Source organism: Moschus berezovskii, chromosome 19 (genome assembly GCF_049115385.1).
Source record: "Moschus berezovskii isolate FMDL1 chromosome 19, NW_MosBer_1.0, whole genome shotgun sequence".
Classification (NCBI taxonomy): domain Eukaryota; kingdom Metazoa; phylum Chordata; class Mammalia; order Artiodactyla; family Moschidae; genus Moschus; species Moschus berezovskii.
The window spans coordinates 8,353,360-8,497,538 of record NC_142478.1 but is presented as its reverse complement, the minus strand read 5'-3'; the positions used below and the strand labels follow the sequence as shown (position 1 = coordinate 8,497,538).

Genomic DNA, 144,179 nt, shown 5'->3' with positions numbered 1-144,179 from the left:
CATGGGGTCGCGGAGATCGGACACGACTGAGCGACTGAACTGAACTGAACTGAGTGTGAGAAACTCAGTTCAAAGACATATAACGGAATTGCATTTTAAAAATTTATACTCTCTTTTCCCAAAGAAGGCACAGTAATTCCAACAAAAATAAATGCACAGAGCCATAAGGACAAATAGGAAATAGAAAATCAGGACCAAACCAAGGGAACGGTAATTATAAGCATAAGGACCAACATAATTGCCACAGTTGAATCTTAACCATGATCTGAGCTTCCTGGTAGTCATGGTGAAAGGGGGAACTTAGTAAGTTCTGTAGTTTTTTTTTCAATATGGAACACTTCATTAATTTTTGTGTCAGCCTTGTGCAGGGGCCATGCTAATCTTCGCTGTATCATTCCAGTGTAGTTTTTCTTATTGGAAAGGAAACAAAGCTTTTCCTAGAATCAAAATTTAAAACAAAGTTCTCATGTGGACCTAAATATGAATGCTTAACTAGGTAGAGGAGAAGACTCTCAGTCCTTCAGAGACATTGTGTTAGCTAAATTCATTTAGCTGTTACTTGTGTTCTTTAGTAAAAGAGGGAGGAAAGAGTCAGAGCTCAGAGCAATGGTGAATTATAGAAAATAAAAGGAACTTCTTTGACCTCATGCTGCTGGGCCTTTTGAAACTGGCATGTAAATGTCTGTGGAAATATTTTTGATCTGAGTTGAAGCCCTTGCTTTTCTTTCTCTTTTTCTGTTGGTATATATATATATATATAGCATGAAAGCACTTCTTGGGCAGCAATTTAAAATAGCCCAGTTTATCTCTCTGCGTATATTCCTGGTCTTGGTTTCGGTCTATAAATTCTTTCTGCTATCTTGGACTTTGCCTGAGAATGTGAATCCTGCAGCACATCCCATTACATTCCTCCGGTTTCCTGATCCCCTGTTATTTTCACCAGTCCTCCTAGACTTTGTTCCAGTCCTGCAGGGAGGCTGCACAGGCGATGGAATGTGGTAGCTGGGCTGCAGGGACGGTCCAGGGACCTAATTGGTTGTGTGCGGCAAGCTCTCCAAGAGCACTGCTGGGCTGGTGCCCTGCTTTTGAGCGTGAGCTGCAGGGGTCTTGCCAAGGTGTGCCAGGCCACAGTGGTCTGGGAAACCCCCAGCGTCCATGGAGCTGCAGAGCCGGAGTCAGCATCAGGCATGGAGTGGAAGGGGATTGCTCTCCCAAGGGTCAGACAGGGCACCTCTCCTGCCTCCTCCTTGTCCCACGGAGCTGTATCTGGGACAGTTGAACTGTATACAGGCTGCACTGTATGAGGACGCCAAGCATACTGCCTGGCTTGTAGATTTCAGTTTCTGTTAGTTTTCTCCTTCCCTTCTCCACTGTCTCCTCTCCTCCCCTTCCCGTTTTCCTCCTTTGCCATCTCTCCTTCCTCCATTCTGCAAGCATCTGAGGAGCAGAGCTGCTGCGTGAGTCCATTTTATTAAAACATTGCCCTGGCTGTTTCCTCTGCCTGGAATCCTAGGTCTTCTCCTCTTATCAGCTTAAGCCTTTTCCGCTCCCTCTTCCTAAGTCAGCTGTCCCTGTCAGCTCTTCTCATGGCACTGTGCTGGGTGCTCAGTCGCTAGAATCGTGTCCCACTCTTTGGGACCCCATGGGCTGTAGCCCACCAGGCTCCTCCACCCGTGGGATTTCCCGGGCAAGAATACTGGAGGGTGTAGCCACTTTGCTCTCCAGAGCATCTTCTCAACTCAGGGATCAAACCCACATCTTCCACCTCGCCTGCCTTCGCAAGAAGATTCTTTACCACTGAGCCATCTGGGAAGCCCATTTCATCCTTTTGATTCTTATCATATAGATTATTTTCATTTCATTAGCATGATGACCTGATTAAATAAATTTTACATTTTTTATATGCTACTTCCCTGAAACTATCTGGTCACCTTTATGTTCCCAGAACAGTGCCTGAGCCGTAATAGGCATCAATATCATTAGCTGAGTGGTCAATGAATCAGCAGATGAAAAAGTCTAGCTCCATGAATTGTGCCTGGTGTCTGCCAGTGCATCACAGTTTTTGTGTGATAAAGATGAATATTTCTGTCTACTAGGATGTGTTCAGAACTGCGGACACCAGGTGTTCAGAGGACCAGAACTGTCCCCCAGTGATGGCAAGGCCAGATTGGCAGGCTCATAAGTGAAACAGCGTCTTCAGATCTTTCAATACTCATTCCGTTCGTTCCGTTCCATTCTGTCGCTCAGTCGTGTCCAACTCTTTGCGACCCCGTGGACTGTAGCCTACCAGGCTTCTCTGTCCATGGGATTCTCCAGGCAAGAATACTGGAGTGGGTTACCGTTTCCTTCTCCAGGGGATCTTCCCGACCCAGGGATCGAACCCGGGTCTCCCACATTGGAGGCAGACGCTTTAACCTCTGAGCCACCAGGGAAGCCCCAGTGCCTGTATTCGCATGCCAGGGCTGCCATAATGAAGTGTCACAGCTGGATGGCTAAACAGCCACACACTCCCCATGTCTTCACAGGGTCTTCCCTCTGTAACCTTCTGTGTCCAAACGTCCCTTCTTGGGAGGACACCAGTCATAGTAGATTAGGCCTTGTCCTAACGACCTCAGCTAACTTAGTTGCATATTTAAAGACCCTTTCTGCAAGTACAGTCACATTCTAGGGCCCCAGGGTTAGGACTTCATTGTTTAAAAACATAGATTTTGAGAGAACCCAGTCCAGGGGCATGACAGCATTTCTAAAGCTAAACTGCCACTTACCACCCCACGTGATATAGCTAATGTCTCTGTGCCTTTATTACCTCCTCTGGAGATAATAAAAGCACCACCTCGTGGCGTGGTATGTAGTTTGTGAGGTGACGCCCATGAGGACTTGGGACAACGGCCTGTGATGAGCTCCCAGTACACGTCAGCTGCTATTGTGAGGCCTCATTTGTCAGAAAATGGTTGTGGGCAATCAGAACCTAAGAATTAGTCTCCAGCACCATTGACAATAGCCAAAATACAGAAGCCACTTAAATATCTATCAACAGAGGAATGGATAAAGAAGATGTGGTACGTATACACAATGGAATATTGCTCAGCCATTAAAAAGAATGTAATAAGTCCATTTGGAGCAACATGGATGAACCTAGAGATTATCACACTAAGTGAAGTCAGAAAGAGAAAGACAAATACCATATGATATCATTTATATGTGGAATCTGAAAAAATATATATCAATGAACTTATTTACAAAACAGAAACAGACTCACAGACATAGAAAACAAATGTATGATTACTAAAGGGGAAAGGGGGAAGAGATAAATTATGAATTTGAAATTAACAGATGCACACTACTAAATATAAAATAGATAAATGAGCATCTATGGTATAGCACAGAGAACTATATTCAATTTCTTGTAATAGCCTATAACAGAAAAGAATCTGAAAAAGCATATATATGTATACCATAACATAATATCATCTAACATAACATGTAAAATTAATCACTTTTCTGTACACCTAAAACTAACACAACATTGTGAGGCAACTGTGTGTGTGTGCTCAGTCACTCAGCCGTGTCCGACCCTGCAACCCCATGGACTGTAGCCAGCCAGGTTACTCTGTTCATGAGATTCTCCAGGCAAGAATACTGGGGTGGGTAGCCATTCCCCTCTCCAGGGTGTCTTCCAACCCAGGGATGGAACCTGCATCTCCTCCATTGCAGGTGGATTCTTTACCCTCTGAGCCACCAGGGAAGCCCGTAAATCAACTGTACTTCAATTAAAAATTTTTTTAAAAAGAACTGTTCTCTGCCCTCAAGATGCTTACAGGCCCCTTTGAGTGATGATAAAACTAATCAGTAAAAACAACCAGGTATTGTCCTTAACCCATTTTCTCTATTAGAACATAAGCTCCACGAGGGTAGTTTTGTTCATGGCTCTGTATTTCCCTCCTTACTAGGCACTCACTGGGCACTGACTAAATACCTATTCTGTGAGCTAATGAATGAATGAACTACAGCACTGTGAGCTCCTGACCCCAAAGAGCAGACACAGCGTCAGGGACATGAGCCTTCCGGCCCCTTTACAGGCTTTTGCTGATTTCAGCAGCCAGACATAAATGGATCTCCCCTCCCAGAGCATTTTTAATATGGCTCCATTACTCAGGAAGTTAGTGGACCTCTCCCCCAGGATGATCCAGCCCAGCTGCAAGGGTAGTAGCTGTCATAATTAACATTTATCTTGCTTAGACAGTTTATAATTATAATCAGCTCATTCAAAAACGTTTTTAGGTTCCTTCCTTTGCTCTGTCAGTCATGTCCAACTCTTTGCGACCGCATGGACTGCAACCCATCAGGCTCCTCTGTCCATGGGAGGAGAATACTGGAATGTGTTGCCATTCCCTTCTCCAGGGGGATCTTCCCCACCCAGAGATCAAGAGACAGAGATGTCTCTTGCATCTCCTGCATTGGCAGGCAGATTCTTTACCACCAGGGACACTTGGGAAGTCCCTTCTATAAGGCAGATATTACTATTATTTCCACAATGAAAGCATGAAGAGGTTAAATAACCACTCCCCAACTACACAACTAGGAAGCAGCAGATAGAGAAATTGAATTCGGATCTGTCTGACTCCCAAGTCCTTGCTCTCACTGTGAGCTGGCTTCTCTTTTTGTTTTTGTGGATATTTTAAGCTGTGTCAGGGACTGCTCACCAGATGGCTTTTTAATCTCTCTCCTGTTGCTTCATTATTAATCTCTAAATTGTTTAGCGGAGAGAGAACTGGTACAGAAAGCAGGCATCTGCATGGGAGAGGTTTCTGGAAGAGCTGCTGACATTTCACGTGGAGGGTGGGCTAGGTCTGGGTAGAGGAGGGACACAGAAACACACTACAACTGGGGGGACAACCATGGGATCCATCTGTCTGGCTGAGGCCGTGAGGAGGCTCAAAATGACTGTGTTACCAGCAACACAAAGCTATGAACCAGGGTCAGTCGAATATTTAGCTGGTGGTTGCTTCCTGCTTTGGTCTACTTGGAAAGGGATAAAGAACTCCTTGCATTCTTTGCATCTACTGAAAATCCACACTGCACTGGAGTTAGGGGCTCTTTCTGGAAGATGGCTGATGCTTCAGGTAGAGTTCTGAGTGTTGCAAAGTCCCACATCCTGAAGTTTTCCCCAGGCAGGCTTGCTGCTTAGAACACATCATGCTCAGCTGGGCCAGGCAGTGCCCAGCCCTTTGTCTAGGCTGTGTGGAGGAGGTCTGGTGTGCCTCCAGTGGTAGCTAACTCCCAGGAACCTCTCTGGTTCTTGCATCTCCACAGGATGGAGGGGAAAGTGCTCTCAGATGAGAAAAGTAGGTGGAGGCTGGAAATCAGCAAAGCACATTTATTCCGCCAAGTATACAGCATTCTGAACTTGCTCCACCCTTCTCATTTTCCATCTGTCTCATTATTCATCCCAGTAATATCTGGGCACTTTGAATACAGTGATATTTTAACGTGAAGCTATTCCAAAGAGAACGGAAAATATCCTCATTTGGCATAAACCCGCCATGCAAATTAGCCTAAATAAAAATGAGACTAAAGGCAACTTGGAATATTATTGTACTTTCTCAGGCTCCTGCCAGTCAGTGCTGTCAGCTGTAGCATTGCTCCATCCTGGTGACAGTGTTGAGAAGCAGGGGCTTGTGTTCTGGAAAGGTTGGACAGCAAAGATCCTGCCCTTGGGCTGTGCTGGCCTCCCTTGAAGGCCGCACCAGGGGCCACAACAGGACTTTCTCAGAGGGTATTCCCACATTTGGCTCATCAGAGATCAGCCTCTCATCAAAAGACTCTGGCATCCACTCTGTTGGTTTTGTTTCTGGGTGACTATTTAAGTTGTGTGTGCTTGTGTATGTGTGTGTTAAGGGCCAATGCTATGCAAGTTGACATTAAAAAAAAAAAAGGCACAAAAAGTCTTCAGAACAGGGTTAACAAATCATTATGCTCCTGCCACTGACGGCAATGAAGCAATTTCTTTCCTTTCTCTCCATCTGCATCATGTTTTCCTTGCCTTCTCTTCTCCCACTCTGTCTCCTTCTGGACTTCTTCCTTCTCTTCTGGGTGTGCCTTATGTTTGCTCTGGGTTGGGGGTCATCCTAGCTTGAAGTAATATACAAGTCCAGAATGGAGGGCAGTTGCTGTGGCCAACCAAAGCAATGGGTGATCATCATCATTAATTTCCTCAAGTCATGGTTGAAATGGCCTCCTTGGAAACATTCTCAGAATCCTTCCCTAAGCCTATCATGTTTGTGAACCGTTCTGAAAGGAGAATGTCAGCTGGCTATATTTATTCCGAGGTTCTATTTCAATCAGACATTAAGACAACTGGGACAACACCCTTATCAGACTTGTCACAAAGGAGTCAGACATGTCACTACATTCATTTCACGTCTCTAATTTCAAAGGTCGTAAGGCTGGAGGTGGTTAGATACCTTCTGCAGCTTTGCTTTGTTGGGGGGAATTTGAAATGATACATGAAATCAACAAGGCTGACTTTTGAACTTTTTTTTTTAACTGTCGAGCCCATGATCCTGCAATCTGTTTTGTTCTAAGAAATAATTCACTGAACAAGCATGCTAATGCGGATAAGTGCTGAAATGTCTAATCTGGAATGTTAGTTTTCCACTTAAGTTGGGGAGGAAATGAATAAGATTTCTGAAGTGTCCTATCAACCTCCTTCCTCTCGATATTTTTATTTACAAGCTTAACTTCAAATCTCTTATTTCTTTATCTGAATGTTTTAAAGTCTTCCTCACCACAGATACTCGTCATATTCTTCTCAAACAGCTTCATTTTCTCCTTATCTTTCCACGTATCTCAAATTCTCAATCTTCCCAACAGATAAGATTCCAAAGCTCAGCCATGTGTCTGAGCTGTATCCAAAACCTCCATATTTTGCATGCTCTTTGATCTTGAAGTTCAACTCAGTTATTTCTCCATAGTGGCATGTACAAATATTTAGGCATAAAGATGGTCATGAGAACATAAGTAATGAGAAGACAATTGGAAATAAGGTATTCGTGGAATAAATCATGAACACTGATGGAATGGAATATTATGCAGTCATTTCAAATGATGTAAAAGAATAGCAACATGAAAAAAATATCCCTCATGCATTATTTAGAAGAGATAAAAGGAGAGTTCTAAATAGTATTGTCCCAGCTTATTAGATATTAAATGTAAACAATGGTTTTCTCTGAATGATAGAGATTATTTTTATCTTTAAAAAATTTTTTTGTTTATCTATTTCATGTTTAAATTTTTCTGGCTTTTATCTATCTCCATGTACATTTTTCCTGTCTGGACCACAGGAAATTACCAGAGACCACTGCCAGGAAATCACTCTGGGAATAAACAGAATTATCCAAAGAAAATCCACATAAGCAAGTTACAATCCTCTTTCTAGGTTGCAGATATCAGTGTTTTCTGACCTATGTATCCCTGTGATCTACCCTGAACCAGAGCTTCAAGGGGGTGCAGATCAATGGTTTTCAAGACTAGAAGAGATTCAGAGGAGTCTGTTGAAGAGCCCTCAGACTGAAAACCTCACCAAGGAACTTGAATTATACACAGTTTAAGAGACAGTTGCAAGTATCCCATTTAAAGAAATATTTGAGCAAAGAAAATAACACTACCTAACCCTTAAAGACGCTTGCTCCTTGGAAGGAAAGTTATGATCAACCTAGATAGTATATTAAAGAGCAGAGACATTACTTTGCCAACAAAGGTCCGTCTAGTCAAGCCTATGGTTTTTCCAGTGGTCATGTATGGATATAAAAGTTGGACTGTGAAGAAAGCTGAGTGCCGAAGAATTGATGCTTTTGAACTGTGGTGCTGGAGAAGACTCTTGAGAGTCCCTTGGACTGCAAGGAGACCAGTCCATTCTGAAGGAGATCGATCCTGGGTGTTCATTGGAAGGACTGATGCTAAAGCTGAAACTCCAATACTTTGGCCACCTCATGCGATGAGTTGACTCACTGGAAAAGACTCTGATGCTGGGAAGGATTGGGGGCAGGAGGAGAAGGGGACGACAGAGAATGAGATGGCTGGATGGCTCACCGACTCGATGGACATGAGTTTAAGTGAACTCTGGGAGTTGGTGATGGACAGGGAGGCCTGGCGTGCTGTGATTCACGGGGTTGCAAAGAGTCGGTCACGACTGAGCGACTGAACTGAACTGAACCCTTAACCAGTTGATGTAAAAGAGGAAAAAAATCTATTGAAGTGCAATAGAAAAAGGAAATTTTGGAGACTTAATGTAATAAAGAGAGTTAAGTCATTTTGGGAAACTGGGAAAGTACCAGAAGAGAATTTAAAATATGAGAATGGCAAAAAAAAAATTTTTTTAACGAAGATGTAAAATCTCTACTCTCTGGAACCTAACAAGCCCATCCCTAGATCAATCAGAGAGTTCATGCTTAAGGAAAAGGGTAGGACACTCAGCCCTACTAGAGAATTCTCGGTAGGATAAACCACTAGTCTGACATGGTGTGGCAATTCCCATGTGCTTATTTATTTGTGTTTAAAAACTTTGAGTGTCATGAAAGTCAGCCCCGCTGCCCACGCCTACAGTTTAGAATGACATCCTGAATGCTGCTACATTCTCAGTCATCAAAGACATATTCCTTCATCCTTAGTATAATCCTCTTAGAATGGTGGGGACAGCCAATGTTATACTTTAGGAAGAATTTTCAATCATGTGAGCAGAAGATCAAAGAGGTTTCCTGGGACTACATTTTTTTTTTTTTTTTTGGATCGTGCTTCCTTTGACAAGAGAAGAACATAAAATAGAACATACATCTTTAATTTATTCAAATTAATGAATAATAACGCCATCATTCAATGAATATTAATAGTTGTTGGACATGTATGATGTGCCAGGAACAGTGACAGTTGTTAAGGATAAAGAACAGAGCATAAAGCCCTCAGGAAGCCCACAGTGTAACTAAAGATTCTTGCTGAGAGAGTGTTTTTATGATATGAAATGTACCAGGTGGCTCAGACAGTAAAAAATCTTCCTGTAATGCAGGAGACCAGGGTTCGATCCCCAGGTTAGGAGGATCTCCTGAAGAAGGGAAGGACTACTCACTCTAGTATTCTTGCCTGGAGAATTCCATGGACAGAGAAGCCTGGAAGGCTACAGTCCATGGGACTGCAAGGAGTTGGACACAACCGAGCAACTAACAATACAACACCAATCAATATTAACCATGGTAAAGAGTCAAATGGGGCTGATTTCATCAATTTCTCATGAATATTTGCATTCGTTTTGCGATTTCTTTGAGGTGACTTTCTCAATAAGAATTAATTTTCCAATGAAGATGTGCTTCTATTTGCATCCTCCAGGTCTACTGTCTACCCTTCTCCATCCTACGATGCCCTGGAGGCTGGCCTGTGTGTTCTTTGACTTTTGGTTGGGTTCAGCCAGTGAGACATTTCGCAGGAGTTGAGTGGGTGGGGACAGTTCAACTGGAGTGTTTATTTTCTCAGCTCCCCACCTGCTACAATTCTCTACACAGACCAGTGGATAGGTTTCTCTGTTCACTGTCCTTCATGCCTGAGGATGGACTGGCTCCCTACTATTGACAGTCTGCAGCACTGCACTATTCTTGTTGGTCTCCTAAATCTAGCCCACGTTTCTGTAAACAGTTCCTGTAATAAAACTCTTTGAATTACCTAGCTTCAGGGTGCTGTTTCATGCCTTCCTGACACAGAGGGAGAAGGACCTCATTAAAGGATAACATGAGATATATATTCTAGATTATTTCTGGGGCCAGTATTAATGGGATGTTTTGAGGAAACCTTAAATCAACCCTATTCATAATTGTTCCTTTGCTGATATGTCAATCAGTAGCACTTCATGAGAGGCTAGCAATGGCAAGCCACTCCAGTACTCTTGCCTAGAAAATCCCATGGATGGAGGAGCCTGGTGGGCTGTGGTCTGTGGGGTCGCTGGGGGTCAGACGCGACTGACTGACCTCACTTTCACTTTTCACTTTCACACATTGGAGAATGAAATGGCAACCCACTCCAGTGTTCTTGCCTGGAGAATCCCAGAGACGGGGGAGCCTGGTGGGCTTCCGTCTATGGGGTCACACAGAGTCGGACACGACTGAAGTGACTTAGCAGCAGCAGCAGCAGCAGCAGCAGTAGATCATAGATTTGAAAGTCTTTCTTGTTTCTTTCACCATCTAGGAAACTATAAACACATTAAATCCGTGGCATAGGCTATTGTCGGCCTTAGTGTATTTGTAACCTCTTTCCCCACAGCTAGGGACAGTGGTCTCCCACCTACAGGTTCAGTCTGATGTGAGTTCCCACAGCAGACTCTGACCTCAAATATCAAGAGTTGGCAGCAGGCTTGCCACCTTCCAGACTGGCTGTGACCATTTGCTCCTCTCCTTATTCCTGTACCTCTCCATCTGTTCTCTCTGGGACTTGAAATCCTACAATGACCAGTACCCTTCCAAGGAAACCTGTAGCCCATAGGTGGCTGTTCCCAGCTGGGATACAATGAATGGGTTGTGGTTCTGTTTCCCACCAGTGCTAACCCAACATGCGACTGTGTCTCTGAAAAGGGCCTGGTCTCTACTACCAGATCCTGCCTTATGATGGACCACACCCATCCCATGCCTGAAGAGATAGCACACTTCTGTAAATGCCAGCTAGCTTATTTATTAAGTGGCTGTTCTGTCCTAGGCACCATTCCAGGTCCTGGGGAGACTGGTTTCCTATTGCATTTGGAAAGTGGGAATAAATGATTGAATTCTACTTTTGGTAACAAAAGGAAGAGCGATAACTTATGTATTTAAGCCTCAGCTGTAATTCATCATGCTGGTTTCCTCTCTGTTCCTTTGATACACATCTACCACGTTCCTTCTTGCCTTTTCTTTTAAAGATAATTTGCAAGGAAGAAATGAAGAACCCCAGGGTCAGTAGAAGGAAAGAAATCGTAAAAATTAGGGCAGAGATAAATGCAAAAGAAACAAAAGAGACCATAGCAAAAATCAACAAAGCCAAAAGCTGGTTCTTTGAGAAGGTAAATAAAATTGACAAACCACTAGCCAGACTTATCAAGAAACAAAGGGAGAAGAACCAAATCAATAAAATTAGAAATGAAAATGGACAGATCACAACTGACAACACAGAAATACAAAGGATTATTAGAGAATACTATCAGCAATTATATGGCAATAAAATGAATAACTTGGAAGAAATGGACAAATTCCTAGAAAAGTACACCTTTCCAAAACTGAACCAGGAAGAAATAGAAAATCTGAACAGACCCATCACAAGCACGGAACTAGAGGCTATAATCAGGAATCTTCCAGCAAACAAAAGCCCAGGTCCAGACGGCTTCACAGCTGAATTCTACCAAAAATTTAGAGAAGAGCTAACACCTGTTCTACTCAAACTCTTCCAGAAAATTGCTGAGGAAGGGAAACTTCCAAACTCATTCTGTGAGGCCACCATCACCCTAATCCCAAAACCTGGTAAAGACCCCACAAAAAAAGAAAACTACAGGCCAATATCACTGATGAACATAGATGCAAAAATCCTTAACAAAATTCTAGCAATCAGAATCCAACAACATATTAAGAAGATCATACATCATGACCAAGTGGGCTTTATCCCAGGAATGCAAGGATTCTTCAATATCCGCAAATCAATCAACGTAATACACCACATTAACAAACTGAAAAATAAAAATCATATGATTATCTCAATAGATGCAGAGAAAGCCTTCGACAAAATTCAACATCCATTTATGATAAAAACCCTCCAGAAACTGGGAATAGAAGGGACATACCTCAACATAATAAAAGCTATATATGACAAACCCACAGCAAACATTATCCTCAATGGTGAAAAACTGAAAGCATTTCCCCTAAAGTCAGGAACAAGACAAGGGTGCCCACTCTCACCACTACTATTCAACATAGTTCTGGAAGTTTTGGCCACAGCAATCAGAGCAGAAAAAGACATAAAAGGAATCCAAATTGGAAAAGAAGAAGTAAAACTTTCACTATTTGCTGATGACATGATCCTCTACACAGAAAACCCTAGAGACTCTACCAGAAAACTGCTAGAGCTAATCAATGATTACAGTAACGTTGCAGGATATAAAATCAACACACAGAAATCCCTTGCATTCCTATACACTAATAATGAGAAAATAGAAAGAGAAATTAAGGAAACTATTCCATTCACTGTTGCAACGAAAAGAATTAAATACTTAGGAATATATCTACCTAAGGAAACAAAAGACTTGTACATAGAAAACTATAAAACACTACTGAAAGCAATCAAAGAGGACACTAATAGATGGAGAAATATACCATGTTCATGGATTGGAAGAATAAATATTGTAAAAATGAGTATACTACCCAAAGTAATTTATACATTCAATGCAATCCCTATCAAGCTACCAACGATATTTTTCACAGAACTAGAACAAATAATCTCACAATTTGTATGGAAATACAAAAAACCTCGAATAGCCAAAGCAATCTTGAGGAAGAAAAATGGAACTGGGGGAATTAACCTGCCGGACTTCAGGCTCTACTACAAAGCCACAGTCATCAAGACAGTATGGTACTGGCATAAAGACAGAAATATAGATCAATGGAACAAAATAGAAAGCCCAGAGATAAATCCACGCACCTATGGACACCTCATCTTTGACAAAGGAGGCAAGAATATAAAATGGAGAAAAGACAGTCTCTTTAACAAGTGGTGCTGGGAAAACTGGTCAGCCACTTGTAAAAGAATGAAACTAGAACACTTCCTAACACCATACACCAAAATAAACTCAAAATGGATCAGAGAGCTAAATGTAAGACCAGAAACTATAAAACTCCTAGAGGAGAACGTAGGCAAAACACTCTCCGACATAAATCACAGCAGGATCCTCCATGACCCACCTCCCAGAATATTGGAAACAAAAGCAAAAATAAACAAATGGGACCTAATTAAAATCAAAAGCTTCTGCACAGCAAAGGAAACTATAAGTAAGGTGAAAAGACAGCCTTCAGAATGGGAGAAAATAATAGCAAATGAAGCAACTGATAAAGGATTAATCTCCAAATTATACAAGCAGCTCCTGCAGCTCAATTCCAGAAAAATAAATGACCCAATCGAAAAATGGGCCAAAGAACTAAACAGACATTTCTCCAAAGAAGACAAAAAGATGGCTAACAAACACATGAAAAAATGAACATCCCTCATAATCAGAGAAATGCAAATCAAAACCACAATGAGATACCATTTCACACCAGTCAGAATGGCTGCTATCCAAAAGTCTACATGCAATAAATGCTGGAGAGGATGTGGAGAGAAAGGAACCCTCTTACACTGTTGGTGGGAATGCAAACTAGTACAGCCACTATGGAGAACAGTGTGGAGATTCCTCAAAAAACTGGAAATAGAACTGCCATATGATCCAGCAATCGCACTCCTGGGCATACACACCGAGGAAACCAGAATTGAAAGAGACACGTGTACTCCAATGTTCATTGCAGCACTGTTTATAATAGCCAGGACATGGAAGCAACCTAGATGTCCATCTGCAGACGAATGGATAAGAAAGCTTTGGTACATATACACAATGGAGTATTATTCAGCCATTAAAAAGAATACATTTGAATCAGTTTTAATGAGGTGGATGAAACTGGAGCCTATTATACAGAGTGAAGTAAGCCAGAAAGAAAAACACCAATACAGTATACTAACACATATATGTGGAATTTAGAAAGATGCAAATGATAACCCTGTATACGAGACAGCAAAAGAGACACAGATGTATAGAACAGTCTTTGGGACTCTATGGGAGAGGGTGAGGGTGGGATGATTTGGGAGAATGGCATTGAAACACGTATGTTGTCATATGTGAAACGAATCACTAGTTCAGGGTCAATGCATGTTATAGGATGCTCGGGGCTGACATGCGGGGATGACCCAGAGGGAGGATAAAGGGAGGAGGGAGGTCGGAGGGGGGTTCAGGAGGGGGAACTTATGTAAACCCAGGGCGAATTCATATCAATGTATGGCAAAACCAACCAATATAATATTGTAAAATAATTTGCCTCCAATAAAAAATAAATTAATTACCAAAAAAAAAAAAAAAGAACATTTCCTAACACCAAACCCAAAGATAAACTCAAAATGGATTAAAGACCTAAATGTAAGACCAGAAACAATAAAACTCTTAGAGGAAAACAGGCAGAACACTCAATGACATAAATCAAAGCAAGATCCTCTATGACCCACCTCCTAGAGTAATGGAAATAAAGACAAATATACACAAATGGGACCTGATTAAACTTAAAAGCTTTTGCATAGCAAAGGAAACTATAAGCAAGGTGAAAAGACAACCCTCAGAATGGGAAAAAATAATAGCAAATGAAACAACTGACAAAGGATTAATTTCCAAAATATACAAGCAGCTCATACAACTCAATACCAGAAAAACAAATGACCCAATCAAAAAATGGGAAAAAGACCTAAACAGATATTTCTCCAAAGAAGACATACAAATAGCTAACAAACACATGAGAAGATGCTCAACATCACTCATTATTAGAGAAATGCAAATCAAAACCACAATGACATATCACCTCACACCAATCAGAATGGCTATCATCAAAAATTCTACAAACAATAAGTGCTGGAGAGGGTGTGGAGAATAGGGAATGCTCTTGCACTATTGGTGGGAATGTAAATTGATACAGCCACCAAGGAAGATGGTATGGAGATTCCTTAAAAACTAGGAGTAAAACCACTATATGACCCAGCAATCCCACTCCTAGGCATATACCCCAAGGAAACCAAAATTGAAAGAGACACATGTATCCCATTGTTCATTGCAGCACTATTTACAATAGCTAGAGCATGGAAGTAACCGAGATGTCCATTGATAGATGAATGGATAAAGAAGTTGTTGGACATACACACAATGGAATATTACTCAGCCATAAACAGGGACACATTTGAGTAAGTTCTAATGAGGTGAATCAACCGAGAACCTATTATACAGAGCAAAGTGAGTCAGAAAGAGAAAGATAAATATCATATTCTAATGCATATATACAGAAACTAGAAAAATGGTACTTAAGAATTTATTTACAGGGCAACAATGGAGAACAGACATAGAGAATAGACTTATGGACATGGGGAGAGGGGAGGAGAGGGTGAGATGTATGGAAAGAGTAACATGGAAACTTATGTTACCATAGGTAAAATAGATAGCCAATGGGAATTTGCTACATGGCTCAGGAAACTCAAACAGGGGCTCTGTATCAACCTAGAGGGGTGGGATGGGGAGGCAGATGGGAGGGAGGTTCAAAAGGGAGGGGATATATGTATACCTATGGCTGATTCATGTTGAGGTTTGACAGAAAACAGCAAAATTCTGTACAGCAATTATCTTTCAATAAAAAATTAATTAAAAAAAAAATAAAGATAATTTGCTTCCCCTTAATAGAGAAATCAAGCAATTATATTTTTTGATTGTATCCAAGGATCTTATTCTACTGTAATCCTACAACGAGGGTTTCCTCTCAAAGACGGTCTAAAATATCAAAAAGTGACTTTTCAAACTCTCATAGTGTAGATTGTGAGATAAACTCAGTGTTTTGCTCACTTCCATAAAATAAGGCTATTCCTGTCTTGCAACCAACTACACAAACTGGCCTTGATTTGCTGAGATGGTTTTAACCAATTCTTTTGAACAAAAAAACTTCATTTAATAGTTTTATTAACAAGTTGTATCCATTTTAACAGATTTTCAATTTTATTTTATTAAATGGTTCAAGAAAGTTTTTAAGTATGGTTTGGGTGACATGCTTTTGTTTCTTAATGGCACAACCGATGATTTGGCTTTTATAACCACTTATTTCATTGTGGGAGGTCAAGACAAGTGGTGAGGAAAGAGGGTCTTCAGCAAATGGTTCTCAAGTTGGGGGGTGGGGAGGGCAACAAGGCCAGAGTTTCAGTCTGAAGAGTCCACAGGCTATTAAAACTGTTAACAAGGCTTTACTGCATCCTCTAGGATGGAAAGAATGGCTTTGTAAAGGAGAACTGGGCTGAGCATGAACACATCAAGGGTATCCACTCTGAAACTAGAGGAGAGAGAAAATACAACTCCCAGTTCCTTTTCCATGGCTTTAACGGCTAAACACCATTTAGTTTAAGCTAACGGGATATAATGGTGCCTTTGACAGATGCCTTCACATCAAGATCTGATAGGAGCCCTGAAAGTCTGACGTTGAATCCTCTTCCCTTCTGCCAAGGATGTCATTCCACATCTCAGTTCCTCTTCTCTGACTAATTACAAAATTTTGAGCCATTCCTACTGCAGCCCACCACTCTCCCTGGGTGAAACTTGCTTTACACCTAACACCTGTGTGTAAATAACATGGTGATAATTCACATTGCTTTCTCAGTGTACCACAGGGATCTCACTCTTGAAAGGAGCTCTGAAACATATGCTTTGTAAGGCAGAATACCTCTTTTGTAATGTAAACAATATAAACCGTAGACAAAGCTTCCAATTTACCTAAGTTTAGGTTTTTACATATGGGGTTTCATTAAAGCAGAGCATATCTGTAAATGAAAATATTTTAAGCCTCAGCCCTTTGCCCATCATAATGGTTTTTAAAAACCTCATTACAATAAAACCCATTAGCTTGAATAATTAAATTAAAAAGTACTTCCTGCATGCATTGAAATTTCTGATTTTAATAGGAAAAAAGCACAACTGAATGCCTTGTTTTTAAACCTGTTTCAGTCTTGTTTGAAAATGGCAAGCAGTATAATGATTTGCACGATGCAGAAAGTACACTGCAGAGTGTGTGTGTTGGGGGTGGGGGATGCGGAAAGGCAGACTGCGCTGAGGACAGGAGAGGCAGACAGAACCCTGGAGAACGTGACCAACACATACAGCCTTATTTCAGTCTTTACAGCTACACAGGTTTGGTCATTCCCAATTTGACAGAGAAACTGAAGCCTGGAAGTGTTACATAACTTGTCTCATATCACACAGGTTTCTAAGCAGAGGTCAGAATTCAAACTCCCACCTCTGCCTCTCAAATAAATACCCTTAACCCCTCAGCCTACTATTCAGTTGAAACTTCAATTGTCAGGAATTTTTGACCCACAAAGATGAAATTTCATATGGTTCAACTAAGACCTCTCTACCACACAGAAATCCAAGTAGGAAAAGATAGAGATGATCCAAGGTGACTTTAGTCCATTTTGTAGGATGGGAAGAGCCCAGATTGCTGCTGTTGCCCACTCACAGTCCTGTTAGCTTCATGTCCCTCGAACCCACTTTGGGATGCATCGGTACCCCCCCTTTTTACAAGGTCACAGGCAAAGTGCTGGAGGTACCAACCTGAGTGTGACGTTGTCCTTGACCTTGAGAAGTCTGTATGCATGCTAAGTTGCTTCAGTCATGTCTGACTCTTTGCAACCCTATGGACTGTAGCCCACCAGGCTCCTCTGTCCATGGGATTCTCCAGTTAAGAATACTAGAGTGGGTAGCCATTCCCTTCTTCAGGGAATCTTCCTGACCCTGGGATCGAACTTGCATCTCCTGCATTGCAAAAGGATTCTTTACTGCTGAGCCACCAGGGAAGCCCTAAATCTGCAGCCTTACAATAGAAGGAACAAATCAAGAGTCTATAAATTGCCTGAGCAGAAATCATTTTAGAGGGTGGGTCCAGCTGCCTTTGTCCATGTGGGAATGGCCATGCTGACCAGCACACCCCCTACAGATGGGCGTGAGGAGGGCCACCCAGTCCTCTAGAGGGGGTCTTTAAGATCTGCATCTTTTTATCCAGGAGAAAAACAGTAGCAAATGACACATGGAAAAAAGAAATCAAGAGTTTAGAATTCAGGATGGGATGTTGCTCCTTTCTCCTCTCATTCATCACTCTCAAAGCCCTGTAAAGTTCATGGCTCAAGTGAAGTCACATCTGACTGCATTTGTTTCCTTGAAAGCTGTAGCCCCATGATCTGGCTTCTATTTCATACATTGTATTTAACTTTACCAAAATGCCAGCAAAAAAAAAAAAATTGGAAAAATCTGGAAGTTAATGAGATTTAGCTTATGCATATCCACATACTCATGTATTCACTGTGCAGAGTATACTAAAGTATACTACATGAGCTGAAAGTTCATGTGGCCTTTAAACAATCAAGCAAATTAGTTAACTAGCTAACTAAACAACTAACTCAGTTATTTCTTCTGGAACATTGCCTCAAAAAACAGCGGATGCAAGATGGCAGAGTAGAAGGATGTGTGCTCATCTCCTCCAGTGAGCACCAAAATTGCAACTAGCTGTTGAACAACCATTGACAGGAGGATGCTGGAACCAAAAAAATATCCTCCACGTCCGTCCAGAGACAAAGGAGGAGCCACAGCGAGGTGGGTGACGGGGGCGCAGTCATGATCAAACCAAGTCCCAAACCCGCTGGTGGGTGACCCACAGACTGGAGAACAAGAATACCAAAGAGGTTCTCGCACGACTGTGAAGGTTCTGAACCCATGTCAGGCTTCCCAGAGGACTGAGGACAACAGGAACTCCAGTTCCAGAGGGCACAAACAACATTTTGTGCTCACCAAGACCTGGAGGGTCAAAGCAGTGACCCTAAAAGGAGACTGAACCAAAACCACCTGCTAGTGTCGGAGGGCCTCCTGTGGAGGCGTGGGTCAGCAGGGGCTCACCACAGGGACAGGGGCACTGGGAGATCCCCTTTGGCATAAACCCTCTTGGAGTTCACCATTAACCTACCATAGAACCCAGGGCTAGGTTGCCTCAGGCCAAACACCTACCAGGGAAGGAGTACAAACAACCCCACCCATCAGCAGATAATTGGATTAAAGCTTTACTGAGTAAGGCCCTGACCACCAGAGCAAGACCTAGTTTTTCCCACCACCAGCCCTCGCATCAAGAAGCCTACACAATTCTCTCAGCCTCATCCATCAGAGGGCAGACAGAAAGAGCAAGAAGCACAGTCTCACAGCAGCTGAAAAAAAAACCATATTACAGAAAGTTAATCACGATGAAAAAACAGAAAGTTATGTCCCAGATGAAAGGACAAGAAAAACCCCCAGAAAGACAACTAAATGAATTGGAGTTAGGCAACCTTCTGGAAAAAGAATTCAGAACAATTATAGTGAAGAGGATCCAGGATCTTGGGAAAAGAATGGAGGCAAAGATTGAGTAGATCTCAGCAAGAAATGTTTACCAAAGACCTAGAAGAACTAAAGAACAAACAAACAGAGATGAATAATGCACTAGAAGGAAACAACGGCAGAATAACTGAGGCAGAAAAACAGATAAATAACCTGGAGGACAGAATGTAGAAAGAACAAAAAGAAATGAAGACCGCCTAAGAGACCTCTGGGACAACATTAAACACACCAACAATCGCATTATAGAGGTCCCAGAAGGAGAAGAGAGAGAAAGGACCTGAGAAAATATTTGAAGAGATAATAGCTGAAAACTTACTGCACGTGGGAAAGGAAATAGTCATCCAAGTCTAGGAAGTGCATAGAGACCCAGGAAGGATAAACCCAAGGAGAAACACACTGAGACACATGGTAAACAAACTGACAAAAATTAAAGACAGAGATAAAGTATTAAAAGCAACAAGGGAAAATGACAACATATAAGGGAATTCCCATCAGGCTATCAACTGATTTCTCAATAGAAACTCTACAAGCCGGAAGGGAACGGCTGAATATGTTTAAAGTGATGAAAGGGAAGGACCTAAAATCAAGAATTCTCTTCCCAGCAAGACTCTCCTTCAGATTTGATGGAGAAATCAAAAGGTTTCCAGACAAGCAAAAGTTAAGAGAATTCAGCACCACCAAATCAGCTTCACAACAAATGCTAAAGGAACTTCTCTAGGCGGGAAACATAAGAGAAGGAAAATATCTGCAGAAAACAAACCCAAAACAATTAAGAAATCTGTACTATGACCATCCATATTGATAACGTATGTGTGTATGTATTAACATAAAGTTACATTTACCTTAAATGTAAATGGATTAAATTTACCAACCAAAAGGCATAGAAGGCCTGGGTGGATTATGAACTTCCACTTGCCACATCACTTTGCTTGACCGCCCCCCAAAACTGCATATAATTATTTTATATTGTTAAGTTAATCATGTTCCCATTGTGACTTGCAAATTTAATTATCTTTTATTTTTTGTCTGGCTATTGATTGTAGAAACTGATAAACATCTTTTACTACTGTGATTATGTGACTATTACTCACTTAACTGGAGAAGGACATGGCAACCCTCTCCAGTATTCTTGCCTGGAGAATCCCATGGACAGAGGAGCCTGGTGGGCTACAGTCCATGGGGTCACAAAGAGTCAGACACGACTGAAGAGATTTAGCACTCACTTAATACCACTGTATCATGACTGGTCAACAGAAAAATAATAGAACTCTATATATCACTCAAACTAGGTTCTAATAGAAAAACCTGTAATCACTTTTCAAAATCCAAAAGGATATCAGAATTATCTTGAAATTTTTTTAAAAATATGAATGCTCAGGTATTGGTTTTGTTCTCCAGAGCTCCAGATATGTTTCTAATCAGCAATCGTGTTTAAAAACAACTGGACTATATGATGGTCTTTTACTTTTATCTAGTTTGTTTCACTTTTCTATTTCATATTCAGTGCTCCCATTTCATTTAGTAATTTCCAACTTCTCCATCTCTACCTTTTTTTTTAATGTTCTTTCTCATGCCTTTATCAAGTGTAGTAGAAAAGCTTTTGTATACATATACATATAAATATGTACAAATATATATTTTAGAAAACTTATGAATTTTTCCCTAACTAAAAAAATCATGACATTTTGATTCCACTTGTTTGACTTAGTATGAATAGAATGCTAGATTTCTAATTAAAAAATAGATACGCAATAAGCATCAAAGGTTTACTATATAGCATAGGGAACTATAGTCGATATCTTGTAATAACCTATGATGGAAAATAATTTCAAAAATAATATATGTGTATTTGTATAACTGAATCACCTTGCTGTGCACCTGAAAAATTGTAAGTCCACTATACTTCAATAAAATATGTATGTATATATTAAAAAAAAACAGTGGATGGTGTATTCCTGGAGCGCACAAGTGTCTTCCTTCAGAACATGGTCTTTTCAGATGTTTTAGGTCAGACAACAAATTTAGTCAGTTATTGTGCTTAGTTCAGAGCAGAAGGGCTTCCCTTGTGGCTCAGCTGGTAAAGAAACTGCCTGCAATGTGGGAGACCTGGGTTCGATCCCTGGGTTGGGAAGATCCCCTGGAGAACAGAAAGGCTACCCACTCCAGTATTCTGGCCTGGAGAATTCCATGGACTATACAGTCCATGGGGTCACAGAGAATTGGTCACGACTGAGTGACTTTCACTTGCAGCTTCACTCAGAGCAGAAAACGAACTCACTTTAAACATTCTGAGGGATTTTTGCTTGTTTGTTTGATGGAGACAAACCCCTCACTTGTGGCTGGCCCTTAGGACTCATAAAACAAACCCTCATTTATCCTGAACACTCGAGTGAGATGTCATGGTGTTGGTAATTATTAATGACAACTAATGGCTGGTGGTTATTGATGACATTTGTGAGAGCAGGATAAAAATAATAATTATAATAATGTGAGATGTCATGAAGAAGCAGTAATTGTGATAATGATTGCTATTATAATAATGAGTGAGAAAAGGATTTTAGGTTATTCAATCAATAAGGATAACAGAAGCCTGGATGTGTACATGTACACAACTGCGGAGGGTTGCAGATAAAAAGAATAGTCACTGTTTCTTTAAAATTTAAGTATAATTAGTTTACAATCTTGTGTTTCAAGTGTATAGCAAAGTGCTTCATTTATATGTGTGTGTATTAAATTGCTTCAGTTGTGTCCGACTCTTTCTGACCCTATGGACTGTGACCCACCAGGCTTCTGTGTCCATGGGATTCTCCAGGCAAGAACATTGGCGTGGATTGCCATGCTCTCCTTCCAAGTAGGTTGCTTCCATGTCTTGGCTGTTGTACATTGGGGTACACATATATTTATGAATTAGAGTTTTCTCCATATATAAGTCCAGAAGTGGGATGGCAGGATCAAATGGTAATTCTAAATTTAATTTTATAAGGAAAACTAAAGCTTTGTTCTCTATAATAGCTGCAAATTACATTCCCACCAACAGTATAAGAGAGTTCCTTTTTCTCTATACCCTCTCCAACATTTACTATTTGTACACTTTTTAATGATGGCCATTCTGACTCATGTGAAGTGATACCTCATTGTAGTTTTGATTTGCATTTCTATAATCATTAGCATCAGAGTCTTTTCCAGTGAGTCAACTCGTCGCATGTGGTGGCCAAAGTATTGGCGTTTCAGCTTTAGCATCAGTCCTTCCAATGAACACCCAGGATTGATCTCCCTTAGAATGGACTGGTTGGATCTCCTTGCAGTACAAGGGACTCTCAAGAGTCTTCTAGGATTGGGGGCAGGAGGAGAAGGGGACGACAGAGAATGAGATGGCTGGATGGCATCACCAACTCGATGGACATGAGTTTGAGTGAACTCTGGGAGTTGGTGATGGACAGGGAGGCCTGGTGTGCTGTGATTCATGGGGTTGCAAAGAGTCGGACACAACTGAGCGACTGAACTGAACTGAACTGAATCATTAGCAATATTGAGCATCTTTTTGTGTGCCTGTTTGCCATCTGTATGTCAAGAATAGTCATTATTGATTGAAGACACTATGTGCCCATGTGCCAGACACTGTGCCCACAGCATAACATACATGATCTCCTTTAATTCACAGCATCTCTGCAAGTAGATATTCTTGGTAGCATGATTATCCTTGTTATGTTAAAGAGAAAAATGGAGGTTTAAAGCAGTTATGCAATTTGACTATGGTAACTTGAACAAGTGATAAGTGGAAAGTGTCAGTCACTCAGTTGTGTCCAATTCTTTGTGACCCCATGAACTGTGCCAGGCTTCTCTGTCCATGGAATTCTCCAGGCAAGAATACTGGAGTGGGGGTAAATGGCAAAAAGAGAATTTAAATCTGGTCTAGCTATGCCAAAGTATTACACTTAATACACTTAAGTACTAAATTGTACACTTAAAAAGTATCCTGTGGTTACTGAAAATCAACCCAAAAAACAACAAGTATACTGTGTTATCCAGGACAACCCTGACACGAGTCAAATTTCAAGGGACCCCAAATACTGACAAGTCGTCTTAGACCCAGTGGTCCCAGCTGGCATTAGGAGCATTGTGGTGATGGCCCCATACAGGCTGTCCTGTAAAGAAGAGTGTTTCTAAAGAGGAGGGACTTGGATTACTGGGTTGAGGACATAGCCTCATAAAATAGCAAGTTCACTGCCCTCCAGTGACCACAACTCAAGTGCTCAGAAAAGCCCTTGTGTTTGTTCAAGTCTGTGTTGTTGCCTTAAGAGCATGGGTGGGGCCGTGACTTCATGGTGACTACAATAAAAAGCAAACTTCACAGTCCTTTGGTGATTTGTTTGAATAGTGGTTCTCCTAGCTTCTAACTTTGAAAGAGGTAAGTTTTTTTTCTTATTTGACAAAAGGGATAATAGGATTGTTGGTAAATATTTTATCTAACCTGGAGTGACCTATTTATCAACAAAAGCTATCTATTTTGCAGCGAATTATAACAAAATCATAACCTGACCCTCAGTCTATGGCGAGTACGATTTAGTCTTTGATGGTTCCAAAGGCATGCGAGCCCCTGGTACTTGGAACCATCACTAATAGCATCACTTGTCACTGCACAGGGGAAGTATGGCCATTTGAGCACTGTACCTGGGCATACGGATAAATGGGCCCTCAATACTGACTTTGAAAAACGATACATAGAAGCTAAGAAGAGCTCAAAAAAATGCTTGAGAATTCACCATAATGCAGATGAAATGTAAACCTTTTTACTAAGAACTCAATACTGTACCTGTTCCCCTCATGAAAGCATGGTTACATTCCACTGCTAACAGGCCCAAATAGGAGTGACATTCATTTCAGGGCTTCAGGGTCTGGTCCATTATTAGTTGTGCAGACTATTCTGATCTGCCAGAGTCACTCGGTTGCAGAGTAGAGAATTCTTTTTCTTAGAGTTGATTTCCAAGCCAAAGCCAAGGGGATAATCACAATGGTTTTTGGCCAGAGCCATGGTGAGTCACAAGGAAAGGGGATCCTGGAACTCTCATTCACTCCTTTGCAGAGAGAATTAACTCCGAGAGCCAAATGGGAGAAGGCAGCTCCTTCCACTGAGTAAAGACGAGCACAGTTTTCAAGCACAGTTCCCAGAAGGCACAGTGCAGGTTCTGAACAGTTATGAACAGCTAAAGCTAACTTCCCAAATTGTAGGTCAATGTGCTCTGGCTGCAAATCTACAGCTTGCACAAAAAATTAAATTGAAAGACACTGGATGATCAACATTGTGAAACTTGCAATTTTCCCACCTCTTGGCATCCTGGGTTAAATTCTGTAGGTAAATTTCATGAGTGTTAGTTCAGTCGGGTTGGGTACATGCTTAAGTAAAACGGTGCTTGAGTAGAACCATGTGCATTAGCAACACTCTGTAATGTAGAAATGACTCATGCTGTGGACTTCCTCTTTTGTGGGGTGACTTTCTTGCAGATGTGTAGTGCTTTCCGGCAAAACTCCTTTTGTCATTTGTTCTTCACCGCAACTTCTGAGGTAGGCTGGGCAGGGGTTGGGCTTTTGATAAGTATGATATCATAAAAATAATGGGGACAGAGAGTTTCATAAAATCAGCACAGCTCAGTGATAACCAGGATGCCCCAGAACACAGGGCAGAAATCCACTGCAATGCGCAATCGATAAAATAACAGGCCCCATTTGGAGTAAAGTTCTCATTTACAATTCTCCCACTCAAAACAGCTTCACAGGTTTTACTGTTCCTTCTCTCATTCATGGCCAGTAGGAACATTTTCATCAAAACTGGGTATTTGGTGCTTAAGAGTTCTCCTGACACTGCTTCTTACCCACCAAATAGAGTCATAATCCTTAGTGTGTAACTTCAAAATCCTTTACACAATAACCAATCGCTTCCCCAAAGAGGATTGTGACTTCAGATGGTGAATGAGCTGCTGGAGGAAATTAACTCTCGAGAAATGAAAGTCCTGTTTCTGCGCACTTAGAGGCACAGAGGAGAAAAAATTTAGAGGCTGTCACACAAATGTCAAAGCATCCTTTATCCTGCCCACAGAATGTCAGGACCAGACAGGTCGCTCACAAGGTTACTCTGCCCTCTTATTCAAAGCTGAGAGCTGGGAGAGAATGGGGGGCACTTGTTTGCTGGAATCTCCTGCCCTTTTCAGCAAACTTGCCAGAGAGGCCAAGACTTCCTTAATTTCTATGATATCCAAACCATTCCATTTACTCTCTCCTTCTAGATTTTTACGCACTAGCTGAATCCTAAAAGATTTTCTGCCTTCTGCACTTGAAAAAGAAGGGAAATCTCATAGCTGAAAGGAAACCGGCACATATCGTTTAGTTTGAAAAAAAGAAAACACAGACCCATGCTCTCAAGAGCGTGCACATGATATACTTGCTTGCTCTCAAGGTCAAATTAGCAAAGATTATGAAAGCAGACCCACAAAAGCGTAAACATGCCGCATCAAGTCAGGCAAACCCTCCCTCTTGTGCTGCTCTCAGTCTTCCTGGGGGCACCAGTCAACGGGGGGCTGCGTGGCAGTGAAGGATCTTGGTGACCAGAGTCGCAGCTCTGAGTCCTGGCAACACTAAGGAAGGAAGTTGAGCTGGTCACTTCACCTCCCCAAGTCCTGCTTTCCTCATCTGGATGAATCTCTTTTACTTAATGGGTAGTTTTGAGAACCAAATTCGACAATGGATGTGAATGTACTTTGTAAAGACTGTGGTTAACGTCTTTGCACGAAATGAGGGGCCCAAGGGTCTGGGGGAGAGCAGATGCGAGGGGTGATCCCAGCATGCCCCACACCAGCGTGTGGATGCCCTGCCCACTGCCCGCCTCTGCACAGCGACCCAGAGATGGCCCCCACCGGGACCGTTCCAGTGCCTCCAGATCCTTTCACAGTGCCTCCTGCCTGTTCTTGGAGGCACTTATCAAAATTGTAGTTTAGATAGCTATTTCTGCAATCCTTGATTTGTTATATGCCTTCTCCGCTAGACTGTAAACTCTTTTAGGGCAGGGACCACTAATGTCTGTTACTGTTACTGTTAGAAACTGTGTAGCTCGGAGCTGGCACATAGTAAGTATTTGGTAAAGATTTCTCCAATGAACAGTGGAACACAGCTAGTAGGAGGTTTACAACCAGGTCTCTAGTGTCTCAAAACCACATTCTTTCTCTGCTCTGCCTTTGAGCATACAGAAGTCTTGTTTATTTATATTTAATGTTCAGACAGTTCTGGAATTTGTGTCTAGAAGTCAGTTTTCTGCTCTCTTTGTATTTACATTTATGCCATACCTGGTGCCCATAAGGAACCTGCTATAGGAAGTAGCACTTCAGCTCTTTATCTACAAACCACCTCTTTCAGGTTTCAGGATGTGCCCTCTCTGCACAGTTTTGCAAGTTTCCATGAGCTGGACTCAATAAAGCACTGGGAAGCATAGCATGCTGCAGTTCATGGGGTCGCAAAGAGTCGGATGCGACTTAGCAACTGAACAACAACATCAGCTGGACTGTCTCCTTCTTTCCTTCCGTCCCCTTTGTGACATAAACCCTTTGATCATATCCTTAGCCATTGCTTCCAGCTGAGGAATTCCAATTATTTTACCTTATTTTCCTTCACGAACTACATTTTCTTGATTATTTCAGATCTTTTCTTCTGGACTTTTCCCAGCTCTGTCTAGCTTTCCCAAGGGAAAATCCAACTTTAGCTGGACTCTAGGTAAGCAGTCCCTTTGCTGATCCCCCATTGATCCTCTAGTTAAGGCAGGAGGGTGGCAGTTTCCCCTCCAGCCCCAAACTCCCCCCACCCAGCAAACCTGACGGTTGACAACCTTTCACCCTTTGCTTGACAAGAAGATCGGATCTTCCTAAGGAGGCCCTCAGTCCTGGCCCCATCCTCGTCCTTTCTTGTGCTTCCAAGAGAAGAATTGTTCTCTCAGAACTTTCCTAAATCCTGCGAATGCTGTTCCCAGACTCATCATTTCCCTGTCTTATCTCACACTTTCCTTAGTGAGAATAATCAACATTAGCTGTTGTACCAGAAAACAACCTAAATTTCAGCGGCTCAACACAGCACGAACAGACGTCTCACTTCCTCAAAGTCCAATGACAGTTGATCAATAATCTCAAGGTCCATCCGTGTTTCTGCAAATGTCATTATTTTGTTCTTTTTAATGGTTGAGTAGCATTCCACTGTATATATAAATATATCTTCTTCTCAGCTCTTCTGAAGCAATGCTATCTGAAACATGTGGCCCCCAGGGATGCCAAGTGGGGGAAAGCGTGGTGGAGAAGGTTCATCAGCTATTGTTACTTTGTAGGCTATTAGCTTTAGCTAATCAAATGAATCATCATGTTAGTGAAATATTTTAAAATACTGTCTTTTTCATCTTTATCCTCTATTTAGTTATTGAAGGATAGTTGCTTTACAATGTTGTGTCAATTTCTGCTGTACAACTAAGTGATTCAGTTACACACACATAGGGGTGTGTGTGTGTGTGTGTGTATATATATATATATATATCCTTTTTAATATTCTTTTCCATTCAGTCTATCACAGGATATTAAATATAGCTCCCTGTGCTATAGAGTGGAGAAGGAAATGGCAATCCACTCCAGTGTTCTTGCCTGGAGAATCCCAGGGACGGAGGAGCCTGGTGGGCTTCCGTCTATGGGGCCGCACAGAGTCGGACACGAGTGAAGTGACTTAGCAGCAGCAGCAGTGCTATAGAGTAGGACCTTGTTGTTCTGTATGTAGTAGTCTGACTTGCTAATCCCAAATGCCTAATCTATCCGTCCTCCATCTGCCTTCTCCTCGGCAACCACAAGACTGTTCTTTGTGTCTGTGAGTCTGTTTCTGTTTTGTGCATAAGTTCATTTGTGTCATATTTTAGAATTCCATATATAAACGGTATTATATGGTATTTGTATTTCTCTTTCTGATGTATTTCACTTAGTATGATAATCTTTTAAGTCCATTCACGTTGCTGTAAATGGCATTATTCCATTCTTTTTTATGTCTGAGTGGTATTCATTTTTAATTTCAGTTTTTAATCTATGGTTTGTAAAGTAGCTATTATGTGTAGTAGTTCAGTTCAGTTCAGTCGCTCAGTTGTGTCCGACTCTCCACGACCCCATGAATCACAGCACACCAGGCCTCCCTGTCCATCACCAACTCCCGGAGTTCACTGTGTAGTGTGTAGTAGTATGTGCTGCATAATTCAAAAATAAATAATAATGATAAATAATGGAACACTGAGGCTGACAAGGTTGTATGGTGCGAATATTTGAAGACCATGGGTCTAAAGGGCGCCTCTAGGCCCAACCTAGTCGCAGCCCAATGGCCCAGCATTTTGGTATCAATGTCCTAAAGCCACTCTGAAGCCAATAAGTTCAAGATGGAAGACATATTTTCCCAGCAAGAGAACATACTTTTGACAGCCCATTTTCCCTCACTGATACTCCGATTTCCAAGTTTTGGGCTTTTAAGAGAATCCTGACTTTGCTTTTTTTAAGACTGTTCCCCCCAGTACCCATTTATTCTGCAGGCTTCTTCCACCTTCATTTCCCTCCATCCTTTCCATTTCCCGGGCACTATCTTCCTCCCGCCTCTCATCACAGCCCTGCACACTTGTTACAATAACTCCCAACAGCGCTCCCTCCCTCCAACACCCCTCTCCTCCACACACTCACCCTCATTTACCTTTCCAGACTGCCAGTGTCCTTCCGGCCCTTTCCCAGCCTTAAGTCAACAAGCACAGTAGTCAGTCTCTCGTATCTTTGAATCTGGAGATTCTTGCAAGTCTGGAAGAAGAATTGCAAGAACTTCTACAATCTGAGCCTTCCCTTTCATTGATTTATTTGGTCAAAACAGTATTGATCAAGTATCTCCCTTATTCCAAGCACCGTATGGATCACTAGGTATATGTTAGTGAATAATAGAACATTGATGATTTATTGTCTACCGTGTGACACATAGTACTGAACTGAACACACGAACTGAACCAAATGTGACACACGCTGTGCTGTGAACAAGGTAACAAAGTCACTTTTCACAAGGATTCATGCTTTCTATTAGATCTTATATTTGACTTTCCCCCCATTTAAATCCTTCATCTAAAACTTGTTATTCTCTACAAAGATGCTAGATTGATTTCCTAGTTCTGAGCTAGCTCCACCACTCCCCTGCTATCCCCCACCACTGATCTATGTTTGACCACTCTTTAAAATACTACCCATTCCCCTTGACCATTGTGGGGTTCTCCTGACTGCTAACCTTATTCATTTCTTCCCTCTAAAGATCTATGCCAAATACAAACCACACCATGCACTGTCCCATTCTACCCATTCCATTTCTTGAATTATATACACATGTAGGGTCTTCCTACCTAGTGTGTGAGGCTTCGACTTCATGCTTTCTTTGCTGTAGTTGTTTGTGTCACCACGCTGCATCTGCTACTGTAGCTGCTCCTTAAATATTGTTCAGTTACACCAAGATTGATACAGTGGTCTTGTGAGGGCAGGGGATTATGGGAGTTTTTCCAATATATTTTTCATATTCTCTATAATGTGGCTATATTATTTTCATAATGAAAAAATTGCAGATAAAAACAAATAAAATACTTCTTTAATTCAATTTAATTGAAATCCAGAAATAATTGTTCTCATTAGGTAGCTAGACCTTGGCAAGTACTAAAGCTAATTTAGACCAGATTGGAAAAATTCAAAAGTGGTTATTAGCATTCACCAGTTCCTCCTTGTGTAAATTTCTTTTCCGATGACAGACCAGCTTTTCTGGGTCACAGCTAATTTTCCCCTAGTTCTGGATTTCCTAGAACACCCTCCAGGGTCAGGCAGGAGTGTCTGTCAAAAATGCCTAATATCAGGACTTGCTTATAGCCTGTTAAGCCTATAAAAACATATTCATATAGGTTTCTAGAGGTTGTCAGATGAATCTTGAAGGATTCTCACTTTCAGTATCTCCTAAAATGGTAGCTGGGAAAATGAAAGAAACTCAAATTATCAGCAATAGTTGGGTTGGATGCAATGCTGGTTTCTCCCACTGCCATCAAAACAGCGAGGCATGATTTGCATAGGGTGATGGATGTCCTTGGTTTAACTGGCTAATATCTTAAAGTAACAGAAGTGGGGATTGAGACAGGTAGACCTCCTATAAAATTCACCACCAGCCCGAATTTTGCAGCTGAGCCAAGCAGGTTGGGATAGCAATGTGAAATGAATAGGATCCCTGCAGAGCAGATACACACTCTTCCTCAACCACCAGTCCCCTCTACCTCCTCTCTCCCAGTGACTAATTGAGCAGTGAGTTTTATTGCTTGGATCATTTATGTCATATCTTTTTATCTCTCTCCCACTTAACTCTCCCTGGTCTGTGAAGGGCAGTTTTGATACCTAGTCCTGTTGAAATTTGCCAGACTGATTTCATGCATCATATATGTGGAGCATGAAATTAGTGGCACCTCTGCCCATCTTGGTTTGCTGAAAAGCAAAACACATTCTCACCCCACTTTTCCAATAAAGAAAGTCCACAATATGCAGCTGCTTGGGGATGTAGATAATAAATAGGGGAGACAGAGAAATCAAGAGGATGTAAAGACAGGCTGTATCTCTGCTTAGATGTTCTTTGCTTTAAGTTCACATCATTACAGGGCAGATGAAGGGTTAGGAATTGAAAACTTCTGGATAGTGCAACATAATTGCTCTAAATGCTCTGTTTCTCTGAAGAGGTATAATGATCACATTTGGCAGGGAAGCTGTCCCATATGATAAATGTTCATTCTGTTCCAGCTTCTAGCTCTTCTTACTCCCACGGAAGAGGAAATGTTAGCCATACTATGCTGTACAGCCCTATAAATACCCCTCTGCAGTTAGTTCCAATTGCGGAGTAAACAATGGTGAGAACAAGATAATACAGGGAAATCGGATGTCCAAGGACTGATGACTTCAGCATCTTCCCAGTGCCATCTGAGCAAAAGGGCTTCCAGGGAGCAGAGAGGACTCCAAGTGTGAATCTGATTCAGGATAAACAAGGCAAGCTGCCAATGGCCTCTCCTCTCCCAACAGGGTTACATAAGCACCTTCCCACTTTTTCAAATATTAGAAACTCTATTGATTTAGTGCTCACCAAACCTCTATGTGATTTATGACCCAGAAGATGTCTGACGGGATTCAGGCAGATTTGTGAGGTTCCAGGCCAAAAACAAAAGGAAGAAATGTAGAAGGTACTTGGCTCACTTACAGATAAGCCTCTGAAAATCATCCCTGTCTCTGAAAACCCCTCTTTTGCTTAAGGCCCCCTTTTGATAAATCGTGGGAGAAATTAAACTTCAAATTTGACCACTTTCTCTGCAAATGTTTATCTCTTTGGAACTGAAATACCATGACAGCTGCCTTATTCTGCTTTCTGATGGTCTCTTCAACTCTTTCCAGCCTTCTGGTTGAGATATTTAAGTTTTGATATACTATTGCTTATTTCAACCAACATTTATTAAACATCTGTTTCATGTCAGCATCGTGATGTATTTATGAAGCTAACAAAAATGATTGCATTACAACATATAGTCCTTCCTTCAAAGAGGTATCAATACAGTGGGTGTATAACAGAAATGGATAGCATAGCTATTCAACAGATTTCATGCAACCCTTGAATATTGTAGAATGTCACTGGGGGGTCCAAGGAGCTATGTGACAGTTTCTAGTTCTAAGTGTGAGCAGAAGTATTGGTTGTCTTCCAGCCCTGGCCCATAACCTGCACACCCAACCCCACCCGAACACATACGTGTGTGTATACACGCATATATGTTTCTCCATGTTCTCTTCCTTGGCCATCTGAGAAGAATGGAGATGAGTCCAAGGGAAGCCTGAAAGCTAAAGTCCTTACTGTGGTTTACAAACCCTTACATGAACCACCTCTGCCTTTTCTCCTACGTTACCTCATGTTTGGACACTGGATGACTTGTTAATCACTGTCTCCCAGCACTTCAGAAATAAATTTTGAAAGCATTCCCCAAACTTACTTGATTTAGGAATTCTAATCTGAAGAGGATCTTGGAAACCAGTAGCCTGTAGAACACATTTTAGAAAATGCTGGTTTAGAGAAAGCCCTACACCTTTCCCTGTAACTTCCTATGAAGTCAGATATACACACAAACAGAGGGAAGAACTGTACTTCTTCTTATCAGGCACTGGGGATAAAGAAGTATCCTTTGCTGCCATGTGGAAGACTTTGGAAGCAACTTGACAAACATTTTTGTCAAGTGAAGGGGAGGTGGAGAGCTGGATGTTCCATGCCTTCGTTGCTTCTCTCCTCAACTGCCAAGATACAGATGAGGGGAGTTTTTGCCAAGTCAAGGAATTCCCACTGCGTTCAGTGGCCAAATGTCAACAGCACTTAGCTGATTTAATCTCCAGTAATTCATCAAAGATCAGACCTACTGGTTAATTTGGAACTAATTTAGTTCTTATCAGTGGCTTTGCTATGGTGAAGTCGGGTAGGTTCAACTTTGGCGAAGTCCCACTTTCCTTTTCCACTTTTACAGCTTTCTCCCACACGCCACAGTAGACAGGGCTCACCTTCCCCGTGTATTCTCCTGCAGGGAGTTTGGCATTTGCTCAGAAGTCAAATGAGTTTCATCAGCAGCACTGTCATCCATTGAGTGTTTGCCGCTCACTTCTTCTGAGGCTCTGCAGGCTATACGTCTCTGCAAAGCAACCCTCATGAAGCTGGCATCTTAAGGTCAAAGGAATGAGGGAACAGAGCAGTTAATCATGTGCAACTCCCATCTGTTAATAAACATTGTAAATGGGACAGAATTCATCATTTGTTCTTGGAGACACAAAGGTTAAGTTGTTTGTCCCACACTACAAATCAAGACACTGTCAGAGCCCAGAGTGGTCTCGGGAGAATTGACAGGGCTCTTTTCAACCCACCAACACTTCCTCCCTCCACAAGAGTGTTACTTGGTTAAAACATCTCCATGGTGGAAATCAGAAAACAGCAGCTACAGGAAGGCCTAAAGCACCCAGAGCAATTGACGAGTGTTTGTGGCAAAACTGTGAGAGAGAGTCCGAGCAGAAATGTTCAGTCAACAGACTCCAATGGAAAGGCAAGTTTGATTTGCTAAATTTCATCCCATCCAGCCTATAAAACAAATGAGTGCCATTTAAAGAAAGGGTTTCAAAATTCTCCAATAGTATAGACTCATTTACTTCTCATTTCCAGGCTTGTTAAATAAGGCAGAATGCCATCTCATCACATCTGAAAGTAGTTTGGGCAAGAGCTAGAGGAAAATATTTCCTGGACATTATTCTTTATATTACTTTTTTCTTAAAGTGCCAAGGAACAGAGGGAAATATAAAAAAACAGAGTATATTAGTTGGCCATCAGCCCACTCCTTTACCCCCCGTTTCTGTATTACGTGTCTCTTACTGTGTGGTTTAGGGACTCTACTAAGAGAGAGAGATAGTCTAGGTTCATGGGTTTCTGATGTGGGAACCTCACGTCCCTGAGGTTAGAAAGGTACTGACCTACTCTCCCCACCAGACTTTGCATTTAAAGCTTCTAACTTGGAATCAATGTCTCATCTGATTCCTTTTACCTGGTAAGGGCCCTTCTTTCCCTGGCAGCTTAGATGGTAAAGAATCTGCCTGCAATGCAGGAGACCCAGGTTCAACCCCTGGGTCAGGAAGATCCCCTGGAGAAGGAAATGGCAACCCACTCCAGTATTTTTGCCTGGAAAACCCCACGGACAGAGGAGCCTGGTGGGCTACAGTCCATGGGGTCACAAAGAGTCAGACACAACTGAGCAACTAACACTTTCACCTTTACTTTCCTAGACCACTACATTATTTTCTAAGTCAAAGATACTGCTACAGGCATGGATACATAGGCCAACGTCAAGGGCAAGGCTTCATCCTCAGACAGATACCTTAGCTTCCACCTTGTCTGGGAACAGCGTGTGCCATCTTGGAGTTCCATTAATGGAGTAAGCAAGAGTGAGTGAATGGGAAAAAAGGGAAATTCGCCCAAAGCCTGCTTGTTATCTTTCAGAGTAAACCCAAATCCCCCAGGGTAGCTGACAAGATACACCATGACCTGACCTTAGTCAGTATTTCCAGCCTCATCTTTGTCAGTCTCTCATAAAACCCGCATAGCTCCAGCCTTGTTAACAGGCTTACAGTTGCCAGACTGTTCCATGCTGTGTCTTCCCCCTCTGACTTTTACATATGCTGTTTGCAGTTTCTGGGAGTTCCTCAAGGAATGTACAAACGTCCTTTCCTCTGGGAAGCAGGTGCCAGGCAGGGTTCCAACTTTGTGCACTCATGGTGTCTTGAGATATACTTCTTTGCAGCTTAGCCTATTTTATGGGATTCTGTGTCTGCATGTTTCTTTTCCAGGAAATTGGGAATTCCTGGAGGGGACTGGGTTTAGTACAATACAGGTGTTCAACAAATGTTTGCTAAATAAGGGATTTGATTGTTAGAAATGCACGTAAGTGCACTTCTAAGGATAGAAGGCTGAAAACTTTATCTTTCTTGCATAATTTTAACCGTGGGTCTTAGATGTTGATGTTGTCCATCCTTCAGTCATGAGTCTGAGAGTATGCTAATGACTCTTTGGAATGATATGACACAGTCTTATAAATTTAATAGAGAAAAAAACTGTTAAAAATTCCTATGCAACAGAGCTTCAAATTACTGTATATTTGCACTCAGTATATCTTATTAGCAAAATTGCACCAAATTATCACAATCCCAGTTTGTTTCTGTCCATCAACCAGAGGTCGTAGGCGAGGAATTCACCAAGAAGAATGGTAAGGTAAGCTGATGCTACTGCATACTTTTCTTAAGCTGCAAATATGGAAGAAAGAATGTTCCTCGCTGTGTTATTGCATGATTTATAATCCTCTCCGTCCTTAAAGAGCAAATTAAAGTCTAGCAGATGGTTCTCTGAAGCCCTGTAATGCAGTTTGTCTGTAGCCATAGTTACATGTTTCAAGAGTCAGAAACATCTTAGCGAATTGTTACTGAATTGTAGAGCTTCTCCAAGATGTGGAAAGGCTTCTCCACCCAGAAGTGTTGAGCAGAAAGTGTGACTCTGAGGCAGCCATCCCCACCAGTTCATTTCCTGACAAATATTTTCCCAGCCCTTCGCAGGCAACTCTAGTCTCAAGGAACAAACCACATAACTAGCCTTGGTCTCCTCTGATGCATGAGGCTCCATGTGGAGTGAGGGATCCTCCCAGAATGTACTGACATGTTCCATGAGGAGATAGGTTTTGTTGGTTTTATTCAGTGAAGTGCCACAGGCCCTGGAACAGTGCTGGCACACAACAGGCATATAATAAGTGTTTGCTGAGTGAGTGGGGGAATAAACGATTCTGAGAGTCTGACCTCTGCGGATGCCTCTGTGTGACATTGTGCTTCCCTGAGTTCCCCAAGCACTGAGGAGCCTGTGTCAGACGCTAAGTTTCCTTGATCCTGGGGGCTGCTCCTTCCTCCCCACCCGGTACTCAGCCTGGCTCTTGCCTGGGTTCCCAGTCGAGTTTCATCCACCTGGTGGGCATCTCTGTGCTTAGTCACTCAGCTGTGTCTGACTCTTTGCGGCCCTGGACTGCAGCCCACCAGACTCCTCTGTCCATGGGGATTCTCCAGGCAAGAACACTGGAGTGGGCTGCCATGCCCTCCTCCAGGGGGCCGTCTGTGCGCTGTCTGTAACTCCCTGAGAGGGTCATTTGCTTCTCAGTGGCTGGGCGTGGTGCCGGCTGCTTTGCCTGCTCACTTGACTCCCCTGTCTGCCGTCCACGCCTCTGCTCTGCGGGGCAATGGCAAGTCCTGGCCCTTCCTCGAAGTTCTGCCTCCCTAAGAGTAAACAGCCTACCTCTCCTGTAGGTCCTGAGCTCCAAAAAGTTCTGAGAGAAAATAAGAGCCCACTGATGCCCAGAACTGAAGCAAATGAGGTCATCTCAAAGAATTACGGATGCATCTATAAGTGGACACTTGAGCTATATCTTTACATTGGTTGGTATATTTTTTCTGATTCAAGCCTCCTTGCTTGAAGCATAAAATCTCAAGCTTCAGAAGATTCAACTTCTTCTCAGTGGTGCTTTTCAGACAAGAACCTTTGGAGATTACCAAGGGTCGTTTTCATCAAAATGAAAGACATGTCTGATTATGATGGCTTTGCTGACAAATAATTAAGATGAATCACCAGCATATACTTGTCCCAGCTGCCTCGTTGGTGTCCATTTGGAGTTCGCATGGGAAGCTCATAGTCCATGTCTCAGCTCTTTAAAAGCAATTTATAACCTAACTCACCATCCTAACTACCTGAGAAGATTTTAATCCTAAACCTGTCACCACCCATTATTTTCACTGGGTCCTGACGGTTCTACATTAAAACACTTTATAAGTAGAAGTTAACAAGGCCTAGAGAGAGTGATTTATGTTCCAGTGTGTGAAACAGTCAACATTCTTTCCCTGGTCAAAGATAGCCCAGAGCTCTCTGTGGACTGAGAGAAGAAAATTACCTCACCAAGATGAACGGCTCCTGCCTTTGGGCAGGCGGCTGACGTGTGTCGCTGGGCCTGAGGCCCAGACATCAAGCAAAGCTCGTGAATATAAGCAACAGAGTGCAGCCCTGTTTTCCCCAGCGCTCATCCTTGCCGGCATCACCACCCTCCTGGGCCCACGTCACTTCTCAGGGATTGGGCAGTTTGAAGGAAGCATGAGTTTTTGTCTTTACAAAATGTTGATGACTCAGAAAGTATCCTTGATTCATTGAAGCCAATGGCTAGGTGTCACAAAGCTGTCCTGCTTGCCATGGGCAAGTGTGGATGTCTGAATCAGAGGAGACAGAAGAGGTATTTGTGAAGGAAATGCCTTTCCCTCCCACTGACACCCTCCACCTCAGGGAAAGTAAAACAAGTGCTTCTTCTTCAAGCCTGACCTCCTTCCCCCATGAGCTGCATTTTCTGAGAAGTTGTCCTAAAATGTAAGCTGATGGCCACTTCCACCCCAGTTGCATGGGTTTTCCAGGGCTGCCATAATATTCTACCACAGCCTGGGTGGCCTACACAGCAGAAATGAATTTTCTCGCAGTTCTAGAGGCTGGAAGTCTGAGGGCAAGGTGTCTGCAGTTTTGGTTTCCCCCGGGGCCTCTCCCCTTGGCTGGCACATGGCCGGCTTCTCGCTGTGTGCTCACACTGTCTTCCCTCTGCGTAGGCACACCCGGGTGTCTCTGTGAGTCCACGTTTCCTCTTCGTATAAGGACACCAATCAGACTGGATGATGGCCCTGTCTAGCAGCCTCATTTTAACTTAATCACTTCCTTAAAGGCCCTATTCCCAAAGAAAGTCACATTCTGACGTGTGGAGGTTAGGCCTTCAACATGTGAATTATTTTTGTGGGAGGATGGTGGGGACACAGCTCAGACCATAACACAAATCAATTCCAAAAGCCCTCCAGCTGCAAATACCTTCAGCGGAAGTACAGTGAGGTTTCTCTGACTCAGCAGGGCTGAAATAATCCCATCCTGGGCAAGAAAGGACAACCCATCTCACCAACGGAAATGGAAATGCCATCTTAAGGAAGCTATCGAAGGAAGTTTAGCAAAATGAACTCCTCCCCAGGACATTAACTGTTTGCTTCCTTTGCTGCATCATTGGTCAAATCTCCCTTGTTCTCTTTTTAAAGAAGGGGACTTGCCCTTTCTGATTTTCTTCAAGTATATCGTTAGAGCAACATCTTCTCCTTGCCACAGCTGCATTCCATCTTCAGTACCCAAGTTCTAAATGTGACCAGACACTGACTTACAGTGTTCCATCTGAGGGTGGTGTGGTAGGTATTTCTCCATCCCTTATGTCAAGTTATAAGAAGCTGGCGTGATTGGAGCTGCTCCCCAGATAAGCAGGCCAGAACATTTTCACAGTCACCATGATTGCAGGCTGGGATGAGAGGCACGTGTGCTATATTTACTCCCTATTTTTCACTCCTGGTGTTAAATACAAGGAGAACCAGCGAAAACCAAACCTCCTCAGCCCCTGCAGCAGAATACAACACATTCAATCCTCCTCTCTGTTTTTCAAGTAAGCTGGGATGTTTCTCCAGGATGGCAGAGATCCTACTGAGGTGATTTGGTGCTGAGGAGATGCTCCTTAATTGTGTTTGCAGCCCAGAGCAGAAAGCATGCCCATTCGAGGTACTTGTATCATTTTTAAATCAAGGCCATCTTTTTCTCAGTGGTAAACGTGAAATGTTTTTAAAGGCCAGACTTAGCATAAAAATCTATTGGTTGCCATGGATACCACTTACCACACAGGACTGCGCTCTGTGTTCAACTGTGTGATTTTCTCTATTCAAAGGTTCAGCATTGTCAAAAAACAAATTACTTTTTCTGTTGTTTATCTCTAAGTTCATTATGGGGAAGGCAATAAATAAGAAGATATTCAGGTATGTAGGGAAGTGATGTGGGGAGTCACTTGGGCTCTATGCTTTCAAATTCAGTATTTTACAATAATTATAGCCAAATTGGCTATTGTTAGGAAATAAAATGCATTTTGATCTTTTTGTGTGTGTGAATATAAAGTAAAGCAGGTACTTGGAAGTCGGCTCCCAACAAAATTACATGGTAATAAGGCTTTTCACACCTACACAGCACTTAGTAACAAAGCTCTGAAAGAGGGAGATTGAGCTCTGATAGGCTTCAAACTTGGTACCTCAGGCTCCTGGCTTTCCTCTTTATGAGAGAAAACGTGGGTTCAGGACCTCGTGCTCACTGAATTATTCATGCCGTCTTTCCACCGTGTATCTCCAGGGTTGAGACCTGTTAGGCTGCTATTATGCAGCGCACTGGTCCACCCCGCCCAGCCATCCCCACCGCCAGCAGCCCGGTGCCCTGCTAATTAGCTTGAATGTTTGCAGCTGGCAACTCCTCCAAGCCCCGCCTCTTCTTTCATGTCCCAACCCCTCTCCTCAAGGAAAAGTGGGGAAAAGACTTGACAGAAGCAGCAAGCGGGAGTTTCTCATATTACTAGAGGGTATTCAAAGATGATTTGGTGTCAGCAAGTTCCCATTGGCTGAAGCCTGTGGTATTTTGCTCTGACCCCCAATTAATCAAGGAATGCCCTGAACATTGACTTGTTACTTACTTAAGATGCTCTCCGGTCACCTCACCAGCACTTTTTAGACTCCTTGATTCGAGCTATTTGCATGACAATGAGGTAAAGGGGAGACCTAATGAAGGCATCCTTTTTCAGATGTGCTCCTTGGTGCTGGATGCCTGTAATAATAGCCTGAGGGGAGGTGGAATTCTCCTTTGGGTTCACGGGAAAGCAGCACGTTGATGCCTGCTAATATGCAAATTCTAACTTGTCACCAACCTTCTGCCTATAGCTGGTGGAGATGTCGAGGCTGCAACCTAATTGTCAAATTGCTGCCCAGAGAAAACTCACTTGTAAGATGCACTGCAATTCATTTACATACTGCAAACATAGCCACAAGGCAAAATAAAAGTGAGGCCACCCGAGGAAAGCACCCGTGGTATTGAAACAGAAAGTCCCCGACATACGATACGAACCTTCACGCTGCAGACTTTCAACGATGTGACTGTGCATTCACATAAGTTAGTGCACGGGTCTGGCATACACTGTCACGTGCGTGCATCCTCTACAAGCAGCTGTGATTTTGTGTACTTTACTGTATGGTACTGTATAGGGTACAGGAGTACAGTATCTTTACTTCAAGCCCAGGATGTCTGGAAGCAAGTGTAAAAGCAGCGGTTTGACATATCTGGCACTGCTAAGAAGTGCCAAGTGCCAAAAAAGGATGAAGAGAGACAGGGGAAGAAACAGTACCCGAGGAGTCAGAGACCCGTGACACACGGAATGGCAGGGGGATGTTCTGTACCTGAAGAAGCACTGGTTAGCTTTCGTGGCTCAGGACCAGACATAGGCTGGTACATGGAGGCAGATGGGATTGAATCCAGCCAGGAACCAGAACCTGTGCCATCACCCGTCAGGCATGAGGGACCTTGCAGTTTGCTTATCTCCTATTGCTGACTATCCTTTAGCTCCACCATCTCCCACCTCCTCCCCCTCCTCCAATCAGTAACTCTTTCTGCCTGTTCTCTTGATGCTAGCCCCTGTATGTCAGCTGTTGTACTGTACTACTATACTTTCAAGGATTTTTAAAAATGTGTTTTTTTGTGTTCATTTGTTTTTATGTATTATTTGTGTGAAAAGTACTGTCACCTATTATAGTACAGTACTTTATAGCCAATTGTGTTAATTGGGTACCTAGGATAACTTTGTTGGACTTGTGAATAAATTGGACTTATGAATGCACTCTCAAAACAGACCTCATTCATGTGTAGGGTTCTTACTGTAATCTTATTGTGCATCTGTCTTTGTGGGAAACTTGCTGAGTCACAACTGGAGTTTCAGGCTGCCACCCAAGAAATAGAGAAGACAGCTCCCAAACCCAAGAGCTTTGCTTTCAGGAAATCAGAAGAGGTGGCTCAGGGAGGGCAGGGTCCTGATCTGTTTTGCTCATCGACGTACCCTAGTGCCTGGAACATCGTCGAGCACACAGTAGATGCACAAGAACTCTTTCCTATTTAGTTAAGCTGTAGGTGGTTCCAAGAGGTAGTTGTATCAGTGGCATCTTTCTTGCAAATAAGGAACACTATCTCTGGTTAGCCATAAGCAGAGACAATACTTACAGCGATGCCAGAGGGAGATGTGAAAAACAGGTCAGGAGTTAGGGCCGTTCCAGGAGTCTTAGCTGGTAGAAAATGTTACCAAACCAAACTTGGATCTGCTCACATGCATGCAGAAAAGCCAGTCTGCTGACACTGGGTTGTGCTGGAGGAAAGTGCAGCATTTATTGTAAAGCTGACAATACAAGGAGAATGGGTGGCTCATGCTCTAAAACCCCAAGCTCTCCAAAGGGTTTCGTCGAGGCAGTTTTCAAGGACAGGTGAGGAAGCAGGGGTGGTCACAGGGTATGTAATCAGCTTGTTCACAGTTCTCTGATTGGTTGATGGTGAGGTAACAGGGTTATTAACATTATCAATCTTTAGGTGCCAGTGGGTCTGGAATGATCATCAAGTAGTTAATTCCTTCCATTTGGTGATGGTTTTAGCATCTGTAAAACAACTCAGAGGGAGTGCATCAGATTCTGTTATCTGGGTACTTCAGAAAGGAGCTATAACAGAGGATATGGGGAAGGGGGTCTGTCCTGGGAAGGGGGTCTGTCCTGGGAAGGCCCCACAGTGTCCTGCTCAGTTACAAAGCCAATGCAAGTTCTCTGCCACTGAGATGGATTGGCTTCAACCATTTGCATTCTTCTTGCTATTCTGCTCAATATTAAAATTTCTATGCTTGGGAGAGTGTCCTTTACCAAGGTTGGATTATGTACTCACCTTTTGGCTGATAGTTCAATTGGTAAAGAATCCACCTGCAATGCAGGAGACCCTGGTTTGATTCCTGGGTCGGGAAGATCCCCTGGAGAAGGGATAGGTTACCCACTCCAGTATTCTTGGGCTTCCCTGTGGCTCAGTTGGTAAAGAATCTGCCTGCAATGTGGGAGACCTGGGTTTGATCCCTGGGTTGGGAAGATTCCCTAAAGAAGGGAAAGGCTACCTACTCCAGTATTCTGGCCTGGAGAATTCCATGGACTGTATAGTCCGTGGGGTCGCAAAGAGCTGGACACGACTGAGCGACTTTCACTTTTGGCTAGAGTAACGGTTAGAACACATGGAGCCTGGCTAGAAACTTACACTAGTCCCAGCCTCCCTTGCAGCCAAGTGTCATCAAGTTTGCTCATGGAGTATGACTCCATATGACACACAGCCACTCACAGGGCCACACTTCTCCAGGCCTCCTTCCCTTTCTGCTGGGTAGACACGGGAAAGACGGGGCAGCCGTGGAAACCACGCACTGAGAGTGGCAGATCTACCCCGCTGGCCTAGGTCCCTGTATGACGGAGGAGCAGATCCTGACTACTGGCTCTGGATTGTTCTGTGAGAGAGAACTTCACCTTCCATCTTGTTTGAGGTTTGAGACATGACATCTGGAGTCTCTTTGTTACGACTTATAAAGCTTGCACTTTATTATCAGAGATGGGAAGGGAAGCATCATCCTCTCCAAAGCAATCTGTAGGGTCAGTTTCATCAGAAGCAGGAGAAATGATCACATGCTCATTGCAATTGTTGCTATTATTGGCATATGATCATCGTGCAGAAGCCATGTTCAGGACAAGTATTCACAACTCTTGTGTAGACTAGACTGTCTGGTTTGAAATTCCTAACCAGTAAGTACCTCTTTTTTTGCCCCTCAAACCCATGATTTGCCCCAAGGAAGCAATGCTCCTCCAATCATAGAATTGAAATGTCAATCATAGAATTCCTAGTTGAAGGAACTGGTGAATTCAATCACAACCCACTGTAAAAAGAAAAGGATTGAAGTTTTGTGCCTGCCATCTTATCTCTGTGTCTGTACCACTCAAGATAGGGACTGATCTCTAACACAGATTAGTATAGGCCCAGCCTCAACAAGCACTGTTTTGTACTAACAATTCCTAATGAGAAGCCATCACTAGAGAAGTAAACAACTCGTTAGTCTGGGGAGAGAATGGTCAGCAGAGGCTGGGCTCCTAATTTGTATTTTTATTTTGTGATTTACTTTCAATCAGTCAGCAAGTACATATTGATTGCTGACTATGTGTCCATCACTGCTTTCATTTTGAGTAGAAAAATGTATTGTTTTCAACATGAGTATTGACATTAGTGTTTAATAAAGAAAAGTTATTGGATTTTTTTCCTAGTTAAAATACACACACATACACACTTTAACTCTTCCTGCATTGTTAAGGGTAACTTTCCAATTCCATGTTGAACATCAAATGGAAAATGGGATTTATTTAAAATAATTCCATTCCAGAATAAACTGTTTTCTGAAATGTATATATTTCATTTGTAAAGCCTTAGCTGTTTTCTCATGTTTCCATTTGCTTGTAGCCCATTCCTGGGTCGATCTCTCTGCCCACACTCAGGCATCACACAGATTTCAGGCCTTTCCTCACTAACTGGGCTGGTTGTTTCACCAGCTCAGAGTTTTCCTCAAAATAGGGAGTTGGACGCAGTGACTACACTGTTTACTAACGTAAGTAAGTGCCCAAGTACTCAGTTCTGATTGGCCCAGGTCAGATCATCAGTGTCTGACATCTTGTCCAACACTTAGATTCTATGTAGATGTAGATGGCTCCATTCAGTGTAGATGGCTTACACTGTCTTGCTGGCCCCCATGGGAGCTAGCTTGCACTTCTTCCCCCAAAGAAAAGGAGAAATTACTCCAGTGCTCCAGCATCCCCATGGAGAGGGGCAATTCTGATCAGAGGGGGAGAGCCAGTCTTTCGGTATAGGGAAAACCTTTGAAGGAGCTTTCCTTATGTAGAGACGTGTGGAGCCCCATCTAGGAAGAGGTCTAAACAAAAATAAATTGTGGATTTTTGTGTACTATAAAGGAATGGTACTAGGGAGGGAGGACAGTTTGGAGCTTTCAGAGTCAGGATAGAAAGTCTAGACCAGAAATGTCTGCGGTGATGGAACTCTTTCATCTCCCTGCTCTCCAGCAAGGTGGTCACAAGCCATAAGTAGCTATTGAACACTTCCTGTTTTATCTAATTTTAATTTGCTTACATTTAAATAGTCACATATGTGGCTGGTGATCACCCTGTTGGACAGCATCCGTCTGGATGGAGAAGTCTTAGCAAATTCAAGTTAAAGTCTTAGCAACAGCCAATGAGCAATGACCTGTGGTGAAGATGGCTGAAGATCTTTGGATTTCTGTCCTGCGTTGTGATAGTCTCCTGCGCAGGGTTGCCCAGCGGGGGCGGGGGTGGGGGATGCGGGGTGGATTATGAGACAACGGAAGAGGAAGACAGAAGGTTGGTGCAGCACATGGGAGGGTGAACAAGGAGACGCAGGCTGACAGCTCCCCACCGTCTGGCACCTGGTTCTACCTCATTTCTCCGGGCCCTGTAAGCCATCACTGCCCTCGGCTCGTCTGTGACCAGGTGGGGCTGGGAAGGGAGCCAGCGCTCTCGGCAGCCCACGGGCAACAGGGACTGCATGAGGAGGTCAGAGGCAGAGTTTGATGTGCTTTTTCCCCTCAGCCCTAGGACTGTGCTTCCAGCTGGCCTGGTGCTATCTGAGCATGAAAGAGAGCAGAAGAACGCGAGAAGGTACAGGAACGCTAGCTTCACCCTGCTGTTCAGTCCTCTCTTAGCACAGATCTTGAGTGGACACCAGAGGTGAGACGCCGTGGGGTCCCCTTCCACCCTTGCCAGTGTTGGAGAACAAAATCTGACAGCCAAGTCACTCTCTTTGGCATGCAGATTATTTTGAGTTGAAAACAACCAAGGCCCCAAAGATTGCTGCCTGAAGAATGTAGATAGAGCATCTGTCCTAGGAAAGGAGCTAGCCTCATAGGTCACTATAGTATGAACTACAGCAAAGTCTGTTTGTTTAATCTCCTCTCTGAGTCCTGGTGGGCTGCCATCTATGGGGTCGCACAGAGCAAGACATGACTGAAGCGACTTAGCGGCAGCGGCTGAGTCCCATTTTCTCTGCAGGGCCCAGCAAACACTTATGTGCCAAACATTTGCTGTTCCATCTCGCTGTCAATTGCCTTCCCTCCCTTGAAAGCCCACAACCACTACCCTAACGTCTTTTGTCTTAAGTTGAAGATGGTATTTAAGGTGAGGGTTTTGGCTATTTGGCAAGTCACTCAATTTCCCCATGTATCCATGCTATTAATTTTTGGTGTGATTTTCCCCTGTTAATCTGCCTCATGTCAATTTAATTCTTAATCCACCCAGAAGAACCTAGAAGCAGGGAGGAAATTTTATTCCTCCCCAATACCAGTCATCATCAAAGCTCATCCTAGGGATTTCCCTTGTGGTCTAGTGATTCCCTTGTGGTCTGTGATCTGCCTTCCAGTGCAGGGACATGGGTTCAGTCCCTAGTCAGGGAACTAAGATCCCACATGCAGTGCAGCAACTAAGCCTTCACATCAAAACCACAGAGCCCAGATGCTCTGCAGCCCACCCACTACAGCTAAAGAGAAGCCAGCCTACTGCAACAAAAGATCCTACGTGCTTAAAGGGGAATCCTAAGTACTGCAGCTAAAACCCAACATAGCCAATACTAATAAATAAGTAAATAAGAAGGGCTGATGCTGGAGCTGAAGCACCAGTACTTTGGCCACCTGATGTGAAGAGCCAACTCATTGGAAAAGACCCTGATGCTGGGAAAGATTGAGGGCAAAAGGAGAAGGGGGCAGCAGAGGATGAGGCGGTTTGATAGCATCACGGACTCAGTGGACCGAATCTGAGCAAACTCAGGAGGCAGTGGAGGACAGAGGAGACTGGCGTGCTGCAGTCCAGGGGGTTCAAAGAGCCAGACACGGTTAGTGACGGAACAACAACAGCAAATATTTTTAAAAAATAGCTCATCCTAATGTGAACCCTCACATTCATAAATGCCATCTGGTTCCAGAGACGCAGGGCCTCAAAGAGGGGCACTTGGAGGTGGGAGGGGCTGTAGAAAAAAGATTTATCTGCAAGTATAGATGAAGCAAAATCTAACTTTTCACCACTTTTGGGGGCAGAAGCGTTACCCTGAGCTGGGAGTAACAGTGAAAGCAGCTCTTTTGCCCCTTTCCTGTTTGCCTATTTCTGTTCTCCTCTAACCTTAAAAGAATCTAATTATAGGCATGAGATCATTAGGTAATTTAACCAAACTCCTGAATTATGCTCTCTCCTGAGTGCACACTATGTCTTGCCTAAGCTGCTAATTCTTTTCCTAGATTACTATAAGAATGAAAAATTAAGTAGTAGAGGAATGACCAGCTCTCCACTCCCAATAGCCTCCTTAGCAATCCTGCAGGCAGACCACAAAGGGATGAGATGCCATCTGAAGAAAGATCACAGGGAGTCAGCCAGCCTGCACACGATGGAAATTGATGTAGAGCTTGACCTCCTGCCTTGATGATTCATTAAGATCCTTCCCCCCTTTTCCCTTTAAACACTGTCATGGCTGACGTTAAAAAGAATGAAGTAATGCCATTTGCAGCAACAGAGATGGACCTAGAGATTGTCATACTAAGTAAGTCAGACAGAGAAGGAGATTGTCGTACTAAGTCAGTCAGACAGAGAAGGAGAAACATCCTTTGACATTCTGTGTATGAGGAATCTAAAAAGAATTGATACAAATGTACTTAAAAAACAGAAACAGACTCACAGACTTAGGAACAAACTTATGGTTGCTGATGGGGGAAGAGATAATTAGGAAGTTTGGGATGGACATGTACACACTGATATGTTTAAAACAGATAACCAGCAAGGACCTACTGTACAGCACAGGGAGCTCTGCTCAATGTCATGTGGCAGCTTGGACGGGAGGGGAGTTTGGCGGACTATGGAAACAGGTATATGTGTGGCTCAGTCCCTCCCCTGTTCACCAGAAACTATCACAATATTGTTAATTGACTATACCCCAATACAAAATAAAAAGTTAAAAAAAAAAACACAAAAAACTCATGGCTGAGCAGAATCTTAGGCCTTGATCTCAGGACATGAGTCTGCCCTTTCCTCAGATTGCCGACTTTTCTGTTTGAAGCAGCTTTCCTTTCTACCAACACTTGCCTCTCGAGTATTGGCTTTTGAGTGGCGAGTAGCCAAACCTGAGTCTGGTAACAGCAGATGCAGCTGGAAGTTGTTGAATCCAGATAAAGAAATACGCATGTCATTTAGAGTTATGATGGTGACTACAATAATACTGAGAATCTTTGCTGTGAGGAAGGGATGGAAAATGGAGAGAAAAATGTTCCTTTTCATTTTATACCTTCCGTTCCGTTCCGTCGCTCAGACGTGTCCGACTCTTTGCGACCCCGTGGACTGTAGCCTACCAGGCTTCTCCGTCCATGGGATTCTCCAGGCAAGAATACTGGAGTGGGTTACCGTTTCCTTCTCCAGGGGATCTTCCCGACCCAGGGATCGAACCCGGGTCTCCCGCATTGGAGGCAGACGCTTTAACCTCTGAGCCACCAGGGAATTGGAACCTGAATAATTTTTTCAAGAATAGTCTGGCCATGTTTGTAATCATGGTGATAATGAGGAGGGGCAACAGTTCAGAAAACAGATCATTTGTGAAGCCTCTTTGGGTTAGAATGGATAGTTGGAAGTCTCAGATGGTTTTTCTTGTCTAAAAATGAAGGTCATGTGCCAGTGTTTCAATGAAACTGTGGATTCCGGTGTGAGGAGGAATTCAGTTAGGGGCAGCCTAGGAACAAGATTCCTCAGAGCCGCCAAGAGGGTTTTAGAAGAGATACCTTCAGATGCATTCTCTGAACCTTAGTATTCAACGGGGTATGACTCACACGTAGCCAATTCAAAAAGAGAGTGGGGAAAGTTAGTAGTGGACCTGGTCAGGACTCTGAACATTTGATCTGAAGGTTAATGTGGTGAAGATAGGCAGGCTCAAGTAATGAGACTGAATTTATATCCTATTAATAAAGTTTACAGGACAGAACAGCACACGGCAGACCATGGCTGAGCTTTGGAGGGTGTGATGGGGAGAGGAGGACCTTCTTGACACCCACAGGGCAGAAGCACCCACCCACACACAGTAATGGAGCTGGAGTTACCCCAGCAGAAGTTGAGGAGTCTTCCCTTCAGACGTTGCCAAGCTTTGCTGTCATCCCAAAGGTCCTCTCCTCATTTGTGTTCCATTTCTCCGTCTCCTCCTCCCCTTCCTCCTCCTTCCTTCTCACATCCCAAGTGCTTACAGAGAGGAAATGAGCAGCCTTATTCACCTACAGGTTGAACTTGCAGCTACAGTGGTTGCCTGATAAATCTGGAGGCAAATCAACGTGAACATCCAGCGATAAGGGACTGAAGGCCTGAAAGTAGCTCAGAGCAATGTGAGCCACCCAGATGCTCCCTGAACGGCTGGACAGTCCAGACACAACAGTCTTTCACAGGAGGCCAAGGTCAACCTCCAAGACAAGGGCCTCAGCTCATCCTCCTCTCCTTGGGAAAATACATGTTCTCACTCCCAGTCTACAAGATGCTCATGCTTGATTCAAAATGCTTACACAGCTTACTTCTTCCTGGGCCCCGATGCCAATGAACAGAGGGCTCTGCTCTCCCAGGCTTCGTTCTACAAAACACTCCATTGGCTTGATTATTTTAATTAAAAAAAAAAATAGGCAACTAATAATGGTGTCTCTCTTGCTACTGCTACTGCTAAGTCGCATCAGTCATGTCCGACTCTGTGTGACCCCATAGACGGCAGCCCACCAGGCTCCTCTGTCCCTGGGGTCCTCCAGGCAAGAATACTGAAGTGGGTTGCCATTTCCTTCTCCAGCGTCTCTCTTAGCCGATACATAATGAAACAACAAAGTTAAAGGACCTGAAGTCCACTCTGAGTTTTTCAAGGATTGCGGCTTCAGAACGGCTTTCATACTTGACTTGGAGAAGGGAATTCCTAGTCCTTGGGGGAGGACTCCTTAACATAGTCAGTGTCAATTCATTCCTTCTTCTTTTTGTGGGAAACCCACCCCACCGCTCTGCCTGAGTCAACGGGGCTCTGGAGTGCCTATGATTTCTTGCTCAAGGAAAAGAATAGCTTTCTGCATAATTCTGAGAGCAAACCACACGACTCTCTACCACATCCTGGAAAATTCCGCGATACACGATGCATAAAATGAACAGAGGTCCCAGCACGCAAGCAGTGATAAGGAGGTGGGTGGCATTCCACAGCCAGTCTCCTGCCTGTGAAGCCACATAAAAGCCCGGTTAGTGCTGTGTAACAGCTGCATTTTTCTTGTCTACAAATTTCAGTTGTAGGAGAGTAGCATGCAATGAGGAAACACCGTGTCTGCCAATAATGGAAATTGTTTGAGCTTTGTGAGGAACGGGTGGCGGGCAGAGGTGGCTTTGGGAGTTCATATCTTGGCTTGAGATTTTGGGTACAGGCATGTTCCTCTTAATTTGGCAGCCCCAAAGAGCGGTGAGAGGAAGGTCAGTATGAACGTGGAGTAGGAGGGTGTTTGGGCGAGGAAAGTGGCCTGTGAGGGTCCATAGAGGCCAGAACTGCAACTTGAGGAACCAGGCCCAGCCAAGGATCAGGACACCCCGCAGCACAGTCTGCCTGCCGCTGACCAACGGCCGCCACAGCCTGAGAACGTCTGCTCAGAGGGCCGCAGAAGGGCCAGAGCAGGGCCACGTAAGGAAGACGCCTCTGGATCAAGCTGTCCCCCAGTTAATTGTTCTGTCACCTGCAGCTCCAGGACCTTCCCGATCTCAGGTTTGTGGTGACGAGAGACACACGGCACGGTGTCTCACAGCCATCTGTGAGATGGCATGGGGGGGCGGGTATCACTCTGCTCAGCTCTTCAGATGAAGAAGTAGGGACTTCAGACCTTTAGGTGCCACATCCGTGCACCTAGCCTAACATCAGGGCAACCAGAATCAAATCCAAGCTCTTTGAGGTCAAGCTTGTGTCTCTTTATTATCTGTACTGCCTCTTCTGTGAATATGCTAATTTCTGACCACCAAGCCACTTTTTTGGCCCCTACCTTACCCTGCCATTCAATGTGTCCATCTGGCTCCTTCCAGCCTGCTCACCTCAGCATCCATATCCACCCATGCTCCTGTTTCTGCTCACACGACTGTCTTCAGAGAGTTTGTTGGTTCCCCCTGCTGCCAAACTCCAGAGAATCTATCTGCCTATTTTCTGACCCCCCATTTCAGCCTGCTCCATGTTTAACAGTCTCAGAGCTTTGCCCTGTGTATGCTTCATTGGTCAGGTTTTCTAGAGGATGGCCCATGAAGCTGGGCTGTATCTGATGGGAGCTGGGCCAGACAAGCAGGTCATTAGCCAATGACTGCTCCATCGATATGCTGGACCAGATGAGAGAGGCCAAGTCACCTTTGCCATGAAGTGGAGGTGAAGTGCATCAGGTGCAAGCCCTGTGGGGAGAGGCAGCAGACCACATTCACCCTGTGACCACTGGGCATCTATCCATGGAGTGTTTCTTCAAAACGTGGACAAACAAGTTTTACTAGTATTTAAACCATATTAACCTGGGTAAGAGTACGACATGGTGGGGCCAGATGCACATCAAGAGAGTAAAGCTGGGAAAGAGTTTTACAGTAGGTTATACTCAGAGCAGAGTTCCCTGGGAAGAACACAGTGCCCCATGCAGGACCACTCAGGAAAGCACCAGGGTCAGTCACAGAAGAGAAAGAAAGTGGAACTATGGGCCAGAGCCATTATTGTTGTTTCCTTGGGAAGGAACAGGAGTCATGAAAAGCAGACCTAGCGTTGGCTTGTTTGAGTAATTTCACCAGGAGCCTAGAGGCTGTCCCTAGTTGTCTGGTACCCAACCCTGGGGTGACTAGGGGAGGTGAATAGTGGCCTAGAGTTGTGAGAACCCCATAAAGAGGTGGCTGTGGGTGTGAAATTAATTGGCTGTTCAAGAAGGGAAACTAATCAGCCTTTAGCTGGGACCTCAAAACTAGGTGAAGACAGGATTTGTACAAACCACATTACAACCAGGTTGGGAAGCATTCTTAAGGAGACTTTTGTTTGTTTATAATTATAGAAGTACTATACAGAGATTGAAAATTTCAACAATACACTGAAAACTGACTTTAAAAGTGACTCTCCGACATCACAAGGAGAGAAATTTAATAGATAAATATGCATTTTTCCAGAATGTTGGCTATTCCCATATAAAATGTTTCTCCATGAATATATGCACATCAACTAAACTGATATATATATACAGATGTTTTGTAATTTATAATAAAGAAAAAATAGAATTACACTGTGGCATAAATTTCTTTTTTTAAGTGCAGTATTATAACATGGACCTTCTTCTATGTCAATATATGCAAAGTCTTTTTAATGACTACATAGTATTCCACAGCACAAGTCAATCATAATGTATTTTGAATCATTCTACAATTAATTAATATTTGTATTATCAGATTTCTTTCCTACTATATTGACTCAGTAAACACTGTACACACTTGCAAGACTTTTCTGTGGAATAAATTTCTATAAGTGAATTTTCTGGGTCAAAAATTATATGGAGTTGAATTTAATTAGGTGCTAGAGAATTTCTCTCTGAAAATATTACATCAGTTTATGTTCCCACAACAGTTTATGACTAGACATTAGACATTATTGATCTTCCTTACTCTAATCTATTTGTTGAGAAATGTATTTCTGTTTTAGTTTTTATGTATCTGATCACTAGGGAGGTTTGTGGGTTTTCTTAAATATTTATTGCTGTTTGAATCCTCCTCTATAAGTAAACTCTTCAGGTCTTTTCCCAATGTTTAAACTTTATTTTTGTATTTTAAGAATATTAACTTTTACTATGTAGATTAACAATATTTTTATGAGTTTATCATTTGCTTTTAATTTTGTTTATAATGTTTTTTCTGCATAAAAACTTTTCTGTTTTACATCATAGAATGTGTCTATATTTTCTTTTATGAACTCTGGGTTTCCTGTTTTGCTTAGGAAGTCTTTCCCACTGTGGGTAGACGTTCAAGAAGACTGGGCTGCACTGGGCAATATTCCTACCACTGCTATTACCCTGATGTGGAGTTGGTTCAGCTTTCCGAGAAGTTTCCTGGTTGCTGGGGTCTGGGGAGGGTGCCACACACACAAGTCACTGATTAAGTGGTTCTTAACTTTCCATCGATAGCTCTTTATTGCTGTTGTTTAGCTGCTAAGTTCTGTTGACCCTTGCAGCCGCACGGACTGTAGCCTGCCAGGCGCCTGTGTCCCTGGGGCGTCCCTAAACAAGAATACCGGAGTGAATTGCCATTTCCTTCTCCAGGAGATCTTCCTGACCCAGGGATCGAACCTGCATCTCTTGCATTGGCAGGCAGGTTCTTTACCACTCAGCCACCTGGGAAACCCAGTATCTCTTTGAGATTCTGATAAAAGCTATGGACCACATCTATGATTTTGACAATGATTTCAGAGGTTTTATAGACTATCTAAAGTCTATCATGAAGCCCTGTTTATTCCTGCTCATTTTAAGAGCCCATGCCTACTGCATTTGTTAATATCTGATGTAGGGAATTCCCTGGTGGTCTGGAGGTTAGGACTTGGCACTGTCACTGCCTAGGTTCAATCCCTGGTCAAGGAACAAAGATCCCACAAGTCATTGGAATGGCCAATAAATGAATAAATCATACAATGTTAAAAATAAATAAATATCTGATCTAGGAAAACATTTCAAATTATTTCTGCCATCTAACATATGGTCCTGATTGTCTCCTCCTCTGAAATTTTATCTAGGAAACTCTTAATGCAACCCCCTCTTGTCCACTCTGGATATCATGACATCCTCATGACCCCAAAAGGGCAAGTGTCACCCCAGCTCAGGACTAGTGTCCCAGTCCTTCCCTGAAGAGCATCCTCCTCACTCTTCCCTTGGATCACTCTGTTTTCACACCTGAGTTTAGACCCACGCAGATGACACTGGGGGCTTCTACACAGGACGCACTATTTGATGGCTGTGGGCAGGGGTTGGGGTGGGGGGTGAAGTTTGCAGGGAAGAATGCCAAGGACTCCAAGAGAGTCCTCGAGACGATTAGACTCTCCCTATCCTCAGAAAGCCCATGATGAAGAATGAGCACGTTAGCAGCAGGATCTTACAAGGACTCTGCAGAGGAGAAGAAAGGAACTTGGAGGTTCAAGGCCTCTTCTGGGAAAACCAATAAATTGTCATTGAGGAAAAAGTTTTCAAGGACCTCTCCAGAGAGTTGGGCCTCCCCAAGTGCCAGGGAGGAGAGGAGATCCATTACGGAGACCTCAAGTCCTTGCAAGTCTAGGAACTTATAAATAAATGCAAACATCCTCTGCAGTTGCCTCTCCCTCTGATAGAAAACTTCCCTGGGCAAATCTAATCAATACTTCAATAGGAGCACAAAGGAGCTGCTCTCAGCTTGAGAAATGTCAGTTTTAAGTGGTTCTGATTGCTTTCCATGGGGCTTTGGTGGCAGGAGTGTCAGTTCGGAGCATAAAGATCAACTCTTGAATTTAAGATCATCTGGATGCCTGCAACGGAAATTCAAATCCCATTAGATGCTGGCCCCAGCTTTCTACTGATTTGTTTCTCCTGGACTCCCCTTCTCTGGGATTCCCGGTAGCTCAGTGGTAAAGAATCTGCCTGCCAATGCAGGAGATATGAGTTTGATACCTGGGTTGGGAAGATTCCCCTGGAAGAGGAAATGGCAGCCTACTCCATTCTTGCTGGGAAATCCCATGGACAGAGGAGCCTGGTGGGCTACAGTCCAAGAGGCCACAAAGAGTCAGACCCGACTGAGCGTGCACACACTCCCCTTCTCTACCTTGCCTTTCCTCTCAGTATCTATATGCAAAGAATAAAATGTTTGTTTGGCTGTTTGTGCCTCCAAATGTAATTCCTCTTGATCATAATCCTCCCAGAGAAATAATTAGCCAAGATTCAACTCTTAGACAAACATGGAGAATAAATCACCCAACTCAAAGGAATGCAGGTCAATCCAGTTTCAGCCATAGGCTTTATTTCTCTCAATGGGCTGTATGTGTTTAAACTTCCATCTCTCATAAAGCATTTCAAGTGAAGAGGAGGAAGATTACTCCCCAAAAAGGAGATCCGGTTGAAGTGGAGAAGAGCTGCTTGGCTTCCAGGCATCAAGAGGTGGTTGCTGGAGAGAGTGTGGTGTGCTAGTCGCTTCAGGGTGTCTGACTCTTCGCAAAGAAAAGCCTGAGCTGAGCCTAATTCCTGCCCTCCAGGAACTTTCAGTTTAAGAAGTCTCTATTGACAGAAACACATGGGTAAAATACTGGCTAAGTGCTATCCAGTGCACTTTGAGATGAAGTTTGCTCTTGCCCCCATCTACCACAAAGCAAAGCTGAAACTGCAATACTTTGGCCACCTGATGCGAAGAGTTGACTCACTGGAAAAGACGCTGATGCTGGGAGGGATTGGGGATGGGAGGAGACGGGGACGACAGAGAATGAGATGGCTGGATGGCATCACCCACTCGATGGACATGAGTTTGAGTGAACTCCGGGAGTTGGTGATGGACAGGGAGGCCTGGTGTGCTGTGATTCATGGGGTCGCAAAGAGTCGGACACGACTGAGCAACTGAACTGACTGACTGACTGACCACAAAGCAGCTGGTACACACGTTAGCCCTGTTGGGGACGTGGTCTGGAAGGACTTCTGCTTTCCTATTTCTCTGGGCGCTGAATCTTGACCATAATGGTCTGAATGTAATCAGTAATTTGAGTCTACATATTCATAATCAGTAGCACAGTTGCAGGTTTTTTTAGAGAATTTTTTAAAAATGTGGACCATTTTTAAAGTTTTTATTGAATATGTTACAACATTCTTTCTGTTTTCTGTTTTGGTTTTTCTTGGCTATAAGGCATGTGGGATCTTGCCTCCCTGACCAGGTATCAAACCCACACCCCTGCACTGGAAGGTAAAGTCTTAACCCCTGGACCAGGGTAGTCCCCTGAGGTGTTTTTTTTTAATCTTGAGATTTTATCCAAAGACAAGAAGACAATCACTGGACCTACATTCTAGAATGAGAATATTCTAGAAATACAAGTTTTACTCAAGTGTTTATTAATAGGCAGCTCTGTATATCATATCTTGGAGATCTGATAGCAATTTCCAGCTTCACCTTCTCAGCGAATTCAGGTTCTGAATACACATGCAGACGTGTAGTCCAAAGGTCAAAGAGAATCCTCTGTTCCGGTCTGAACTTGGTTTCCCTTTGAGGAGATGTTGCCTGTTCCCCTTTCCTAAGTCCTATGATACTATCATTTTGTAGGGACTGAAGACAGTCTTTCCTGTTCATTTGCAGGAAATTTTCTTTTCAGTTTACCTTCTTTATCAACTATTATAATTCCTTCAAAGGTAGTCTTTCTAAAATCCCTTCAAAAGGCTGTTTGCCTGCAGCTCGTCTCTCTTTCTCTCTCTCCAGCTCTGTCTCCCTCTGCCCCTTGCTGTCTGCCTATATTCTCTTTTCATTCTCTTCTGTGAACAGTGTTCTCTACACTGTGATGATGGAACGGGAATTTTACATTTCTTTCGGTGGAGAGTCACTTTCTACCTGAGATACAAAATAACAATTAATTTTCAGCTTCCTTTCCTCTTGGGGCAGAAATAAGAACACTTGGTGAGTCAGTGTAACACAATTCAACACACCCCCTCCAAACATACACGATTACATAAAACTACTGTTGTCTAAGAAGAGTTCCTCCTTAACATTTTACACCTTGTTGTATAAGCCAAGGGGCAAACCTGGTGGGCAGTGATTTTAGCAGCACAGACTCCTGAGCCCACCCTGGACCTTTAGAGTTAGAATCTTTGGGGTAAAAGCCCTAAGAGTCCTTGTGTCTAGCTAGCCCCTTCGGTGAGTCGCTTGGCACAGATGTAAAAACTGGAGTTTTACAACAGCGAAGAGTAAGTATATAAAGGATGTTGCATAACTGTGCAAAGTGAGGAAAGCAGAGAAAACCCACCTTTCTTGAAATTGGGGAAAAATTCATGGAAGAGTGGGCATCTCAGACCAGCCCGAATGAAGACAGCTCCTAGAGGCATCGGGCCTTCTAGGCAGAAACTCGGGGAGGAAGAGATTCAGAAGTGGGCTGGGAACAAAGGGGAATTTAGTCTTCCCCTAGGAGGAATAACGAGGCCAGACTGAATGACTCCAGGATTTGGGATGCTTCCCTCTTTGGAGCCCTCAGTCTTTGAGGAGGAAGAATTTTCATCCCCAAAGCCATCAATCTAGGAAGAAGGCTATGTTGACGGTGATGAAATTCCCAAGCCCACATATCCCCCACCACAGAAGTCTGCACCTCCTGCCTGAGCAGCCCACCACCCGGGTCTCCAAGCCTCCCTAACCATCATTGCAATCACACGGGAGCTTTTGCAAATACCAATGCCTGCTCTCTTCCCCAGTAATCTGACACGATGGGTCTGGAGTGGGGTCCCAGCACAGGTATTTGTCAGAGTCCCCAGGGGACTCCAACGTGCAGCCAGAGATGAGAACCATTGAGTTGGCTGGTAATAAGCCACCCATTGGGAGGTTCTTGTTTGATCTGGTGCCTCAGTTTCCTCATCTGTCCTGAGGGAGGTGCCAAGGGGCCACTCGTCTTCAGAGCTGCTCCGCCTCTAGAGGTCCTGCTCTCATCACGGGCATCAGGTTCTCTCCGCTACTCTGTTGCTTCCAGAGGCGTCTGCCTCCCATCTTTCCCTCTTCCTGTCTTCTCTGTTCTGCTTAGTTTCCTCTGGACTCCTGCTCTCTGCTAAGTGACAAAGAGTGCTGATTGCTTAATCGGAGAATTAATTGCCGTTAACACTACCTGGCTAAAGCGTTCTCCAAGCCAGTTAGAATTCATTCCCCTAGGGAGCTGTCCCTACAGAAAGAATTTCAGGCAAGGCCAGCAGTAAAGGACACAGCTTCTTGGTGCCTCCATTCCTACCCCAGTGGGGCCATATCTGTGCAAAGAGGAAAGAACAAGCTGTGTGAAACTGGGCCATGATTGAGGCTCTTCTCTCTCTCTCTTCTTTTAAAGTTAATTTTTACTGGAGTATAGTTGCTTTAGAATGTTGTGTTTGTTTCTCCTGTACAGCAAATTGAACCAGCTGTACACGTACATGTGTGTGCATGTATGTATGTGTGTGCATGTGTGTGCATGTGTGTGCATGTGTGCTCAGTTGCTCAGTTGTGTCCGACTCTTTGCAACCTTATGTACTATAGCCCACCAGGCTCCTCAGTTCATGGGATTCTCCACGCAAGAATACTGGGGTAGGTTGCTGTTTCCTTCTCCAGAGGATCTTCCCCACCCAGGGATCAAACCCAAGCCTCCTGTGTCTCCTGCATTGCAGGCAGATTCTTTACCAGGCACCACCAGGGGAAGCCCACATTTACATATATCCGCTCTGTTGTAGGCCACTGCAGAGCACTGAGTAGAGTCTTCTGCGCTATAGAGTAGGTTCTCATTAGTTATTTGCAATAGTGTATGTGTCGGTCCCCGTCTCCGATTCTTCCCACCCCGCTTTCTTCCCTGGCGTCTGTGCGTTTGCTCTCTCTGCCTTTGTCTCAATTTCTGTTGTGATTCAAGGAACACTAACACTTATCTTCTAGAATCACCGTAAGGGCCCATCAAAGAGTATGGCATATTGCAGGTGTTCTATAAATATTAGCTTCCTTTTCCTTCCTGTCAAAGGCCCGATCCTATTACATCTTCTCTGAGTCACTTCTTACTTTTAACATGTGGAGATTAAATCTGCAGCTAAGCCATGGCTCTTTCATCCTGTACTTGAGCAGTTTGCTTTTTAGATCTAAGCATTGAATTTTAAAGTTTTTCCTGTTAAATTTTCTCTTGTTATTTCTGCCCACTATCTTTGCCTTTCCAGAGCTTCTGGTTCCTGATTCATGGCAGCTAAACTTCCTGGTCTGTGCCATCAGTAGAGATGGGCAGAGGGTTCTCAAAGTCTTCATCTGAATTATGGATAACATTACTGAACAGAATGAAACAAAAGATAAAGCCCTTTTACACCCCCAAGTTCCTAGCTTGGTGCTGGCAGATTAACCCTACCTTTAGCTTTAATGTTGGTTTCAAATGAACCAAACTGTATCTTCATTCAGTTTACATGTCCACATTGCTCCACTATTGCTTTTATGGCAGAAACTAGTTTCTTGTGCCGATATCCACGCTTTCCTTCCTCCTTAGCAATAGAATCCTATATATGTTATAGTTGCACTGAGCCCAGCCTCCCTTGTAGCTAGGTATGGCCATGGGCCTCCATTCTAATCAATGAGTTTAAGTAGAATTGCTCTGTGGAACTTCAGGCAAATCTCTTTAAAAGTGATTCAGCAGGGAGAAGCTAGTCCTTCTTCCTGGAGCTTGAATGTAATGGCTCTTGAATGTAATGAATCTCCAGCAGCCATTTTGGGATGTGAGATTAAGGATGACAGATAGACAGAATTTGGTCTTTGCTGAACAGGGAACCATGACAGCAACCCACGACTGCCTAAAGGTTTTCTAATAGGAGAGAGAAATAAGCTAGTATTTTGTTTTTAAACTGTTGGATCTATTCCTAAGGAATATGCCTAGTTAAAATCCAAATACTCTGTGTCAAGCAAGCAAGAAAGAAATTCTAAGTGTTCTGATGAGAATCTGGGGTATCTTCCATATCTGGAAGAGTTCTACACATCCACAGCCTTTCCAATCTTTGGAAAATTGCTTGAGAGGTCATTATAAAAGGGAGAAAAAACAAAAAGGGAAATTTGTCAGCATGCGTTTGAGTAGATTCTCCTAATGTTAAGAGCTCGAAAAGGCTTTCTTTAGAGACCTGGGCCATTTCTAACAGCTTCCTTTGAAATTACTAATTATGCTCTAAAAGAGAAGGCATCACTGGAGCCAGAACCAGCAGCCAATTACCCACAAGAAATCACTCACTGTGTGGGCTGCTTTCTCTCTCTGTTCGCATAATTTCAAAATGTAATTTCTAGAATCATGCTAAATACTTGTAAACAGAGATTGGTTTAATTGCAAAGAGGAACAATTTCAGGGGATAAAAATGAGATTTGTTTCTCATTTGGCAGATAACAGAGCAGTCCTCTTTGGGTCCGATGTGTGGTTCCCATCTGTCTTCCCACCCAAGTCAGGTCCCTCAGTAACTCCTATGAGAGGTGCTGACTCCAACAGAAGGTAGAGGTTGCAGTGGAAAGGGTGTAACACGTGGACTCAGAAGACACGAGTTCCGACCCCAGCTGCAGCACCTACTAGGCTGCTATCATCAGGAAGCAAATTGACTTTCCTGAGTCTCCATTTCCTCATTCCCAAAATGGGATGCCCCCTGGGCTTAGGAGCACAAAGCAGGTGACACACACGTGTCAAGTGCTCTATCAGAACGAGGGTTCCATGAGAGTTTTGGCTCAGTTTCCTTTCCTTTTACTTTCTCCAGGGTTTGAACAGTTCTTGGAAGATAGTGGGGGTGTGTATCATCTTGCACTGCCACAAAATTGTGGCATAACAAACCTTGCGTGTGTGCTCAATGGTATCTGACTCTCTGCAATCCCATGGACTGTAGACCATCAGGCTCCTCTGTCCAGGAAATTTTGCAAGCAAGAGTACTGGAGTGGGTTGCCATTTCCTACTCCAGGGGATCTTCCAGGGATTGAACCCACTCCTCTTGTATATCCTGCATTGGCAGGCAGATCCTTTACCACTCATGCCACCTGGGAAGCCCATAACAAAACTTAAACAGTGGTAATGGCTATCACCATCAACACTGGCTCTGCACAGGTGTGCAGGGTCTAGTTGATTTGGGCTGGGGCGGGTTTGTCTTCACTGGACAGGCTGATGCTTCTGCCTCGGCTGGGGCAAGCCTGATTCATGGTTTCTCATTCACCTCTGGGGCCTAAGGGCTGGTTCGTCTCATGGTGATGGCAGAAGCACAAGATGAAGCAAGATGGCGTGCCTATGCCTTGTCTGCTGTTCTCCCATTGGTCAAGGACAAAAGGCTACACCCAAGGGTGGGAATTTCACTCTGCCCACAGAACAGGAAGACACATGCCAAAGGGCATGGATGAATGGAGGGCCAAGAATTGGACCATTAATGCAATCTGCCACAAGATACGATCAACTATTGGGTTAGCAAAAAAGTTCATTTGGATTTTTCCATAAGACGTTGCTTACAAATGAACATTTTGGCCAACCCAGTATCTACCACTGACATGAATATATAGGTTTTTTGAATGTACGAAGACAAAGGTGAGATAGCTGAGGTTCTTAAAGCAGACCCTCTCCTTGCCCATCAAGGGTCTCCTTCTCCCATGCTCATAATCCTTTAATTAATGGTAGGAAAACCAGCTACATGAGCTGACAAAGCCATGCAGAAAAAGAAATTCACTGCAACCCTTCTCTCTTGGAGTTCCCTCCTTTCTCTCTAGCCTTTCCTGTTTGCTCCTCCAAGCACCCAATCTAAGTGTTTTCAGCTCAGTCTTGACTAATTGTTGCTAAGATTGAAATTCACTCCATTGTGCAACCTAGAGACCTTGTACCAATTTAAAGAGCAGAGGGACAACCAAAGTGAAAAAAACTTTTCTGTCTTTCCATCACAGGCAGTCCTTAGATAGCTTCTTGAGTTGAAACAAAGAATCATTTAAAATCATAGTAATTATTTTTAAAAAACCAAAACTGAAGCTTTTCATGGTGGCTTCCTCGAAGAGTTAGAAAAGAGGTAGCCAAGGAGTAAGAAACCGACTTTGGGCTTCCCAGGTGGCTCAGTGGTAAAGAATCTACCTGCCAATGAAGGAGACACAGGTGACACAGGTTTGATTCCTGGGTTGGAAAGATCCCCTGGAGAAGGAAATGGCTCAGTTCAGTTCAATTCAGTTCAGTCACTCAGTCATGTCCAACTCTTCGCAACCCCATGGACTGTAGCATGCCAGGCCTCCCTGTCCATCACCAACTCCCGGAGTTTACTCAAACTCATCTCCATTGAGTCGGTGATGCCATCCAACCATCTCATCCTCTGTCATCCCCTTCTCTTCCTTCCTTCAATCATTCCTAGCATCAGGGTCTTTTCCAATGAGTCAGCTCTTCGCATCAGGTGGCCAAAGTATTGGAGTTTCAGCTTCAGCATCAGTCCTTCCAATGAACACTCAGGACTGATCTCCTTAAGGATGGAATGGTTGGATCTCCTTGCAGTCCAAGGGACTTTCAAGAATCTTCTCCAGCACCACAGTTCAAAAGCATCAATTCTTCTGTGCTCAACTTTCTTTATAGTCCAACTCTCACATCCATACATGACCACTGGAAAAACCATAGCCTTGACTAGACAGACCTTTGTTGGCAAAGTAATGTCTCTGCTTTTTAATATGCTGTCTAGGTTGGTCATAACTTTCCTTATAGGAGTAAGTGTCTTTTAATTTCATGGCTGCAGTCGGAGAAGGCAATGGCAAGCCACTCCAGTACTCTTGCCTAGAAAATCCCATGGATGGAGCAGCATGGTAGGCTGCAGTCCGTGGGGTCGCTAAGGGTCAGACACGACTGAGCGACTTCGCTTTCACTTTTCACTTTCACACATTGGAGAAGGAAATGGCAACCTACTCCAGTGTTCTTGCCTGGAGAATCCCAGGGACGGGGGACCCTGGTGGGCTTCCGTCTATGGGGTCACACAGAGTCGGACACGACTGAAGTGACTTAGCAGCAGCAGCAGCAGCAGTCACCATCTTTAGTGATTTTGGAGCCCCCCAAAATAAAGTCTGCCACTGTTTCCACTGTTTCCCCATCTATTTTCCATGAAGTGATGAGACTGGATGCCATGATCTTAGTTTTCTGAATGTTGAGCTTTAAGCCAAATTTTTCACTCTCCTCTTTCACTTTCATGAAGAGGCTCTTTAGTTCTTCTTCACTTTCTGCCATAAGGGTTCTACCTACTTCAATACTCTTGCCCGGAGAATCCCATGGACAGTCTGGTGGGTTACAATCCATGGGATCCCAAAGAGTCAGAAAAGACTTAGCAACTGAGTTGGTGAAGGACAGGGGAAGCCTGGTGTGCTTCAGTCCATGGGGTCACAAAGAGTTGGACATGACTGAGCAAGTGAATTGATATATATATATATATATGATAATGGGTTTCCCTGTAGCTCAGCAGGTAAAGAATCCACCTAGCAATGCAGGAGGCCCCAGCTTGATTCCTGGGTCAGGAAGATCCCCTAGAGAAGGGATAGGCTACCCACTCCAGTATTCTTGGACTTCCATGGTGGCTCAGACAGTAAAGAATCTGCCTGCAATGCAGGAGACCTGGATTCGATCCCTGGGTTGGGAAGAGCCCCTGGAGAAGGAAATGGCTACCCACTCCAGTATCCCTGCCTGGAGAATCCCCACAGACAGGGAAGCCTGGCGGGCTACAGTCTACGGGATTGCAAAGAGTCAGACATGACTGAGTGACTAAGCACATATAGGATGATGGAGGAGATATTCCCTTTGTATTTTATGCCTTCCTGTGCTGTTGGAGGTGGGGAGCAAGTCTAACATGTTATTTTTATAATACATTTTTTAAAAGAGGCTTGAAGAAGCAGTTTGTGAAACGCCCTTCTTGGATGTGTGCTTTCAAGCCCCAGAGAGATGAAGCAAGTGCTGCAGGAAGCAAATCCTGTGTTGAATGGCGGCTTGCCTCCCCTCCTCACAGGCCCTCTATTTTGAACAGGAAAAAGAGCCATTCACCCTATTCCATAATAATACGGGAGAGAGCATGAACGGAATTAACACTCTCATCTGCTCACCTAGAATGAGATGTCACTGAGTAAGTAACACAGCAGTGGCTCCAACGCTGAATGAGCAGGCTAGTTAGGCAGATGGGGAGTCTTGTCGTGCTACTGATCTGGGGGCTCTTCTGCTTGTCTTTTCCATTTCTTCCTGCCTCCTTCAGGCTTCCTGTGGGCCTGGGTTTGTATAAAGAGTGTGTTTGGAGGAACATATTCTGGGAAGGCACAGGCCTCTTTTTAGAATTTGCAATTTGGTTTTTAAATGTTGCCATCCAGCAGGAAGGCACAGTAGGAAAAGGCATAGGAGGTAAGAGAGATTTTTTTGGAAAATGCTGTTCATGGCTCTCATTTGAGTAAGGCTTGGATGGCTCTGCTCTCAGGTTTATTTCTGCTGCCGAGTTTAAGACTGCAGACAACAACCTGCTCAGAGTTTTACTTTGCATAATGGCTGGATAGGGTCCTTCGGCTACTGAGTCCAGCTCTGACATCACAGCTGATCCGAAAGCTGCTTTCTCCTGGGGGGAGACCAGGCCCAGCCTCCTCTGAAATGATGAGAGGAGTACAGACCCCAGGAGTCTGAGTTCCTCACCAAAACCTGGTGAGTGTGTGCACGTAGTTGTGTGTGCTGGAGTGGAGGCACTTGGGAAGAGAAAATTCTGGAGCAAAATGACTTTTCTGAAGAATCTGCCTTGTGTTCTCGTCGCTCAGGCCAGAGTGAACGAGCAAACCATAAAAAGGAAAGCTCCAGCCCCCAATAAACTAAAACAAACAGACAGGCTGGGACCTGGGACCGTTCGCTGCAGTGCTGCAACCCTCACCCCTGCACACACCTTTCCTCCAGCAACAGAATACAAAGAAACCATATGGGACTAAAAATAACTGCATGCCTGGTAGCTGGGGCAAAAGTATGGACAAAAGATACAAAGAGACCAAAACACCCAACTGCTACTTTTGAAGAGTCAGGAAGAAAAGCAGGGTACTGTGCATCCCCCTTGTACACAACACCACCAGAGGGATGGGCAAAGCATCTAAGCTACCTCTCCTGCCAGACCCATGGACACACACCTACCTTTACCCCACATAAGGAACAAGCTCCCTGCCCGCTACTTCCTCAGAGATTTTGCTCCTTGCTGCTGCACTGGAGGGGAGGTGGGCCTAGGGAGTGGGGAGGGGTTGCTGCTGCTGCTGCTGTCACTTCAGTTGTGTCCGACTCTGTGCGACCCCATAGATGGCAGCTGACCAGGCTCCGCCATCCTTGGGTTTGGGAGGTGGTAAAAGCCTTGCCTGAATTTCTTGTCTGGACTCTGGTCAATTTCTATGGATTGCAGAAGGCCAAGAACCCTGGTTAGTATCAAGATGACCACATGCCTCAAAGTCACTCTGACCTTGCAGCCACTCATAATGGGCCTGGAGTGCCAGGTGACCTTGAAACTTACAACTTGGCCAAAATCTTTTGTTAACTGGGAGCCACAGGTGTTGGGTTGGTTGTCAGTTGGTCAGGACTTGCTGTCCCAGGCTCAGGGCCTAGGAAGGAGAAAAGGGTTTGCTTGAGCCCAGGTCACAGTCCCGGGTCCTCCCCACCAGCCTTGCTTGCTTTTCCTTTGCGGAGATTTTCAATCTATTGCAGCATCTCCCCATTAAAGTAAATAGTGCTTTCCCAAGAGCACATCTTTGATATTTCTGCAATTGTGCCATAGCCAGCTAATGTGTAATGCTGTAGTTTAATAGTCTATTAGAACTCAGCACTGCACATTAAAATCTCTACTGTATCACTGCGGATCTACTTAACAAAGGCGAGGTCCCCAGAAAGCACTATACACTTGCTGAGATTTGCTGCAACAGAACAGAGGAAGTCTCTTAGGGCAGAAAAATTTAAAGGGGAAATGGGGTGGAGAAAGACCAATAAACACCTCCCCTCTGTTCCCTCCCCCTGCAGAGCAACCACTTTGCCTGCCTGGAAGGAACACAGTCTGCTGGTACGCTAGATGGAAGCTGGAAATTCTTAAGAGTTTACCACCAAATCCCTTCAGATCAAATCTCATCACTCAGATCTTTATTTGGAAGCACTTCAGTTTCCCTTCTCTCCTTCTCAGAAAGAAACAGGGTTCAGGAAATCTGCCCCCGGCTGGGAAACTGCACCAGCCGTTCCTCCCTCCAGAACAATTGCTGGGGCGGAGGAATTCTTCAAACAGCTGTAAATCCTCCCACCAACAACTCCCTCCTTCAGAAACTACAACAGAGCCCTACATCAAAGCCTCCCTTCAGCTGCCAAGAGGAAGAATCAATAGTTTAACAGAAAGGAAGCAACGTGGTTGCTGGGTGTGTGGTGTAAACACCTGTATTGCAAATAACCCAAATGTCACCTAAGAGACAGGAGAAACAAATTCCTGGTGCTTCGGATTCTGAGGAGCCCCAGGGAGGAATTCCCACACGTGAGCAGTCAGAAGACCGGCAGCGGCTTTGCTGCAGAGGTGGGAAATCTAGGGAAGATGGAGAGAAGAGGATGAGTGTTGAGCGTGGGATGTCCAGAGCCGAAGGCCTGGGAAGAGAAAAAAGTGGAGATGTGGTGAAACCACACGACTCAGATGGGACTTAAACCCACAGTCTTTTAATTGAGATCACATGCCCCGTCTCAGGACTTAATGAAGCCTTCGTTTTTCATGTCTCATCACAGAAAAAATTCAGTGAGAGACAAAGTGATAGGTAAGAAGTGCTTTCATTTAGAGGGATACACATTCCACAGACAGAATGCAGCCTGTCTCAAAGAGGCAAGAATGGCCCTAAGAGAAACACACTTCACAGACAGGGTGTGGGCCATCTCAGGAGGCAAGAGGCCCTGAAACACGAGGTGGTTAGTTTTTATGGGCTGGGCAATTTCATCAAACCAGTCAATCCTAAAGGAAATCATCCCTTAATATTCATTGGAAGGACTGAGGCTGAACCTGGAGCTCCAATACTCTGGCCATCTGATGCGAAGAGCAGACTCATTGGAAAACACCCTGATGCTGGGAAAGATTGAGGGTGGGAGGAGCAGGGGGTGACAGAGGATGAGATGGCTGGGTGGCATCATTGACTCAAAGGACCTTGAGTCTGATCAAACCCCAGGAGATAGTGAAGGACAGGGAAGCCTCGTGTGCTGCAGTCTTTGGGGTCGCAAAGAGTCAGACACGACTGAGCGACTGAATGACAATGAGTGGGAGGATTACTCCAACAATGTTGGAGAGGGGCCGCTATTTCCAGGAACTGGGCCACTGCCCACTTTTTGGCTTTTTGTGGTCAGCCATGGAACTGTCATAGCCCTCGTGGGTGTGTCATTTAGCAGCTAATGTATTGCATGAGCTTATAATGAGTCTCAAGATCTACTGGAAGTTGAATCTTCTGTCATCTCGGATCTAGTTGATTCTAACGAGTTTATGTTTTATCCTCAAGGGCTATGCCATTCTTTCAGAGGTTATGCCCTGCCCACTTCCCTCCTGTTTCAGTGAGAGAGACATACATATTGGAGTGGGCATCAGGAGCTCTGCCAAGCTCCATGCCACCACCAGGCACTGATGGCTTAATCTGATAACCTTGGGATCTTCATCCACCTGAGAAAACCAGAATATGTCAACCCAAAGTATGTCTCTTTGACATAAAAATTATTTTGAGCTGAAAGGAACTCAAAAAAGCAGTAAATGCAGATAAAGCTTCCCCTTTTCTGCTTAAAGGCAGGAAATAAATTCTCTTGGAGACTGACTCTTATCATTCCAGGGAAGTCACCAGAGGAATCTGCAGACAGACCTTGATAAACTAACCCTTATCTTTCTAAGAAGAAAGATAAGGGTTCCTTAGCCTTAACTGGACCACCCCCAACTGAAACTCCTTTGTCTTGTCAATTCTTTACAAATGTATCATTTCTTGGTCTAAAAGGCATCAGTTCAGTTCAGTTCAGTTCAGTCACTCATAAAGCTTCCTACTCTGGTCACTTCTGGTCTTCATTTTTTCATGAAGGCTCCCATGTACATGAACAAATTCAATAAAATGTATATGCTTTTCTCCTGTTAATCTGATTTGTCAGTTGCATTTTCAGACCACCAGAGTGTGAGAGTTGAGAGACATTTCCCTCCCTATGTGACTTCCCTGGTGGCTCAGACGGTAAAGTGTCTGCCTACAACGCAGGAGACCCGGGTTTGATCCCTGGGTCGGGAAGATCCCCTGGAGAAGGAAATGGCAACCCACTCCAGTTGTCTTGCCTGGAAAATCCCACGGACAGAGGAGCCTAGTAGGCTACAGTCCATGGGGTCGCAAAGAGTCGGACACGACTGAGTGACTTCACTTCATTTCATGATGTCTATAGTGGTTCTATGTCAAAAAGTCACAGCTAGCTTCAACTTGTGATAAAACTGTGTTTCTGGAGCAAAGCACCAAGTTATCTAGATTTGGTAATGCTGGAGGAGTGTGTAATTTCCTCGGTTCTGTCTCATCACAACAAAAATTTGAAGCGACGCACCAGTGTTACAGCTCTGTGTCACAGTTCAGTTTTATTTAGAAAATAAAGGAAAATACACCCTTGAGGTGTGAGGGCATGCCGACACAAAAGACACCAAGAGAAGAAAGACACCCAGCCCTTTGGCTCTTCTTTCTATATGTTTTTTCCTCCCCCTGGACCTGCTCTATGTAAATTGGGCTAGCCAGGAGTGCTGTTTGTTCTACCTGAGCTCCTCAACTCTGGTCCTTGGACCTTTCTTTGTTCTATTTGAGGGCTTTTCCCTTCCTTGTCTTTTAGCCACCGCCATTCTGAACTCCTGTTTCCTAGTCTAACTACCTAACAGTAATCTAAACCAAGCGTGTTTACTCCCTGAATGCAAACACTTGACCCACCTTCGATAAGTGACGATCCAGAAAGCAACCATGGCTCCACCTGCTCCTGACTTCAGTGGCCCCAGAGCTTGCCAAGATTGTCATTTTCTGTGGCTTTCTCTTGAGATATTTTCCCCAAGATGCCAGCTGGGGCAGGGAGAGCAAGTTGCTGGAGGTTTACCAACCATCCAATTCTTCTCAGATCTCACATAACTGACATGGTTTTGTGTGCTGACTCCACTCCTGGCTTCTTCTTACCTCTCGAACAGCTGGTCTCCAAGGCCCTCACCTGCTTACCTTTAATTTCATATAAGTTTGTATCTTATTGTAGTGTACAGTTGGAATTACTTGAAATTCTATTGAGGATAAGGTGGATACAAACACATGAACAACCCCGTGAACTCTTTCTCCCCCAGTTGTATGTGCAGGTGTATGAAACAGGGGCACTGGGATGATAAGAAAAGATGGCTAACGTAGAATCGCCTTGAGGGACTTTGCTGGCGATCCAGTGGTTAAGATTTTGCCTTCCAAGGGAGAAGTACAGGTTTGAACCCTGCTCAGGAAGCTAAGATCTCACATGCCTCACAACCAAAAAACCAAAACATAAAATAGAAGCAATATTGTAACAAATTCAATAAAGACTTTAAAAATGGTTCACATTAAAATAAATTATTTTTTAAAAATTGCCTTGATGAATTGGAATAGAAAGGAGGTAAACTTTAAACTTAGAGTTGAAGTGAAATGAGGTGGGCAACAGTGATTAAGTGTGACATCTTTGTATGCATGACAATGTGTTCATAGGAGGAGAAATAAGGACAAAGTAATTTCCAAAGGGAAGGGTGATATATTCTTTTGGTTCTCAATTCAGTGCAAAGGCACTGAGGCTCTGCTCATGAAGACCCTGTGTCAGGGAGGGGCCCTCAGCTTCACTGAGCCCTTAAGTGGGGGCAACAGCTTCCCATGTGTTATCTCACTGAGTCCTTACAAAGACCCTCTCAGACAGGACCTGTTTCTATGTTATAGACGGAGAACTGAGGCAGAAATGGGTTAAGTAACAGGCTGGAAGAAGCACATGCTGGAATCAAGGTTGCCGGGAGAAATATTAATAACCTCAGATACGCAGATGACACCACTCTTATGGCAGAAAGTGAAGAGGAACTAAAAAGCCTCTTGATGAAAGTGAAAGAGGAGAGTTAAAAAGTTGGCTTGAAGCTCAACATTCAGAAAACAAAGATCATGGCATCTGGTCCCATCACTTCATGGGAAATAGATGGGGAAACAGTGGAAACAGTGTCAGACTTTATTTTGGGGGGCTCCAAAATCACTGCGGATGCTGATTGCAGCCATGAAATTAAAAGACGCTTACTCCTTGGAAGGAAAGTTATGACCAACCTAGATAGCATATTCAAAAGCAGAGACATTACTTTGCCAACCAAGGTCCATCTAGTCAAGGCTATGGTTTTTCCCATGGTCATGTATGAATATGAGAGTTGGACTGTGAAGAGGGCTGATCGCTCAAGAATTGATGCTTTTGAACTGTGGTGTTGGCGAAGACTCTTGAGAGTCCCTTGGATTGCAAGGAGATCCAACCAGTCCATTCTAAAGGAGATCAGTCCTGGGTGTTCACTGGAAGGACTGATGCTGAAGCTGAAACTCGAATACTTTGGCCACCTTATGCGAAGAGTTGACTCATTGTAAAAGACTCTGATGCTGGGAGGGATTGGGGGCAGGAGGAGAAGGGGATGACAGAGAATGAGATGGCTGGATGGCATCACCGACTCTATGGGTGTGAGTTTGAGTGAAGTCCGGGAGTTGGTGATGGACAGGGAGGCCTGGTGTGCTGTGATTCATGGGGTCGCAAAGAGTTGGACACGACTGAGCGACTGAACTGAATTGAACTGAACTGAACAGGCTGTAGGATGCAGAGTTGATGCTTTTGAACTGTGGTGTTGGAGAAGACTCTTGAGAGTCCCTTGGATTGCAAGGAGATCAAACCAGTCAATCCTAAAGGACATCAACCCTAAATATTCATTGGAAGGACTGATGCTGAAGCTTAGGCTCCAATACTTTGGCCACCTGATGCAAAGAGCTGACTCATTGGAAAAGACCCTGATGCTGGGAAAGATTGAAGGCAGGAGAAGAGGACGACAGATGGTTGGGTGTCATCACCAGCTCGATGGACATGAGTTTGAGCAAGCTCTGGGAGATGGTGAAGGACAGGGAAGCCTGGCATGCTACAGTCTACGGGGTCACAAAGAGTCAGACATGACTGAGCCCCAACTGAACAACAACAAAATGGGCTGCAGGATGCACACCAGCAAAGGACAAAAATTAATATTTCAATTTCTGATCATTTTCTTATATTACATTATGGGGCCACTTAGTCCATTAAAAACTATAAAATCATGAATAAGCCAGTGTCTTCTCCCTCAAGTCATGTAAAATTTGGAAGGCAGAGGAAGAAAGTCCAGGAATGTCTACTGCATAAATAAGGGACAAGGAAGGAAAAAACAAGTTATCTTCAGGAAAATGTTTTCTTTGAAGTTTCTGAGGTTGGAGGGAGGTAGGGAAGCAGGCCTTGCTCCCTGCTCTGGGACCCACCGCAGTCTTATGTCTAGAAATGTCCCAGATAGTCAAACAGAGCTACCCTGTGTCCTCAAGAAGGCCTCAGATAATTCTAATAGTATCTGTTTGTCTTTAGGTGAACTGCTGACAAATGGAAGAAGTGAGAGCTCCACCCACAAACCCAGGGAAAGGGCATTCAAAGAGGAATGCCCCCAGCTGTGAGGCTGATCATGCTGTTAAAATTCCCAGGAGTCTCTGCTATCAGCATTTCTGGTGGTATTGGAGTTGGGGATGTGGAGGGAGGAAGGGAGGGATGGGGGAGTGGAGAGTGAGAGAAACTGCCTGGGAAATGCTTGGAGATTCCCTTCTTGTAATAATCCAGGTGGGAGAGGTGATAACCCAGGAATGAAAATGCATGATACAAAATATTACAGCTGGTGCCCACGATAGCGTGGGGTAGGTGAGGTCCAAAGACTAACGTCTGAAAAATACTTCGCTTGCTAACTTAGATGCAAGAACTATGCACCAGGTCTCTAAATTAGAATAATCAAATTAAATGCAAAAGTCTCATTCCTCTTTAGGTTGCCAACCCAGAATTGGAGGAGAATTGAGGAATAAAAGACCTGTGCTCAAGCTACCAGCTGTGCGACCTGGGGAAATCTTCTTAATAACCTCTTTCATCTAGATTGCTCATCATCAACTTTAGTCTTATTATTAAAACAGGAGATAGTGAGGTGAAGGCACTGTGCATGCTGTGGAGTGCTTGGTGAAAAATGCCTATTTATCATAACCCAGGTTTAGCTGTGAGAGGTCCACACTTTGGGCCATTTTCAATAGATACCCTGTGACTTGCCCAGCTGCTGTGGCTCTCTTGGAACTCACTTCATGGGGGTCCATATAGCATGTGGTCCAGGAGTTTGCAGATGCCCTCGGCAACTTTCACAGGGCTCTGGCAGGGAAAAGCCAATGAACTTACTCCCAAGAGACCATCAACATGCCATCAACAGAGGGAACCCCCCAAAACTCTGCTCTCTGAATGAATTCTTTGTCAGCAGGTTCATACAGGGATGAGGCCTGGAAGAGAAACTGCAGTGAGGTATAGCTTGTCCTTTGTCCAGGCAAATGGAATGGATCAGGGAACATTTTTAAAGCGGACCCTGGTTTCCCCTCTGCCAAGTCAGTTCAGTTCAGTTTAGTCACTCAGTCTTGTCTGACTCTTTGCAACCCCATGGACTGCAGCACGCCAGGCTTCCCTGTCCATCACCAACTCCCAGAGCTTGCTCAAATTCGTATCCATCGAGTCGGAGATGCCATCCAACCATCTCATCCTCTGTCATCCCCTTTTCCTCCTGCTTTCAATCTTTCCCAGCATCACGGTCTATTCCAATGAGTCAGTTCTTTGCAATAAGTGGCGAAAGTATTGGAGTTTTAGCTTCAGCATCAGTCCTTCCAATGAATATTCAGGACTGATTTCCTTTAGGATTGACTGAGTTGATCTCCTTGCAGTCCAAGGGACTCTCAAGGGTGTTCTCCAACAACATAGTTAAAAAGCATCAGTTTTTCAGTGCTCAGCTTTCTTTATGATCCAACTCTCTCATCCATATATGACTACTGAGAAAACCATAGCTTTGACTAGACAAACTTTTGTCAGTAATGTCTCTGGTGTCTGGGTTAGTCATAGCTTTTCTTCCAAGGAGCAAGTGTATTTTAATTTCATGGCTGTGATTTTGGAGCCCCCCAAAATAAAGTCTGTCATTGTTTCCACTGTTTCCCCATCTATTTGCCATGAAGTGATGAGACCAGATGCCCTGATCTTCGTTTTCTGAATGTTGAGTTTTAAGCCAACTATTTCTCTCTCCTCTTTTACTTTCATCAAGAGGCTCTTTAGTTCCTCTTTGCTTTCTACATAAGGGTGCTGTCATCTGCGTATCTGAGGTTATTGATATTTCTCCTGGCAATCTTGATTCCAGCTTGTGCTTCATCCAGCCTGGCATTTTGCATGATGCACTCTGCATGTAAGTTAAATAAACAGGTTGACAATATACAGCCTTGATGTACTCCTTTCCCAATTTGAAACCAGTCTGTTGATTCATGTCCAGTTCTAATTGTTGCTTCTTGACCTGCATACAGATTTCTCAGGAGGCAGGTAAGGTGGTCTGGTATTCCCATCTCTTGAAGAATTTTCGAGTTTGTTGTGATCCACTCAAAGACTTTAGCATAGTCAATAAAGCAGAAGTAGATGTTTTTCTGGAACTCTCTTGCTTTCTAGATGATCCAACAGATGTTGGCAATTTCATCTCTGGTTCCTCTACCTTTTTTAAATACAACTTGAACATCCCTGTTCACGTACTGTTGAAGCCTGGTTTGGAGAATTTTGAGCATTACTTTGCTAGTGTGTGAAATGAATGCAATTGTATGGTAGTTTGAACATTCTTTGGCATTGCCTTTCTTTGGGATTGGAATGAAAACTGGATTCTTCCAGTCCTGTGGCCACTGCTGATCTCTCTAAATTTGATGACATATTGAGTGCAGCACTTTCACAGCATCATCTTTTAGGATTTGAAATAGCTCAGCTTGAATTCCATCACGTCCACTAGCTTTGTTCATAGTGATGCTTCCTAAGGCCCACTTGACTTTGCAGTCCAGGAGTCTGACTCTAGGTGAGTGATCACACCATCGCGGTTATCTGGGTTATTAAGATCTTTTTTGCATAGTTCTTCTGTGTATTCTTGCCACCTCTTCTTAATAAGTTCTGCTTCTGTTAGGTCCATAGGAGCTCAATTTGACATCATCGATTCTCACCAGGGATGCAAAATAGTCTATCCTTTGGACTAGCTGGATAGACAGTGCAGCATCAGATGCCATCTCTAGATCTCCTTGAGCCTTTTTGGGCAGGTAATTCAGGGTATAGACCAGCATTTCTCATCACCAGTCACTGTGATTGGTCTTACGAGCTCTTCTCTGTGAGCAAGCGCCTAGGTGCCTCTTTGAGTACTTTATTCCAAAGTGAAGATCCTGGCCCCTTGTTCCCTAGTCAGTTTCACTGCTGTCTGCCCCAGGTTTCTGAGCCACGGAATACACAGGTGTAACCAGCCCAACCCCTTCAGTCCTTTTGGTACTGAACTAAACTTGGGTCTGCTTGCCCACACATTGTAAAGCCAACCTACCAACACCAGGTTGTGGTGGAGGAAAGTGTGGCGTTTATTGCAGGAACCCAGCAGGAGTCCAGGGCTGCTGCTGCTACTGCTAAGTCACTTCAGTCGTGTCCGACTCTGTGTGACCCCATAGACGGCCGCCCATCAGGCGCCCCCGTCCCTGGGATTCTCCAGGCAAGAACACTGGAGTGGGTTGCCATTTCCTTCTCCAATGTGTGAAAGTGAAAAGGGAAAGTGAAGTCGCTCAGTCATGTCTGACTCATAGCGACCCCAGGGACTGCAGCCTACCAGGCTCCTCCGTCCATGGGATTTTCTAGGCAAGAGTACTGGAGTGGCTTGCCAAACACCAGAACTCCCTGATGGGTGTCAGCGAGGCATTTGTAATGGCCAGGTGAGGGGGGCGGGTCCCAGGATCTGAGATCAGCTTGTGTGCAGTTCTCTGATTGGTTGATGGTGAGGACATGGCAGAACCATGTCACAGGGGTTAACATTTGATGTTTAGGCTCCAGGGAGCCTGGGGGCTTTGTGTGTGTTGGGGTGGGGGTGGTTTGCACAGTTCCTTACTCAGTTTCCTGAGTAAGAAAACTCAGGAAGAGCTTCGGATTCTGTTATCTGGGTACTTCGGAGAGGAGCTACAGCGGAGGGTGAGGGGCGGGGCTGTCCTGGGGAGGCCCCATAGGGTTCTGCTGGGTTACTGTCCTTCTGGGAACCTACACCTTGATCATCCCCCTTCCTATCCCCCTTTGCGGTTTCCATTTCTTTTCTACTGAAACCTGTCTCCGGGAGAGAAAAGGTGGTGTGTCTGTTGAACCCCTTGCACTGGCAGGCGCACTGCGTTTCCTTTCTGACGTCCTTAGCGGACGGGGCTCCCTCCCCACCTGTCCTCCCCCGCCTTCGCTTCCTTTCCTTCCCCCTCAGTTCCCCTCTGCCCCTCTTTCTCTCTCAGTGCCCCACCTATTCTACTTTGGCCTTGAAAGAAACGCCGCATACCAGATGTGCACTTTGGTTTCTGAGAGGAAGAAGTGAGTGATAGAACCTGGGTGTCTCGGGGGAGGGGGCGGGGGGTGCTCCCTCTGGGATGAATCTTGACAGATGGGAGGGAGCCCTGTGGTCAGGAGGAACCCAGCTTGCCTGGCCGAGTGGAGGCACATCGCGTGTGTGTGTGTGTGTGTGTGTGTGTGTGTGTAAGCACATCGTGTGTGTAAGCACATCTTGTGTGTGTGTGTGTGCGCGCGCGCGCGCGCGAGTGGAAGCACATCGTGTGTGTGTGGTGTGTGTGTGTGTGTGTGTGTGTGGTGTGTTCGCGCATGCTCACTCACTACTATTTGTGTGTGTGTGTAAGTACATCGTGTGTGTGTGTGCGCGCGCGCGAGTGGAAGCACATCGTGTGTGTGTGGGGTGTGTGTGTGTGTGTGTGTGTGCTGTGTTCGCGCATGCTCACTCACTACTATTTGTGTGTGTGTGTGTGTGTGTGTGTGTGTGTGTGGTGCGTTCGCGCATGCTCACTCACTACTCTTTGAGACCCCATGCACATCGTGTGTGTGTGTGTGTGTGTGTGTGTGGTGCATTCGCGCATGCTCACTCACTACTCTTTGAGACCCCATGCACATCGTGTGTGCGTGTGTGTGTGTGTGTGGTGTGTTCACGCATGCTCACTCACTACTGTGTGTGTGTGTGTGTGTGTGTGGTGCGTTCGCGCATGCTCACTCACTACTCTTTGAGACCCCCATGCACATCGTGTGTGTGTGTGTGTGTGTGTGTGTGTGTGTGTGTGGTGTGTTCGCGCATGCTCACTCACTACTGTGTGTGTGTGTGTGTGTGTGTGTGTGTGTCGTGCGTTCGCGCATGCTCACTCACTACTGTGTGTGTGTGTGTGTGTGTGTCGTGCGTTCGCGCATGCTCACTCACTACTCTGTGTATTTGTGTGTGTGTGTGTGTGTGTGTGTGTGTCGTGCGTTCGCGCATGCTCATTCACTACTCTTTGAGACCCCCCATGGGCTGTAGTGTAGCCTTTGTCCGTGGGATTCTCCAGGCAAGAATCCTGGAGTGGGTTGCCATTTTCTCCTCCAGGGGATTTTCCTGACCCAGGGATCCAACCACCGTCTCTGGAGTCTCCTGCATTGGAGGAGGTTATTTACTGCTGAGCCACCTTGGGGAAGCCCAAAAGCACATCCTGGGGACTGTCTTCTCAACTGACCTACCCACCTGCCTTTGACCTTCACCCACTCCCCACCTGCACCTCTCACTGTTTTGCCCCCATCTCTGCTTTTCTAGAGAAGAGGACCAAGATACAACTCTTGTTTTACTGTGAGTGAAGTTGCTCAAATCTCCTCAGAGGGATTTGCAATATTGCGAGAATTGCGGCCTCTATATTTGTTCAGTAAGTAGGTTTGTGAGGAAGTGGACCACTCTGTGGCGAGGTCACTTCCCTGCTCCTAAAAGCCCACTGTAGACCCTCTTCTATCCTGAGCTGGTATTGGCTGCTCTGTATTTACAGTTTCAATCATTTTAGAAACCTTGGTGGGGTGGGAGTCGGGGAGAACGGTTTGGCTTGTCCAGACCGGAAGAGGCTCTTGTCTGTTGATTGACTAAAAACTTGCTCAGAAAGAAGAAATCCGAACAGGCGCAGTTCGGCCTCTGTGAGCACTCCCGTTCTCTTTCTCTCTTCCCTTTTTCACTCTCGAGACAATATCATCAATAACAGGACTTAGACAAAAATGAACTGCAGAGAGCGTGCAAAGTCTGGAGATGGGCTTTCTGTCTGCTTTGCCCCTCTTGTGGAGGCTTATTTTTATATCCGTTTGGAAGATGGGCTGTGTTGATGGCAGCCGTCACCCCGTTATGTGCTGGCTGAGTGGCAGAGTTCATAGAGGCAGACAGGTACCGGCCTTCCCTCCTGCTCCTGACTCTCTGGAGTTCCCCAGGACGCTGCTGGGAGTCAGGGCTCAGCTCTGCAGCCGGTATCTGGTAAACAAGAACATCCCAAAACATCAAGTGCAGACATTGACTTCTCCCTCTGCCCTTCTGCCAGTAGGTACAGACTCTGCAGAGGAAGAGCACTGCGTGTCCTTGAGTGCTCACTGAGAAGCGCTCTTTCTGTCCTACTGTCTCTAGGGGCTGTGCTTCAGGGATACAAGGAGGACAGCAGGAGGGACCCGACTGAGTGCTGAGTGTTGAGTGGTCCAGCCACATGGCCCAGGGAAGGCAACCTCAGCCACTAAATAGGAAAAATGTCACATGGCGGTTCTGCACCTGCTTGCTCTTGCAGACTTAAACCCCAGCATCCCCCAAACTGAACCAACCATTTTCCGTTCCATGGTGTTCTTTCTCTCCACCCTTGGCACTGTCACCCACCCTGTCTCAGTGGAGTGCTAGGAGGTTGGGTCCTCCCCAGCTCCCCTCTGCTCCATCCCCATGTTTCATCATCAAACCACATGGACTTTGTTTTATGAGATTATAGAGTCTCTGGAATCCTCTATGCTCGCATCTCTACTTTTCCATCCTAGTCCAACCCCCAGCGCCCTTCACCTGGAGGATCACAATGGCACCCTTCTCGCCATCTTCATGCCCATTCCTGACCCTGCAGCAAAATACACTTGTTCACTAATACAAATATTATTATCCCGCATGCTGTAAAGCCCTCAAATGTCTCCCCATTCCGTTTAAACTCCCCTTCAGTTCAGTTCAGTCGCTCAGTCGTGTCCGACTCTCCGCGACCCCATGAACCACAGCACGCCAGGCCTCCCTGTCCATCACCAACTCCCGGAGTTCACTCAGACTCATGTCCATCGAGTGGGTGATGCCATCCAGCCACCTCACTCTCTGCCGTCCCCGTCTCCTCCCGCCCCCATCCCTCCCAGCATCAGACCCTTAAGCACCTGTAAATCTGAGTTCAAGTCCCCAGGGTCCTTAACCAGGGCTTCCTGGCCTTCGTTTCTCAGCCCATTCCTGCCCCTGCTAACCTGCCCATCCCCGCTTCTTTCCACTCCTGGGTCTTTTCACACGCCACACTTACCCTAGAGCCTTTGAATGTGTTTTTCTCTTACCCCAGAAGCCTTTCCCCACCCTATTCCTCCTCATAGCGCTCCTCAAGCTTGGTGGGATTTATTTTTCTAATTTTGTACTCTCAGTTCCATGGAAGAAGACACTATATCTGCTTTACTTACCACTGTCCTTGGCACACAACACAGTGCTTGCCACCTAATAGATGCTCAAAAACATATAGACTTGTTATATTATCTATATGTATAAAAATGAGATTTTAGTAAAACTGCCCTAAAACTATAGAGTCTGTATAAGACTGGTGATTTTTATTTCTTCTCTCTAGCTCAGAACAAACAGGATAGAATAGTCTATTATCATTTAGTCTTGAAGGGAATTTATTTATAACTGTGTGTTAAGGTTTCCAGGCATTTGCATCTTAAGCTTTTTATTTCTACCTGCAGAATGAAGGGGTTTGTGCTTCTTTAAAGGAATTTCTGGCAATAGCCAGCAGGTGGGTTCATTAAGGAAGAAACGGAACACTCTCATGCTATTTTTATTTCTTTTTTTATAGTTTGGAAACTGGAAAACAAAGAGACAAGCTGAGGCCAAGGAAAGAATGTGTGTGTGTGTGTGTGTGTAGGGGACTATACTCAAGATTTGGAATTCTCTTCTCACCCCCTTTATAAGGAAGCACCCCTAAGCTCCCCTTCTGAACGGGATGGGGCTGCTGGGAAAGCAGCCTGGGGAGTAGGGAACTCCAGGACTTCCCTGACACCATGGGTTAAACGCTTCTATTAAGCCTGTGACTTTGAACAACCACTTAAATGGTGCCTCAGTGTCTTCATGTGTAAAGCAGAGATCAAATCCTGGATATCAGGATTATTGTGAGGATTAAAAGAAATCGTGTTTTAGAAAGCACATTGTAAGCTGCAAATATAAATTAAAGGTGACATGATGAGACCACTAAACCAAACACCTCAAATACAAAAATCCAAGCTGACATTTCTCTCCCATGAGCCAGCCTCACATGTGCAGCCCCATGGACATGACCACGTGTCAGCAGCTCCAAGGACAGTGATGAGTGTGTGCATCGCCCCCTCTTCCAGTGGTCAGTAAACTCAGAGACGGGCCCTAGTCATCTCACATCCCTAGTAAAGAGCAACGGCAGACACCTAGTACCTGCTGAATGAATGAAGAGGTGGGGAGAAGCAAGAAGAAAGAAGGTCTGAAAAAAGTGAGTGGGGGAGGGGTGAATTGGACCCCTGGAGAGGTTTCTATTTTCTTAGAAGTCCAGGAGAGGGCTTCCCTGGTGGCTCGGTGGTGGACAGTCTCCCTGCCAACGCAGGAGACATGGGTTCAATCCTTGGTCCGGGAAGATCCCACATGCCGTGGAGCAACTAATCCCAGACATCACAGCTACTGAGCCGGCATGCCCTAGAGCCTGTGCTCTGCAACAGGAGAAGCCACTGCACTGAGAAACCTAGGCACCGCAACTAGAAAGGAGCCCCGCTCTCCTCAACTATAGAAAAGCCTGAGCAGCAATAAAGACCCAGCAGGGCCAAAAAAAAAAAAGTCCAGAAGAACAACTGAAGGCACCAAATTCACGGGGGGTGCCCTCTTAACTCCCTTGGCTCATACCCCAACTCCTAGCTGTCCTGGCTTATGGCCAGCTTCGGGGATGGGATGGGGCAGGAACTCTTTGTCTAGGCTCCATTTGACTGCAGGGGCCTCTCCTTGGGGGCCTTGCTGAGTGGCCAGAGCAGTGGTATAAGAAGAAAGCTCAGATTTCCACATTTGGAAGCCTTTCAAGAGATGCATGCCCTGGTCTCACCCTCAAACAAAGGGGACAGAGCCAAATACAAAGGAATACTTTTTCCCAGTCCCCCAGCACCAACTAAATATCATCCATCCATCCATTAAATAGCTGTGAAGCCCCTGCTGTGTGCTGCGCTGGGTGCTGAAATGACATAAAATGAATTGCACCCTCATCTCAAGCAAGGAGAACATAGCTACTTTTCCACAGGGAAGACTCAGTGAGGAGGGAGCAAGAGCCAGGCCCTGGAGAGGGAGGAACACAGCCCCCGCACCCTGACAAGCCTGACCCTGTCATCTTTCTCTCCACCACTCTTATGTCACCCTGGGCCTGGGTGCCAAAGGTCCATGGTGCCAGGCACCAAGGGGATACTCTCGAACCTTCCACCTTGCTGGGAAACTTGCAAATCACCTACCAGTATGCTGGCCAGACTTCAGGAATTACTCAAAAGTTTTCTGCACCAAATTCTTTCTGGAGCTGACAAATAAGGAATAATGATTCCTTTTGTGAGATCAAATGTATGTTTTTAATGGAAAGTAGGTCTCACCTCAGAATGGAGCCCATTTGTCAGTGCTCCTGGAGGCCTGGGAGATGATGATCTAGATGTTTCCAGGGTCAGGGAAGAATGGTCTGAGGACCCATCTCCCCTACTGGCTGTCCCCTTACTAAACAGCTTCCAAGTTTTAGGTGGTGAGGTTGGAGTCAGAAAGAGAATGGCCTGGAACTTGACACCTGAGTGTCCTCTAGCTGATAGATCACTTCAGTGCAGATAGAGCCACCCCAAAAGAAAAAAATTGCAATTACTCAGCAGGTCCTGTGCCCCATATTGAATCCACCCTGCTCTATTCCTCACACACAAAGCGAGAGGCCTTTAGTCATTTGAAGAGATGGCCCACAGCACCAGTATTGACTGAGGGCTCTGTCGGAGCCACTTTCTCAATTCAGTTAACAAGCAGCGGCTGCCAAGGGCCCCTGACCAGCGTCACGTAGCCCTGGATGGCACTTGAGTGAGGTGTTGCCATAATTCTGGCCGCATCCTTCAAGCTCCACCTGTGGACATGGTACAGCCAACTAGCTTTCAGCGAGGAGCCCCCTCCAGCCCCAAAGCTGGCTGATTAAGCAGCTGGACTGCAAGGTCTTTCTTCCCAGGCCCTGAGCAAAGGACCAGAGGAAGCTGCCTCTGCTGATGCGAGCGGAGCCTCTGAACAAAGGGGCCTGTGTGATATGCCACAACAGCATCTGTGGGTGCAGAGCTGAGTCTGGAGTGCTTGCGGTGTGGCAGGGGGCGTGCTGTGGAATACAGATTGCCCCCGAGCCTTGGGGGCTTTGCTTGTCAAGTGGCAGGGCCTGGCTTAGGCAGCCCAACATCCGGCTGTCAACAGCTTGCAGGCCTGTTTGCAGCATGGCCAGAGTCCTGTTTGGTGATTTGACACGAGTCCCAGGCTCTCCTGGCACATTAGAATTCAGGGCTTGGTGCTGCCAGCGTGGGCTGGCTGCTTCTGGAGGCTGCGGTGTTCTCCGCCATGGATCAGCTGCTGGCGGAGCTCAGGAGAGCAGCTGGAAGGCCCCTGAAATGCCTCCGCTTCCTGCTCTCCATCCTCAAGGCCTCCCTCTATTACTCACAGAAAGACATGACGAGATGTTCCAAGATACTGTCTTGGAGAAGGGCTGAAACACATGCCAGATTCTGATAAAGATAAGAAAAACAAGAGCTTATGGAAAATAGATTAGTCTGATTTTTGAACAATCACATCTCTTTAGTAATAATTAGTCACATCGTTGTGGGACCAAGTCTAGAAAACACTGAGTCAGCGGAGATGCCTCATATATTTTCCCCTTTGATCCAGCTCCCACGCTGTGTGAGCAATTTACGAGAGGAGGCACGTGGACTCAGTGGGAAGGGCTGCTGTTCATCGGCACCCCGCTCAAGAAAGCCATAAGCAGGGGCAGTGCCTCTCCTCCTTGACCCCACCGCTGTTGTGTCGTTATTCTGCTAACACCTCCACCTTCTCTCCATTCACCCGGCTCATCCTGCCCCCTTCCTTCCCAGGTCAGATTCCTCCGTGCCCCTCAGCTCACACCAAGCAAAATCCCATCCTGGGCACACAGAATCCCTCACAACATTGGCCCTTGTTCTAGTTTGGAGACTGAGCACTTGGGGACCTGGGCGTTCCTGGGTGGGCGGGGCCAGCCCAAGTTCACGGGCCCCACCTCCCCTGGGCCCGCAGCGTCCTCAGTCACTGTTAGCTGTCCTTGGAGAGCTCCCACCTCTGTGCCCCAGGTGACCACTCAGTGCTTCCAACGCTCTCACCAAGGTTCCTGCTCAACCGTGAGTGTCTCAAACTCGACTGCAACTTCCAGGTCATCAGGTTCGTTGTCTCTCAAATTCCCACCTCCCTCCTATGACCCCCTCCACCTGCACAGCCATCTTCACCTTCAGTCTCAGAGACTTGGCCCTCTTTCCGTGCTGTTTCTTCTCTGCCGTGATGACCACTAACAGATTTTATCTCCTCTGTTTCGTGTTTGTCAAATCTCTTCCATCTCCCTTGAAGCTTCTACACATGCAAGAGGCAGACTTCATTTTATTGGGCCTCACTTTAGTGCACTTTGCAGACAATCATGTCTTTACAAATGAAAGGTCTGTGACAATCTAGCAGTCAGCAAGTCTGTGGGCACCATTTATCCAACAGTTTTTGCTCACTTCCTGTCTCTGGGTCACATGTTGGCAATTCTCAAAATATTTCAAACGTTCTCATTCTCAGTACCCGAGTCTCATGGGCCATGTCTTCCTCTAGTTACTTCTCAACATCCCCTCTCCCTTGCTCTTGCAAACATCTTTCTGTCTACGCATCCATTCATTCCCAGCTCTTCGTGCTCTGCTTCTGTCCCCAGCCTACTACCAAACTCATACCACCAAGGTGACCAGGGACTTCCCAGATAAAAAACTGAATGGACTAGTTGCAGTCCTTTCCTTACTAGAACTTTCTGAGGCATTTGAGAATACGGGTTATCCTTTGAAGCTTTGTGATCCCTTACATCTGTTTTCCCCTTCCTCTGACAAGGGTTCCTCTCCCACTGCACGTCCCAGGTACCTGGCTATTCTCTGGGAATCTGTTCTGAATACCCCTTGCCTTCCATACACACCTCTGTTGAAGCTCATCCTCTCTTGGGGGATGTGCAGATAACTTTCATTCCCTCTTTCTAACCCAGACCTTTATCCCCAGCTTCTCCCATAGGCACAATATTAATCCAGCATTTCCAAAAGGGCAATTGGGACACTTCCTTGCATCTGAGCTTCTGCTCAAAGTCACCAGGGCTGTCTCTGACTTTCCCCGCCTGCCCTGTCTTCCTCTTCCACTGCCCACTGATCTCTTCATTTGGCTGTCTGTTACTCATTCTTTAAGACCAAATATGTTGCCTTCTCTTCACTCATCTTCCACAACCATCTTGTATGTGTTCCCATAATACCCTGAGTTTGTCCCCACCACTGTGGAGTAGAAGTCTGTCCCCTAAATTGACACTTGAAGTCCTAACTCCCAGTACCTTGGAGTGTGATCGTCTTTGGATCATTACAGATGTGATTAGTTAAGGTGAAATCATGCTAATTCAATATAACTAGTGACCTTATAACGGAGAAGGCAATGGCACCCCACTCCAGTACTCTTGCCTGGAAAATCCCATGGATGGAGGAGCCTGGTGGGCTGCAGTCCATGGGGTTGCTAAGAGTTGGACACGACTGAGTGACTTCACTTTCACTTTTCACTTCCATGCATTGGAGAAGGAAATGGCAACCCACTCCAGTGTTCTTGCCTGGAGAACCCCAGGGACGGGGGAGCCTAGTGGGCTGCTGTCTCTGGGGCTGCACAGTGTCAGACACGACTGAAGCGACTTAGCAGCAGCAGCAGCAGTGACCTTATAAAAAGGGGACATTTGGACACACACACACACAGACACATGGAGTATGCTGTGTGAACATGAAGGCAGGAATTGGGATGACGCTTCTAGAAGCCAAGGAAAGCCATAGATGGCCAGCAGCCACCAGAAGCTAAGGGAGGGGTATGGAGCAGATTCTTTCTCACAGGTTCAGAAGGAATCAACCCTGTCAACATCTGGCTCTCACACTTCCAGCCTCCAGAACTTTGAGACTATAAATTTCAATTGTCTAAGCCACCCAGTTTGTGATACTTTCCTATGGAGCCCTAGGAAACTAACATGCCCACTGTCACACTGTTGTGAGTGTGTTCTCAGTCACTCTGTCGTGTCTGACTCTTTGCGACCCCATGGACTGAAGCCCTCCAGGCTCCTCTGTCTGTGGGATTTCCCAAGCAAGAATACTGGAGTGGGTTGCCATTTTCCTTCTAGGGATTGAAGCTGAGTTTCCTGCATCTCCTGCATTGGCAGGTGGATTCTTCACTACTGCGCACTTGTACTGTGGTTATTACCTTTCAGGGTCCCCCACTCCTCCCTGTATCCTTTTATCTCCAGAGCCAAACCCACTGTCTCCAAGCATAAAAGGTTTCAAGTAGTTGATGAATGAACTAATGAAAGTTCATCCTTCCAAAAACGTCAAGCTGCAGACTAAGCAGCTTCACTGATTTGCCGAGTTCTAACACTTCATGGGAAATAGATGGGGAAACAGTGGAAACAGTGTCAGACTTTATTTTTGAGGGCTCCAAAATCACTGTGGATACTGATTGCAGCCATGAAATTAAAGATGCTTACTCCTTGGAAGGAAAGTTATGACCAACCTAGATAGTTTATTAAAAAGCAGAGACATTACTTTGCCAACAAAGGTCTGTCTAGTCAAGGCTATGGTTTTTCCAGTGGTCATGTATGGATGTGAAAGTTGGACTGTGAAGAAAGCTGATCACCGAAGAATGGATGCTTTTGAACTGTGGTGTTGGAGAAGACTCTTGAGAGTCCCTTGGACTGCAAAGACATCCGACCAGTCCATTCTAAAGGAGATCAATCCTGGGTGTTCATTGGAAGGACTGATGCTGAAGCTGAAACTCCAATACTTTGGTCATTCATGCACAGAGTTGACTCACTGGAAAAGACTCTGATGCTGGGAGGGATTGGGGGCAGGAGGAGAACGGGACGACAGAGAATGAGATGGCTGGATGGCGTCACCGACATGAGTTTGGATGAACTCCGGGAGTTGGTGATGGACAGGGAGGCCTGGTGTGCTGTGATTCATGCGGTCGCAAAGAGTCGGACACGACTGAGCGACTGAACTGAACTGAACACACTAAGGTTCTTTTTTCCATGGCTTGTTGTGGGATCTGTCCATGTCTTCCTATTCCTTTGGGTGGATGTGCTGCTGGTTCTCTAGTTGGCCTTAGAACATTAGGCCCTTTTCTGCCCATCTCATCCTGTGGCTACAGATCCTGCTGGGAAGCCTCCTCTAGGTTCCAGCTCCCTGGCCACCCTGACTCTGTCCTTTGGCCTCGTCGGGCCCAGGGATGACGAGGACATCACACTGGGGCTAGTCTCAGGACTTCATTCCTTGGTATCCCCTTCATTCTACCCACCCCCCGGAAACGGTTTCTCCATTTGACTCTGGTGAGCCGTCTGTTTCCTGCTGGGACCCTGAGGAATACAGTCAGTGGGCAGGTAGGTAGGGAATGAGATGATAAACATGGTGCAACAATAATTTGCTTGGGTTTGTTTTTTTAAATAGTCTTTTAAACCCAGTGATTAAGTCCCTCCCAGTTTTGTTTTCAAAGCACCACCCAGCATTTTTACATAAAGCCTGCTGTTTGACCTTATCTGGGCTTCACACGGAGAAGGCAATGGCAAGCCACTCCAGTACTCTTGCCTAGAAAATCCCATGGATGGAGGAGCCTGGTAGGCTGCAGTCCGTGGGGTCACTAAGGGTCGGGGACACGACTGAGCGACTTCACTTTCACTTTTCACTTTCCACTTTCACACATTGGAGAAGGAAATGGCAACCCACTCCAGTGTTCTTGCCTGGAGAATCCCAGGGAAGGGGGAGCCTGGTGGGCTTCTGTCTATGGGGTCACACAGAGTCGGACACGACTGAAGTGACTTAGCAGCAGCAGCAGCAGTCACTGGCTCAGCTGGTAAAGAATCCACTTGCAATACAGGAGGACCTGGGGTCGATCCCTGGGTTGGGAAGATCCTCTGTAGAAGGGAAAGGCTACCCACTCCAGTATTCTGGCCTGGAGAATTCTGGGGACTGTATAGTCCATGGGGTCGCAAAAAGTTGGACACGACTGAGCCACTTTCACTTCACTTTGACCTTATCTACGCATTTGGCTAAATATAGAACCTAACATTGAATACCTAAAATTTGCAGGCAGAGTGATAGGCACTGGGGATCCAAAGAGGAAAAGTCCCTGTTTCTGCTTGAGAAGCCCCAGGGTTTAGTGGGGGAGACAGACGGGGGAGGGCACTGCACCTGGCCCTGGGCCCGGTCCCACATCCATACTGACACTGGAATGTGGATAACTGCCTCCTGGTCTAGACTTCTAGAGTAATACCGGTCCTTCAACTTCAGCTATTTTTCATAGAATCATCCTCAGATTTTTTTCTTCAGATAAATGCCTTCTGACAGCCAAAAACACACAAGATGATTATGTAACACATTTTGGAGTCAAACTTCATCTCATATTTTCTCTTTTCCTCACATTATAGGTTCCTTGTGTTGGCAATAACTTTAAATCAATAGCTGGACTGGCAGTTGCCAATTCTAGATGATCCTAAGACTGGTTCTATAAAAACAGGTTTCTGAGTCTTATAGTCATCTGATGAATCAAAACCTTTGGGGAGACAAGTGCACGGGGAAACGTGAGGCCTAGAGATGAAGATTTTTCCTTTTAAAACCCTTGTAAGGATTCTGATGTTCGGTCTGTTTGGAAATTGCTGGTTTGGATTAATTCTTATTTACAGTGAATATAATGTAGGCTAAGTTTTTTCTAAACGTGGCTCCTTGGCCATCTGGGTGTGTTATACTGGCATAGGGATAGACATGCAGATCAATGGGATATAATTGAGAATCTCAAAATAAACCTTTGTATTTATGGGCAATTGATTTTCTTCAAGGGCATCAAAACCACTCAGTAGGGGAAAGAATGGACCTTTCAACAAATGGTGCTGGGGAAACTGGACATCCATATACATAAGCATGAGGTTGGACTCTTACCTTGTCTCATACACAAAAGTTAATTCAAAATGGATCAATGACCTAAATGTAAGAGTTCAAACGATAAAACTCATAGAAGAAAATAAGCACAAATTTTCATGACCTTAGATTAGGCAGTAGTTTCTTAAATCTGACACCAAATGTGCAAGAAATTTTTTAAAAATAATTAGGTATGTATTTTATTTATTGATTGATAAATTTGACTTTGCAAAAATTAAAATCTCTTGTGCATCAAAAGACTGTCAAGACAATGAAAAGATAACTCACAGAACAGAAGAGTATTTGCAAATCATATATCTGATAAGGTATTAATATCCAGAATATATAAAGAACTCCTACAACTCAAAAATAACAACAACAAAATATCCAAACAATAGCTAATTAGCACTAGGTAAACCTCTGCCATCCCCCATAGAAAGGTGACCTTGCCTGAAGCAATTCATTCTCTGCCAGAATAACATCCTTGCTTCACCTCCTCCTGCCTATAAAAATCTTCAATTTGTACAGCTCTTAGGCACTCCTGTCTGCTATGCTGGAATGATGACCAGGTCATGACCCATTCAGTAAAGCCAATTATATCTTTAAATTAAAAAAAAACAAAACTCAAATAGCCCAATTTAAAAAATGGACAAAGTACTTGAATAGACTTTTCTCCAAAGAAAATCTACAAATGGTAAACGAGCACATGAAAAGATGCTCCACATCCCTAGTCATTCAGTTCAGTTCAGTTCAGTTCAGTCGCTCAGTCGTGTCTGACTTTTTGTGACCCCATGAATCACAGCACGCCAGGCCTCCCTGTCCATCACCAACTCCCGGAGTTCACTCAAACTCATGTCCATCAAGTCGGTGATGCCATCCAGCCATCTCATTCTCTGTCGTCCCCGTCTCCTCCCGCCTCCAATCCCTCCCAGCATCAGACTCTTTTCCCTAGTCATTAGGGAAATGCAAATCAAAACCATTAAAAGCTATCACTTCACACCCACTAGGACATCTGGGTTTCCCAAGTGGCTCTGGAGGTAAAGAACCTGCCTGCCAATGCAGGAGACATAAGAGTTTTATTCCTGTCAAGATCCCCTGCGAAGATCCCCTGGAGGAGGCCATGGCAACCCACTCCAGTATTTGTGCCTGGAGAATCCTATGGACAGAGGAGCCTGGCAGGCTGTGGTCCATAGCGTTGCAAAGAGTTGGACATGACTAAAATGACTTAAGTCATTTTAGCACACACAGAATAGCTATGATAAAAAAAAAAAAAGATGAGCAATAATAAGTGTTGCCAAGGATATAGAGAAATTGGAACCCTCAAACACAGCTGGTGGAAAGGTAGTCACTCAGCCTCTGTGGAAAACAACTTTGCAGTTCCTCACGATCTAGAAATTACACTATCTCAGGCATGTACCCACAAGAATTCGAAACATACGTCCATACAAAAACTTGTACACAAGTGTTCATATTAGCGTTATTCGTAATATCCAAAAAGTGGAGCAATCCAAATGACTATCAACTGATGAATGGATAAATAAAATGTGGCATATACCCACACAATGAAAAATTATTCAGCTATAAAAAGGAACGAAATAGTGATACATGCTATGATATGGATGAACCTTGAAAACATTATGCTAAGTGAAAAAAGCCAGTCACGAAAGAATTTATGTTGTATGATTCTATATATTCCATATATTGTATAAGTCTATATTCAGAGTAGGCAAAGCCAGAGAGATCAGAAAGTAGTGATCGCCAAAGGCTGGAGAGTGACTGCTAATGAATATGCGTTTCTTTTGGGGGGGATAAAAATGTCCTGGAATTAGATAGTGGTGATGATTGTACAACTTAGTGAAAGTACAAAAAAAAAAAAAAAAAACCCCAAAACCCTTTGTATTTGAGGCCTGGGAACATGCATTTGAAACAAGTCCTCAAGATGATTCTTAGGCCACTGAGATTTGAAAACTGCAGCATTTCCTTTGTAGTCACTTTATACCCTGAAAATTTGAAGAATTTAAAATCTGTTTTTTAAAAAAAAGGCAAAAAGCAGACAACCAGGTCATGGAAAGCAGTCATTCAGTGAATAACTATTTAGCTGCTGCCTATAGCAGGCAGCATGCTGGGCCCAGTGAACTAATCCCAAACCCTGTCTTAGAGGCGTTTAGAGCTTGGGAGGGGTGCAGCATGCACACACAGCTACACTACCAAGACAGTCATGATATCTGCTTTAATGGGGTTTGCACAAAGAACAGCAAGTCAACAAAGGCGCCTCAAGCTGGGCCTGGGGGAGCCAAACAATGAGGCAACATCTGAGTTGGGGCTCAAGATCTGCACACTTGGAAAGGGAGAAGAGAGTATGAATGAGGGACGTGGAGGACTTCCGATCAGAAGAAGTGAAAGTGTTAGTCGCTCAGTTGTGTCCAACTCTTTGAGATCCCATGGACTGTAACCCTCCAGGCTACTCTATCCATGGGATTCTCCAGACAAGAATACTACGGTGAGTAGCCATTTCCTTCTCCAGGGGATCTTCCCGACCCAGGGATGGAACCAGGGTCTCCTGCATTGCAGGCAGATTCATTACCATCTGAGTCACCAGGGAAGCCAGTCAGAGGACCAGCATGTGTAAAATGCACTGAGAACTTGGAGAACTTGGTATAGTAAAGCACCTGTAACAAGTTGGAATCTCTCCCAAGGGAGAACAGTCAGGAAAGGAAGCAGAGAGCTGGCTTATTGTGCAGTGAGGAGCCACTGGAGAGTTTAGAAAACAAGGATACCAGTCCTTGATTGGGAAGAGCCATCTGATGGCAGGATGGGAGACTGGGGCAGAGAGAACAGAGGAGCAGAAAGGCTGGAGGGAAGAAGGCTTGAATGATACACTGAAGGTCTAAACAAAGGCAACAGAAGGACAAGGAGGAGACAGAGTGAGGCTATACACATTTAGAGTCCCTGGGGACTGACAGAATGCTTTGTAGAACCCGTAGCAGCCTCACTGACCTCTACCTACTGGATGCTAGTTGCGCATCCCAGTTGTGAAAAACAAAAGTATCTCCAGAAATTGCAAGGTGCTTTTGAGTGCCTACCTGAGAGGCAGCTGAGACTCCAATAAGCTTAGACTCCACTGATCTGGTTGTGGGACCATTTTTGTGTTGTTTGCTGATAAACATCTGAGGGGAGGCAGAATCCATTCTCAATTGTGGAGAGTTAGGGAGCAGACTTGTAGCCTCAACTTCCTCTCACAAACAGGAAACCCCACTGGTTACCAAATAGAGGCTGATTGTGAACAACCAGGCGGCACCAGTAGTGAAGAACCCATCTGCCGATGCAGGAGGCACAAGAGACGCAGGTTAGAGATGCAGGTTTGAACCCTGGGTCAGGAAGATCCCCTGGGGGAGTGAATGGCAACCCTCTCTAGTATTCTTGCCTGGAGAATCCCATGGACAGAGGAGGCCGATAGGTTACAGTTCAGAGAGTCGCAAAGAGCTGGACATGACTGAAGCGACTTAGCACACACACGTGAGCAGCCAACTTGACTGAGGTCGGTTGGCCCCAGGGCAGTTTTGTTGTTTTCTGGCTGGACAAGGGTTGCCATTCCTTGTTTTAAATTAATTAAACAAGGAGGTTATTAGACTGAAGTCACTTTTAATATCTAGTACTCTTGCCTGAAAAATCCCATGGATGGAGGAGCCTGGTAGGCTGCAGTCCGTAGGGTCGCTAAGAGTTGGACACGACTGAGAGACTTCACTTTCACTTTTCACTTTCATGCACTGGGGAAGGAAATGGCAACCCACTCCAGTGTTCCTGCCTGGAGAATTCCAGGGACGGCGGAGCCTGGTGGGCTGCCGTCTATGGCGTCACACAGAGTCGGACACGACTGAAGTGACTTAGCAGCAGCAGCAGCAATAAACTAATACTTAAGCCTAAAATCCCTCGAGGTTAAGAAATCAGAATTTAAGGACAACCAATCACAACCAACCAAACAGGCTTTCTCAAGGAAGGCAAGCACTTAGGCTACAGCCAATCGAATCACTTCCTTGCTTTACTGCCTCCTCTTGTTTATAGAAGTTTACCCCGCCCATCTACTACTGTCAGTGGAGTGATCATAATCACTTTTGGTTTGGTGTTACCAGACTGGAATTGATTTTTGCTCCAATGAACTCTAAAAATTTTTAATGTGCTCCAGTTTATCTTTTAATGCTTGAAATAGAGAATCCCCGACAGAGAGCTCCTGGCCAAGAGAAAGAGGAGAGACACAAGCAGAGTGTACTCCAAGACCAGGAACTTCAGAGTGCACAGAACGGATTTCTTCTGGGATTCTCAATTATTGTTTACAGGAATCCTCACACCAAACTCATGGGTCTGTGATGATGACCACAGCAGGACCCAAGGACAGCCCTGCCCAGTTTTGAGACCAAGCAGACCTCCTCAGCAGAGAGCTCACCGTGATAGCTGTGGCACCGGATAAGAGTCACAGGCTGTCTGAGTGGGAAAGACCCCTGAGAGATCTTGCCTGTTAATCACTCTTGAGTCCTGTGTCCACATCCATGCTAGGTCTGGAATCTATCCATACCTGTCTGTTCCCTCTATCACCACCCTGGTCCATGCCAGCATCACCTCCCACCTGGAGGGCTGCCATTGCTTCCGAACTAGAATTCTAGTTTCTTCTTCTCTTAGATCCTACTCTCTATACAATCTCCAGAATGATGATTGTAAGTAAATCTATCTTGTCCTCTCCTGATGAAATCCTTTCAGTGGGCTTCCATGTTATTTAGAATAATTCCACAATCCTTACTTGTTTTTGCAAAGCTTTGCAAGTCTGCATCCCAACTTCATCCAACCCTTAGCTCTTCACCAAACTCCAGCCACCTTGACCTCATTTTGGTTTCTGAAATGTGCTTAGATCTTTCCCATCTCAGGGCCTTGTACTCTCTTCCAGGAGTAGTTTCCTCCATGGGGCTCAGCTCAGATGAGACCCTCCCAGAGAAGTCTCCCTTGCCTCCCCTAGCTAGCAAAGCTCCTGATGTCCCCGCCCTCCCAGTCACACCACCCCTTACTCCTGTGCTGTCACTTTCACTGTAGGGAATTATCTTGCTTACTGGTTAGTTGACCCTTTACTCCTCCCTCTAAAATGCAAGATCCTCCAAAGCAAAGGATTGCCCAGACCTATACAGTGGAAGTGAGAAATAGATTTAAGGGACTAGATCTGATAGATAGAGTGCCTGATGAACTCTGGATGGAGGTTCGTGACATTGTACAGGAGACAGGGAACAAGACCATCCCCATGGAAAAGAAATGCAAAAGAGCGAAATGGCTGTCTGAGGAGGCCTTACAAATAGCTGTGAAAAGAAGAGAAGCGAAAAGCAAAGGAGAAAAGGAAAGATATAAGCATCTGAATGCAGAGTTCCAAAGAATAGCAAGGAGAGATAAGAAAGACTTCCTCAGTGATCAATGCAAAGAAATAGAGGAAAACAACAAAATAGGAAAAACAAGAGACCTCTTCAAGAAAATTAGAGATTCCAAGGGAACATTTCATGCAAAGATGGGCTCGATAAAGGACAGAAATGGTATGGACCTAACAGAAGCAGAAGATATTAAGAAGAGGTGGCAAGAATACACAGAAGAACTGTACAAAAAAGATCTTCCCGACCAAGATAGTCACGATAACGTGATCACTGACCTAGAGCCAGACATCTTGGAATGTGAAGTCAAGTGGGCCTTAGAAAGCATCACTACTAACAAAGCTAGTGGAGGTGATGGAATTCCAGTTGAGCTATTACAAGTCTTGAAAGATGATGCTGTGAAAGTGCTGCACTCAATATGTCAGCAGATTTGGAAAACTCAGCAGTGGCCACAGGACTGGAAGAGGTCAGTCTTCATTCCAATCCCAAAGAAAGGCAATGCCAAAGAATGCTCAAACTACCACACAATTGCCCTCATCTCACACGCTAGCAAAGTCATGCTCAAAATTCTCCAAGCCAGGCTTCAGCAATATGTAAACCGTGAACTCCCAGATGTTCAAGCAGGTTTTAGAAAAGGCAGAGGCACCAGAGATCAAATTGCCAACATCCGCTGGATCATGGAGAAAGCAAGAGAGTTTCAGAAAAACATCTATTTCTGCTTCATTGACTATGCCAAAGCCTTTGACTGTGTGGATCACAATAAACTGTGGAACATTCTGAAAGAGATGGGAATCCCAGACCACCTGACCTGCCTCTTGAGAAACCTGTATGCAGGTCAGGAAGCAACAGTTAGAACTGGACATGGAACAACAGACTGGTTCCAAATAGGAAAAGGTGTACGTCAAGGTTGTATATTGTCACCTTGCTTATTTAACTTATATGCAGAGTACATCATGAGGAACGCTGGGCTGGAAGAAGCACAAGCTGGAGTCAAGATTGCTGGGAGAAATATCAATAACCTCAGATATGCAGATGACACTACCCTTATGGCAGAAAGTGAAGAGGAACTCAAAAGCCTCTTGATGAAAGTGAAAGAGGAGAGTGAAAAGGTTGGTTTGAAGCTCAACATTCAGAAAACAAAGATCATGGCATCTGGTCCCATCACTTCATGGGAAATAGATGGAAAAACAGTGGAAACAGTGTCAGACTTTATTTTTTTGGGCTCCAAAATCACTGCAGATGCTGATTGCAGCCATGAAATTAAAAGACGCTTGCTCCTTGGAAGGAAAGTTATGACCAACCTTGATAGTATATTAAAAAGCAGAGACATTACTTTGCCAACCAAGGTCCGTCTAGTCAAGGCAATGGTTTTTCCCGTGGTCATGTATGGTTGTGAGAGTTGGACTGTGAAGAAGGCTGATCGCCGAAGAATCGATGCTTTTGAACTGTGGTGTTGGAGAAGACTCTTGAGAGTCCCTTATACTGCAAGGAGATCCAACCAGTCCATTCTAAAGGAGATCAATCCTGGGTGTTCATTGGAGGGACTGATGCTAAAGCTGAAACTGCAATACTTTGGCCACCTCATGCGACGAGTTGACTCACTGGAAAAGACTCTGATGCTGGGAAAGGTTGGGGGCGGGAGGAGAAGGGGACGACGGAGAATGAGATGGCTGGATGGCATCACCGACTCTGTGGACATGAGTTTGAGTGTACTCCGGGAGTTGGTGATGGACAGGGAGGCCTGGCGTGCTGTGATTCATGGGGTCGCGGAGAGTCGGACACGACTGAGCGACTGAACTGAACTGAACTGAGCACATGGTCTGGGGTGTCCCAGGCACTCTGTGGCTATTTCATGAGGAGTTGAATGACTTTAAGTTTGGTGCCAGAATAAATCCATTTAGCATGTTATATGCACAACGTTGACCAAGATCGGATCCCTTGATATCCTTGTCTTCACTGTAAATTAAGAGCCGGCTTTGCCGACTGCTGTGAAGGCCTACCTGCAGGTCTCTAAATGTTTGGGATCTCTCCCTCGTCCTTCCCGCTGCAAAAGAGCGGGGAGGTCCTTGTTGACAGTAGACCGCTGCTCCGTTCCTAATGCTCCCTCCTCTTCTTTCCCTCCCTCTCTTCCTCTCTCTGGCTTCTTCCTGAAAATTTACTTGCTAGCTGAATAGCTTAACATCAAATCCTTCTTCCTGTTAACATACAGAAGCCCCGTGATTCACTTCGAAAGACTCCAATTGGCTGCACTTTAGCTTTTGGCCTCTTTTTTCAAATGATTAATGATCTATAAACAAACACGGAGAATGGTTAAAGCACCTGCTATTTAGAGGCCCCCTGTGGTGAATCCTTTTTGTAAACGGAAGGACTGACTGGTTTATCTTCTGTGTAAATATGGATTTTCCTATTTTGGATGCTCTGTTGGTTACACCTGCACCATTGATGTGAATCCAACACGTCCTGCTGTCACTTGTGTCTCTTTTCACCTGATCACTCCATTCAATCACTCAACACACCTTTGTCAGCACCTACTATGTGCCAAAGAGACAAACAAGGAAGCCCCTGTCCTCAGTGATGCCCTGTCAGGGGAAACAGAGCAGAGAAGGATCAAATAGTCTGACAGGAGAAGAGCCCCTCACCAAGCCTCAGGTGATCAGGGAGGACTTTCATGACCATCCTTGTGCTGTCTGGGGGGAGATGAGTAGCAGGTTGCCAAACAGATGGAAGGCAAGGCACCTAGAAGGGCAAAGGGCCTTCATGTTCAAAGGCAAAGAGGTTGAATGGGCTTTTCAGAAGGACTCCAGCCATGGGTGGATGTGGAATGCTAAAGGGCTAAATCTGAGGAATAAGCAGAACCATGGAACTACACGGAGGACTTGGGATTTTATTCCTAAAGTGATGGGGGACCACTGATGGACACTATAGGGAAAGGCCATGGGCAAACTGCACTACCAAAAGATGACTAAGCAGCTCTTGTGGAGCTTAAAAGGGGAGGATCGGCGTCAGGAGATCTGTTAATGGACAGCATCTTAGTCCATCCAGGCTGTTGTAACAGAACGCCATAAATTAAAAAGTGAAAGTAGGGTGAAAGTCGCTCAGTCGTGTCTGACTCTTTGTGACCCCATGGACTGTACAAGTCCATGGAATTCTCCAGGCCAGAATACTGGAGTGGGTAGTTGTTCCCTTCTCCAGGGGATCTTCCTGACCCAGGGAGTGAACCCAGGTCTCCAGTATCGCAGGCAGATTCTTTACCAACTGAGCCACAAGGGAAGCCCAAGAATACCAGAGTGGGTAGCCTATCCCTTCTCCAATGGATCTTCCCAACCCAGGGATTGAACCCAGGTCTCCCACACTGCAGGTGGATTCTTTACCAGCTGAGCTACCATGGGGTGTGTGTGTGGGTGGTTTATAAATAACAAACATTTATTAATCACAGTTGTAGAAGCAGCGATGTCAAGGATCAAGGTGCTGGCAGGTCTGGCGTCTGATGAGAACCTATCCCCCATTGATGACTATCTTCTTAACACAGCCTCGCATGCAGGCAGGGACAAGCAAGCTTTCCAGAGTCTCTTTTTATAAGGGCACTAATCCCATTCACAGGGGTTCAGCATTCATGATCTAATCATCTCTCACAAGCCCCACCTCCAAATGCCATCACGCCAGAGGGTTAGGATTTCCACACAGGTGTTTGAGGAGGATACATTCAGATCATAGCAGACATCAAAGTTATCTAGGTGAGAAACAAGAAGACTTTGAACCTGAGATTTTTATCCTTGGATACAGTGGTGCCCGGAGAGGGGTGTGCTCACTGAGCTTCAGAGAATCTAGAAACTATTTTGTTGAAAAGGTGGTATCTGTGTGCATAAAGAGGACCCACAGCTTTCATGAAATGTGCAAAGGGATCTGAGACACTCAGTCAAGGTTGTACAGTGCGGACAGAGAAATCAAACTCCACAGAAGAGATATTTAGATTTACTGGGATATGTGATAGATGGGAGAAGGGGGAGAGAATAGGAAGTGGTGAAGCCAGTGGAGCTTCTGCCCTGAGATATGACTTAGAAAACTGTGTATCTTTCTAGAATCCTGGCAAAAGCATAGTTTTGGAGCAGAGGGTAGGAGAGGGGGAGAAGATAAGTTACTCATTCATTCATCAATTATTGAGTTCTTACTTTGTCTTCAGTACCATCCTGAGGATTCAGCTAAATAAAGAAACTTGCATTGTAGTGAGGGTAAACAGACAAACACATTCATAGAAGGTGGTGATCACTGGTGGGATGGACAGTGGGCTTGCTACTTTGGGATGGACAAGCGGTTGCTACTTTGGCAGGCTGGTCAGAGACACTTCTGAGAACAGTTCATATTTCAGTGGAAACCTGAGTTAGGTGAAAGAGAGAGGCTTGTGGCTATCTGATCTGGGGCTGTCATATTCTAGGCAGATGGAATAACCAGGACAAATGCCCTGTGATAAGTACATCCTTGGCTTACTGGAGGAAGAGCAGGGAAGCCAGCTTGGGTTGAGCAGAGTGAATCATGAGACAAGATCAGGTGATGAGGTGGAGCATAGCAATAGATCTGCTGGCTGGATCATTCAGACCTCAACCCTGGAGGATTATAGTAATAATCATGGATTTTTTTTTTCCCCTAGGTGAAATGGGAAACCATTGGCAAATCATTAGCAAACACTAAGTAGAGAGACGGACCCAACTTCAGTTTGGGACATGTTGATTTTGGAAGAGTGTGTGAGACATCCAGGTGGAGGGGTGCAGCAGGCATTGGATATGAACCAACAAAGGGCTGACATTTGGGTGTATTTGTGAGAATCATCATCACTTAGATGGTAGTGGAGGTCATGGTTGTGAGCAGGCTTCTCTTGAATATTGTGGAGTATGATAAGAAGGGGAGGAAGCTGAGGAAACCAGGAGAGAAGGAGTTTATAAAGAAGCTTGAAAAAGAGGAGGAAGAAAGGAAAGATAAGAATTAGGAAAGAGGGAGTAGTCAAAGTAATGGGGAAGAGATTTTGAAGATTAACAGTCTCAGATGTTGCAGAGAGTAACACAAGGTTGAAAGAGTATGCTTCGCATTTCTCAGACTGTAAGACCGTGCAGACGGATTGGAAGTGGGAAGATTACAGTGGGCTAAGGAATCAATGAGCAGTGAAGTGAGTCAGTGTAGACATCATCCCATCAACAGTTTAGTGGCTCCTAAGCAGCATTTGGGCTTCCTGGGTGGGCACTAGTGGTAAAGAACCCGCTTGACAATGCAGGAGACACAAGAGAAGTAGGTTTGATTCTTGGGTTGGGAAGATTCCCCTGGAGGAGTTCATGGCAACTCACTCCAGTACTCTTGCCTGGGAAGTCCCATGGGCAGAGGAGCCTAGCAGGCTACAGTCCATAGGGTTGCAAAGAGTCAGACATGACTGAAGCAACTCAGCGTGCACAAAAGCAGCATTTACTTATTTTTCCAATGGAATAAAACAAATTATCAGAAAGCATCATTCTTAATTTTAAAAGAATATTTTAAGAAAATTACTCTGTGTGTGTACATGCAGTTCCAGATGAAAATGTAAAATGTATTTCTAACTGTGCGTTGTGATTAAAAAAGATGAGGCTAGGATGACATGAACTCCTGAGCAGGATTTTTGCAGGAAGGAGGAGTTACAGTCTGAGCTTCTTTTGGCTTGAGCCACATGACCCCAGAATGGCCTAGCGGCAGACCCATGGGAATAGAGGGTACCTGGTTCAGAGTGCTGATAAAGGAAGCCATTCCACTGGGACGCAGAATTGCTAATACCTGAGCTCACCCAGTTCAAAAGCATCATTCTTCGGCACTCAGCTTTATTCACAGTCCAACTCTCGGATCTGGTGATGGACAGGGAGGCCTGGCGTGCTGTGATTCATGGGGTCGCAAAGAGTCGGACACGACCGAGCGACTGAACTGAACTGAGCTCACCCAGAACTAGATATGAGCATTACAAATGGTATGATTTCGGGATGTAGGCTCGAGTCACAATATCCAGGAACCATAATACAGAAACAATCAAATACCCTTGTTTTGAGAAAGAAGCGCCATCCGGCTTAAATTTAGCCAATGCAGCTTTGTGGATGCCGCCTTGGTTTCTCAGAAGCTTCATGCTCAAGAGTCTTGTGTAAGCAGAGAGGGTGAATGTTGATTTTTCCCTCTCAGTGTAAATTTCACTCGACTTTTCCCTTTCAGAGTTCGTATTACCCTTTTTTCACTTTTATTATCCTGTCTATTTTGTTACTGTGCTCTGTGAACTTTGCCTGTGGTACTATAAACCTGGGGACTAAATACTTGGCTTTACCTGCAAGAATGAAGACATTAAAGAACAGGTCTCAGGCTTCTCAAACAGGTTTTTGTGTCCTTGGGAGTTTGCCCTGTGCCCTTTGTGGCAGAGGCCAATTGCTGTTCTGAAAACTCATCTCCATTTCCTCCTGAGGAAACAGACTGTTTTCCCAGCCTCCCTTGCAATTAAGTACGGCCACATGACTAGATTTTAGCCAACGGAGTGTGGAGGCAGAGAAGGCAGGCGTGGCTTCCAGGCCCCTCCCCTAGAAACAGGCTGCATTCAGTCTTTTCCCTCTTCCCTCATCTCCAGGCTGAGCATCCCTGCAGTGGCAGAACTGGGATCTTTCTGCTGAACATGGTAGAGACTCAGCCAGCCGGGACCCTGGACTGCATGGAGCAGAGGCTCCTTCCACACCCATCCCATCCCTGGTTTGAAGGACTTTATTAGAAGGAGAAAGATACATTGTTTATTGGAGTTTATCTGTGATAGCAGTCTGCATTGCTTTAACTGCTACACCTGTGCCTACTTAGATGTTCAACCCTGGGTGCCAACTGGATCTCCATATTTATTTAGACTTTGCCTTTGAAGCTGAAATCAATTGATGATTTCATTTTAACTCGCCACAGAGACATCGCTTAGTGTTTTGAAACGAAACTTTCTTAGTTGCTTTCATTTTCATTTACATTTTCTTGCCATGGTTAAAAAAAGCAAGCAGTGGATCCCTCCCTGCTTGCCTGGCCCCACTGAAGTCCAGAAAGTTGGTATCTACCCAGCAGGCGCTCCTTCAATGTTGCTCAGCTGACGGTTGAGTCTGCTTTAAGAAATTATTTTTTCTCACTTTTGGAAGTCCTCAACGTAATTTACAATGAAGACAAGTATTCGTGGAAATTCCCAGTGATTATAATTAACGATGACACACACACTGGGCAGCACAAGATGCCAGCATGGTTCTATACATTTTACAAACATTATCAGCAATCTCAAACCTCGCGAGGTGGGTATTCAGTTCAGTTCAGTTCAGTCACTCAGTCGTGTCCGACTCTTTGCGACCCCATGAATCACAGCACGCCAGGCCTCCCTGTCCATCACCAACTCCCGGAGTTCACTCAAACTCATGTCCATCGAGTCGGTGATGCCATCCAGCCATCTCACTCTCTGTCGTCCCCTTCTCCTCCTGCCCCCAATTCCTCCCAGCATCAGAGTCTTTTCCAGTGAGTCAACTCTTTGCATGAGGTGGCCAAAAGATTGGAGTTTCAGCTTTAGCATCAGTCCCTCAAATGAACACCCAGGATCGATCTCCTTTAGAATGGACTGGTTGGATCTCCTTGTAGTCTAAGGGACTCTCAAGAGTCTTCTCCAGCACCACAGTTCAAAAGCATCAATTCTTCGGCGATCAGCTTTCTTCACAGTCCAACTCTCACATCCATACATGACCACTGGAAAAACCATAGCCTTGACTAGACGGACCTTTGTTGGCAAAGTAATGTCTCTGCTTTTTAGTATGCTATCTAGGTTGGTCATAACTTTCCTTCCAAGGAGTAAGCATCTTTTAATTTCATGGCTGCAATCAGCATCCGCAGTGATTTTGTAGCCCCAAAAAATAAAGTCTGACACTGTTTCCACATCTATTTCCCATTAGTGCATCTTTTTTTTCGCTCTTTTGAAACAGAACCTGAGAATAACTACAGGACTCATCAAGGTCACGCAGCTAGTGATTGATTTGAGCCAAGATTCTGAATTAGATCTGAACAGCTCTAAAGCCCAATCCTGACGCACCTGCTTCTCAAATGTATGATTTTAGCTTGCTCACCTTATGCCTGCTCATTCCTTTCTTCTCCTTTCCACTGATACCAATTTTCCTAGTTCTGCTCATTGACTGGTCAGCACAGTGTACCCGAAATTCAGCCAGGGTCACTTAATTTTAACAGAGGAAACAGAACTCAGGCCAGTTAGCACAGGGAGCCCCAGGCCTGCTTTGATGGGTATTAGAATTTATAAATATTTGCATAATTCCTCCAGCAGACATAAGAGTATGCATTGCTCACTATTAGAGAGCAACAGCGAAATGCAGTATCTATTGGGCTCCTTTTAATCGCCTTGTTCAAAGTAAACAAAAAAAAAATGCTGGTGGATGGTAAAATATCACATTTTAGAAAAGAACTGGCACCCCATCCTCCTTCAAGCCTTGCACAGGCCTGGAACGTGGATTGTGTTTGCTAAACTCGTTTACATTTGAATATGTTTTCTATTAAAAACTGGTGTGTGTGCTAAGTTTAAGCAAGGCAACCAGGTGTGCATGGGTGTGGAGAAGCCGAAAGGAGGAACTACTTAGCTGTGGGTATGAGGGGGTCATTTTAAGGCTCACTTTGTTGTTCACTTGCTTAGTCGTGTCTGACTCTTTGCGACCCCATGGACTGCAGCATGCCCGGCTTCCCTGTCCTTCACCATCTCCCGCTGTTTGATCAAACGCATGCCCATTGAATCACATCCGTTAAGGCTTACTAGATTGCTAAAAAAATGACCCTGGCATGTGTCAGGACTACAGATGTTTGGCACTCAAGTCTAGTATCTCTCTTACCTCGGTTGCATTTCTAAACTCTCCAGGAATAAAAACCTGTCCATGGATGTGAGCTGATGTTATGAATCCCTTCCAACTCTAAGAGTTAAGAGGACTGGCTCAGAAAGCACGCAGCCCAGGTCAAAATTCTGACCCAGTCAACCTGGGGCAACGGGCTCAGTCTACCTGAGCCTCCTTCTCTTCTGTGCTGAAATACCTTTGATGCTGTGACCTCACCACAGGGTCGCCTTTGGGACTAAAAAGCACTTACATAGTGCTTGGCACAGATAAACTGCATAGTGGGTGTGAGCGGTGGAGCCTGGCTTTCATTTGGTCCTGTCACTGAAATCTTAACGCATCTAGTACAGGAAGGAGTCAGCTCTGGTGCTGGGACTGGCCCAGCCCTGGAAGAGCCTGGTCTTTGGGCCGTGGAGAGTTTACATTCAGGATTTCACTAGTAAGACTCACAAGATCTCAAGCAGGAGACGTTACCTGTCTGGGCCTGAGCTTCTGCATGTGGAAGGAGAGAATGGATGGAAGGGAACCTTCCAACACAATGTGTCCCTGAGCTTGGATGTTGGCTGGAACTCAGTTACGGACACAAGGAAAGAATGGTTAGTCATTCCCCTGGCAAACATGGCAGAGTGATCATCTCCTTTTATTAATAGACCAGGCTATGCAAGCCATAAAAATAGGGTGGCTTCAAAATTGAAGTTCTTTGAATTTGAGTTTTTGTTACACCCGATGGAATGTGAAAAGAGAATTGTGTTATACATGGACTTTGTATAATGATCTCCTATCTCATGCTGCAAATCAATTACTTATTAGCTTTCATTGCCAAGGAAAGGAAAATATATTACTATTCATTTTAGCCTTTTCCTTATTGATTTTGCGAGTACAGTACTAGTTCTTGAAGAAAGATTATATTCATTCTTTCATTACAAAAGACCTAGGCCACATTACACAATATTAAAATGGGAGAAAAGCAGAAATAAAATAAGCTTATCATACTCCTCCACAGTGAAGCACTCAGCTTCCATTTTTCTTCTGCATATTTTACATTGAGGATTGCATTTTTTACTCAGTGCTATGTAAGGACCAATTGCCATGTTACTTCATAGAGTTTATAATAGTTTTAATTGTAAAATAATATCCCCAGAAGCATACTCTGGTTCATTTTACCATTTCCCCTATCCTTGTCAGAAGGTAGCAGAGAGGGTACATGGGACTTGGTGTCACATTTCTCAGCAGTGCGACCTTGATCAAGTCACTTAAACTCTTCAGCCTTCAGTGGCCTCAGCTACAAAAATTCGGGCTGTCTAGTGCCACTCTCACTGGGCCATTGTGAAGACTAAATGAGATCGTGTTTACAGAAGGCTCACCGCTCTCTGGAACATAGTAGGGTTCACTGATGCCAGGGGTACATTCGACTTTGTGACCTACATTCCAATCTGATGAATGATCTGATTCTTATAAACACCCCACCAGAAAATGCACGTAACATATCAGACCATGTCACTCCCTCTCTCTGGGCCTGCCTCATCATTTGCAAAGTGAGGTGGTCAGACTATAAAGTGTGACCTCAAAGGCCCCTTCCACTGGGGTCCTCAGTTGTTACTAAAAGTAGCTGCAACCATCTCGGGGAAATGACTGGAAAGGTTCAGCCTGACTGTCAAAGAGAGTGCCCTATGAAAGCCTGAGGGCTTGTGGACACTAGCTTCTCTTTTCTCCCAGATAAACAGTTGACATTCCTCTGAGAGGGCTCTCCTGGCTCACTCTGTGTGCCCTTCACATCTCCATTTTGCAGACGGGTTCAGCAGCCAGCACGCTCACACAAGGCTTTATTTATCCATTTCACATTTCTAATGTTGCGTCGCTGCGGTGATCATTTTCCAATGTGGTCATTTAAGGAAGATAAATTGGACTGCAAATCTCAGGAGAGCAGGCATTCCTTCCAGTCAGTCCTCAAGGGACAAAGATTTTTTCCCCACTCTTAACACCACCTGCTTTTGCCCTCCCTAAAACCTCCCACGAAGACTTTCTGACTGGGAAAAAAAAAGAAAATTTTGGCCTCAGAGTAGTTGGATAGGCCCCCTCCCTGGTATGTGCACTGTTACCCCTAATACTCAGATTTCTCAGATTCCCAAAACCAAGGGTAAAAAACAAAACACCTCTTGTTAGGATCAGAGGTGCCACTGCAAGGAAATAAGTGTCATTAGCAGAGCTGCCACCTGCCCCTGTGATAGCCTGTTCTCAGGGAGTTTCAGTGGAGGCAGCCTCATTCACTCCAGTGCCTGGGGGTGGGGCGGGGACCCCCACAGTGGCCTGGGAGTGGGGGCACTCACACTGTGGAAACACAGGGTGCAAGGAGGCCTGGCACACATGGGCACCCACTGGGAGCTGGCCCAGCATGAGGTCAAGCATGTAGGCTCTGAATCCGTGCATTTTTGTTTACTGTGTGATCTCAGGTATGTTATTTAACACCTTTGTGCCTCATTTCCGAGATGAGATGAATAGCAGAGCCTCTCCTAAGGTGTGGGAGAAATAAAGGAGTTAAGGCATGGAACAGCTACAGAATATGCCATGCACACGCTTCACAAGTAACGCCTTTTGCGCTAAATGGACAAATCCGATCATCACTTTGAGGGACAGTCAATAGTATTGGAAAGAGAGTGGAATGGGTCTTAGAGACAGACTTGAGTTTGAATCCCAACTCCAGTTTGTGTTTCAGTTCAGTTCAGTCGCTCATTCCTGTCTGACTCTCTGCGACCCCATGAACCGCAGCAGGCCAGGCCTCTCTGTCCATCACCAACTCCCGGAGTTCACTCAAACTCATGCCAATTGAGTTGGTGATGCCACCCAATTGTTAGGGGAAGCACACTGACTGAAACGGCCCACCCTGGCCAGGCCCTTTAGTAACCATTTGCATGAGTTGTTTTATGACAAGAGATCCTGGTAAGGAATACAGAACTAATAAACCACCACCAACCGGAAGTGTCTGGGAAAGGTCAAGAGGAGACAACGCATGTCCGTCCATTACCCAGAATCCATCTTGCTAGCATTCATCATGGCTAAGCAGTGCATGCACCACCAGGAAAGACTCTGAATTAGAATGTTTGGCCAAAGACCATCCAGAAACTAATCTCATCACCATAAAACCTGAGACTGGGAGCCACACGGCAGAGCTGTTCTCCTGGGTTCCCTTACCCTACTGCTCTCCACTCGGGTGCCCTTCCCAGTAAAATCTCTTGCTTTGTCAGCACATTTCTCCATGGACAATTCTTTTCCGAGTGTTAGGCAAAAGCCCAGTTTTGGCCCTGGAAGGGATCCCCCTTCCTGCAACACAACCATCTCCTCTGTCGTCCCCTTCTCTCACCTTCAATGTTTCCCATCAGGGTCTTTTCAAATGAATCAGCTCTTTGCATCAGGAAGCCAAAGTATTGGAGTTTCAGCTTCAGCATCAGTCCTTCCAGTGAATATTCAGGACTGATCTCCTTTGGGAAGGGCTGGTTGGCTCTCCTTGCAGTCCAAGAGTCTTTTCCAACACCACAGTTCAAAAGCATCAATTCTTCTGTGCTCAACTTTCTTTATAGTCCAACTCTCACATCCATACATGACCACTGGAAAAACCGTAGCCTTGACTAGACAGACCTTTGTTGACAAAGTAATGTCTCTGCTTTTTAATATGCTGTCTAGGTTAGTCATAGCTTTTCTTCCAAGGAGTCTTTTTATTTCATGGCTGCAGTCACCATCTGCAGTGATTTTGGAGCCCCCCAAAATAAAGTCTGTCACTGTTTTCACTGCTTCTCCATCTATTTGCCATGAAGTGATGGGACCAGATGCCATGATCTTTGTTTTCTGAATGTTGAGCTTTAAGCCAACTTTTTTACTCTCCTCTTTCACTTTCATCAAGAGGCCTTTTATTTCCTCTTCACTTTCTGCCATAAGGGTGGTGTCATCTGCATATCTGAGGTTATTGATATTTCTCCCAGCAGTCTTGATTCCAGCTTGTGCTTCTTCCAGCCCAGCGTTCCTCATTATGTACTCTGCATAGAAGTTAAATAAGCAGGGTAACATACACAGCCTTGACGTACTCCTTTTCCTATTTGGAACCAGTCTGTTGTTCCATGTCCAGTTGTGACTATTGCTTCCTGACCTGCATACAGGTTTCTCAAGAGGCAGGTGAGGTGGTCTGGTATTCCCATCTCTTTCAGAATTTTCCACAGTTTATTGTGATCCACACAAAGGCTTTTGCATAGTCAATAAAGCAGAAATAGATGTTTTTCTGGAACTCTCTTGCTTTTTCATGATCCAGCAGATGTTGGCAACTTGATCTCTGGTTCCTTTGTCTTTTCTAAATCCAGCTTGAACATCTGGAAGTTCATGATTCATGTACTGTTGAAACCTTGCTTGGAGAATTTTGATCATTACTGATGTGTGAGATGAGTGCAACTGTGTGGTAATTTGAACATTCTTTGGCATTGCCTTTCTTTGGGATTGGATTGAAAACTGACCTTTTCCAGTCCCGTGGTCACTGCTGAGTTTTCCAGATTTGCTGACATATTGAGTGCAGCGCTTTCACAGTATCATCTTTTAGGATTTGAAATAGCTCAACTGGAATTCCATCACCTCCACTAGCTTTGTTCATAGTGATGCTTCCTAAGGCCCACTTGACTTCACATTCCAGCATGTCTGGCTCTAAGTAAGGGATCACACCATTGTGATTATCTGGGTAGTGAAGATCTTTTTTGTATAGTTCTTCTGTGTATTCTTGCCACCTCTTCTTAACATCTTCTGCTTCTGTTAGGCCCATACCATTTATGTCCTTTATCGAGCCCATCTTTGCATGAAATGTTCCCTTGGAATCTCTAGTTTTCTTGAAGAGACCTCTAGTCTTTCCCATTCTATTGTTTTCCTCTATTTCTTTGCACTGATCACTGAGGAAGGCTTTCTTATCTCTCCTTGCTATTCTTTTGAACTCTGCATTCAAATGGGTATATCTTTCCTTTACTCCTTTGCTTTTGGCTTCTCTTTTCACAGCTATTTGTAAAGCCTCCTCAGACAGCCAGTTTGCTTTTTTGCATTTCTTTTTCTTGGGGGTGGTCTTGCTCCCTGTCTCCTGTACAATGTCACGAACCTCCGTCCAGAGTTCAATAGGCACTCTATCAGATCTAGTCCCTTAAATCTATTTCTCACTTCCACTGTATAATCATTAGAGATTTGATTTAGGTCATACCTAAATGGTCATTCCCACCTAAGAGCTGCCAGAACTTACATCAGTTCAGTTCAGTCGCTCAGTCATGTCCAACTCTTTGCGACCCCATGAATTCCAGCACACCAGGCCTCCCTGTCCATCACCAACTCCCGGAGTTCATCCAAACTCATGTCAGTGATGCCATCCAGCCATCTCATTCTCTGTCGTCCCTTTCTCCTCCCGCCCCCAATCCCTCCCAGCATCAGAGTCTTTTCCAGTGAGTCAACTCGTCGCATGAGGTGGCCAAAGGATTGGAGTTTCAGCTTCAGCATCAGTCCTTCCAGCTAACACCCAGGATTGATCCCCTTTAGAATGGACTGGTTGGATCTCCTTGCAGTCCAAGGGACTCTCAAGAGTCTTCTCCAACACCACAGTTCAAAAGCATCAATTCTTCGGCACTCAGCTTTCTTCGCAGTCCAACTCTCACATCCATACATGACCATGGGAAAAACCATAGCCTTGACTAGACGGACCTTTGTTGGCAAAGTAATGTCTCTGCTTTTTAATATACTAATCTAGGTTGGTCATAACTTTCCTTACAGGGAGTAAGAGTCTTTTAATTTCATGGCTGCAATCAGCATCCGCAGTGATTTTTGAGCCCCAAAAAATAATGTCTGACAAAAATAAAGTCTGACACTGTTTCCACTGTTTCTCCATCTATTTGCCATGAAGTGATGGGACCAGATGCCATGATCTTAGTTTTCTAAGCCAACTTTTTCACTCTCCTCTTGCACTTTCATCAAGAGGCCTTTTGTTTCCTCTTCACTTTCTGCCATAAGGGTGGTGTCATCTGCATATCTGAGGTTATTGATATTTCTCCCGGCAATCTTGATTCCAGCTTGTGCTTCTTCCAGCCCAGCGTTCCTCATGATGTACTCTGCATAGAAGTTAAATAAGCAGGGTGACAATACACTGCCTTGATGTATTCCTTTTCCTATTTGGAACCAGTCTTGTTCCATGTCCAGTTGTGACTATTGCTTCCTGACCTGCATACAGGTTTCTCAAGAGGCATGTCAGGTGGTCTGGTATTCCCTCCTCTTTCAGGATTTCCCACAGTTTACTGTGATCCACGCAGTCAAAGCCTTTTTCATAGTCAATGAATAGAGTTTTGGAGGGCACAACAGAGCCTTGTGCACTAGGAGGAAGGAGTAGTGACCCCGCAGCAGACTTGCCTGTGGGTGTCCAGGAGTCTCCAGCAAAGGCACGGGTTGCTGGTGGCCTGCTGCAGGGTTAGGGGCACAGACTGTAGTTTGGGTTTAAGGTTTAGTAAATCACAGGATCACAGGTCTTCTGGCACCTTCGGTGTTCTCATTTGTTCAGTGGGAATGCCTCATCTTTCTTGGAGTCTGACCAGGAGGACTAAACAGGAGAAGGTATGTTAAGTGCGCAACACAGTGACTGGCGTGTAATCAACCTTGGAGAAGGTGAGATCCCGCTGCAGCCCAATCCTAGGGGCAGACCCCCCACCTGCCTCACCCTATCTCAGAGAGCCTCAGTCATGCCAGGGTTTGGTTTCTTGCTGCCACCCTAGCTGTGGCAGTTCCTGGGGCTTGGTTCCTCCAAGCCACTTCGAGTCTCTCTTTTCCTCCAGCATCTTCCTCCTGGTGGAGGGAAGACTGCCCCCAGCTAGGGTAGCCCCCGTGTCTGGGGTCGTACCATTCTGGTGCCTGAACTGCTCTGTTCTTTTACAAACCAATCAGCAAGAACCCTTCTCCGCAGGAACACGCTTCCTTCCTTCCACTGCCTCGTGAGGCCCCCAGGGTGCTGATTTCTGTGCTCCTCCTGCTCACGTCTGTAGCGGGCTGGGGCCTTCCAAAGCCTTTTCCTGGGCTTGTTTTTTCTGGTAGTTTCTCCTCCTCCTACTGCTTTGCTGCGTTCTCTTTTTCCCCAAACCTGGCCATCGCCCCAGCCCATAATGTTCAGCCTGTGAATCCCCATCCCACGCCCTTCTGCAGGGAAGACTTCAGGGCCCAGCTAAAGTTCATCTTTATCCCAAAGACTTCTAGACCTCTCCAGGTTCCAGGGAGCTCTCTCCTCCGAGTTGACTCAGTAAGCCCTTGGAGGGATGGATGCTATGTGACTTTCCCCGTGTGTGGTGCTCCTTGGTTCTTCTGGTTTGTGTGTGCATGTGTGTATGTGTCTTCCTCGCTCTAATCTGTCTTCTCTGTCTTCTTTGGTCATCGCATGTCCCCATGATGTGGCTATTGCTGTTTATTTTGCACTTGAATTAACTGAAGTTCAGAGAGAAAAAAGAACTGACCAAGACAAAACAGCTAGAAAGGAAGAGGGCCCAGTATCATAATTCAAGCACATTTCCCAGGCACCAAACATGTGGTCTCTAAACTTTCCGAGTATCCCTTTCAGGAAATATGTGTATTTTTGTGTTTGTCTGCCATTTATAAGTAATATGTATCTACCATAGTGTACACATTATGTACATTATGAAGCATCTATTACAGAAATATAAATCAAAGCATAATATGAACCTAATAGATTGTGACCTCTGAATACCATTTCCCACTAAAAGAAACCAGCTCCTTGGAGAAGTTTGGAAAGTGAGCTTAGGATATCTTGTCATATCAGAGAGCAGGGAAGAGATTATTGGGGTCACATCAAAAAAATCAAGAGTCAACTTGAACAGATTCCATTGGCCAAAAATGGGTTGCTTGGAGCCACTGCAGTGGATTAAACCACATTATATATACTGAAATCCATGTGTTTATAATAATACTAAAAAATGATAAAAATGGTGATCATTTTTAGAGAATTCTAGGTGATTAACTTATTATTTTGAAAACTGGTAAAAAACAAGGGGTGGAGGTGAGGGGAAGAGAAGCGTTTATCTTACCTTTCCTCAAAGAACCAGGACTCAGATTAGCAAATAGCTAATGAGAAGATTCTCTCTACAGAAGTACTCCAGCAAATAAACAAAGATAGAATTAGAACACCACACTTTGTAACCACCAGTGAATTAAAAGATTTGGCAATGATCATCGAAAATTACAGATATCCCCCATAAAAAGAGATGACCAAATATTAAGTTCTCCTAACAGATGTCCATTAACACCACCTACAAAATGTTCTTGCCAAAATATTTAATTTGAACCTGATGAAACCTCTTGATTTTTCATTTATGGGAAACACTAGGGATGGGAGCAAATGATAAAATGATACTAAGGGAACATAATCGGCAAAATCCAGCCTGTAGAAGATTAGTTAGGAAAAACAATCCAAGTTCTTTAGCCAAAAAATTGAAAAATAGAGAATGAGGGATTGAGATTAAATCAATAGATAAAAAGGGATGGACTTCAGGTACATATTTATCCATCACAATATATGGAGCTTGTTTGGATCCCACTTCAAACTATAAAAAACTATTTATAGGATAACTGAGGAAATGTTAACACTGGACATGCAATTATATTGAGGAACTCTTGATGTTTCGGAGTACAATGACGGCATTGTGGTTGTTTTTAAAGTGGGAAGACTTGCTCTTTCTAGGCTTGCTTTCAGACCCATGTGTTGGAATATTTATCACTATAATGACAAGTGTCCAGCGGAACATGGAGTGCTGATTGTCAATTCCCCGAAGCAGAACATGGTGTACCAGTCACCAAGCCCCAGGGGAGGGCTGCAAACACTTCTGCCCACTGCACCTTGGTATCGGAGTTGCCAGGAAAAATCCTGGGTGGAACAACACTTTCCTTACACAGAGAAGAAACAGAGTAATAGCAGCTTCAATAGGGGGCATGGGTCTCCACGGCCATCGGGTCTCTCCCAGGAGACAGTGGAGGGGCATGCATGGCAATACACGCACTCTTCTTGGGATTAAAGAATCCCAACCCCTCTTTCATGGAGTCTGAAATATGAAGGTTGGGGGCATCTTTTCGGGAGCCATTAATATACAGACAAGCAGAACAAAGGACGATTCACTGACCCTGAAATAGGGAAAGCCAGTCCCACAGGAGGCAATAAGTTCCATGGGCTCTTTATCGCTTGATAAGTGCTCCAAGAGTGTCAAAAGTCTGCAGGCACAAGATGGCCTTTGCAGCATATAGTGTCTGGGATTTGCTTCAAAGAATGTGGAAGGAGGAGCAGGCAGGGCAAGTAGGAGGCTGCAATAGAGGAGAAAAGACTAGCCACGATCGCCAATTTTTGAAGTTGGATGGTTTCATGGGCACATGCGCAGCTCAGAATCTTATTCTACCTTTATATATATTTGAATTTTAAATAGCAAAAGTGGCTTTGTAATGATAATATAAAATATAAAAAGTCTTAATATTTTCTTCCTTTACTCCCAGTGGATTGTCTGGGGGAGCATCCTCTGGGTGTGATCCCTACTTGGGAGACCACCAGCCTGGGAGTCTGTTGTGCAGCGTCACCTCTCAACTCCGGGCCCATGGGAAGCATGGCTGTCAGGGGGTTCTCTTTCAGGAGGAAACCAAGGTCTGCAGCCCATCTAAAGGCCTTCAGGGACGAGACCTGACAGCCCACCTTGCCAAATCAGCAGTACTGACAGGCTTGTCATCAGAATTCCTTCACTCTGTGGGACATCAGTCCCTTTCATAAAAGTAGAAGATTTTCAAGATCCCTTCAGAAGGAAAGATTGACATTGTTTAAAGAAAAAAAAAATTCAATGTTTAAGAAAAAAGACAAAGTTCTCCTTCAAGAAATAAGAACCCTGCTAGCTTACTCCGGGTGTGAAATAATGCTATTGGCAATGAGATTGGGGTATTCCATTTCTGTCTCAATAAACTTTCTCTCCCCTGGGTAGTATTTTATAGTTACTGCTTCTACGCTCCACTGGCATAGGCATAATTTATTATGTGTTTACATGTTTCACTCACTCTGCTAAGGTGGGAGCCCAGTGATACATTATTACTGTGCGTGCCTCTGTCTGTGCACACTTGCACAAATATTGACATGCTACTCAAAGACACCTGACAGGTGGTGGGCTTCCCACTTTTCACAGCACGTCACCCCCCTCCCCCGGCCGCCCTAGGACGACAGGCACCTCCACGGGCTCTTGGCTTAGATCAAATGTGTCCTGAGTCCCCATATAGTCCCTTCTTCTCTGAAAAGGAGCAGGACAATCCCAGGAGAATGCTGTCTCCCTTTATATATACATACACACACACACACATATATGATCAGCTTCTGTATCTCCTACTTTGACTTGCTTTCCTGTATGAAGATGAAATTCCTCCTATTTCTGGGTGGAATGTCAGCTGGCACAGCACTTTTCTCAACAGAGTCATGTGAAGGAAATAAAGCAGATGTTATTATTTGCCCTTTTTCTCCACTGGAGACCCAGCAAGGGCAATGGTATTTGCAGGTCAAACAGGAAGGGAGGAATCCGGCTCTGGCCAGCTCTGATGGGAGAGCCGCGATCACTTCCCCACTTGCTGGCTCTCTGACCTGGGGGAAGTCACTAAATGCTCAGTCCTTCCCTGTTAAAAGATGGAGATGATGGTAATTACTGCACAGAGCTGTTTCTGAAATGATACATTATTTAAAACGCTCAGCAGAATGACTGGCATGTCAGAAAGCACAGTAAATGTTACCAATGCTAGTGCTCTTTTCCAAGTATTGTGTTCTGGGACCTTGTAATAACAACAACAGTTGGTACTCTTAGATAATAATAACAACAACAATAATAAAATAGGTGACTTACTACATACTGGCATTGTTTGAAGCCCTTTTTGTGAACAGACTCATTTATTTGTCACAACAGACCTATGCAGTAGGCATTATTATTGTTGTTATTTAGTCGCTAATTCCTGTCCCACTCTTTTGCGACCCCAAGGGCTGTATGTAGCCCGCCAGGCTCCTCTGTACATAGAATTTCCCAGGCAAGAAAACTGGAGAGGCTTGCCATTCCTTTCTCCACGGAATCCTCCGGACCCGGGGATCAAACCCCTGTCACCTGCATTAGCAGACGGACCCTTTACTACGGATCCACCAGGGAAGGACTTAAGCATTATTATTAATCCTGTATTATGAATGAGCGACACAGAGACTGTTAGGTTGACGTAACCGGGTAATTTCCTTGTCTTTTAAAATAGAATTAGCGGATACTTGGAGTATTTCCTCCTTCCCGCATCGTTTCGACCATCATTCCTGACCGGTGACTGCCTTGGGGTTTCCAAATTCCCCATCGCCCTTGCTCGGAGGTCTCCACCTCTGCAGCATCCACTCCCCGGCTTCCCTCTTTGCATGCGATATTCCTTTATCTTATGTCTCAAGGGTTCCTTTGGTGAGGAACCTGCGCCTCGGAGTGGGTAGCGAACCACCCAGCGTGAGCTCCGAGGGTCCAGTCCGTCCTTGGCCTCCCCGCATGTCCCTGGATGCTCTAAGAGCGCAAAGGGCCGCCCGGAGCCCTCAGGAGGCCTGGACCGCTGCACCAGGCGCGGCCTGGCCGGCGTCCGAGCCGAAGGGACAAGGACACTCAGTAGGGGGCACCCGAGAGCCCACGTGGCCTCCAGCTCCCCTCCCTCCGGCCCCGCCACCGGGAAGGGCTTGGAATTTAATCCTCCGCATTCCATTCTGGGTTCCTGTGACATAATAAAGCCCTAGGAGGGATCTCGAGTGACTGGTCAGCAGAACCCTCAGCGGGGTTTTCTATAGATAGCCAGGGCGTGTCTCGGGCTCGGGCCTCTCTGCGGGAGGAAGGCGCTTCCTTGCCCTGCCGGGCAGGGCCCTGTGCGGCAGGTGGGCGGCGTGGGCGACCGCAGGCCCCGGGCTCGGGGGGACTTTGTCGGCAGCAGGGGAAGGGACGCCAGGGATCCCAGGCCGGGAGAGGGAATTCCAACTATGGCGTTTTGGAGAAAGCTCTTTAGTTATTTGCCCTCACCGACCTCACCCCGAGACGGGGCTGCGGCTGCGATGAGATGTCCCAGATACTCCAGCAGCCTTTGACGCCGGCTCTGCAAAGATTCCGCGGTCTAAGCCGGGCGGTCCTTGGCGAGAGAGGCGTGTTCGGAATGTCTGGGCGGCCGCCGCTCTGATTGGAGGTTTGGGGTTTCAGAGTTCCTTAATTTGCATGGCCATGCGGTATGCTTATTCCAGTCCACAAGAGAGGGTTGGAATTTGAAACTCTGTTTACCTTCCAGATTCCAAACAAGCAGCATTCCTGTCAGCAATGTCGCATAAAGACCGACATGATGGTATAGAATCCTAACGTGACTAATATATTTTATTTTATCCTGTCTAGTGGTGGAAAGGACTTCTCAGGAGGCACGTATCTCTTTTACATAAAATAATAGTTAAGCTGCCAAGGGCTTTAGTGACATAATTTCATCATGGGATTCTGGATTCTTTGGTTTATGCGACCATCAAGAACCCCGAGATGAAATTAATTAATGTAACTGGGACAAGCCCAAGTGCTGTGTTTCCATTCCCCTTATAAGTGAAGGCAACTATTTTAATTGCCCAAACATTTGGTGGGTAGGGAGGTGGAGAAAAGCCTGTCTGATGTGTTCATTAGCTGCAGAATAAATTCCTTAGAGGCAATATACTGTTGTTAAAAATATGAGTGGTTGAGTCAGACAGCCTGGGTTTGAATCCTTACTTGGCCTGAAAGCCGTGAAAACTTGAGTGAGTTACTGATGTTTTCCAGGCATATTACTCATCTGTGAGATGAGGTTGCTGATACCTGCCTCTCAGGGTTCAGAGGATTAAACGAAGTCAGAACTGATGGGCTGGATGAATACACTACCTCTGAAAGGCCCTGGGTCCAGTGCTTGGAGCACAGTAACTGCTGATACAAGGCTGCTGTATCATTAATCCCACAGCAAAAGCAAAACATTCCTGAAATGGGTCCCTGACACCATGGAGGGCCAGGAATCTTAGCCGCTTGCAGCCTTCCAGGAGCTTCTCTTTTTAGCCCCTGAATTCCTTAAATGCCCCACATTTGTGAGTTGTATTATTCGCAGCCCGAGAGAGCAGGATGGCGGCCCGCACCCTGTCTGGAATCCCAGAGCACCTCTGAGATTCTGACCTAGCACAGCTGCCTGTTGCAAATAATTTAGGAAACATGAAACAGAACATATTGCAGTTCCACAGAAAGGTCTGAAGGTGGACTTTATGTGTCTGTCATGGATCTGCTTTCTCCTGCAGAGGACTGAAAGCAAGGCTCTGCCTGGGAGAACATCCCCCTCCTGCCCCACCAGGCGAGGAATAGGAGCTCCTCAAACTCAAAAGACGGGGTCCATGCAGGTCCCATTTTCCCCTAAAATCTGCTATTGTGCTACTTTGTCCCTGGTGTCGAGAAGGGCTTCTTGGTAGATGTAAACAGAGCGCCTGCCTCTAAGTGGACCTTAGCTTTGTAATTCAAAATTATGATGTCACACCCTTCCTACGTTATAGCTTCGTGGCCTTGGCACAGAACTGCATGTTTCGGCACCTGTTTGCTCTTCTTTTTAAAGACATTTTGATGTGGACCATTCTTAAAGTGTTTATTGAATTGGTTACAATATTATTTCTGTTTTATGTTTTGTTTTTTTTTTTTTTGGTCTCAAGGCTGTGAGATCCTAGCTCCCTGACCTAAGGAGGGATCGAACCGGCAGCCCCTGTACTGAAAAGTGAAGTCTTAACCACTGGGCTGCCAGGGAAGCCCCTGTTTGTTCTTTTTTTTTTTAATGGACAAGTTATTTAATTAGGTTCTTTGCAAGAAGTTCAGAATACTACTTTGTGAGGATAAATTCCATTTGTGAGAGCAAACACAGAGCGGAGGTAGCCCTGGAACTGAGGGACAGCTTTGATTCTTTGCAGAATTTGTGAGTCCACAGCTTTCTGATCAACCTTGCGCTGCTCTGTGATCTCATATTTCTCTCTCTCTGTGTCGAAGATCTCACCCACCTGGTGTCTGGGTTTACGAAGCTTCTTCTTAAAGTAAGTGTCAGTGAGATGTTCTGGGATTTTCACACCACTGATATCGATTTTGGTGGAGGTGGCAATGACAAATTTCTGGTGTGTTCTACGCAGAGGAACTCTATTGAGAGATAGAGGCCCGGTCACAAGTAGCAAGCCACTGCCCAGCTGCTTTAGGAAAACGATCCTCTTGCCTCTGTGGCACCCAGTGAGGATGATCAGAATGGTCCCAGAAGTGATGCTGTCACGCAGCTTCCTCACATGCTTACTGAAGGGTTTTTTGCCATGACTCAACAGTTTCCAAGGCACATCTTCAGTAGGGTAATACCTAGGCATTTTGCGAAGTTTGACCACTCGGGTACCACCATTCTTGTCACCACCAACTGGTTTTGTGACAGTAGCAAGAACCCGAACCTTCTTTTTCCTTTCGACCTTGGATTTAGCTGCTGAATACTTTCTCTTGTACAGGGCCTTTCTGGAGTACATGGCTGATCGGGAATATCTGCCAATTCCTCTGACCAGGACAGGATTTCGGCTGCAGTGAGGCTTCCCCTTCTTAACTTTCTTCACCTTTTCCACCTTTTTAGCCTTGTTGCCAGCATCAGCCTTCTTGGCTTCAGGTTTTTTCTCCTTAGTGTCTGGCTTCTCAGCCTTTTCACCCGCCATCTTGCAAGATGGGAAAGAGAACTAAGCTCCTGGCTTCCCCCGTTTGTTCTTAAAACCTGCAGGATGAAGGGATTGGAAAGCCCTTTGCTGGGTGATGGGGTAGATTCAATGGCTTATTGTATGGCAAGTGCCCAGTACAGCTCCTGGCATATGGTAGACAGCCTGTGAACCTTGTTTATCTTCCAAAGGGCCATGAAGCCTGAAGCAGAGAGGCAATGCCCACTCAGCTCCCTCCTATTCTTTTCCAAGGAAGACGACCATAGGCAGAGAGAGAATGCCGTCTCAGAGAGGAACACATGGCGATGTGATGTCACATGCTGGGTGGTGGGGATGTGAACGGTGACAGCCCACACCTGACCAACCTGCAGGGCCCTTGTCATCAGCAGCAGCCCAGGTATTGATTCACTTTCTATACTGAGGCCTTCTCTGAGTACACCAACCTAAATGACCTGAGAACAGGGACTTTTAAGGATCCAGATGTTGCTGTTAACTATCAAAGAGAAAGGATGTTTTATTTCAAAAATTTTTTTCTTTTTTGCTTGAAATCCAGTCACTCTTTCCTATCTGTGATCTCTAGAACTGGGAGTCCCACTTCCTCCAGAATAGAGTTTAGAGTATTTAAATATGCCCACCCATTTTCCTGGTCAAGCAATGGCAGCAGACAGTCATTAAATCGTGTGTGGGGGGAGCAGGGGTGTGGCATGTCCACAGGCTGTTGGCAGAGGCCTCTATAGGATGCATGTTCAGATTTGTCTCCATAACTGGACTGACCACTCCTTTTTAATAACCAAGAATTTGTGTTCGATGTATGCACTCTCAAGCCTTTCCCACTTATTCTATGTGACTTTTTCCTATGTGCCTCTGCTCTCTCTGAAAATATTTTCTTCTCACCTATGTGAGTGAGCTGGTCACAGTCATTCTTATGAACTGTGAGTGGAGCTGAATTTATTTGCAGGTCAGCTCTGCAGCTGCCAATTCCTTGCAACAAATATTTGGAAAGAAAGAACCCTAGCTGTAAATAAATAAATAAATGTAGACGTGCTGGTTTTCACCTCTAAAGCAGGTACCATGCCTGTTGTGTCTTGTGTATTTCCCCAGGGCACCTAGAATAGTTCTTTCTAGTGGTTGGCATTCCATAAATGGTATAGTCTGTTTACCTTCCAGATTCCAAAAGAGCAGCATTCCGATCAAGAGGAAGAGTCTCAGAGGCAACTGGAGTGGGAAGGGGGCTGCAGAAAAAGGATTCCCCTCTTTTTAGTGACCCACTGTTTGTGACTGACACCATTATACACCCCAGAATGTCAAGTGTAGGCTTTCCATTAAATTATTCCAAAAACATATCAATATAAAAGATGCTACATAAAATAGCCACTGGACACTCTAAGACTGTACTCACTGAAGAGGCTCAATCTTTGCTTGGTCTGCTTTGCATCATGCCTAGCACCATGTTACACAGAAATAAATAAATGTATAATTTCATAAAGAATCAATGCTGGGGCTTTCCTGGTGGCCCAGTGGTAAAGAGTCCACCTGCCAATGCAGGAGATATAGGTTTGACCCCTGGTCCGGGAAGATCTCTCACGCCATGGAACAACTAAACTGATCACCACAGCTACTGAGCGAGTGTTCTACAGCCCGTGGGCCACAGCTGCTGAGGACACGCGGGGCAACTGCTGAAGCCGCTTGCTTTGCAACAAGAGAAGCCCTCGCACTGCAACTAGCGAGCAGCCACTGCTTGCAGCTAGAGAAAAGCCTGCACGGCAACAATGCCCTGGCACAGCCAAAACCAAGCAAATACAATGAAGAATAATAAGTGCTGTCAGAAACGGACAAGAACGTGGAACAGGTCAGTGGGCGGAGCTGCCTCCATATTTGCCTTGAAGCAACATGTCTCTTCAGTTAATGTCTTGGTTGGGCTGGGCCTCAGTTATATTTGTAAAATGACCAGATTGTTGCTTCCTAAACTTTTTATCCATCAAAAACAATCCTAGGACACCCTCTCTCGGCCCCACCACCTCATTCATTTGCTTCACAAATATTTACTGAACACTTAGTATGCACCAGGCACTCTACTAGGAGTTGGAAATACAATTTGTGAGGAAAAACAAATGCATTCACTGCCCTCATGGAGCTTATAATCTAGTGGGAGAGACAGACACAAAATAAATGGCCATGCAAATAAAAATGCAATTCAAAGTTGTGTTGAGTGCTCTGAAGGAAAACAAAGAGATTATGAATCTAACATGGAAACCTGATTAGAGGTTGGGGGATCATAGAAAAGGCCTGTGATAGTATTTTTAATGCCCACTGAGAAACCACATACTAATACAAAGTTACTGCCAATTGAATAAGGCTTTAAACGTATTTGTGTTTTATTAGGCACTATAGCATAATACAGAGGATGAGATGGCTGGATGACAGCACTGACTCAATAGACCTGAGTTTGACCAAACTCTGGGAGATACTGAAGGACAAGGAAGCCTAGTGTGCTGCAATCCGTGGGGTCACAACTGAAAAAAACAAGCACGGCAACATATATATATATATACACACATGGAAAAAACATAGTTTACATGTCTAAGGCAGCTAGAATCCATGAGTGCTTTGTACATGAATGTACGCATGGACACCTAGTGTCCTGCAAATTCCACAGCCTCCCAGGGCACTGAGGACACTTATGCAGAATATACCTCATCTCCAACTGCCTCTAACGTCAATTTGCCTTTTGAAATCTCCAACTGCCTCTTAATGGCAATTTGTGCATGCTAAGTCTGTCCAGTTGTGCTGACTCTTTGCAACCCCATGGACTGTAGCCTGTCAGGCTCCTCTGTCCATGGGATTCTCCAGGCAAGAATACTGGAGTGGTTGCCATTTCCTCTTCCAGGGGATCTTCCCAGAGATTGAACCTGTCTGTTATGTCTCCTGCATTGGCAGGTGAGTTCTTTAGCACTAGCCCCACTGCAGCCAGTTTAGTCCCTCAGTCGTGTCCGACTCTTCACAACCCCATGAACCGCAGCACGCCAGGCTTCTGTGTCCATCACTAACTCCCAGAGCTGGCTCAAACTCATGTCCATAGAGTCAGTGATGCCATCCAACCATCTCATCCTCTGTCATCCCCTTCTCCTCCTGCCTTCGATCTTTCCCAGCATCAGGGTCTTTTCCAATGAGTCAGTTCTTCACATCAGGTGGCCAAAGAATTGGAGTTTTAGCTTTAGCATCAGTCCTTCCAATGAACACCCAGGACTGAACTCCTTCAGGATGGACTGGTTGGATCTCTTTACAGTCCAAGGGATTCTCAAGAGTCTTCTCCAGCACCACAGTTCAAACGCATCAATTCTTCGGCACTCAACTTTCTTTATACTCCAACTCTCACATCCATACATGACCACTGGAAAAACCATAGCTTTGAATAGACAGACCTTTGTTGGTAAAGTAATGTCTCTGCTTTTTAATATGCTGTCTAGGTTGGTCATAACTTTTCTTCCAAGGAGCAAGCGTCTTTTAATTTCATGGCTTCAGTCACCATCTGCAGTGATTTTGGAGCCCCCCAAAATAAAGTCTCTCACTATTTTCATTGTTTCCCTATCTATTTGCCATGAAGTGATGGGACTGGATGCCATGATCTTAGTTTTCTGAATGTTGAGTTTTAAGCCAACTTCTTTACTCTCCTCTTTCACTTTCATGAAGAAGCTCTTTAGTTCTTCACTTTCTGCCATAAGAGTAGTGTCATCTGCGTATCTGAGGTTATTGATATTTCTCCTGGCAATCTTGATTCCAGCTTGTGCTTCATCCAGCCTGGCATTTTGCATGATATGATCTGCATATAAGTTAAATAAGCAGGGTGACAATATACAGCCTTGATGTACTCCTTTCCCAATTTGGAACCAGTCTGTTGTTCCATGTCCAGTTTTAACTGTTGCTGCTTGACTTGCATACAAATTTCTCTGGAGGCAGATAAGGTGGTCTGGTATTCCCATTTCTTAAAGAATATTCCACAGTTTGTTGTGATCCACACAGTCAAAGGCTTTGGTATAGTCAATAAAGCAGAAGTAGATGTTTTTCTGGAACTCTTGCTTTTTTGATGATCCAGTGGATGTTGGCAATTTGTTCTCTGGTTCCTCTGCCTTTTCTAAAACCAGCTTGAACATCTGGAAGTTCACGGTTCACGTATTGTTGAAGCCTGGCTTTGAGAATTTTGAGCATTGCTTTGCTAGCATGTGAGATGAGTGCAATTGTGTGGTAGTTTGAGCATTCTTTGGCATTGCCTTTCTTAGGGATTGGAGTGAAAACTGACCTTTTCCAGTCTTGTGGGCACTGCTGAGTTTTCTAGATTTGCTGACATATTGAGTGCAGCACATCATCTTTTAGTATTTGAAATAGCTCAACTGGAATTCCATCACCTCCACTAGCTTTGTTTGTAGTGATGCTTCCTAAGGCCCACTTGACTTGACATTCCAGGATGTCTCGCTCTAGGTGAGTGATCACACCATCATGGTAATTTGAGTCGTGAAGATCTTCTTTTGTACAGTTCTTCTGTGTATTCTTGCCACCTCTTCTTAATCTCTTCTGCTTCTGTTAGGTCCATACCATTTCTGTCCTTTATTGAGCCCATCTTTGCAAGAAATGTTCTCTTGGTATCTTTAATTTTTTTTGAAGAGATCTCTAGTCTTTCCCATTCTATTGTTTTTCTCTATTTCTTTGCACTGATTGCTAAGGAAGGCTTTCTTATCTCTCCTTGCTATTCTTTGGAACTCTGCCTTCAGATGGATGTATCTGGTTTCCTCCTTTGCCTTTAGCTTCTCTTCTTTTCTCGGTTATTTCTAAGGCCTCCTCAGACAACCATTTTGCTGTTTTGCATTTGTTTTTCTTGAGGATGGTCTTGATCACTGCCTCCTGTACAATGTCATGAACCTCCATCCATAGTTCTTCAGGCAGTCTGCCTATCGGGCCTAATGCCTTGAATCTTTCACTGTATAACGGTAAGAGATTTAGGTCATACCTGAATGGTCTAGTGGCTTCCCTACTTTCTTCAATTTACGTCTGAGTTTGGCAATAAGGAGTTCATGATCTGAGCCACAGTCAGCCAAATTTGCTTAAAGATCTTAAGAAAAGTAGCTGGTTTTCTGAACAGGATTCATATGAACACTCAGTAAAGGCTGAGTCAGCTGCCTGCTCCCCAGAAGCCAACATACCCATCAGCTGATGACCGCAAATGGGTGTCCTAACCGGAAGTGCAGGACAGCTCCCCACCACCTAGCAAAGTTTATTTGTCTTCAGGCAGGTCTCATCTAGATCATCAGTTCAGTTCAGTCACTCAGTGTCTGACTCTTTGCAACCCCACGGACTGCAGCACACCAGGCTTCTCTGTCTATCACCAACTCCCGGAACTTGCAGAAACTTATGTCCATCGAGTCCTTTTGCCATTCAGTCCTTAGCTCACCAAGTGGAGGCAGCAAGGGCCTCTTCAGCATCCCTCACCTAACCCCAACGTTGTCCGTCTATATTTTATTTCCCAGGGCTCACCTGGGTGATTGTATGTTACGTCCCAGAAACAAACATGTTTCTGCCTTATCAGCCTCCTAGCTATGGAAATGGCTAGTACATCCTGGATTTATGTTTCTGGGTGGGCCAAGCTTCCATCAAAAGTAGACAATGTCAATATTATAATCCTCCCGGGACAACCAGGAAGTAACAAGTTCAGATAAGAAACTAGGTCCAGGATGGGAACAATTCCCTTGAACAGGCAAAACCACCAAAGGCTGGATGAGGACTTTACGTTCAGCTTGCTGGCTGCCTGTCCTCTCCAGGAGGAGGGAGAGAGGAATTTGACGTCTATGCAAGGTCCAGAGCTGAAGTTGAGGCAGTTCCATCCCTCACCTGGAACAGATGTGCAGAAAAGGAAGTTGTTTTGCAGTGTTGGTGACCTTACTTATATCCTAAGCCCTGGATGGCAGAGATGGCAGTGGTGGCCAGCCCAAAGGGCATATAGTCACTATTTGTTCAAAGAGTGAAGGGTCTGGAAAGGTGTTGGGGTAAGGGCACTGAGCCAGGCGTGGACTAAAATGAACCTTAGATATACTGGAAGTGAGGCGGAGAAGCAAAGGAGGGCTTGCCAGGGAAGCCAAGCAGGGGACAAGGGGAGCCACTGGGTCAGCACTGTTCCACGGAACCAAGCCGGGTGTCAGAAGGAGACGCCATCACAGAAATCACAGTGCAAGCTGCCTCGGGTCTCCACACACCCAGAGGAGCACTCCTGTTGCGAAAGGACTGTTCCCCTTGCAGAAAGTCTGACTTCACCATCTCTTCTGGCAGGAAGTGCCTCACATTTGTTTGAAATACGATTGCATTTAGAATTTACTTTTTAGAGACAGCACCTGAGGACATTCCCAATATGTAAAATGCGTGTATATCTGTCACCTGGGCCATTTCTGTTTTTATTTAGGTCCCATCAAAGTCTAAAATGGGATTGGAAGTGACAAAGTGCCCACAGATAGCTGCCGAGGGCAGCCAAATGGAACCGTGGAAGCCCTGTTCCACGAAACACAGCCTTGCTCAGCTCTGCTCCATGCACGCCACGCCCTGTGAATCAGGCCCCGCGCTTGGTTCAGAACCCACGACTGGTGTGAGTTGGGATAAGTCATGTAACCTCTCTGAACTTCTCTGCTTTCTCTCTTTTCCCTGTGATTATTTCATTTATTTTCGTCATCATTTTTTGTATGACATGAAGGTGAACAGGCTTCCAGGACTTAAACTCAGACTTTCCCAGAGTGATTCATGTGCATGATTAAAATATCAAATAGTGCAAAAGGTTTTGGAAAGTAAAGAAGCAGTGCCCTGGCCCACCTCTGTCCACCCTCCCTCTGCTTCCCATAGACAACAGTCTCCAGCATGTTTCTATTTTTAGTCCTGCCTGTGGTTTCTCTTTTCATCTCCAAATGGTATGTTTACACCGCCCTGTCTTGATCAACAACCTTAGTAGACATTGTCTATCCACTTCTTTCTAGGGTAGATAAAAGTTTAATTCTCATCCCCCACTCCCTCCCATGTTTTGAAAGTTTTAGCTATTTTGGTTTCTCTGTTACTACTCAAACCGAATACAAACCCCTAATTCTTGTTCCACCAACAGTCAATGATACCTCTGACTACTCATTCAGGAAGATGATGATAAAAGCGGAAAGTCTTTCTTCTACCTCTCTACCCACTTCTGCCTCCCAAATTCTATCTATTCTGTAACCACAATCAAGTTTCCCCTGCCTTGTTTATAAGTTGATTCTAAAAACTGAAAACCAGAAAACAGTCTTTTCATTATGACTATGTAAATATCGTTACCGAGCTAAGCAGTGTGCCATGATTACATTTCTTCTCCCTCTCCAATGTCATGACCCCAGTGCCACTCAATGCAAAATGTTTCAAACATCAAGAACAAACAGGCTTCTTTCTCATACTCATCCAGTTGCTCAAAATATGGCCACCTTTTCGTTGAGTTCCTATTTGGACTATGACTTATATGTACCTTTTGTTTTTGTACACATCTGTACACATTTTGTACACATCTATGGTTTTGAATTTGAAATCGAATGCTAGTCGGATTCTCTTTCCTTCAGTTCAGTTCAGTTCAGTCGCTCAGTCGTGTCCGACTCTTTGCGACCCCATGAATTGCAGCACGCCAGCCCTCCCACTGACTAGTTTTCTGTGATTATCGTTTCAGTGTCTCTTTCCTTATAGGTGACTAATTTTTTTTCTCTTTAGAAACTCTTAGAATTTTTCTGATCCCCGGTGTTCTGACATTTCACAGTGAGTGTGTCTAAGGAGAGTTTCTGACTGTCTTTTCTCTTGTTGATAGAAGAAACATATATCTTCTTTATGATGTTTTGCCTTTATTCATTCCACTCATTTCTTGTGACCCATTCCATTCTTCTTGAATTTTTTTTTTTTTTCCTTTGAGTCCACTGATACGCTGTTTTAATCTGGACTAATTGCTTACTAGAAAAGCTGACAGCTGTCATGCAGGAATTTCCTGGGTGAATTATATTATTTCTTATATTAAAATTTTTTCCTTATCTGGGATTTTGCCTTAGTTTTACTGAAATTGACACACCCAATGAGCTTCTTCAGAAATGATATACAGAAGCAAACTTTGTTTATTTACTCTGTAATATCTGGAAGTGACTTTATTAGGTGCCCACGCTTAAATGTTTGGCTTGACATGGAATTCTAGTTTAAAAATAATTTGTTCTCAGAACTTTAAAAAAAACTTTACTGCACTTTGGCATCTGTGGTTTTTAATTGAAATCTAATGATAGTCGGATTCTCTTTCCTTATCAGTTCAGTTCAGTTCAGTTCAGTCGCTCACTCGTGTCTGACTCTTTGCGACCCCATGAATCACAGCATGCCAGGTCTCCCTGTCCATCACCAAATCCCGGAGTTCACTCAAACTCATGTCCATCCAGTCGGTGATGCCATCCAGCCATCACATTCTCTGTCGTCCCCTTCTCCTCCCACCCCCAATCCCTCCCAGCATCAGTCTTTTCCAGTGAGTCAACTCTTCACATGAAGTGGCCAAAGTATTGGAGTTTCAGGTTTAGCATCAGTCCTTCCAATGAACACCCAGGATCGATCTCCTTCTGAATGGACTGGCTGGATCTCCTTGCAGTCCAAGGGACTCTCAAGAGTCTTCTCCAGCACCACAGTTCAAAAGCATCAATTCTTCGGGGATCAGCTTTCTTCACAGTCCAACTCTCACATCCATACATGACCACTGGAAAAACCATAGCTTTGACTAGACGGACCTTTGTTAGCAAAGTAATGTCTCTGCTCTTCAATATACTCTCTAGGTTGGTTATAACTTTCCTTCCAAGGAGCAAGCATCTTTTTAATTTCAGAAACTCTTAGAATTTTTCTGATCCCTGGTGTTCTGACATTTCACAGTGAGTGTGTCTAAGGAGAAGAATTGTTTCTTTGTTTCTTTCTGGACATTTGGGAGCCCTTTTGTTTTGAAAACTTTGAGCCTTTTCTTTGTATATTTACTAGGTTACTTATCCTGTGTGTTTTCCTTGTTCTCCGTTGTGAACACCTAATAGGCAGATGCTAGATTCTGCCTGGAATTGATCTTCTTTTTTTTTTTTTTCATATTTTCCATCTTATTTTCTTTCTCCTCTATGCTCTAGAAGATTTCCACATCTTTATATTCCATCATTTCCATTAAACATTTAATTTGGCAATCACGTTTTCTAATTTCTGAGAATCCTTTCTTGGTTTCTGATTTGTCCTTTTTCTTAGCATTCTGTTCTCATATATATATGTAATATCTACCCAAATCTTTCTGGAGTAGAGTAATTATCTTAGTTTAGCCATAAGGCTTCCCAGGTGGCACAGTGGTAAAGAATCTGCATGCCAATGCAAAAGATGGAGGTTCAAGCCCTGGGTTGGGAAGATCCCCTGGAGATGGAAATGGCAACCCATTCTAGTATTCTTGCCTAGAAAATTCCATGGACAGAGGAGCCTGGAGGGTTACAGCCCATGGGGTTGCAAAGAGTTGGACACGACTGAACACACACTACACTTCAGACTCCTGTAACAAAGATGCTTTAGACTGGAGGCTTAAAAAACGAACACTCTGGAGGCTGGGATGTCTAAGGTCAAGGTGCTTGTAGAGGCAGCATCTGGTTAGAGCTCCACCCTCATGACCTTCCAGAGGTCCGTTACATTGTGGCTTACGAGTCAACATATGAATTTTGAGGGGACAGAAACATTCAGTCCATAACAGTGACTGCATATCCTGGTTGTATATCAGGGGTAGCCATGGTTTATACCTGTGGTCCTGGCATAATTATTAACATCTCCTCTATATTGCTTTCAAAATTGCCCCAGGTTGGATGATAAATTACACAGTCTCTTTACTGTGAAGATACTGAGAATTATTTTAAAAATTCTCTTCTGTTCTTGAATCATTTGTTTCCTCGGGGTGACATTTTTAGGCTGCTATTTTTTATTTATTTATTTATTTTTTAATCTTGATTGTCCATTGATATTTAAGAATGAATTAGGGATCAGAAGCTCTGGGTCCATAGAGCTAGGAGTAGAGTAGCAGTCAATATAGTTGTTTATTAAATACATTATTTCAATAGCTACTGCATTTTAAAAATTATTTCAAAACCATAAAAAAACAAAAGAAAAAATGTTAAGATACTTTCAGCTCATTAATTTCCCAAGAGAAGAAAGTGCTTCTGAAAATAGACAAAAAAGACCAAGGAGATTAAAAACTCAATAGGAAAAAAAAAAAAAAAGCCCAGGACATGACACCGAAAACAAAATACAAATTGTCCTGAAATAGAGAAAAAAAAAACGTTCAACCTCACTCATGAAAAGACATATGTACAAATGAAAAACCATATAAAAATGCGATTTCTCACTGATCAGAATAGCATTGTTGGCAGGGATACAGCACAACACTGAGCTGTGATGGACAGTCAAGCCACAGCCACCAAAATGTAGACAATGCATCCATTCACGTAGCCCTTCTTCTGCTGGGGCTCTAGTCTATATATCGGACATCTGTACAAGGTTATCTATTACAGCAACAGAACAGTAAAGGATGGAAAACAACCCAAATATTCATTAAAGGGGTGATTGCAAAGAAATTAAGATACATTGTACAAAGGAATACTATACAGCAATAAAAGAAAAAAGGAGGAAGATGCCCAACTGCTAACATGGGGAGATTCTTAGGATGCTTTCTAAAGTGAGAAAAGCAAGCAAACTACATTCATACACACGCATACATGTATACACACATTTGTATGTACATAATGTTGCTGGGCTTCCCTGGTGGCTCAGATGGAAAAGAATCTGCTTGAAATGCGGGAGACCTGGGTTTGATCCCTCAGTTGGGAAGATCCTCTGGGGAAAGGAGTGGCTCCCCAGTCCAGTATTCTTGCCTGGAGAATCCCATGGATAGAGATGCCTATAGTCCTATAGTCCCAATAGCGGGCTATAGCCAGTGGGGTCACAGAGAGTCAGACATGACCGAAGCATCTCAGCAAGCACAGGTATATAATGTTACCTTTTGTATCAGTAAAGGAAGAAATTTAGCATATTAATCAGTATTAGCATAAAGAAACATTAGAAAAATAAGTTACCTAACAGGACAGAGATTAACAGAGATTGATGTGAGATGTCTCAGTTTTATTTTTGAATCATGTAGCTAAAATATATATTTGAAAGAATGGAGTTAAAAATAAATATGCATGAAGGTTAAAAAATTATATTTCCTATTACATAGTGTCTAAAGGGTTGCAGGCCCCACTAGAATTCCCAGACATAGAAACACATTTTCTGTACTTGCTTGATTTGTGCAGTGTTTCGGACTTAAATAGGCAAAGACTATTCAAATCGGCAAAGACCTAGGGGTCTGCTTGTTCCAATCTCCTCATTTGGCGGATGAATAAACTGAGGCCCAGAGAGATTTACTGACTTATTCATGGTCACGTCATAGTCGAGAGGAAAGTCAGGTTTTACTCTAGTTGACTTTCAGCTCAGTATTCTTCCCACAGCGCTGTGCTCCCCAGGTATTCAAGAAATGAGTTAAGTGACACACAAATTCATACTGTATTGCTTTCACTGAAACATAACGCAACTGACCAGTTTGTTCACTGAATATTTTATCATACCTCTCATGCCCTAGACCCTATCTAGGGGCTGCAGCTACAGCCAAGTCAAGGAGATCGTCACTCCCTCTTACCTGCACTCTGTCTCCCACAGAACTGGATCCCCCAGTGAGAGTTAGCCCGTTAGCCCAGGCGTGTTCTTGCCTGGTCTGTCTCTGCTACCTTCTAGGCGATGTCAGGACCTGCCTCCCCTCCAGATCCTTCAACCCTCAGACTCGACCATGGCCAGCCAGGCAGAGGGCAGATACTGAAAGTCTGGCTGGGCGTGGTGACACCTGCAAATACATGAAGACCGTGTTCACTGGTTTTCTAAGGCTTGGAGTTATAGGGTGAAGAGGAACTGAAATGTGGATCCAAAGTTGAGAAGCAGTCAAGGAAACAGGCAAGGCAAGGCCGAGGAGGATGGAGTGGACAGTGGGTTTGGAGCTGCTGCAGAGATGGCTTTGTATTGGGACAGCCTGTGGAACAAAGACGGAGAAGGCAATGGCAAGCCACTCCAGTACTCTTGCCTAGAAAATCCCATGGATGGAGAGGCCTGGTGGGCTGCAGTCCATGGGGTCACTCAGTCGGACACGACTGAGCGACCTCACTTTCACTTTTCACTTTCACGCATTGGAGAAGGAAATGGCAACCCACTCCAGTGTTCTTGCCTGGAGAATCCCAGGGACGGGGGAGCCTGGTGGGCTTCCGTCTGTGGGGTCGCACAGAGTCGGACACGACTGAAGCGACTGAGCAGAGCAGCAGCAGTGGAACAAAGAACCCCCGGATTTTAGTTGCTTATTACAACAGAAGTTTTTTTTTTTTCTTGCTCGTGAAACATCTTCTTTAACTTTAGTGCCTGTCCAGAGCAGCTCCCCTCTCTGCATCCCGAAATCTTGGCTTAAAGTCGATGTGGCCGGAGAGACGGGGCAAAGAGAACCGGGGGAAGGGTGGAATGGAAGCAGGGAAATGCCTCAGCCCAGAGTAATGTTGTCACTGCCCTTCATAGTCTGTTGGCCAAAGACCCCACCCTGACTACAAAGGGGCTGAGAAGCTGCATGCGGGCGATTGGCTGAGCAGCACCGATCGCCACAGGAAGGACCACGGTGCCTGCTTTCACGCCGTCTCCGTGGCACTGGGTGGGGCTCTTCAGACGCGCAGGAACAAGGCTAAAAGGGGGCTGAATGGATCCTTCCTTTTTTCCTAAGTGCTCACACATCACTTTCTTAACAATCCATTCTTCTAAGAGGAGGAAATTTGAAAATGCTTTAAAGATGTATTTACTTACGCTTCTTTTTGGCTGTGCTGGGTCTCTCTGGCTGCAGCGAGCAGGGGCGCCTCCGTGGCCGCGGTGCTCGGGCTCCTCCCTGCAGCGGGCTGTCCCGGTGCAGAGCGCAGGCTCCGGGCTCGCGGGCTTCGGGCGCCGGGGCGTGCGGGCTCAGCCGCCCCACAGCATGTGGGATCTTCCCGGACCAGGGGTCAAACCTGCGTCCCCTGCACTGGCAGAAGGATTCCTCACCACTGGAGCACCAGGGAGGCTCCTTAGCATCCATTTTAAAAGACTTTATTAAACATTGGAGAGTGTTAGCCACCCAGTCGTGCCCGACTCTTCGAGACCCGGTGGGCTGTAGCCCTTCAGGCTCCTCTGACTTAGCGTTTATTTGCAGTTATGCCAGGGCAAATTCTGATTCTTTAAAATAACAAAGCTGTAGAAATTTCCTGCCTCTGTGCAATTTAGACCCAGCAAGAGTTTTTCTGTTGTCCTTTTAGATTTCAACCCCAAACAATACTTGGGTGTCATCTACACAATTTAGAGCCTTTTCTGATGAGATTTGTTCTTCCTTTTTTTTATTTTCAGAAGTCTGAGTAGTCCCGGAGTCCCCATTTTTTAAGGGAGCAGACACAGAGCATTTTGCTCACAGAAAGGAAACTGGACCACTTTTATTACAACTTCTCTGGGGCCGAGATGAGGGTCTATGGTAAAAAGTCAGTTCCACGTTCTTTACTACAAAATTAAGTGTAGTGGGTCACCTGCGTGTGAACGAGTTCCCTTCTGAGAGTGCATTCATAAGTCCAAGTTGTTTGTAAATCCAACAAAGTTAGCCTGGGCACCCAACTAACAGAATTGGCTACATAGTACTGTACTATAATAGGCTTTTAGTTTTTGCACAAAATAATACATAACAAACCCAAAATAAAGAAAACCCACTTTTAATCTTCTAGTACAATACCTTGAAAAGTATAGTCGCACAGTACAACGGCTGGCATCGAGTGAGCGGGCAAGAAGAGTTACTGAACGGAGGAGGGAGAGGAAGGAGGAGATGGCAGAGCCAAAGGGCGGTCGGCATAGAGGCCGGAGGGCAGGCTGAGACGCCACTGTGCCTGGCGTTGATGGAACGGTGAGTTCACAACTTCGAAAGTCTGCAACTTGAAGCTTTGTATGGAGGGGACTTTCTGCAATCAGGACGTAATTTTGGACACAGAGGATCTCAATTCCCACATTCCCATGTGAGTCCCTGAAGTCAGAACACACACACAGACACACACATCCGCCAAGGCTCTCAGTCAATCCGCATCGTGAATGGGCGCTCGCGCTCCCCAGGGGGCACCCCATGCCTGCAGCCCCCTAGGCAGGAGGCTGGTCTCCCACAGCCCAGCCCCGCGCATCTCCTGCCTCCTCTAACGGCTCCCCTTCTCAAAGCCTGTGTGTCCAGGCTGGTTCCCCCACCTTGCTTCAGCAATACAGATTCTTACTCTCCCTTGGGAGTCATTATAGGACTCCCTTCCCCGCATGGTTTCCCCAAACCAGCCCACTGGGGCCCAACTCTCCTCCAGACGTGACAGGCAGTCCTGACTGGCTTTAGGACGTCTATCTCCCTGTTGTGTTGTTATCAGCCACCCTTTCATTGCTTATTATTCCTCGTTTAGCTGGATCTTTTTGTAAGCGTGAGACCGTTTCACTGTTTTGAAAATGTGTGTATTCAGCTGTTTTAACCACATATGCCACATACCTTCTTAAGTACTCTACAAACGTAAACTCACTTAATTCTCATGACGACCCTATGATGCATTTGACAATGTGTAACTGAAGCACTGTTTTGTTTGCTGAGGCACAGAGACGTCAAGTAACTTAGCCCAGGTCAGAGAGCCAGTGAGTGGCAGGGTTAGGATTCGAACCAAAGCAGTTGCTACTTCAGTTCAGTTCAGTTGCTCAGTCGTGTCTGACTCTTTGCAACCTCATGAATCGCAGCACGCCAGGCCTCCCTGTCCATCACCAACTCCCGGAGTTCACTCAAACTCATGTCCATTGAGCTGGTGATGCCATCCAGCCATCTCATTCTCTGTCGTCCCCGTCTCCTCCCACCCCCAATCCCTCCCAGCATCAGACTTTTCCAGTGAGTCAGCTCGTTGCATGATGCTAAAGTTACTACTTAACCCCTAGTAAAATGACTGCTGCAAAGTGCTTTGATATGTGATGGCATTTAGTGATCTTTTTACTTGGATACTTTTAACCAGATAATGACTTCAAGATTTTAAGCTGAACTACTCTCCAAGGCATTAGCTCCAAATAATCAGACGATGCAATGGCAACTGAGCTTCCACTGCTTTTGTTTGTGAGTTTCCCAGAGGCGAACCCCTTACAAAATGTTCGCCGTGTAAATTACAACTATACTAACCCTCATGCCTGGGTTGTAGGATTCAAAACCACTGCAATTCCCTGTTGTCCTCTCAAAGCTTGGCTCCCCACACCATGCTCCGTATCTTTTCCAAGTGGGCAGTGTGCTGAATGGAGTGATCTGGGGGGCCGCTCATGCTAGAATACTGTGGTTCTCAGTGGGACTGATGCTGTCCCCTCAGGGACATTTGGAAATTTGAGGGGAGGCAGTGTTCTCAGTCCATCACAGTGGCTGGGTGTCTGTTGGCGTTGAGTGGACCATTGTCCAGAGCTGCTCTCACAGTGAAGAGCTGCCTGCATCCCGCGTGACTCTGTCTGTCCTACTGGACTATTACGTGGGTGAAAAACCTGTTTCCAATCGTACGAGCTTAGAAGCACAACACAGTGTTTTGGGGTTTTTAAATTTTGTTACTGTTTAGGGTACAGTTATTTCCAAAGAATGCAGCCACTGTGTAAATCAGGGGATGACTGTTCTTTGTTTTGTTAGGAACTTTATCAAAGGGCTATTGTGCCATTGACAGTGATTCTCTTTGTCATTTTGGGGCCATCCATGTAAGATACACTCAATCTACATTGGTAGCTGGTGTGTCCATGGGAATTTCTAATGGGTACAAGCATCTGATCACTCCTTCATGATTAGCAGTGTGGTCGTTTGCATGTTGAGATATGTGTCATTGTATTGTGTGTTACCTTCCTTGTATATTATATATATATATATATATATATATATATATATCGCCTACTTTTCTGGATTTGGGGCATGCTGGTGAAATTCTACACCTCTGGATTGATTTTCCAGCCACAGAGATGCTCCTGGTCAAACACATCATCATGCTCATCATCAACAAACAATTTTCCTGAGTGTATAGATATTACCATTGGGCAAGGTATTGATTTATTTGAAATTAACTATGCATATAGGTTCTATAATCTGTGAATTTCACTTCAGGAAGGCAAAAAGGCATGATAAACAGTTCTTTTAAGAGGGGCCATTGTGTCTGGTGGGCCAGAGACTCACCTCTCCTGCACTCCATAGCAGGAGGCGGTGTGTGCACAGCAAGCCTGCAAATGCACAGCGTGCTAGGGAGTAAGCAGGGGTAACACCTGTCCCAGTCACAGCCCGGCTTAATCACCACATTGCACCTAATGATCAGGTTGCCGCCGTGCTCTGCAAGCAGCTGCAGGAAATCAGAGTGGCTGAGGGCATGCTCTTCTCTGAGTTGCTGGAGTCAACTTTGGCTTTGATTTACAAGAGCTAGCAGTTGCGCTAAGCAGATGACAGATCAACAGAAGTCTTTCCATTTGTGAGCACCTGGGAAAACCTCCTAATAGGCCTACTACACTCTTGGCACTTAATGAATATGGAACAGAAGTTCATTTTGATTGAAGTGGGAGATACTGGTCTATTTTTTCTGGGTTTTGGAGGGAATGCTGATGAAATTCGACTCTTCTGGCTTGATTTTCTAACCATAGTGATTTTCCTGGTCAAACACATCATCATCATCACCATCATCACCACCATCATCATTGACGCTTTTGCTGAGAGTTTAATTACCATTCATAGCAGCAGTGCATAGACAGCTCATGTTGATAGAGCTGAGGATGATCACTACAATTTACATTATCCAGCTCACTTTTTCAACATTCAACAGATGTCTACTGAATTCTACTCTGAGCTAATCTGTGCCAGGTACAATTCAGAAGATGTAGGCACCTCTATAATGAAGTTCACAGATTCAGGAAAGAATGGATATTAACAAATGATTACACAATTATGTGTGCAGCTGATTTAATTATTAAAAAGAGGAAAGGTTTTTATTGAATTTCCCATAGGTACCTGAACTCATCTTGTTACCCTCAAACTTGCTTCTCCCTGAAAGTCCTGATCTCCATTATCTGGACTTCTCTCCAACAGATTCTTCAGAAAACTGAGTCATCTTAGCTATCAGTTCTTTCTCACTTCCCACTCCTGACACCCAGTTAATCACCAAGGACTGCTAATTTTACCTCCCAAATGTTGTTCTAATGTGTACCTTCCTCTATGTGCCCACAGCTCTCTTCATCATTAGCCTGGACACTTGTGACAGCTCTGTGACATGTCTCCCCAGCCTTCAGTCCTGCCTGGGCATCAGTCAAGATGCAGGTACAGAGAACGGCCTCCACTCCATCCGGTCTGGAGAGAAGGTAATTTGTTGGAGTGCACTAAATGGTTTACAGAATTGCTGGAAAAGCTGAAGAAACATGTTGAGCTTTTGAAAGCGGCTTTGGAGCCACATTGCAGAACCTGGATACCAAGGGAACTACAGCCTCTTTTACGATCAGGAAGCTGCTTGCCAAATACAGAAGCTTGTGCTTCAGCTGCCAGTTCCAGAACCGTGGCTCCACTGCCATCACGGGGATGCCAGTGTGATCAGGAAGCCATGACAATTAGCAAACAGCCTTAATTAGAAGCAATCTTGATAGAGAAACCGCTGCAGAAAACCCCGCCCTCTCCATGCACAGCATAACCAGCAGAAACCCAACCCCTTCTTGTTTTCCACTTTCTAGACCTTGGACAGGTATTTCCGACTGATAAAAACCTAAGTCGGATCCAGGGTCCTTGTCATAATGGAGTCTCAGGAGTGTAACTTGCATCTTTCCAGCCCCTGTGGAGCTGCAGTAGGGGAAGCCTCTCCAGGGGAGGGTTGGAACAGATGTGCAAAGTCCCCAGGCCCATCACACTCCTTTTAAAGTCACCAGTTATGAGTCTACCTAGAAATCTGACCACGTGGCCCTACTGCTGAAACCTTTTCAATGGCTACCCCTAAAATCACGCCCAAGGGTCTTCGTCTATCTCTTCTCTTGTATCATAACAGCGTTCACACTTGACTCTCTGACAACACCGGGGGTGTTCTCTGTGCTCTGTGGGGTCCCCGTCTTTGCTCCTGCTGTGCCCTCTGTCTGGAGTGCACTCCCCACATCACTTGACTAACTTTTACTCATCCTTCCAGATTCAGTTCAGGGGTACTAGGAAACCCTTCTTGATCTTTAGGGGCTCCCAGAGCAGCTCCCTGGGCAGGCCTAGATCTTGAAACTATCTGCTCATGTATCTGCCAATGCCATTAGATGTGTATTCTCTTGGAGCAGCAACTGAGTCTGAGACCCCATGGACTGTAGCCCTCCAGGCTCCTCTGTCCATGGAATTCTCCGGGCAAGAATACTGGAGCAAGCTGCCATTCCCATCTCCAGGGATCTTCCCGACCCTGGATCAAACTGGGATCTCCTTCATTGCAGGCAGATTCATTACCATCTGAGCTACCAGGGAAGTACCAAATAAAAATTTGTTAGCCTGAAAGGAATGGTACCAAAGTAAGCATGTTTTTATTTGGGGTGCCCAGGAATCAGACTTTGAGACCAAGTTTGCATACAGGATATTTTTTTCTTTTTTTTAATTTTTAAATTGTGAAAGTATGATAACACATTTACAGAAGACTTGGAAAATACAGAACAGAGTTACATATAGTTCCAGCATATATAGTATTATACAATACTGTATCTATATATATATATACAATTATTTTTAAGTAGATAAATTAATATTTTTAGTTGGAGTTTCAATATCAAACTCTCAAAAACTAATAGACTGAATATACAGAAAGGACACAGTAGACCTGAAAAGCACTATGAACCAATTCAACATAATTAAGATTTAAACAATTTTCACACAACAGTAGGATACAAATTCTATTCAGGTTCCCAGAGACTATAAACTAGGAGGCCCTGGAACATATCCAGGGTCATAAAACAAGGTTGCATGCAGGAAATTTATTGGAAACGTCCTGGGCATCAGTTTCTGCAGTGAAGGGTGTGTGAGTATGTATGTGGGGCGGGGAGGCGGTGGTGATTGAAGCAAAATTGAGCAAAAGGAGATGCTGGAGAGTGATGTTAGACCTCAGCCAATCCCACAGTGCGCTCAAGAGCTAGAAGCCCCTTTAGAGTTGTCCCAATTTGAAGCAACAGGACTGGGCCTCTATGTCCCCATGTCAAGCAGTCGTTAATGGTGGGGAGAGGGTGTCACAGTGGGCTCAGCAGCTCCCTTCTGCTCAGGGCAATCCTAGGAAGTGACAACAGTAAGTCCACTACACACAATCAAGTTATATTCTGAGAACATGTTCATAAGCCCTATTTGTTTGTAAGTCCAACAGATTTAGTGTAGGTATCCAACTAACACAATCAACTGCATCACCACTGCTCTTATGCTCGCTTCTGGACATCCTGGCATGAAATAAAGATACTGTGCTACTCTAATCTATATGGTACTGTACAGTACAGTACTTTTGCTTTATTGACTATGCCAAAACCTTTGACTGTGTGGATCACAAGAAACTAGAAAATTCTTCAAGAGAAGGGATTACTAGACCACCTGACCTGCCTCCTGAGAAATCTGTGTGCAGGTCAAGAAGCAACAGTTAGAACTGGACATGGAACAACAGACTGGCTCCAAATCGGTAAAGGAGTACGTCAAGGCTGTATATTGTCACCCTGCTTATTTAACTTATACACTGAGTACATCATGCAGAATACTGGACTGGATGAAGCACAAGCTGCAATCAAGATTTCTGGGAGAAATATCAATAACCCTAGATACACAGATGACACCACTCTTATGGCAGAGAGTGAAGAAGAACTAAAGAGCCTCTTGATGAAAGTGAAAGAAGAGAGTGAAAAAGTTGGCTTAAAACTCAACATTCAGAAAACTAAGATTATGACATCTGGTCCCATCACTTCATGGAAAATAGATGGGGAAATAATAGAAACAGTGAGAGACTTTATATTTGGGGGCTTCAAAATCACTGCAGATGGCAACTGCAGCCATGAAATCCAAAGACGCTTGCTCCTTGGAAGAAAAGTTATGACCAACCTAGACAGCATATTAAAAAGCAGAGACATTACTTTACCAACAAAAGTCCATCTAGTCAAGGCTATGGCTTTTTCAGTAGTCATACATGGATGTGAGAGTTGGACTGTAAAGAAAGCTGAGCACCAAAGAATTGATGCTTTGAACTGTGGTGTTGGAGAAGACTCTTGAGAGTCCCTTGGACTGCAAGGAGATCCAACCAGTCCATCCTAAAGGAAATCAGGCCTGAATATTCATTGGAAGGACTGATGCTGAAGCTGAAACTTCAATACTTTGGGCACCTGATGTGAAGAACTGACTCATTGGAAAAGACCTTGATGCTGGGAAAGATTGAAGGCAGGAGGAGAAGGGGACGACAGAGGATGAGATGGTTGGATGGCATCACTGATGCCATGGGCATGAGTTTGAATAGGCTCTGGGAGTTTATGATAGACAGGGAAGCCTGGCATGGCTGCAGTCCATGGGGTCCCAGAATCAGACTAAACTGAAGCATAGTACACAAAAGCACAGCTCTTGTAGAGGATGCACATATGTGATAGGGTACAGCAGGCATGTGAACTAGCTTACGTGACTGGACATGTGAGCACACATTAGTGTCTTTGGAAGCGCGTAACTTGAAGGCTCATATGTAGGTGACAGAGCTAGCTAGATATTTATTAAAGGCATCTGACCTTGTGCTATTGTAGAGACTTTTACATAGTTCATGTGAGATTGTTGTTTCTGTTTGATGCTGGAGCCTGCAGTTCGAAAGACGGGCAGTCAAGAGAGAAGATGGAAGTGAAGTGGGGAAAGCAGGACAAATTGGAACCTGAGAGGTTGAGCTGGAACCCACCTCAGTTTCTCTATCCAAGCTGCCATCTTAACTAACGGGTGGTGAGAGAAAATGGCGCCCTTCATCACGGAGGTAAGAACTGTGAGCCATGAACTCTCCCAACACCTGGAGAAATGAATATCTCAGGGCTGAAAGCTGGAACCTGGGCAGACAGCCACAGTTGCCACTCCTGGGTGCTGTACAAAATATACTACCCATGTGTTTCATTCCCTCTAGGGCCTCAGCATCCAAGGATGACGAATCTGGGCTGCAGGAAAAAGACAAAGAAACAAATTACAAACACTGTATGATGTGTTGTTATTTTTGTGGGGAATATGGAGAGTGGGGTTTGGAGGATGAAAGTCTGGGAAACACTAATTTGAAAACAGCATCTTCTGCTAGCTAGTTGTGCACTTCTAGGGGAACTCGGAGAAATCTATCCACCCTTCTTCCAGTCCTTCCTACTCCTCACCTCCGTCAAAGATGGCGCAGTGTGGCTTCCTCTCACTCCTTGCCCATGGTAGACATTACTAATCAATCTAGCATTCTTGCCCTGAGGTACCCAAAGAAGATTTCAGAGTCCTTCTTATCACAGCTTTCCAGATAGGCATACCAACTGATTGGCTAGAACTAGGCGGTCATCCCTCTGCATAATCAATTGAAGTCATTTATTCCTAACTTGTTTCCCATAAAATTTTGCTTCTCACACCATCTTTACCTTCTATCACAGAGCTAAAAACCCAGGACCCTAGTCTCTGTTGTGTATCCCTGGCCTTGAAATCAGGTGGAGTGACAGGATGGAGACTTTCAGTCCTGTTACTCCAGCTACTTCATTATTGCTCAGTCCTGCTTCTTGGGGGCATGGATTTAGGGCCCAAGATAAAAGCTAATGAGAACAAAGGCAAGTGTGAGGGGGATAAGTTACCTGCCATTTCTGGAATAGAAACTGTTCTTAAGAAGCAGGCATTGTGAAGAAATTAGGGGAAAGAAAAGTTAAAATTAAAATGTATGCAAAAATAACAGGGAAACTTCAGCTTCCAGTAATAACAATTCTGAGGAAGATATCTTTAGAGGTGTGCCTTGCTTTCAGCAATGGATAGATAGGTAGTGAATTTTAAAATTCAACCTGCTGGCTTAGATGATCATTTCAGAAACCTTGATCTTGGGTTTATTACCTTAATATTTTAACAATGCATTAATAGTGTGGTCCTCTGGCCTTACTCTCCAGTTAATTTTCTGTAAGCAAGCATTTACATGTTAAGAAATCTCTTTGTAAGGCAAATGACTCCTTTGTAGTGTAAATAACCCCTCAGTTTATCTAATATTGATATCACCTGCTGCTCTAACAGAAATTTACATTTTTCAAAGCACGACCATGCTTAAACGCATTTGATCACCTAAAAAACTCTGTAGGGTAAGTGTAGGGCCAGTGTGGCTTCCAGGCTCTGAAGAAGAAACAGGAAGTGTGTTGTGAAAGTACTTTGTTTAACCAAGTTCACATGGCTAGTTAGTGACAGTTAAGACTAGGTTCCATGTCATCCGACTTGTGGCCAGAACTGTGTTTCCTTTGGAGTGTACCATGTCAACTTACATGTCTGCTCGTTTATTTTTTGCCGTGACATCAGCTATATTGAGTTCTCTGAATTCAAGCCTATTCTAAATGATCTGCTTGCAGAGGAATTAAGTAGTAGTAGTTTAGTCGCTAAGGAGAAGGCAATGGCAGCCCACTCCAGTGTTCTTGCCTGGAGAATCCCAGGGACGGGGGAGCCTGGTGGGCTGCCGTCTATGGGGTCGCACAGAGTCGGACACAACTGAAGCGACTTAGCAGTACCAGCAGCAGCAGCAGTTTGGTCGCTAAGTCATGTCTGACTCTTGCAACCGCATGGACTACAGACTCCTCTGTCCATGGGATTTCCGAGGCAAGAATACTGGAGTAGGTAGCCATCTCCTTCTCCAGGGAATCTTCCCGACCCAGGGATCAAACCCAGGTCTCCTGCATTGCAGGCAGGCTCCTGCATTACAGGTGGATTCTTTACCCACTGAGCCACCAGGGAAGCCCCTTTGGTGTTCATCAGATTTATCTGAGATGCTTGTTAAAGAGGCAGGTGGTGTGTCCCACCTCAAACCTGTCAAATCTGAATCTCTGGGGTGGCGGGAAAGAAAACATCTGTATTTTAACAGCATTGTCAGTTAACCCTAAAATATATCTGTATTTGGGAACCACTGGTTGAAATCTGTCTGTCTTCAGATGAGCAAACATGACCAACTCAAAGTCAGCATGCAGCCATCAGCTATGCTGCTGCTGCTGCTGCTGCTGCTAAGTCACTTCAGTCGTGTCCGACTCTGTGTGACCCCATAGACAGCAGCCCACCAGGCTCCCCCGTCCCTGGGGATTCTCCAGGCAAGAACACTGGAGTGGGTTGCCATTTCCTTCTCCAATGTGTGAAAGTGAAAAGTGAAAGTGAAGTCGCTCAGTCATGTCTGACTCATAGCGACCCCATGGACTGCAGCCCACCAGGCTTCTCCGTCCATGGGATTTTCCAGGCAAGAGTACTGGAGTGGCTTGCCATTGCCTTCTCCGGCCATCAGCTATAGACTTTACTAAATACACCATTACATGTGGAACACACAGACCAATGAGGGACTTTGTCCATAGGAATATGGATCCGAAGGATTTTTATTCCAGTGCTGTTGCCACCACAAAACCATGATATTGCTTTTCTCTCTCTTTATTCTTCCAGAATACTGGAATGGGTAGCCTTTCCCTTCTCTAGGGTATCTTCCCAACCCAGGGATTGAACCCAGGTCTTCCATATTGTAGGTGGATTCTTTACCAGCTGAGACACAGGGAAGCCCAGAAATACTGGAGTGGGTAGACTATCCCTCCTCCAGCGGATCTTCCCAACCCAGGAATTGAACCGGGGTCTCCTGCTTTGCACGTGGATTCTTTACCAACTGAACTATCAGGGAAGCCCCTTAGATATACACCTAAGGGAAAAGGTATGGCCCCCTGGGACATTTTTGAAATCTTCAACAGAAGGTCCTATTTACACTGAGAAAGGTCTTGGGAATCAATGTTGGAGGAACCAGAAGGCTATTGTGGCAGGAGCGATGCCATGGGCTCATCCTGCTTCTCATCCTGCTGGCAGCATCACGAGGCTAACCCCCAGGCTTCTTGTATGTAGGTGAGGCTACAGACCAGCTCCCACACTGGAAGGGGAGAAGCATGGGATATGATAGAGGCAGTTAGGGCAAGGCTGCCTTTTTCAACTGATCTCTCTTCCCTCACCTCCTGAGTGCAGAGGACGGAGCGGAGAACTCCCAGCCTTAGGGGAATGCCAGAGACACGAGGTGGAAGAAGCCTGGATCCCTAAATGATTAAGTGAAGCAGAGCCCACTACCTTCTCCGCAGCCCCAGCCTCCATCCCACACTGAGCTCTGATGTCAGTGAGGCTTGAGAAAGATAAAGTTTGGGGGTGGTTTGTCAACAGCAGATATCCTGTCGTCCAAGGCGCTGCTCTGTGTATGTGATGATGAGCAGACATGCGAGCACACATTCTCTTCCCGGCTCTCTGCGTGGCTCCCTGGAGGCAATCTTGTGACCGAAAGGATGCATTTTTACTACCTCAGGCCCACTCTCTTCCTCATCCCCTTTCAGCACTTAGACATCAGTTCTCTTCTGTTTCCTCTCTGCTCCCTGGAGCCTACACTAGTTTTCTAGCAGTTGAATATTGCCTGGAAAATGTTGACCACAATTAACCAACAAAGGTAGGGTCAACTCATTTTCTACCTCTCTGCTGAAATTTAAATTCAATATATATAATCAAAAGGGAAGAAAGGAGGGACAAACCCTTGCAACATTAATTTCCAAGATGTGGTTCTCCAAGAAGCCTAATGGCGACCTCCTTCAAAATGTCCCATGCACGCACTGCCACACTCAGGGCCCCCGACTCTGCAGCAGGCCACTGCTGACACACGCCTCAGCTGGAGACTTCTCAACACTCACGGGAAAGTCTGGCTCAGTCTCTTGTGGGGTCACGGCTCCTTTCTCCTGGGTCCTGGTGCACACAAGTTTTTGTTTGTACCCTCCAAGAGGTTGTTTCCCCAGTCCTGTGTAAGTTCTGTAATTAAATCTCACTGGCCTCCAAAGTCAAATTCTCTGGGGTTCTCACTCCCTTTGCCAGATGCCCAGGTTGGGAAATCTGCTGTGGGTCCTAGAACCTTATTAATTTATTTGGTATAATTGTTCTGCTGTTTGTGGGTCATCTGCTCAGCAGCTGTAATGGAGACCTCCTCCAAGAGGGCTTATGCCACACCCAGGACTGCTGCACCCAGAGCCCCTGCCCCTGCTGCAGGCCACTTCTGACCTGTACCTCTGCAGGAGACACTCAAACACTCAAAGGCAGGTCTGGCTCAGTTTCTGTGGGGCCTCCTGGAGCACACAAGGTTTTGTCTGAGCCCTCTGAGCATCTCTGGCGGGTATGGAGTTTGATTCTAAATGCGATTTTGCCCCTCCAACTCTCTTTCTGGGACTTTTCCTTTGTCCTTGGATGTGGGGCATCTTTTTTTGGTGGGATCCAACATTTTCCTATTGATGGCTGTTCAGCAGCAAGTTGTAATTCTGGAGTTCTTGTAGGACAAAATGAGTACACATCTTTCTATTCTGCCATTAGAGTAGTTTTGTTAGGTCCAACAGAACAGTAGATGGACCTTACAGAAGCAGAAGAGATTAAGAAGAGGTGGCAAGAATACACAGAAGAACTATACAAAGAAGATGTTCATGACCCAGATAACCATGATGGTGTGATCACTATCACTCACCTAGAGTCAGACATCCTGGAACGTGGGATCAAGTGGGCCTAGGAAGCATCACTACCAACAAAGCTAGTGCAGGTGATGGAATTCCAGTTGAGCTATTTTAAATCCTAAAAGATGATGCTGTGAAAGCACAACACTCAATATGCCAACAAATCTGGAAAACTCAGCAGTGGCGACAGGACTGGAAAAGGTCAGTTTTCATTCCAATCCCAAAGAAGGGCAATGCCAAAGAATGTTCAAACTACAGCACAATTACACTCATCTCACACGCCAGCAAACTAATGCTCAAAATTCTCCAAGCCAGGCTTCAACAGTAAGTGAACCATGAACTTCGAGACGTTCAAGCTGGATTTAGAAAAGGCAGAGGAACAAGAGATGAAATTGCCAATATCTGTTGGATCATCGAAAAAGCAGAGTTCCAGAAAAACATCTACTTTATTGATATGCCAAAGCCTTTGACTTGTGTGGATCAAAACAAACTGTGGAAAATTTTTCAAGAGATGGGAATAACAGACCACCTTACCTGCCTCCTTAGAAATCTGTATGCAGGTCAAGAATCAGCAGTTAGAACTAGACGTGGTACAACAGACAGGTTCCAAATTGGGGAAGGAGTATATCAAGGCTGTGTATTGTCACCCTGCTTATTTAACTTATATGCAGAGTACATCATGAGGAACGCTGGGCTGGAAGAAGCACAAGCTGGAATCAAGATTGCCAGGAGAAATATCAATAACCTCAGATATGCAGATGACACCACCCTTATGGCAGAAAGTGAAGAACTAAAGAGCCTCTTGATGAAAGTGAAAGAGGAGAGTGAAGAAGCTGGCTTCAAACTCAACGTTCAAAAAGTAAAGATCATGGCATCTGGACCCATCACTTCATGGCAGATAGATGGGGAAACAATGGAAACAGTGACAGACTTTATTTTATTGGGCTCCAAAAATCACTGCAGATGGTGACTGCAGCCATGAAATTAAAAGATGCTTGCTCCTTGGAAGAAAAGCTATGACCAACCTAGACAGCATATTAAAAAGCAGAGACTTTACTTTACCAACAAAGGTCCATCTAGTCAAGTCTATGGTTTTTCCAGTAGTCATGTATGGATGTGAGGGTTGGACTATAAAGAAAGCTGAGCACCAAAGAATTGATGCTTTGAACTGTGGTATTGAAGAAGACTTGAGAGTCCCTCGGACCGCAAGGAGATCCAACCGTCCATCCCAAAGGAAATCAGTCCTGACTATTCATTGGAAGGACTGATGCTGAAGCTGAAACTCCAATACTTTGGCCACCTGATGTGAAGAACTGACTCATTGGAAAAGACCCTGATGCTGGGAAAGATTGAAGGCAGGAGGAGAAGGGGATGACAGAGGATGAGATAGTTGGATGACATCACTGACTGGATGGACATGAGTTTGAGCAAGCTCTGGGAGTTGATGATGGACAGGGAAGCCTGGCGTGATGCAGTCCATGGGGTCGCAAAGAGCTGGACATGACTGAGTGACTGAACTGAACTGAATCCTAATAGGGAAGCCAGATGAAAGCCTGTGTGTTGAAACTCACCTGTTTAGGGGACCCATTTTCTAGGGCTGCTCTCTCATGCTCAGGTCCCATCCTCAGCCCCAGGTGTTCTGAAAGGAAGACTCCTGAGGCCAGGGGTCCAGCGGCAACTGGTGGCAGAGATTGCATTTGGGGAGGCTGTTCTCGTGCTTAGCCCAGTCATTGCCTTCCCTGGAGCCCTTGATGTGCTGGCATCAGATATAAAGCGCTCGGTGGGCAGAGGGCAGGGAGAGATGCCTCAGGCTCCGTCACCTCGGAGCTGTGTGGCCTCGAGTGTGTTCATCAGCCTTTCTGGGCTTCAGCTGCTGCATCTAACACAGGCTGTGTTAGCTCCTGCCTCACAGGTCTGTTGTGAGAATTCAGTGAAATCATGCCCACAAAAGGCTCAATGCCCGAACACCTAGCAAGTACCAAAACATGTTAGCTGGGGTGGTAACTTGGCCTGGGGCCGTCATGTCATCTGAGCTCCTTCCACTTCTGTTTTTGATGGCTGTCCAGTCTGCTCTACAGGAAGACTTTGTCCCCAGCAACAGCAGATCTATAACTTTCTAGATGTTTAGAGATAGAAGGGACCTTTGGAAAACCCCTCATACAGGAAAAGGACCCATGGGTGGCGAAGGGGTGCCTCAGTGATGCCATGGTGTTGGCAACATTCTTCCGGCCAGCTCACCCTTCCACGGGGTGTTTCCTACGACCCTCAGGCTCTGACACCAGATTTCTGGGTTTGAGTCCTGCTGCTTCTACTGCTAACAGCACGGTCAGAGGGAGATCCTCAGTCTCATCATGGCCTAATGGGCCCTCATCTGCAAAGTGGGGAGAGTAGCTTACACCTCATGCAGCTTTGAAGAGAACTGACGGGAGCCATCTCTTATTCATGAAAAGGCCTCAGTGAGTGTAGATTGTGCTTAGCGATCCAAGTGCATTGGACCCTGGCTGAACTGCCTTCACCTTGAGGGTCCCGAGGACTTCAGAAAGCCCCAGGCCCCAGCTCTACTGACTTTTCATGCTCCATGACCACGGTTGACCCATCACCCTAACGTCGTTAGCGGTTCTAGCAAGTTCTCCCCAGCAGCTCCACTGAGGGGCACAGCCTAACCCTGTCGGCTAGCTTCACAAAATCAATCTAAAATGACTCCACAAGGGTGACCAGCCAGAATTAGCAGGCATTTCTGAAGGACAAGTAAACAGAGAGCCAGACAAAGTAAACCCCGTATTGCCTGTGTGTCACAAAAGGCAGTCAGGGTTAAGCTGTCCCTGGGGTCTGCTCAGGACCCAGGAGCTATTTGTCTGAATCCCACCTTCACCCCTCAACACCCCTGCCCTCACACTTCTGACCCCAGACACCGCTGATGAGCTCGGGCCCAGAGTTCTAAGCTGGATTTCCCAGGACTTCACCTCGCTTTGATGTGTCACAGACAGAATGCCCTGAAGTTAAAAAACCGGAGCGTCCCCAGAACTCCCCATCAGCAGAAGGGGAGGAACAGGTGGCCGGGGATGAGCAGAGGAGAGGGAAGAATCCTTCCAGAAACACTCCTAAGCTGTACTTGGTGATCA

General features: G+C 44.9%; 1 long non-coding RNA gene, 1 other non-coding gene and 1 pseudogene across 2 annotated transcripts; 1 reads left to right on the top strand and 2 right to left on the bottom strand.

Annotated features, from left to right (window-relative positions):
* Positions 1 to 323: 323 nt before the first annotated feature.
* LOC129542945 (U6 spliceosomal RNA) lies at positions 324 to 429 on the bottom strand. Its single transcript, XR_008683199.2, has one exon. It is a non-coding gene; the product is annotated as a U6 spliceosomal RNA (small nuclear RNA).
* An 80,848-nt stretch (positions 430 to 81,277) lies between these two features.
* LOC148774819 (uncharacterized) lies at positions 81,278 to 136,250 on the top strand. Its single transcript, XR_016035389.1, has 3 exons — positions 81,278 to 81,392; positions 132,596 to 132,726; positions 136,176 to 136,250. It is a non-coding gene; the product is annotated as an uncharacterized LOC148774819 (long non-coding RNA).
* LOC129542550 (large ribosomal subunit protein eL6 pseudogene) lies at positions 114,305 to 115,238 on the bottom strand (annotated as a pseudogene).
* Positions 136,251 to 144,179: the final 7,929 nt, after the last annotated feature.